Source organism: Amphibalanus amphitrite, unplaced genomic scaffold (assembly GCF_019059575.1).
Source record: "Amphibalanus amphitrite isolate SeventyFive unplaced genomic scaffold, NRLGWU_Aamphi_draft 000041F_arrow, whole genome shotgun sequence".
In the NCBI taxonomy this organism is placed as follows: Eukaryota; Metazoa; Arthropoda; class Thecostraca; order Balanomorpha; family Balanidae; genus Amphibalanus; species Amphibalanus amphitrite.
This window is the reverse complement of record NW_024881537.1, coordinates 858,032-1,002,210: the sequence shown is the minus strand read 5'-3', so window position 1 is coordinate 1,002,210 and position 144,179 is coordinate 858,032. Positions and strand designations below refer to the sequence as shown.

General features: G+C 47.2%; 4 protein-coding genes across 6 annotated transcripts; 2 read left to right on the top strand and 2 right to left on the bottom strand.

The window, feature by feature from the left end:
• Positions 1-15,648: 15,648 nt before the first annotated feature.
• On the bottom strand, positions 15,649-18,048 carry LOC122375360 (skin secretory protein xP2-like). Its single transcript, XM_043354712.1, has 4 exons — positions 17,692-18,048; positions 17,350-17,514; positions 16,882-17,025; positions 15,649-16,683 (listed from the first exon to the last, which is right to left on the bottom strand). Exons 1-4 carry the CDS (start codon positions 18,046-18,048, stop codon positions 15,649-15,651), a joined length of 1,701 nt encoding a protein of 566 aa, XP_043210647.1.
• A 13,369-nt stretch (positions 18,049-31,417) lies between these two features.
• LOC122375688 (E3 ubiquitin-protein ligase SHPRH-like) lies at positions 31,418-47,257 on the top strand. 2 transcript variants are annotated; one of them, XM_043355185.1, is made up of 2 exons: positions 31,418-31,474; positions 41,115-47,257. In XM_043355185.1, exon 2 carries the CDS (start codon positions 41,253-41,255, stop codon positions 46,593-46,595), a length of 5,343 nt encoding a protein of 1,780 aa, XP_043211120.1. In that variant the 5' UTR covers positions 31,418-31,474; positions 41,115-41,252; the 3' UTR covers positions 46,596-47,257. The 2 variants fall into 2 exon arrangements, with proteins under 2 accessions (XP_043211120.1, XP_043211113.1); XM_043355178.1 differs by lacking the exon at positions 31,418-31,474 and adding an exon at positions 31,646-31,684.
• Positions 47,258-55,781: 8,524 nt separating this feature from the next.
• Positions 55,782-138,255, top strand: LOC122375663. Its single transcript, XM_043355149.1, has 2 exons — positions 55,782-55,936; positions 136,722-138,255. The coding sequence occupies exon 2, from the start codon at positions 136,755-136,757 to the stop codon at positions 137,964-137,966; it is 1,212 nt and encodes a 403-aa protein (XP_043211084.1). The 5' UTR covers positions 55,782-55,936; positions 136,722-136,754; the 3' UTR covers positions 137,967-138,255.
• LOC122375652 (tubulin beta chain-like) lies at positions 64,498-114,358 on the bottom strand. 2 transcript variants are annotated; one of them, XM_043355138.1, is made up of 4 exons: positions 114,239-114,356; positions 67,796-69,108; positions 65,973-65,979; positions 64,498-64,699 (listed from the first exon to the last, which is right to left on the bottom strand). In XM_043355138.1, exons 1-2 carry the CDS (start codon positions 114,293-114,295, stop codon positions 67,819-67,821), a joined length of 1,347 nt encoding a protein of 448 aa, XP_043211073.1. In that variant the 5' UTR covers positions 114,296-114,356; the 3' UTR covers positions 64,498-64,699; positions 65,973-65,979; positions 67,796-67,818. The 2 variants fall into 2 exon arrangements, with proteins under 2 accessions (XP_043211073.1, XP_043211066.1); XM_043355131.1 differs by lacking the exon at positions 65,973-65,979 and having other exon boundaries at positions 64,498-64,709; positions 67,805-69,108; positions 114,239-114,358.
• Positions 138,256-144,179: the final 5,924 nt, after the last annotated feature.

The following is a 144,179-nucleotide window of genomic DNA, read 5'->3' as shown; positions in this document are numbered from 1 at the left end:
TAGATGGTGCGTGAAAACGCCCCCCCCCCAGCACGACACGGAAAACGCAGGTCACCAGCACGGCGCGGGATGTAGATTTCCGGATACATACTCCAAAGTCGCTAGGATCTTCTCTCCGGGATTGCTAATCGCATGGCTGAGTAGGTACTGAAATTATATGCCAACATGCACAGGTTTAGATCCCGGTAAAAGAAACATCTCTCAGATTTATGTTTGGCAATGAAGGAAGACCGACTAGAGCTACCAGCAGCTAAGTCCTTCAGCGCGACGTATCGCGGCCCGGACGGCGTTCATCGGTCTAACTCATTGGCAGCTTAGCTGCAAACTGGTTTGGTGTGGGTAGGGCGATTACCCATAGCGTTTTTTCCTCTTGAGGAAAAAACGCTTAGGACCACTTCCACTTAGGTCGTTACATGAGCGGAGAAGATGCGTCATGAGGTGTGCCAAAGGCGCCACTGAGCATCGCCGATTTGTAAATATTCGCGGAGAACATTGGGAAGGCCAGGAAACGCTCCCTTCGCATGGCATGAGCCTAACTTGCAATTCGAAGATTGCATGCTTATGAGAAGTTTCACTAACCATGTTACCTGCATGTTATCAGCTGCTAAGAAGAGATTTGGAGATTCGTGTCGCTATGTTTTGGAACAGATAACATTGAGTAACCTCCTCTTTGCTAAGTATAAAGCATCAAGCAGTTAGCTTCTTTCTCAGCTGATATGGAGATGAGGCACGGTCCGGTTTCCCGATTTTAAGTAGGGTAGACCGGGGCAAGTCGCCCCGCCGAGGTAAAACGCCTCACCGATGTTTCTCGGAACTGGCAGAGTTCTGGGGAAACATCATCTCTTCTATAAAACGTGCACTATATGATCATTATATGAGCAGACTGGAAAGAAATTGTGATGACTATTTCGGGAGATATAGCCAAAAATGTGTTTTTTGAGTGATTTTTATGTTTTGTTGTCAGATTATGTATCATGGCGTTCTTTTATGGTCCACATCAGGTTAGCGACTTTTATGTATTTTGAACAACTATTGTCTAACGCTTATCATGCCGGGTTGGTTCGTGTTAAATGATGTCTTGCTGGAGTGCAAGGCGCTGTTCTCTGACCGAACTACGTGATGGGGTAAAACGCCCCAGTAGGTCACGGGGCAAAAAGCCCCTGGGGCGTTTTACCTCATGTGTTGTTCGGGCTACCCACTTTCTAATGTTCGGTAGCTGGCGAACAGTAAGTTTCTATGCCTTTATGTGTATTTTTCTCAGCAACTGGATGGCAAAGGAAGTATTTTGTTAACATTTGCATTGCAATAATTTGTTATTTGGTCTTATGAGGTAGGTGAAAAACCTGCTCATACAATAGTGTCATAGCTGAACACCTGACAGGATGGAATGTGCTAACTTCAGTGCCGTGCCTCCAGAGGTCTAATGGACCTCTCACATAAGATTTAGCCAACTACCATGTTAAATCTTTAATCTAAAGTATGGGGCTACTTGCCCCAGGCCGTGGGGCGTTTTGCCCTGGGGTTGGGGCAAAATGCCCCATTTGCAGTTGCTTCACAAATCACTTCCTAGCTTGGAGTCCGATCATAAGTGAATGAATTTGAGGGGTGTTATTTAAAGTAAAATGTCCAAATAACGCATTGAGCACAAATTTGGCCTTCCAGGTGATGTGGGACAAAATTTATGTAGCAAAATAAATTATCTGGGGCGTCTTGCCCCAGGCTACCCTAATACCTAATGTGCAATGTGCATTGTGCATCATCGCGGTAGGCTCTCTGTGAGCTGCATTCTTAGCGGGCCGTTAAAACTCCCCACTACCTATCATTTTGAAAAAGGATGAGAAAACAGCAGGCAAGCAGATACAATATAATCATAGGTACTCAGTGGCGCAGCCAGGGGGGGGTCAGAGGGTCAGCTGACCCCCCCCCCGAAATTTCTGTCAGGGGCCCGCTCGAGAGAGAGAGTGAGAGAGAGAGAGAGAGAGAGAGAGAGAGAGAGAGAGAGAGAGGAGAGAGAGAGGTCCTAATCTAATCGGACGAGCCCGCTTCGAGAAATGCCCACTGCGACACCTCGGGTGAGGGGTCGGCCTGGGGCCCCAGGTGGACAGGGCCCGGGCCCCCAGGAGAACGGGCCCGGCCCCCTGGGTGGATGGGACCCGGGCCCCCTGTAGATGGGTCCGGGCCCCCGGGTGGATAGGGCCCGGGCCCCCCGGCGGATGGGGCCCCGGTGGATGGATCCGAGCCACCGGGAGAACGGGCCCCGGGTGGACGGGGCCCGGACCCCCGGGTCCCGCGAGAACGGGTCCAGGCCCCTCGGGTGGATGGGGCCCGAGGCTCCGGGAGAGCGGGCCCGGGCCCCCTGGGTGGAGGGGGCCCGGGCCCCCGGCTGGATGGGGCCCGGGCCCCCGGGAGAACGGCCCTGAGCCCCGGGTGGACGGGGCCGGACCCCCGGTTGGATGGGGCCCGGGCCCCGGGAGAACGGGCCCGGGCCCCCTGGGTGGATAGGGCACGGGCCCCTGGGTGGATAGGGCACAGGCCCCCGGGTGGATGGGGCCCGGGCCCCGGGAGAACGGGCCCGGGCCCCTTAGGTGGATGGGGCACGGCCCCCCGGGTAGATGGGGCCAGGGCCCCCCGATGGATGGGTCCGGGCCCCCGGGAGTACGGACCCCAGGCCCCGGGTGGACGGGGCCCGGGCCCCCGGCTGGATGGGGCCCGGGCCCCCTGGTGGGCGGGCCCCGGAGCCCCGGGTGGACGAGGCCCGGAGCCCAGGTGAACGTGGCCCGGGCCCCCGTATGGATAGGGCTTGGTCCCCCATGTGGATAGGGCCCGAGCCCCCGGGTGAATGGGGCCCACTAGGGTGACCCGCTTGCTTCGCAACGCGAATAAGGGGTATTTTCGATCGGTGGGCGTTTGGTTGGTCTTGTGTCTGTGGGTTATGTATCCATTACGGTCGATTGCCTTTTGACGGCTAAGCATTTTGGTTTTGGGAAAAAATATCCATCGCATCGAGGTGCTCGTGTCTGATAATAACCATGCGTTCTAGGTACTATAAAACATGCCAAGTGTATTTCATGACATAGGTTGGCGTAGGTTATTGAAGAGTGAAAGCCATCGATGAATTACTATGTAGAGGTTTGAAACATTTATATTCTTAAGAAAATTGTTGCTCGTCATGCAAAAGCGATGATTGGACCTTGGTCACAATTGAATGCTCTTCCAATCTATGCCCATTTCAATTGTCAAACATACCAGGTTATGTAGCAAAACCCCTGTAATTAAGTAAGTCATAAGCAAATGCTATTTTCTCCAGCAATTTGTTCCACCTTGTTTTTGATCAATTAGCTTTTCACAATTTTCCCATGAGAGGCGGTAGGTACATTTCTCTTGCCAACAAGCGTTGTTTGAACCCGCTCCGTCTGACAGTCACCCAAAAATAGCATTAAGTCCAAAATCCGTCCAAAACGTCAATTTTTCAAGCATAAGTGCCCTCACGGGTGCACGTGGCGCGTGCCATCCCTGCACCGCACACCATTCGATAGCCCGTTCGATTCTCATGCACGATACTGTGTTCCTCGTGCCGATCGGACCCACGGTTACCGAGATACTGCACGGGGACCGGACCCGTGTCGGGCAAGTTGAGCCATTGTCGCCCATTTTTGCAAGCCGATTTATGCATGTAAAGTCTATGACGCGAATTTGCACTTTTTGAGCACGCGCCATGTGCTCACCACCGGCCCGATCGAGCTGTGACTCTTCACAGGCACGTTACCCATCCTTGTTCTATAAGTTGCGCGAATTTCAGCGCACTATGGAAGTTACGTCGCGATCAGCCGCTTTTTTACGCGAGTTCTTCGCGAAAAAAAACCTTAGGGGGTTGCATCAACCCCTCCCCCTGTGCCGGCGAGGGTTAAAACTTCTTACGAGCGAATTCACGTAATGAAGAAGAATAAAAGCACAATCTACTACAGCAGCCAATAGATGACTTAGGACAGGCACATGGGACTACTTTTAAATCTTGTGCGACAGAAGCAGGCAACAGTTCCGATTGCATATAATATGCTATGCATATTGCGGAATTGGGGCTCATATCGGACTCGAAAGATACGAAGTCATACGTCATAGTAACATATTTCTGTCGTGGTCAATTTGCGTAAAAAGTGAAGACCGGGTGATTACCGAGCTACTGTTCTATGCAAATTTTCTGATTCAAACTCGCTCAGGGTTATCGTGCAGGTAAAGGGTGCAGGTATACGCATTCTGCCGCCCAGCAGAATGCGTATGAAATATGGAGAGATTCTGAAAAATGGGTGGGGGCCCGCACACTAGGGGGCCCGCTTTGGAAGCGATGACCCCCCCGAAACGAAATCCTGGCTGCGCCACTGGGTACTCTTAGTCCGCCCATGACCGGTGGCTCATGGGTGGCACTCGCCCATGACGCGAGCACCGGGGGGGGGGGGGGGAGGGGGGGCTCTACAGAACCCATTCCTACCTCCCAAGCTATTAGTCCTGTTTTCAAAATTCAACCGGTGTTTGACATGAACCTGGTTGACGAATCATATTTTTGCCTCAAGGTCACCGATGGCGTCACAGGTCAGGTCAAAGTAGATAATAGCAACAATTTAAGACCTTAGATCAAATTTCAAGATGTCAGCGAAAATGCTTTGAAATAGCTACCGAATGAGCATTTTCGCGACTCTAACTCTCTCGGTTCACAACTTCAGCGCAAATTTGTGAAGAAAGGACAGAATTGGGATATGTTTTTTTTTTCTTGCGTGACATCCAATGACTTCAGCGGTGACCTTATCGAAAAATGACCGGTAATTTCAAAAAAAAATATATTGCTTTTTATGTATGGCATTCTAATTACCGTAAGAATTTGAGTATTGTCTGGATAAGACAGACTAGGTGAAGAAAAAGAGTTGTGTAAGCCATAAGCGTAGGAACCATGGGTTCAAGGGTGCAGCTGCACCCACAATATTTATCCAGTGGGTGCAGACAATGTATTCTGCACCCACAATAATCTTAACCAAAAACCCCTTTTTCATCAACACTACTTCCCATGCAGCACGGCAAATTCAGAATATGTTGCCTACTATCCATCTTTCGAAGCATTTGCTACTGTGATCAGTGATGGTCTTCAAAACTTACATTTGTGCTGAAAAAAGGGAAATGGAGCATGTGATTGAACACATACCGAACCGATGACCCACTGTCAAAAATTTTAGCCGATATCTTCGAAAATGGCTAAGTTGGCCGCTTTTGCTTTTTGCGGTAGTCAATATTGACAATATTAGCCCTCGAATGTGTGCAGCGTTTTCCAGCTTCTAATGTGTAGGGGGAGGGGGAGGGGGTCGGTCGGACCCCCTGCCGTTCGGCCCCTGATCGAGCTAGAGCTTCGCGGAAAAAAACGAGGGTGTTGCCCGTGACAAGAGGAAGCCGATGATACCCAATTTTAAGGTCCTACTTCTTTGGTTGACCTTCCAGGTCAGGTCAATATTCCAAAAGTCGGGAAAATCGGGACCTGCTAGAACTGCGTAAAGTGAAGCTGTTATCGGGTTTTTCGGGGTGCTGATCACAAATATCTGATGTTAGTTTTGATCACAGATGATTTCTTCATGCATTTAGGTCAGATCGGGTCAGGTCAGGTCAGGTCAACCATTAGGCGTCCTACCGGCTATCCATAGTAGGTGTCAACTACCAATGACGGCGTCGTAGCATGTCACGAAAGCACTAAAACTACTTCGTAAACGTTCAAATGGATGCTAAATTCGAAATCAGCGCTATAAACTACCCTAGAAACATGTAAAACTCGAAAAAGTGAACCGAGGTCATCAAAGGTCAATGACCTGACCTGACCTTCAGGTTATCTTCACACCCACCGTGATGCATGGGAAGAACATCATTTCACATGTTTGGACGTCTACAATCACAAAAAGACTGGAAACGCGCGGATAATGTGAGCTGACATACGCCAAATCGCGATTCCGGCCGAACATGGTCTCGAGAATCAGGTCACAGGTCAAAGGTCTTTTGGGTCATGGTCATGAAATTTTTAGAGGTGTAAAACTGATCAACTCGAGGGTACTAAAAGTTTCGTCGCGATCGGCCGCTTTTGCGAGTTATTTGCGAACAACCATGGGGGGCATGTGTAGGGGGTCATCCGACCCCCTACACATGCGAGGGTTAATGCTTCCAAATGCACTTATCGGTTGGTACCTTTTCGACATGGTACACCCTCAAAGCTCGTAACGAGCCTTCGCTCGGGTGTCGCCCCCCCCCCCCCGCTTCACCGGCCATGGCTGGATTTCTGCACCCATGCACCCACAATGCACAGTGGGGATTTTTCCGATCTAGCACGTATTTATTCGTAGAGGGCAAGCCATAGGTAGAATTGTAGCCAGATTGTGCACATATGTTGGCTGGTGTGTCCTGGTGAGAATTTTACCTGTAAATGTGCATAATCAACATAGTATAGGGGGTTCAATTGGACCCCCCGCTCAGCCGTTTGGCCCCTGATCAAGCTAGAGCTTCGCGGAAAAGTCAAGCGTGCTGCCTATGACGAAATGAGGCCGAATATATCCAATTTCAAAGTCCAAGGTCATAAGCTGACTTTCCAAGTCAGTTTAATGACCCAACTAAAGTTGGGAAATCGAGACCTCTTGAAACTTCGCAAAGTTAGGGTGTTACGGGGTATTTTGGGGCGCTGATCACGAATTTCATGTTAGTTTTGATCACAGACGATGTCTTTATGCATTTAGGCCAGGTCGGGTCAGGTCAGGTTAGATCAACTAGTAGGCGTCCTGCCGGCCATCCATAGAAGTGTCACCTACTACTGATAGCTTCGTAACATGGAACGAAGGCACCAGAACTACTTCGTAAATATTCAAATGGCTGCTAAAATCGAAATCAGCACCAAAAACTACCCTAGAAACAAGTAAAACTCGAAAAAGTGAACCAATGTCATCAAAAGGTCAATGACCTTGACTTGACCTTCACGTGACCTTGCCACCCACCATTATGCATGGCACCAACATCATTTCACATATTTGAACGTTTAAAACCACAAAAAGACTGGAAACCGCGGATAATGTGAGCTGGCATACGCCGAATCGCGATTCCGGCCAAACATGGTCTCGAGAAATATGCCACAGGTCAAAGGTCAGTTGGGTCAGAGTCATGAAATTTTAAGGTTAGATGTAATATTGATGATCTCGAGAGCACCGAAAGTTTCGGCGCGATCGGCCGCTTTTTGCGCGAGTAATTTGCGGAAAACCATTGGGTTTTATCCGACCCCTTCCCCCTCCCCTCCCCACAAGTGCGATGGTTAATAAGGTTACGGTATGTATAATTTACGCTTGTCATCCTATTCCTAATGAATGTGTCTCAGAAAATATGCATCATATAAATCACGAAGTAAAATTATTCTCCTATGTCCGGAACCTACCTATATCGTGCTGTTTGCCCTAGCGCTCCTCGAGTGGGGTGTTAAGATACTCTAATGTGAATATTCCGTGTTCAGGCAAGTTTCGGCAGCCAAACTAGGCGTTGTCTTGTGCAGGAGAAAGTGGCGAATTCGATAGGATATATTTCGGAGTGGAAAAGTGTGGAGAACATTGTTGATTTCCTACATTTATTTAGAATACCATTCCTTCAATATGGTGTCTGTAAGGGTTTTTTGTAAAGGGCATTTTTGTGACCTTAGTAAGGTTGTGGCATACTTTCTGTTTGCCATTCCATTCCTAATAAAGGTGCCTTTCAGACGATATGCAACTTTAAGACCTCGCAAGATTAAAACCAACAGGACAGGACAATGAAATTGAGCTATACTTTCGGGCCTTGCTGAGCCCATTGAGTAATCACGCATGAGTGTGAACTTTGGGCGCATTTTTCCTAGTTTTGCTGTAGACATACAGATAAAACAATGCCATATATGAAAAATTCAGACATTTCTTAGCCCCACTGACACAAAAAATAAACAAAAATCCAAAAAAGATTTTTTGAATTAATAGGCGCTAGATCGGAAAAATCCCCACTGTGCAATGTTCCAGCCGTTCCTACGCCCATGGTGTAAACAGTCCAAGATGAAGGTAATCTTTTAAGACTTTTTGTCATGCAATGTATGTAGGTCGCAGTATGTACTTCCCTTCCCTGCCCAGCTCAAGCCAAGTGACCCTGTTTCTGCGCTGATTTGTTCAGGTAACTCATAAATTTCGCATTTCATTCGTGTCTGATGAAGTTAGCGCACAGGACAATATTCAACGTTTTCAAGGCGCATAACTTTTAGTGGGACCAGAAGCGTGGTTTGATTAATGAACAAACAAATCCATAGGTACCTACACCAATAATTCGCAAATATTAGTAAAGGAAGGTATTAAATGATTTTCGTGACGTCTCCTACTCGTACTTGATCTCTTCTTAGCTTGACTTTATCTCTCAAATTCTGTGACACCGCTAGTATAAAAGTCTGCCGCTGCCTGAATGCAACAGGTGCGCCGATCGTACAGCCCAGGCTGACGCTGAGCATCTCAGTGTCGCAGTGATAGCGGAACTTCTCGTCACCGAGAGTCCGGCGGTTCAGCGGGACCAGACCGGCCGGGCCGGCCACGGAATTCACCCAGAGCAGCCGAGCGCAGGATCCACCGGGGGACCGGACGCGGCGCGCACCCGACCGGTCGACTCTGGCGCCCGCCCGAACCAGGTCAGACGGTGCGGGGAGGTGTCGAGCAGAGGCACCGCCGCCGCCGCCGCCGCCGCCGCCGCCGCCCCTGCCGCTGCCTTGTAATTCCCACCGCCCTGCTGCGGGCCGTGTGGGGTAACTGGTTGTCGTGTTGCAGTTTTACATGTTGCTCGGAGTTTTAGCAGTGCAAACTGACTCCATATCGGCTAGTTTTATAGTTGCTACGATGAACAGACCGTCAAATGGCATGTAGTGACATGAGTAAGAAAGCTGAGGTACCCGTTAGGTGAAGTTAAACCATTGCGAAATAGGTACGTGTCTTATAAGTAGGCACTGCGTCATGCTTTAGGAAGTTTCTAATTAAGTACTTTTCTGCACACATATACCTACCTCTTAGTACGATTTCTCTTCGCCATTCTTTAAGTTAACTCTTTGTGTATTGCCCACTATAGCTGATAAGTTAATTAAAGAGTTGTTATGTTTTTCGGATTTTCAATGGTGGGCTTTGCGGGTGTAGTTACTTATATTTTTATAGTTTTGCTATTTTGCGCGATTACATAGGCTTACGTCCTTTATGTTTGACATTGTAAAAAGGTGCAATTGTGTTTAATGTGTTACGTTTTTCTTTGGGGAGGGGGCAGCTCTTCGGCCTAAAAAGGCCTTTGCAGAGCTATGGGATATAAGCATAGGCGTAGACCTTGGGCTGTGCCCCGATCACCGACAATGAGCCGGTGGGACGGCCCCGATGGGACAGTCCTCCCACCTGCAAGCGGTCACGTCACCCCGGAGGGGACTTAACCCGGCCGCCGCTGGGCCTCCGCGCCACCCGCCGGCCGATGGGGGGATATAGTTGCCCCTCCCCTTTACATCTGCGACACCATCGTCGCAACGCGAAGAGGATAAGAAGCGAAACTTTGCACACATCTTCCTGAATACCTAGGCGAGGTTGTGTCCAAATTTGGCGTCGATCCCATTTGAAATGACGTCACAGTGCCGTCAGAAATGAAACTATAGAATTGCGACTCACAGTTTCCTCACGATATATCCTCATATATACGAGGGGTATCGAAAAGTTCTGATCATTACCATGAATTAGATGTGATATAAATTTGATTTTTTGCATGATGTTCATTACTCCTTCGCAAGTTACCACACACGACCGCAAACTTATTGCATCGTTTCTTGAGCTGCCTCAGGCGGTCATTGTAGGACCTTCGCACTGTCCCGTAAATCACTGCTCCACCTCATCAATGACGTCATTTCTGTCCTTAACCTTCCAGGCGGTGGGGGGGGGGCATTTTTTGCCCCCCCCTTTAGTTTTTTTGATATATCTCGAGAACCGCTGCGCCGATCGTCACCAAACTTTCAGTACCCTCCCGGGAGTAGCTAGCGCACATGGTGACAAATTTTTTTCCAAAGGCTTTGATAGGTTGGCCGCTAATGACGTCAGAGTGACGTCATTTTTGCCATTTTCGACCCAAAAAAGGTTTCGCGGGAAGAGCTGTCAGGCCTACAGCTTTAGAGATACAGAAAAATGTTCCGACATAAAAGGTGTGGAATTAAGAAGGCTACAAAACTACTATTTCAGTTTTTCGATTTTTTTTTTTTGGAATTTGACCCCCAAAAATAAAAAAATAGTTTTTTTGAAAATAATAGCCGAAAAATCCAAAAAGTTTTTTTTTTTAAATTTCGAAAAAACCGGAATATATGTGATAGTCCCTACCGCCTTCTATCTACATACCAAATTTGAGATCAATACCTCCTTTTCTGGCCAAGTTATAGCGAAAAAACTGTTCAAAATTGATGACGTCAAATTTTCAAACTCAATTTTTAGCAATTCTAGACCTCGTAGCGCAAAACAAAGACCACCATTAGACTCCCCGTGACGAGCTGCATCGAATCGATACCCATTTTATGCAAAAAATTCAACTTTCAAATTTGACCTTTTTTGACCTGACCTTGACCCGACCTCCACCAGAAAGTGACCTAAACCGTACCTGATGGTCTTATAACCAATACCATTTAGTTGGAAATGAAAAACTGGCCATAAAACATGCATCGCATAACCTTAGTAAAGTTGGGTTCATGTGGTGACCCTTGGTGACCTTTGGTGACCTGACCTGTGACCTGACCTGGTATGACCAGTGACCTCTAATAGCAACATATGTACTAGACAACTGACGCCTTATCGCTGATTTTCGACAAAATGCGTTTTTCTCGGTGTTATAGCGCTTTCCCTAGAAGCCCCGTGAACGGTGAAACATTTTATCTTTGACCTGACCTGTGACGTCATCGGTGACCCCGAGGTCAATGAAATTTGGTTTCCTTCGACAAATGTGACAGGGCTATCGAACGCCGTTTGAATTTCCGGATCCGTCCAGTAGTTTCGGAGATACGAGGGGGGGGGGGGCAAAACAATGCCCCCCCCCCTCCCCCACCGCGCGGAAGGTGGCTGGTAGGCCCACCGCCTGCCGGGTTAAATCACCGGCCATACTGTGGATTCTTCATCTTCCGTAGCAATCAAGAGTCAGTTAACCCGCGCCCCACTGGGGTCTGCGTATAACACGCCCTACTGGGGGAGGGGCTATTCATAGCCCCCCCCCCCTCCTAACTCCGAAACTACTGGGCCGATCGTCAAAATTCAAACGGCGTCTGATATCCCCGGAAAAACTGTCGAGCGAAACCTAATTTCATTGACCTCGAGGTCACCGATGACGTCACAGGTCAGGTCAAAGTAAAAATTATTAGCATTTTGGCTTCTTCACGTTTTGGGCTCTGGCCGCCGTCTTACAAGTCAGATCAGGCTCATTTTTGGTTCACACACTCGTGAACAGATGCTCTAGATACTCTGAGGGTACCAAACTTGTACTTTGATTTTCAGGTCAAGGTCAGGTCATCACAGGTCACGAAAATATTATATCATCCGTCGGTCACGTGACACATGTTTTATGGTCCATTTAGGCCAAACATTTCGAATTTGATGTCGTCTGTGTCATTCGAGGTCATTTTGAGTCAAATTTAGCTTAGGTCAGGTCACTTTCAGGGAAAAAAGGTCAAATTTTGAAGCTAAAATTTTTCAACAAAAAAGGTGTCTATTGGATGCAGTTTGAGCTCAGAAACACGATGATGCTATTTATATTGGCGTACGATGTCAAATTCGTGCTGAAAATTGATTTGAAAAATTAATAATTGTTAATTTTTTGCAATAATGCGTATAACTTGGCCATTTTTGAAGATATTTAGCTAAAACTTGCTAGAGTTAGTTATAATAATGCTTTCTATCACATATATTCCGTTTTTTTCGAAAAGTCAAAATTTTTTTGAAAAAATTTAAAAATATAAATTTTCAATTTAATTATATAAAATTCTCGAAATTTTCAAAATTTCGAAAATCCGAGATAGCAGTTTGATAGCGCAGTTTATTCTGAGTCCTCTCATGCAAAGAAATTGGATCTAGCTTGAAAAGTGAGCTCTTGGGAGCGATTGCCGTGGTTCAATGTTTTGCGTCGAAATCGGCCGAACATGACGTCACTCTGACGTCATTTACGGCCGACCTATGGTGGGTACGAAGTTCAAATTTTGACACAAGGTGTCAAATTGATGCAGCCGAAGGTACTGAAAGTTTGGCGTCGATACGTCAAGCGGTTTGGAAGTTATTGCAGAAAAACGGGAGGGGGGCTATAAATAGCCCCCCCAGTGGGGTGCGGGTTAATACCCGGGCAGGTGAATTTGTTAGATGCGGTAGGATTGAATGTCCATATCATGTTGTTTCTTCAATCGCAGTTCAGGACGAATGGGCGGGGGCGCTGTTGGTGAGGATAAAACATCTTCTTGGGCTTTTTTGCGGCGATTCTGCTTGAGACCATCTCGCAACTTCTTCAAAAGTGTGCAGTAGGTAGTGCTTGTTTATCATTATCCGACCATCATCAAGACAGTCGTTAACCCGGCCGGGCCCGGGGGTAATCCCAAACACCGCAGCCCGGGGGGGGGGCGTTTTTCGCCCCCCCCCCTGTCTAACTCCGTAAATAAGGGAGCTGCGGAAACAAAAGCGATACCAAACGAAAGGTCCTTACGAGACGATTCTAGTGCGCCTAAAAATTTTGATCTCAGGTCAATTTTCAAGGTCAGAGGTCAAGGTCAAAGGCCAAAACCGGCACATGTGTAGTGATTTCAAAGTAAGCCTTCTAGAGGACGGTAGGCTGCATCAAACCGGCAAAATTGGGTGTCAAACGAAAGAAGAGAATCTGAGGATTCTGAAAATGTGCTGTAAATCAAAGGTCAAGGTCAAGGTCACGCTCAAAATTGACCTCAAACTTGGCACTTTTTCGCACATCTTGCGTGCTAACTTCCAAGATGTTTTGAAATGTTTTGAGGCTTATCAGTTCCCTATTTGTGGTTCATCTTACGATACAAGGCTGCTCAAAGGTCAAGGTCACAGAAGAGTATCCCTGCTAGATGCTATTTCACTGATTCAAGTTAGTAATAATAAATAAGACAATTTTGCCATCCGGAAGCTCTAAATGAAGGCTTAGAGGAAAATAGATGCCAGATTCGTGATCAGCGGGTACAAATCCATCATAAACGACCTTTCATGTGTCAAGGTCAACCAGAGGTCATTCGAGGTCACATGAGGTCAACATGAAACTTGACCTTTTCCGAACAAAATATATATCATTCGACGCGGCTTGACAAGGCGAATGCGATGGTATCACTCCGTAGCTCTAGGACCATTTTTATCGAAGTTATTTGCGAAAAACTAAAACCACATTTCGGGGTCGTTGACCTGACCTCTGACCTCAGGTCACCAAAACTATTTTTCTATTTTTTCTAGGTCAAACGCTACACAGCCGTGCTCGTAATTTGTCTTTATCTCCAAAACTCTATTTTTAGCAGCTATTTGAAGTTTGCGTCTGTGACGCCGAAGTTTGCCGTGCAGGGGTCTAGAAAAATGTACCTTGTGACGTCATCAAGGGGGCTAGGTCCAAATTTTTTACTTCAGAAGATGTCAAATTGATGGGAGAAAAGGTACTGAAAGTTTCGCCTTCCTATCCCTAAGCGTTCGGGAGTTATCGCAAATATTCGCCAGGGGGGGGGGCGAAAAACGCCCCCCGGGCCCGCGAGGGTTAATGACTATCCTACGCCAGGTCCAGAACACTGATAGCTCATTGACCTTCCATATCGGCTTCTGCATCTTCGCCTTTTAAGAAGGACAGATGTGCCGTGCTTAAACTTCTTGATCGTCTTTTTGTCTCTGGATCATACACATAGACCCAGCATCCGTCACAAGTCATCAGATGATCGAAGAGATGTCTTCAATTTCCTAAAAAAGGCCTAGTTTTCGTTTCGAAAGGCTAAGACGCATTTTTCTCTTGAACAAAGTAGACGCACGAACTTCTAAGCGGGCTGACTCCTTTATCGTCTGTAGTTCTTCGCTGATAATATTTTCAGGCCTTGCCAGCATTGGGACCTTTCTGTTGCACAATCATCTGAATGGTCACACGACGATCTGTAAGGATGAGGTCCTCCACTTCCTTCACAGTCATCACCTTGTCAGTCACTGGTAGTCACTCACTTCTTGACTACCCTGCAAAGGCCATGCAACCAAGTTAAAAATTATTTCTTCATTTTCGGTAAGAGCATGAGATGGGCTTTCCTCGCCATAAATTAACCCGCGCGGGGCTGGGGGGGTAAATTTTACCCCCCTCGCGAATTTTTGCGATATCTCAAAAACGGCGGCGCGCAGCGCCGCCAAACTTTCAGTACCTTTTCTTACATCAATTTGACACGTTCCCTGAAAATTTGAGCGAAATCCGTCGGAAAATTTTTGAGAAATTGACGTTTTAGTGACGTCATGTTCGCCATTTTCGCCTCAAAAACGGCAAACGTTCAAACGCCGCTAACATCTTCATTTTTAAAGAAATCAAAACGTAACAAAAAAGGTTATACGTAATTTTACTTTGTCTATCAAATGGCTATCTCGGTTTTTTGAAAATTTTGGATTTTGGCCTACATTTTTTCAAAAAATTGACTTTTTTGGGAAAATCATTATAAAATCCAAAATTTTGAGTCTATCGAAAAAACCGGAATATGTCAGAGAAGTGGTCTATGTGCACCTACATACCAAATTTTAGAAGAATCGGTTCAAAAATGTGGGAGTTATTCAAAATTTTATGACGTCACGACACACAAAATTTTTGAAAAATGACTTTTTTGGAAGTTTTAGACCTCGTACGGAAACAAAAATAGCACCATATTCGATTCGCCGTGAAAAACTGCATCAGATAGACACCTTTTTAGGCCTAAACAACCAACTTCAAAATTTGACCTCAGTTGACCTGACCTTGACCTGACCTCGACCTGAAATTCATCCAGAGGTGGTCCATATCACTTATTGAGTGTGCCTATTGAATTCTATGAGTAAAATTACCCATAAAACATGTGTCGCACATGCCCTTTTCTATATGTTGTTTTTTGGTGACCTGACCTGACCTGACCTGACCTTGACCTTGACCTGTGAATGATATTGTATGCAACGAATATTGTCTTGGTAGCCTAAGAACACGTTTTGGGCGATCAGTCTCAGTCCATGACTCCATTCTTCGGCAACTACGGTGCAAGGCCGATACTGTAGAAACTTGCAATTTGTACCCTTTGTTTAGTTGTTTATCGGTTCGAAGTGAAAGAGCTTATGAATATCAACGCGATTTATTTTAGACAGGTGCGAATGGGCCGAGAGAGAGATCGAAACGTAAACAAGTATGGCGAGCGCCAGCCCACGTCCCGTGCGCCAGTCACGCCGCTTGGCGCGCACGGTCAGCTGGCGCCGGCAGGGGCGCTCACAGGCACCTGGCACCGTGGGGTCGCAGAGGCGGTCCAAGTAGGGGGCCTCGGGGGGCCTATATACAAACACAACATCTCCCCCTCGAGACAACAGTCGTGAAGCCGCCAAAAACACAACACTGCACGACGTTGTCTCACTCCTCATACGAGGTCGCACCCCAACGAACGAACAGACGATCGGGGCTGGCACACACGACTGCTGCGACCCATGGCGGCGGGCGCTTGTTCCGGCGTCCGCAGCGGGCGCGCCCGTTGTCACCCGAGAGGTCACCGGTAGGCGGCGCTCCGGTGTCGGGTGGCGGCCACGGATCACAGCCAGCGGCGTCTCCGGCCATCCCCTGAACCGGGCCCACGAGCGGCGCCAGACCCGCGTCATCCTCAGCACAGTCGGTCTGTCCCATGTCCGCCTGCGGCGGCGACACGGCGTCACTGACGACCTCTTCTCTGTCCCTGCTTTGCGTCGGCGGGCTTCCCACCAGCGGCGGCGAGGCTCCGTAGGCGTCATCAGTCTCACCGGGTACGGTGGGCTGTGTCACGGAACAGTCGGTTTGGCCCGTGTCCGTCGGCGGCGGTGACACGGCGGGGCCGGCAGCTGCACCTGGGCCCGTGCTCAGCGTTTGTAGGCCTCCCGCCGACGGCGGCGAGGCCCCGTGGGTGTCGGCTGGCCCGCTAGACTGCCCTGCGGTGGACTCAATCTGGCCGGTGTCCGCCGGCGGCGACGACACGGCGGGGCCGGCCGCTGCACCTTGGCCCGTGCTCGGCGTTGGGATGCCCCCCACCGGCGGCGGCGAGGCTCCGTAGGCTTCAGCGGGACCGGCCGGGCCTGCGGGCTGCACCGCAGTGGCCCCGGGCTGGCCCGTGTCCGCCGGCGGCGGCAACACGGCGTCACCAGCGGTTTTGTTTCCGTCGCCGGTCCGCGTTTGTAGACCTCCCGCCGGCGTCGGCGAGGCTCTGTACGCTCTAGTAGCTCCGTCCGGCTCCGTAGACAGCGCCGCGGTACGCCCGACTCGGCCCGTGTCCGCCGGCGGCTGTGACACGGCGTTGTCGGCGGTTCCGTGTCCGTAGCTGGTCCGCGTTGGAAGGCTTCCCGTCGGCGACGGCGAAGCTCCGTGGGCGCCAGCCGGCTCTGTAGACTGCGCCGCGGTACACCCAGCTCGGTCCGTGTCCGCCTGCGGCGGTGACACGGCGTTATCAGGGGCTGCCTCTCGGTCCGTGGTCTGCGCCGGCCAGCCTCCCGCCGGCGGCGGGCAGGCTCCGCGCGCGCCAGCCGGCTCGGTGGGCTGCGCCGCGGTACGGCCGGCTCCTCGGCCCGTGTCTGCCGGCGGCAACGACACGGCGGCGCCGGTGGCTACCGATGGGCCTCCCGCCGGCGGCGGCGAGGCTCGGTACACTCGGTCCGTGCTCCAAGTTGGGATGCCTCCGGCCGGCGGCGGTGAGGCTCCGTAGGATGCGGTAGCTCCGACCGGCTCAGTCGGCTGCGCTGCAGTACTGCCGGTGCGGCCCGTGTCCGCCTGCGGCGATGACACGGCGTTGTCAGGGGCTGCCTCGCCGTCCATGGTCTGCGCTGGCCAGCCTCCCGCCGGCGGCGGGCAGGCTCCGCGCGCGCCAGCCGGCTCGGTGGGCTGCGCCGCGGTACGGCCGGCTCCTCGGCCCGTGTCTGCCGGCGGCAACGACACGGCGGCGCCGGTGGCTGCTGATGGGCCTCCCGCCGGCGGCGGCGAGGCTCCGTGGACGTCAGCAGCGTCACTCAGCTCGGCGGGCTGAAGCGCAGTGTGCCCGGCTTGGCCCGTGTCCGCCGGCGGCGGCAACACGGCGGTGCCGGCGGCTACCGTTACTGGCGCCACCACCGGTGAGTCGCGTACTCTCGTCACTGCAGATGTCGCCACTGGACGATCGGCCGTGGTGCTGGCCCTCTGGTGGCACACCACCTCAAAATGTCCTGGTTCGCCACACGCACGACAGATGGCGCCAGCGGCGCGACACGTGTCTCCGCCGGCGTGCTGGCGACGGCCACAGGTAGGGCAACGCTCAAGAAACTGATGATCTGTAGCGGTGGCGGAATGGGCGACACTCGGCCGCCTGCGCCTCTTGTAGGCCGGCAGGCGCGCCGCGGAATGTCCCTCGTTGCCGCGGAGGTCTGGGCACGTGACATGGGCACCATCGCTCGCCCGACGAACGGTCACGGCGTATTTGAGCGTCAGCTCAAAGTCCTCTTGCCTGCAGCTCACCGCTCCTAAATCACTGTCGGGAACACTGCACTCGGCACGGTCGTTGCACGTCGATGCCGACTTCGGTCGCGCGGTCGGGGTTGCCGACACCGGCAGGCAGACAGTCCGGCGGGCGGCGGCAGCTGGTCCAACGGATCCATCAGCGCCTCGCTCAGCCCCCGACTCTGACACTCCGGTCGTCGCGTCCGTTCCCGCGGAGGGCTCCCTGGTTAGCAGCCTCTCCAAGCGCTCCAGGCGCTTGTCGGCGTCGGCGGCTCTCTTCACTTGCCTCTCCAGCAGTGCCGTCAGTTCTTGAATGATAGTCATCGCGGTATGCTTAATCACGTAGTAATTTGGGCCTGTTCCAGCGCCTCCAGTAGAAATTCTTGACTGGAGGCTCTACCAGAGGTTTCACTGGAGGCGCTGGAACGCAATCTGGAGGTTTCTGGAGATTGGCATCACATATACCAAAAGAATGACGATTGATCTCTCTTGAAATGCAAAATTTATTTTCAATTTTATTAAGAAAGATTAGCAAAATTATAGCAATGTAATTTTCTTTACATTCAAGTTGTAAAATAATCAGTCAAAAGTCCTTTGTTTACATTCGTGATTGTCACATGTGCGCCATAATTGTAGACCAGAGCCTCCAGAGAAATTTGGACCTCCCAACTCTCTGGAGGCTACTGGAGGTTTCTGGAGCTTTGGCGAGAGCTTTCTGGAGCTTTCTGGAGGCGCTGGAACGCTCTCTGGAGGATTCTAGAGCTTTCTGGAGCTTTCTGGAGGTTTCTGGAGGCGCTGGAACAGGCCCTTACAAAACCGACCGCGCCATGTTTAGTTGTTTATCGGTTCGAAGTGAAAGAGCTTATGAATATCAACGCGATTTATTTTAGACAGGTGCGAATGGGCCGAGAGAGAGATCGAAACGTAAACAAGTATGGCGAGCGCCAGCCCACGTCCCGTGCGCCAGTCACGCCGCTTGGCGCGCACGGTCAGCTGGCGCCGGCAGGGGCGCTCACAGGCACCTGGCACCGTGGGGTCGCAGAGGCGGTCCAAGTAGGGGGCCTCGGGGGGCCTATATACAAACACAACACCCTTGACCTGACCTTGACCTTAACCTCAAACTTTAAATTAAGTACATGTTTTTAGTAGTTCGTGATGAGAGCTTTCGATTGGCGTTTGAATTTTCCAAATCGGACCATTAGTTCGGGAGATAACAGGGGGGGGGGGGGGGTAAAATTTACCCCCCCCCCCAGCCCCGCGCGTTCGGCTGGAGACCCCAGCCCCGCGCGGGTTAATTTCACGTTCTTGATGTATTTTATCAGTGTGATACCGTTTCAAATGCATTAGTTGGATGACGGTTCGGTCCGCAATGGGCCCAATATGCATCTTTTTTACTTCTAAGTCTCTCCTACATAAGATAAAACCACTTCTCAGGATTTTCTTTGCGGGAACATTGTTCTTGAGAACCAAATATACTACCAGCCTAAAATCATCAAAATCGGTCTATATCTTCTATGTGATGATCAGAACTTTTCGATAGGTACCCCCTCGTATACTCATATACTCATACCTTTTTATACAAACCACTAACCAGCAATATGCAACACTGAACACACCCGTGCCAACCGGAAAATATGAGTACATTATTTTACATCTATATAGGTACGTACATACATGCCGAGAGCTATTGAAACAGCAATAGGTAGGTACACTTATAAACCTTCCAGGCGGTGGGGTGGGCATTTTTTCCCCCTCCCTCCTTTTAGCTTTTTCGATATATCTCTAGAACCGCTGCGCCAATCGTCACCAAACTTTCATTACCCTCCCGTGAATAACTATTGCACATTGTGACCAAAAATTTGTCCAAAGGCTATGATAGGTTGGACGCTAATGACGTCAGAGTGACGTCATTTCTGCCATTTTCGACCCAAAAAAAGGTTTTTGGGTCACTTGACTTGTAAATAACTTGTAAATGTTTAAAAAATCGCCAAAAATCAAGGTTTAAAGCAAATGGCGAATTAAGAACATAAATAGACGCAGCTTAACGAGTTATTTAACCTTCGCCCCAGGGGGGGGGGGGCGGCATATGTTACCACTCTGTGGCGTTTTTTGCGTGTGAATAAAAAACCGCGCCGCTTGAGGTAGCTTTTTGTACATCAATTTTGAGCAATGTGTGAAATTTTTGACCCCAGGTCATGTCAGGTCAGGTCACCAGGTCAAGTTAACCCGCGCCCTGCTGGAGGGAGGGGGGTGTTTGAACACCCCCCTTGTGGTTTTTCGCGAATATCTCAAAAACGGCGGCGCTCCGCGCCGCCGTTTTTGGTGCACCTTATCATACATCAATTCTATACATGTTGGGAAAATTTCAGACCAAGGTCATTCAAGGTCAGGTCACCAGGTCACTTGAAGTGACCTCACCCCATAAAAAGTTTCAATGTCTGTCATAGCTACACCGAGTGACCGATCGCTTTGAAACTGTCAGCCATTGCTAAGAGCAATAGCATATACAAAATGTATATCTCAGAATTTTGATATCGATGACCTAAGGTCAGGTCAATTTTGCGACCTCCCCATTATAAGTCAATGGGAGAAAATTGAAATGCGCCTCTTCTGGACGAAACACATTATAAACACTCCCAAACACCTAATTACAAGTGGTTTAGACACACTGAACATGAAAATGGTGTCCGTGACCCCTGTTTATGCCTTGAGGTCATCTTAGGTCACGAATAGTATCTAACAGTTTTTCGCAAATAACTTTTGATAGAGGCATGCTAGAGCGATGAAAACGCCTTAGATGTGTTCAGCTCGACGATGCGGATCGACTGATATGCAACATGACCCTTTCCGGTCAGGTCATGACCTTGACTTGAGGTCAAATTTTCAAGTTGACCTTTCAAGGTCAAGTTGTAGTTCATTCGATGCGTCTTGACGAGAGGAACACGATGCCGGTAAAATTAAGCTCGTACAAGACTTGGGTCAAAAGTTATTGCAGAAAAACTGTTTCCGTAAAAATCGGCTATTTTTTGCAGTTTTTGCCCCCTGCAGGCAAAACCGTTGACGTTAGGTCAAATCTGAGAAAATTACTCAGAAGGGGCGTTAATAGGGCTATCGAATGCGCTTTTCCGCGGCGCTGTAGCTCTATTGGTTCCCGAGTTATGCGTTGGCTTCTTGGAAATTGTCGACATTCGACCTGGAAATCGGCGAAATTTTGCCTTCAATGACCTCTGGTGACCTGACCTTTGACCTGACCAAAACATTGACCTAAGTGATTTCCTCATTATTTTTGACGCTCTTTCGAACGCCGCCTTCTGCGTATCGCTACGTGGCCCAGGAGCCGAGTTAGAAGGAGGGATGTTCAAACACCCCCCCCCCCCAGCAGGGCGTGGAAATCCAGGACCCCCAGCCGGGCGCGGGTTAACTGACCAAGCCTAAAAAATTGCAATCATGTCCAGCCTGCAATGTTTGTCAGAAAGGTTTTAAACTTGGTGTATTGCATGATGTTATGGGCGCCTACACTTTGTATATCTCGGATTTTTTATATCCGTGACCTAAGGTCAGGTCAGTGGCGTGACCTTACCATTAGGTATAAGTCAATGGAGAAAAATGAAAATGCCTCTAAATCCGTGTGTACGCATAGGAACAGCCCAAATATTTCAGAATCACAATGATTTTTGGACCATCCGTGACGACCAAGGTGTCTTTTTTGCTGATAGCCTCTAGAAAGGTCATCCGAGGTCATTTGAGGCTACAAACATATTTTTGCCAATAACTCTCGATTGGAAAGAGATAGGACGCTGGGGATGGTCTCATTGTGTTTGTCTTGTTGAGACGCATCGAAAGATATGCAACATGACCTTTTCCGGTTAGGTCATGACCTTAACCTTAGGTTAAATTTTCAAGTTGACCTTTCAAGGTCAAATTATAGTTCACTCGACGCTTCTCGGTGAGAGGAACACGATTCTGGCAATATAAATGTTGTGTTTTTTTTTAGTCAAAAGTTATTGTCGAAAAACACATTTCGTAAATACAGTTATTTTTGGAGTTTTTTGCCCTCTGGATGTTAAACCGTTGATCTAAGGTCAATTTTGATAATGACCTTATCAAATGAAGAGTTCAAAAGCTATCGATTGCTTTTCCATGCGTTTTTCTAGCTATCACAGTTCCTGAGATAAATGCATGTTTTCTGAGAAATATAATGATATTTGACAAATTTTGACCTTTGATGACCTCCAGTGACCCCAATATTACCTACTCTGAGATGAAAAATGACCGAAATACTTTCCAGCGTACGCCGAGAGCTATCGACTGCTTTTCACCCCGTCTTTCTAGCCCTCTTAGTTTCTGAGTTAGAGGTGGGTGGTAACCTATGCCCCCCCCCCCCCCCACTACACTATGGTTGGAAACGGCCTCACGGATGGCCGTGGGCAATTTCGGAATATATGTATATTTGGGGTGTCATTCTGTTGGAAATTGATGAAATGTTTTGAATTGGGCAGAAAAAAATTATTTAGTTGCGCATTTAGTCTCCATTATTGTACGTGGAATCGGGAGTTTCTGGTAGTGGCTTTTTTAGTGCGCCGTCAAAGGTTTTAACAACCGCGCTGGTGATAGCATGTGGAGTACCTCCATGACGTTGTAAAACTGGATTATTATATATCAAAATAATCCTTGTTATGTTGGCTATCGAGTGGAGTGACTCTTTTTCCCATGCGTGTTCAAAATCAGGAACGGCATTGCATTCTGTTTGCAGTGTCACCACAGCAATATTTGCAAAATTACGTTTATGTTTCATTGGACATACAAAAAGTTCTCCATCGACCTCCATTGAGCTTTTTGGCAGAATAAATCTCTGTTCAATTCTGCGTAAGGGGAACGTAAAAGCAGACTGCGCACTTGTGCGCAAAATCGTCCGTGAAGCTTCATCTCCCGAGGCGTACCTACCCGTCGCTTCGTTAGCACCAGGTAGGCTCGTCAGTCTTGCAATCGCTTATCCTTATAAATGATGGTAAGAAGCAGGGTTGCGGAGTCGTGGTGGCGCCAAATCCGACTACGACTACGACTCCGACTCCTGACTCGTTGCCATGACTCCGGCCGACTCTGTCTCCGACCCCGGACCCCTGCCAGTCTTTTGGAGTCGTGATGGAGCTGTTCCGATTCGGACCGACTCCGACTTCCACTGCGGGCTCCTGACCGACCCCGACTCCGACTCCGACTCCTGGCTCGTTGCCACGACTCTGGGCGACTCTGACTGCGACTCCGACTCTGACTCCGACTCTGACTTCGACTCCGCACCCCTCGTAAGAAGTAACTGCTCGCCCCTGCACCTGGAGTATGGATATCGTGCAAACGTGTATGGATATCCTGGAATATGGATATGGATATCCACCGACAGAGCAGACATACAGACATGCTGTAAACGCCATTACACTGCCAATACCATGGCAAATCAAATGGCTATCTATGGTTTTTGATCATCGTTCTACATTTTCCAAAATCTTGAACTGAATGTTGGCAATTTCTCGTGACTACTTCACGACCATGATGCATGCATTTCTGAAATTGATCTTTTTCAACCAGCCACGTACTCGTATCATAAAATGAATGTCACCATCGTGTTCTACGCCCAAAAGTACCCATAAAACATGTGTCATGCATGGGCTGTGAATAGGTACCAGTTTTAATTTTCGTGGTTATGTGCTTACCTGATTGACCTGACTTTGACTCTGGCCAGTGGCCTATGTTTGACTGACCCCTACATTGATCTCACACTCTTTTAGCACTTATATGAAGGGTTGTGACAGTTGTGACAGTTGTGACAGATTGTTTAGGACCAACTGATGACTGAATTTATTTAGGACCAACTGATGACGATATAATCGAAACGCGAAACGCGAGGCACCGATTGCGAGGTTCTAAAGTCCATGCTACTGAAAGCCCAATTTCAAGTGTTTGACCTGAACTTGACCCGACCTGTGACCTCGAAATTCAACTTTAAAGTATTCATGTGAATCGTCTCGTCGCGTTCTTCTTTCGTTTGCCGCGCCTCGTGCGTTTCGCTGCGCCTATTTGTTCGCGAATTATCGGCTGGGGGCGTTGAACGCCCCCCCCGGCAAACAGCGGATTTACCCCAGCAACTGCCGGGTAAATCTGACGCTTTTTTTTGTCATTTGATCGCCATTTTATTTCTTACTTTTTTGCCCAATCTAAAAAAAAATCATAAATACTCTTTCTCCAAATTTTTGACCCTTTATGACCAATAGTAAGACACTGTGCGTCACTACGTTGATATTTCTCGCCCTAAAGCATAACAACAATATCCATTCAGTAATAGCAGTATTCAAAACATGTTCAAAATGCCTCGCGATATCGATAACATAACGAAAGACATAGGCGACTTATAAGATACTTGCAATGATGACGTCACACACGCGTGACGTGACGTGACCTCGTCATTTCTGAGTTACTGTATGATGCACGAAAGACACTGGTATACCTATGCAAAGTTTCATCGCAGTCGGTCTACGCATTAACAAGTTACGGGCAAAACATTTTTTCGCGTTGACCCCCGGCCATCCGTGAGGCCGTTTCCAACCATAGTGCACTAGGGCGAAGTTGGCTGATACCAGGGTATGTAGAACAACGGGTACACCAACGACGCGGAAAGCGCCCATTTTACCTGGATGAGTTACATGGTAGGTGATATATTTTTTGAATATGGAAAAAATAGAGTATTCTATTCTGACGAGTAAAGCCAAATTCATAAAGCAGTTATTTTTAAATTATATGTACCAGAAATAACATACTAACCATAGTTTAAAACGTAGTCTAAAGTTAGTTGAAAAGCGTATAGTTGATACTAAGATGGAAGGAATCAATGGAAGGCGGAAATGGCGCAGCTGTTTCATTCTTCAAATGTGTTCGCAAGCAGGATTTACGTGATGCTAGCGACATCTATGAATATAATTGGGGACGCTGATTGGCTGATCGAGTCCGTGAGCAGTATCACTAATGTACGCCAGTACAGGGTTAAGGTAATGTGCGCATGCGCAGGAACTTGTGCTCTCATGGAGGGGCTTTCGGTACCTCGGGCAGCGCCCAATGCTTTTTGGACCTGTTATGGCCTCTGCATCGAAAAACGCTAGATAAAAAGGTTGTAGAGGAAGCTTCAGGCTACCTTTCCCCACAATAATATTGGCACTTTATCTTTTGGCTTACGTGCGAGGCTCGCTTGAAAAAGGTCGATTTAACATGGAAACCCTATGGGGTAGTAGTTTTTGAGCGCCCATTTGGCCTAATGCTACCAACTGTTACTGGCTACCCCGGGGCTGATACCGCCACTGGGGCGCGGGTTAACCCGCGCCCAAGTGTGGGGGGGTGTTTGAACACCCCCCCGTACGGTTTTTCGCAGATATTTCAAAAACGGCGGCGCTGAGCGCCGCCGTTTTTGGTACACCTTATCATACATCAATTCTACACATGTTGTGAAAATTTCAGACCAAGGTCATTCAAGGTCAGGTCACCAGGTCACTTGAAGTGACCTCACCTCATAAAAAGTTTCAATGTCTGCCATAGCTACACCGAGTGACCGATCACTTTGAAACTTTTAGCGATTGATGAGGGTAACAGTATCTATAAAATGTATATCTCGGAATTTTGATATCGGTGACCTAAGGTCAGGTCAATTTTGCGGCCTGGCCATTACCTATAAGTCAATGAGAGAAAATTGAACAGCGTCTGTTTTGCACGAACGCTATTCTAGACACTCTCAAACATCGAGATGTAGGTAAAATTGACACACTGAACCAGAAAATTGCAACTGTGACCCCTCGTTATGTCTCCGAGGTCATCTCAGGTCACGAACAGAATCCAACAGTTTTTCGCTAATAACTTCTGATAGAGGCGTGCTAGAGCGCTGAAAACGCCTTAGATGTGGTCGGCTCGACGTTGCAGATCGACCGATATGCAACATGACCTTTTCCGGTCAGGTCATGACCTTGACCTGAGGTCAAATTTTCAAGTTGACCTTTCAAGGTCAACTTATAGTTCATTCGACGCGTCTCGACGGGAGGAACACGATGCTGGCAAAAGCAATGTCATTTCTCTTTTGAGTCAAAAGTTATCGTCGAAAAACCGATTTTCGTAAAAACGGCTATTTTTGGAGTTTTTGCCCTCTGGAGGCTAAACCGTTGACCTGAGGTCAAATCTGAGAACATTATTCAGAAAGGTCTGTAAAAGGGCTATCGAATGCGCTTTTCCGCGGCGCTGCAGCTCTATCGGTTCCCGAGATAGCCGTTGGCAGTTTCCAAAATGTTGAAATAGTCAACATTTTACCTTTGGTGACCTCTGGTGACCTGACCTTTGACCTGACCCAAAAAATGACCGAGGTGTTTTCGTCCTGATTTTGGACGTTCTTTCGATTGCCGCTTACTGCGTGTCGCTGCGTGGGCCAGGAGCCGAGTTAGAAGGGGGGTGTTCAAACACCCCCCACACCAGGTCGTGGAAAATCCAGACTGACAATGGGGCGCGGGTTAAGCTACAAAAACTAGCCTAGAAACATGTGAAACTCGAAGAAGTGGACCGAGGTCATCAAAGGTCAATGACCTGACCTGACCTTCAGGTGACCTTGACATCCACTCTAACTTTCAAATATCCAATCTACTTTCAGACTGGGGGGGGGAGGGGCACACAATAATACAGGGTCCGGCAAAAGTCTTGACGTAGTTTTAAAATCGTTCCACACTTCAAGCCATTGTAAATAAAAAAGTTGTTCAGCGCTCAATGTATTGTCCACGGACAAGCAAACACTTGCGAACACGGTTCGGCATACTGGCCACGAGAGAAGAGGGCACAGACGGCTGGATTCGTGACCACGCAGACTTGAGCTGCGTCTCCAGCTGCGCGAGGCTGGTTGCCGGCGTCTGTTTGTCGAGGTCTTTCTGGGCGATCGCCCACAGCTCTTCAATGGGATTTAGGTCGGAACTGTTCCCCGGCCCCTTTTCCTTCACCCAGAAGTGCGGCAGGTTGTCTCAGCACCCCTGCTGGACTGTGGCAGAGCGATGCGCTGGAGCCCCTTCCTGCATGAAGATGGCTTTCGACCTCTCAGCCACCATCCGTCGCTTCAGAACAGAGCCGTTTCTGGGAGTTCCTCCGAGATGGTCTCCACATAATACTTGGTGTCCACCTTCGTCTTGGGCGGGATGACGTGGAGCATTTCACTGAGCACTTAATGTGACACCATCCCCCACACCATCAACTTCGCTGGGAATTTGACAGGAGCTGTGGGCACACTGGCTGCGTCGGGCTCCCAAACAAATGCGGCCATTCTGGCGATTTGGTGGGTGTTAAGTGCTTCCACCACCTTTGCACTGGTCGGAGAGGGGCGCCGACATTATTCGCGACCAGACTTTGCGACATTCCCGCTTGAATCATGCCGATGGCTCGATTCCTGAGACTGACATCGTAATATTTGACCATGGTGTTTTCAGCCTTCAATTCAACTGCACGCTCGCTACTCAAATGACCTCGCACAATCAGCCACTGACCCTTAGGTTATCCGTGGTCCCATACCCTGGGGCACAATAGATGCGCTGACACAATGGCGTTGGAAGCAAAACGCTGGGTGGGGCAAAACGCGCCTGGGAAGACACAGAAACTAGAATACCACATACGACAAGACTTTTGCCGGACCCTGTAGAGATCAACATAGGATACCATCAATTCTAGTTTTCTTTTTCATCGGTTTTACACCACCCATTTTTCATCCCTTGACTTATTCGACAGAAAAGGAAGCATTGCACTAAAGTGCGGTATTCCGTCTCAAAGTTGTGGGGCCACCGCCCCGCCCCCACCACGACCCCAGAGATGGGGGGCAAGCTGCCCCCACTGCCCCCCCCCCCCGGTTCCCACGCCTATGGTTCTCCATTACATGGTCTTGAACAGTGGCGGCGGATTCGATTTTGGCGTGGGGGGGGGCAAGATCCCAGTCGAGATGATGTCATAGGCGGATCCAGAAAGACGTTTCCGACACTGTAGGGGACATACCCCCCGAAAAAGTGTCCCAAATCCAAAAACTCCTCGGATTCCGATTCCTTACGGATCTACTGCTGAACAGTATAAAGCAAAAAATAAAAAATCCTGATAAAAGTGTTATTATTAGGAAACATAAGGTACGCTTTGTCTATTTCGGGCGATGCAGGGGCCAGGGGAGGGAGAGTAAATATTTGTTTTAAATGCCCGCTCCCTGGATCCGCCAGTGGACGATGTAACGCTTTTCGTATTGCTGTATTAGAAAAAAAAAGTTTCAATGGGAAAAGTTGTGCCATAACCCGATCGCATATTAGATGTTGAAGAACGGTTCCAAACCTTTTGAAGAAGCGAGCGCTTTCCTTCAATGAGGTAACTCGTTAGCATTTCCTCTGTTCATTTTACGTTCGATTTCCGTTTAACCTTCCTTTAAAAAGTATTTCTGAGACAGATATCAACTAGCTCACAGCGGGAGGAGACCGCTCAAACATTCAGAGACAGTCGGTCGCATCTAAACCTATTGGGACAGCGATCCGCCAGAAACCCTCCCCAAGGCAGTAGCTCGCCAACTAAGCCCACCGAGACGGGCTGTCTCGATGGGTTTATACAGTTAGCCTACAGCAAGGCTTAACTAAGGCCCAAATGCTCGTCAAGCTGGGAACGGAGGGCTGGGGTGAGGGAGCGTGGCGGTGGGCTGGGGTGAAGGAACGGTGGACTGAAACGAGAATCCAGAAGCTCTGGGTAGGGCGTTTCTTTTAGGGTGCGCTGACTGCGGTAAGGTCCAAATTATCACACCAAATTTTGCCACGACATCTACCGATTCAGGCACTCGAGAATCAGCGGCCAGTGATATCTGCAAGAGCATTTCCAACCCAGATTCAGCCTGGTGTCAGGGTGCCTCAGGTGGCTTTAATTAAAGTTGCACATACCTCAGTGCAGCCAGTCTGTCGCCGAAACCATTCGGAACAGACTTCAACAAAAAGTGAGACAAGGTTAGTGCTATCGTTATAAAAGTGCCATTATAGCCTTGGGCCCCGTTGGCTTGACCCACCGGAAGGTGGTAGTTATCGGACGCTGCGGGGCATACTCATTTTTCCAAAATGCCTCAGATTTCGCTTTCGTGTTCATAGGCGGCGGAACGGGGAGGGCACCGGGGCACCGTGCCCCCCTTTGATTTTGGCATTTTAACGTTAGCGCTATGGGCGTTGCATGGAAAGAATGGGACCAAAAGTCGGCAGGCCCTTAACCCGCGCCCCACTGGGGGGGGGGCTATTTATAGCCCCCCTCCCGTTTTTCTGCAATAACTTCCAAACCGCTTGACGTATCGACGCCAAACTTTCAGTACCTTCGGCTGCATCAATTTGACACCTTGTGTCAAAATTTGAACTTCGTAGCTACCATAGGTCGGCCGGAAATGACGTCAGAGTGACGTCATGTTCGTCCGATTTCGACGCAAAACATTGAACCACGGCAATCACTCCCAAGAGCTCAGTTTTTAAGCTAGATCCAATTTCTTTGCATGAAAGGACTCAGAATTGACCGCGCTATCAAACTGCTATCTCGGATTTTCAAAAATTTGAAAATTTCGAAAAAAAATTTTATATAATAATATTCAAAATTTATATTTTTATATTTTTTTCAAAAAGTTTTTGACTTTTCGAAAAAACCGGAATATATGTGACAGAACGCATGATTATGACTAATTCTAGCAAGTTTTAGCTAAATATCTTCAAAAATGGCCAAGTTATACGCATTATTGCAAAAAATTCACAATTATTAATTTTTCAAATCACTTTTTCAGTACGTATTTGACGTCGTACACCAATATAAATGGCACCATCGTGTTCCTGAGCTCAAACTGCATCCAATAGACACCTTTTTTGTTGAAAAATTTTAACTTCAAAATTTGACCTTTTTTTGACCTGAAAGTGACCTGACCTAAGCTAAATTCGACTCAAAATGACCTCGAATGACACAGACGACATCAAATTCGAAATCTATGGCCTAAATGGACCATAAAACATGTGTCACGTGACCGACGCATGATATAATATTTTCGTGACCTGTGATGACCTGACCCTGACCTGAAAATCAATGTACAAGTTTGGTACCCTCAAGGTATCTAGAGCATCTGTTTACGAGTGTGGAAACCAAAAATGAGCCTGATCTGACTTGTAAGACGGCGGCCAGAGCCCAAAATGTGAACAAGCCAAAGTGCTAATAATTTTTACTTTGACCTGACCTGTGACGTCATCGGTGACCTCGAGGTCAATGAAATTAGGTTTCGCTCGACAGTTTTTCCGGGGCTATCAGACGCCGTTTGAATTTTGACGATCGGCCCAGTAGTTTCGGAGTTAGGAGGGGGGGCTATGAATAGCCCCCCCCCCCCCCCCAGTAGGGCGTGTTATACACAGACCCCAGTGGGGCGCGGGTTAATTGAAGGTGTTCCGCCGCTTCTGTTCGTGTTTGATGCTCTTTATTCTATAGTCAGCCTTTAGACAGAGGGGGGCCCACTAATGATCAGTGCCCTAACCCTCAAAAGTTTCCAACACTAATTTTTACTTTTTTAATAGTGAAAACTGAAATAAAGCGGATACTGAACTGTGAACATCCAGTTTTTACACTGGCCCCACACAAGCCTCCGAATGCCCAAAGCAGATCTCTGATGACTGGCCTTTGGGTGTCATACCATACCGTGCATTGGTCAATGTCGTCAATGTGTACGACCTCGGCGTTTACCATTTTATGCGCTGGAAACTGTTGCGCTCGAAGAAATCAGGGGAGTGGCTTATTATGAGCGCTCATCAGTCCTAACTACCCGCAAGCGAATGGCTAGCCATTCCGTCTCCGCTCGCTTGCGATTTGGCATTTATGTAGGTACAAAATAGAGGCAAACGACCACTGAAGGTATGAGTTGCGTCTCTTGCACACATCTATAAATCGAATCTGAAAAGACAAAAACAAAATGATATAAAGCGGAAATGGTTAGCATTTACACATATTCAAAAGGCACCGTTGGACAAACTGTAGGAGCGCATAGCTGCAATATCAGGTTATGGAAATTTTCCTCATGTTTAGGGCACAATATGGAGGGGCAAGAATATACGTTTGCCCCTCCTCCAAAAGTTTCTTAGGGAACGATGCCTCCTCTGCCACCCCGTATCCGTCGCTCCTGAAGCGGTCACTGAAGGCCTGGGTTTCCGCTGCGTCACGTTGACGCTTATAAAGCCTCCAAAACTAGGTTGAAGAGAGGAAAACTTCAATTGAACGTGAACGCTTGCCATTTAAGAAAGGCAACGTATGATAAAGTTATGGGCATCTGGTTACATCTTCAGATGATCGAACAGAATAATCAGGTACATGGTTTCTTGTCTAAGCTTTGTCACAAATTATGGGGGGGCAAAAAGATACTTTTGCCCCCCCCCCACGAGTTTGCCAGGGGGGGCAGCTGCCCCCCCCCCCCTGCCCCCCCGAATCCGCCGCCCCTGGTCTTGAATGATTGCTGGCTTTCGAGCCACCACAAATTCTTGTATTTGGCGCCCCTTGTCCTTCAATACGCTTGTCCTTCATGCAAATACAAATTTTTCTCTGTTACATATGGAAGCTGCACAACAGGGCTGCCATTTCAATTTGTTGACAGAGGTGGTGTACCTGAGACGTTTCCACCGTTTCCATAGTGGCCGCAAGGCCCTATATACTAGTGGCCGTTCGTCGGAGTGCCTTGGTCGGAATTGTGACATTTTAATATTATTATTTCGTATTCCTATAGCAAGTGAATTAAGGGGCTCTATCGGTAATAATTTTGTTGATTTCTATTATTTATTTTTTGGTAATTCAGTGACCAGCGCGCTGCTACGAGCCCCATGGCACCTTTCCGGCCTCTCCCAGCCGAACGGCCACCGCCAAGCCCACCAAACTGAAACAAATTGAAATGGTGCAAAGATTTTTCTGTTTTGGTTTAGTTTGTGTTTGTGTGAAGCGTAATGACCTTTTTCAATTAGTTTCAGGCGAGCTTAGTTCTTTCTCCTTTTATGGAGATCTTGACCTCGAAAATTGATATTGCAAGGGGCAGCCAATTGTTTTTCAGTTTGGGAAATTATGAGGCACCAAACTAAATATTGATCAGCATCAGCAGCTGGAGTGGGCGGGCGCCGGGCGATGACCATATATGGTAATAAAATCGAAAATTTCATCTCTTCCATACATCCTAGCATTTAAATGAAAAATAAGGCATAATAATGTTTTTAACCACACAAGGCCTACACTCACTCAGTGCACACTGCACGATCACCTGGCGCTTCTAATCCGCTGAGTTGCAATACAAGGTCAGTCAGGGATATGGCAGATTGAAACAGATGGCCAAGAAATGTAAGCAGCACCATGTTATTAAAATGTCATTATTTATTATGGTTAAATTATGATTTTAAAATTAAATATCCTCATTCATTGTACCTAATGAAATTAAATCTTAACAATTTCCTTTCAAAACACTGATCCATTTCCATTTATGAAATGGCCAGCTGATTGTGATGCCCGGAACCTGTAGGAAAGCCGTTTTCCTATCACCATTTTCGAGTGAATTCACCGAATTTTATTAACTAGGTGGCGTTAATCGCTGGTGGAAAATGGAAGACTTTCCTCTCCAATAGGGGGACATTATTCCACAAGTACCACCTAATTATAGGGGAAGCGGGGGCTAACACCGCCCCCCTAAGCTTTTCGCCAAAATGAGAGAATATGTGTGAAGTCTCTTGGTAGTTATTGTTTTGGTTACAATATTTAAACATTTTCTCACGTGTTTTAGGTACTTATTTTGCATGCTCCTAAAAGGTTTTCATGTATCACAACTTTTAAAAATACCTTGCATATTTGCTGCCTACAAATTGTGTGGGTAACCCCGCCACCGGTGTTGATGTTAACCCAACCCATTCCTACGAAAGCTTTTAATTGTTCAGAGATCGTGTGCGATGAGTTTCCTGTCGGTAAGTGGTAATTTTCGCCAATAATCGGTAATGGCAGGGTTGTGCTCGACTCAAAAAAATTTGCCGACTCGACTCATCATTCAACTTCAGAATGCCCTGACTCAACTCTGACTCAAACAAGGAACTGATTTTTTCCCTTGACTCGACTCATGACTCAAGCGGCTCAATGAAAATATGAGTTGACTCAAACTTGACTCAAATTTTTTGTTGAGTCAAGTGTGTTGACTCAAAATTGACTCAGATAAAAAAAGTTGTTGAGCGGGGGGGGGGGGGGCGGAATCCGGCAGCAGGGCCAGGCCTAAGTTGTTAAGCGGGGGGAGAATGAAAAACTTATACTATGTATTGTTTCTAGAAAGTTGAGTCAGCTGACTCATGTTCCTAAATGTTTTTGACTCAACTCAATGTCAAAAGTTATTTTACTGACTCAACTCTGACTCAACTCAACACCTTAATATTTTTGTCCGACTCAACTCTGACTCAACTCAACAGCTCAACATTTTATCCGACTCGACTCAAATCTGACTCATTTGAGTCAGAGTTGAGTCAAATTTTTGACTCGACTCATGAGTCAAGCACAACCCTGGGTAATGGACACCTAAATAGGTAGGTATAGGTTCATCAGCTGTTCGCCAGTTTTATACAGCTGGCAAGTGCTTGGTCGGGATGCATGCAAATTGAAAAATATAAAGTAAAAAATCAAATAAGCTGCTTATTCCCGACTTAGGAACATCTACGAACATAAATAAAGCGTGTCTTTGGAGTTTCATCACTTATCACGCTACAAACAGGAAACACCGCAACCTCAATTGGGGTAACACCGCCACGGGGTGGCGGTGTTCCCCAATAAGTGATCACAAGCAAAAATCGCCAGCGGTAAGAATGTACTACACGGTTCAAGCAAACTTATCTTACTGGACAAAGCCGATCAGTTATTTTTCGATGTAATCAAGTAAATCAAAATGAGTCTCTACTTAAAGACATTCAAAAGTGCTCCCAACTCATCGAATTTTTATAAGAGAATGTGCATTTTTCTTTAAATGCCCACATTGAGCTTCGATTACACTGAAACACCGGAACACAAATCAGAAGACGCTTACCTTCGTGCGGTCAATAGGGAATAACGGATTTTTACACTTCACATTTCATACTTTCGCCGCCAGCTGGGGTGGCGGTGTTTCCCACAGTGGCGGTGTTACCCCCGTTTCCCCTACCGTTTTTCACCCATAGTAGCGAGGGCTGCATTTATGCCCATATATGGTCATAAAAAGTATATTTATTGGCCGATCAATTTTTGGATCCTCGCCTGGTAGTTTCCACAACTGTTTTCCCCCACATCAACAGAGCAGTCACAGTTCTCAGTTCTCACCACCATTGACCATGGGACATGTATGGGGTACCGTAAACCGGGGTGAGTTGATATGGGGTGGTGAGTTGATATAAATTGCTCGAAAAATGTTAAAATGTGTGCTGCTCATCCATTTGTAAACCAATTTTCAGTTTTATTTTTTCTGTGAAGTGAAGCAACCAATAAGTGATGCATATAGCTGAGAAAGGCATGCATGTGGTGCAGTGCCTTCTTAACACATTACTTTTTTCAAAGTCCTTTTTTTCTTCTGATTTTGAAACTAAGGAAAAGTCCCCACCCTACAGCAAAGACGGTGGATATTCATGAAACAACATGCACTGGAAAAGAAACTACCATCAATTTACTTTTGATCCCAGGTAGTTTTGGGTTTCACCTATAACAACGCTTTTTTATAATTTTAAGAAAAGTGACAGGTGGTGAGTTGATATGCCATCAGGTGGTGAGTTGATATGCATGATAAAAGCTGATACCAGGCTGGTAGGCACGCAAATTAGCATGAAATATGGGTCTGCAGGTAAGACAAAGTCAATTAGACCAACTCCTCTCCTTTTCTTTCCCCACATCATTCCATCAACCCCCAAAAGCTTTAGTTTTTTTTCTGAATGCTTGAGACGAGGCCTGTTAGTATCACTGTTGTTAGTTGTCGGACTTTCGTCCCCGTCTTTAGTTGAGATGTTAGTTTCACAACGTTTCAGCCAGTAAATTCTCCGGCCGTACTCAAATCTGCCTCGATAGTGGAGTGGTTACAACCGTGGACCATCACCGGGGAAACCCGAGTTCGATTCCCGCTGACTACAGGAGCTTTCGAACTGTTTGACGCGTACGGCGCAACGCCACCAACATCCAGGTCCTTCTGAGGGTCAAAGAACACCTGACGAGTAACGACGGCCGGAGAGTAACTGGCCGAAACGTTGTGAAACTAACATCTCAACTCAAGACGTGGACGAATGTCCGACAACTAACATCAGTAACCCCAAAGTTTTTTCTGTGGACATACCTAACGTGCAAAAGGCACAGCACAACTCCCTGTCAAGTCTCAAGATGACTCCCTACAAGCTACAAAGGAACACTATAGAACACCTATATTACATACAGATTAAAAACTGTTATAATTATTCGTAGTTTCGAAAATGACAAAACTGTCATTTCTGTATGTCTAACAGCGCGGGAATTCTGATCTCGTGAAACTGATTAGTTTTCCTGCTTGGCAGTTGCCAACCGAGAATGAGTGACAAAATGAAATGGAACAAACAATATAAGAAATTGACTGGTGTTTAGCCCTCGCCCGTATTCGTGTTTTGCCAGCGTTTAACGTATAGGGGGGGGGGGGGGTCCGTTGGAATCCCATCGTCGTTTGGTCCCTGGTGGAGCTAGAGCTTCGCGGAAAAAAATGAGCGTGTTGCCCGAGACGCGAGGAAGCCGATGATAACCAACTTTAAGGTCCTAGGTCATTAGTTAACCTTCCAGGCCAGGTCAATTACCCAAGTCGTGAAAATAGGGGGTTATTTGAAGTTCGTAAAGCGAGTTTATTATTTTTGGCTGTTGCTGATCACGAATGTCATGTTAGTTTTGAGCACAGATGTCTTCGTACATTTAGGCCAGGTCAGGTCAGGTCAGGTGAACCAGTAGGTGTCCTGCCGACTATCCATAGGGAGTGTCAAGTGTCAGCTACCACTGACGGTGTCGTAACATGTTACGAAGGCACTAAAACTACTTCATAAATGATCAAATGCATGTTAAATTCGAAATCGGCCCGAAAAAAACTACCCTAGAAACATGTAAAACTCCAAAAAGTGAACTGAGGTCACCAAAGGTCAATGACCTGACCTGACCTTCAGGTGACCTTGACAGTTGACACCCACAATACTGCGGGACCAACATCCAACATCATCCAGGGACCAACATCATTTACATGTTTGGACGTTACAATCACAAAAAGACTGGAAATGCGCGGATAATGTGAGCTGACTCTTCTAATGTGAGCTGACTACGCCAAATCGCGATTCCGGCCAAGCCTGGTCTCGAGAATCAGGTCACAAGTCAAAAACCATTTGAGTCAGGGTCATGAAATCTTTAGAACATGTGTAAAATTGATAAACTCGAGAGGTACTGGAAGTTTCGTCGTGATCGGCCGCTTTTTGCGCGAGTTATGTGCGAAAAGCCGAGGTGGTCCGTTCACCCGCCTATAAGTGCGAGGGTTAATTTTGGCTTTTGATGCCGAATTCTGTTTTATGTCGCTTATTTCACCTTATAGAATACAGTCCGAATTAGATTCGCTTCACTTCACTTCATTAATATTTTGTTGACTACCAGTCAACAAAAGCTCAGAAGTATATGTATTCTTTCATTTCAATCCATTATCTCTGTCAGAGGCATATCAACCTTGACCCGCAACTGACAATGTGTTTTAATTACAAGAAAATACACTTGTAATTCCAAAATATATTGCCAGTTTTGATACCGTTGGCTTGAGGACACGTGACTAGCCAAGTTCAGAATGTTCTAAGTAAAACTAAATATCATAAAGCGAAAAATGAAGCTGCTAAAATAAAGCCATTTTGATAGCGCTGTGTTGGACATGATTGCGTTTTCATGAATGTGAGGTCTGCTGCCAAACTACAACCATTTTTCTGATGGTTTCTTTTAGGATGTGTTCTCACATCCTTTTTATAAACACTGGCATTTTATCAACTCACCTCTGAGCTTCTTTAGCCGAGAAATTTTGAAAAATCCAAAACCATATCAACTCACCACCCCCCAGGGGGTGAGTTGATATGAACTTTGGCGTTTTAAAAAAGGGGCTTAATATATACATTTTTTATTCATTTTTGCTGATTGCCTCCCCAAGGCATGTGCCATGAAACTGGCACAAAAAGAATTCCGTAAATGAATGTGACTTTTAAAGAAATCTAGAAAAACCTCAAAATCCATATCAACTCACCCCGGTTTACGGTACATAGTGCCTTGATGTATGTGATCATTATGATTCAGAGATTGGGACTGTTGATCTCCGGACAAGTTTCAAATATTGGACAGAAAAATTGTCAATACACCTTGCTGCTTCATGCTTGAATGACAATCCTGTTAGAGTGTGTAGTGTTAACGGGCCTCCAGGTATTAAGTGGTTTGCTACCAACATCACAATAATCGATCTGCGTTAATGAATATGTCAAATGGCTGTTAAAACCATTGCTGAAGTATGTTCACGAGCCCTCTTCTCATTTCTATTGGGTAATATTACACGAGTGTCTCCGTCATTGAAAGTTATTACACCAAAAGCACATAGGCTAAACAACCACTCTTTTGCTGGAGGACCGTACATACCCTAGCAAATGTGATATCAGTTGGGGAATCCATGGTCCATATGTGGTTATGAAGCATGCCTGTGCCGTTTTTGCCATTTGAAAGCTGGAATGCACGAAATCAGATCAATTCATTGATCTAGTGACCTTATATGGTCATGGCCCCGCCCAACACTGCCGCTGCAAGCCATTCATTGGTCGTCTTTTTATCGCCGCATCGTGGGGCTCCTAGCCCTTCAACTTGGCCTTGGGACCAACTCAGGATTGTTCCCGAAGGTAACCGATGAACATTCTTACCTTACCGGACCATAACAAAAACTTGTCTGCACTGATTATGTGTAAAAAGCTAAGCAAAACAAATTCTTTTTTCCAGGCGTGGGTCAAAGTTGCCCTCGGTGGCCAAACTTGCACGAAGCTACGATATATAACGTATCCTAAAACTACTCACTCAGGCCATCCCCCCCAAAAAATCTGTTGAGGACTATAGCAACACCCGTTCCCTCGTTTCCATCCTCAGGATAGTCAAATCCTTCTGCTCCACACCGCAACCCCTGGCCCGCTGGACAGGCAACTTGATCCCATGCGGGCGTCTTCCACCGGAGCGCACCGCAGCTCCTCAGGGAGCACACCCGTAACCGGGTGCAGTGAGTGCCTGGGGGGGGGGGGCTGGTCGGCCTGTGCAACTAACGGATGGGCAACCCCGGTGACTCACTAGGGTGCCTGCCCAGACCAATGTATCCCCCTAATTTCTATCATCCTCCGACTGTGCAATGGTCTCATTGGACCGAAAGGGCATAACCCAACAAAACAAAACAAAGACTTTAGGTAGCAAAATTCTTGGGGCTCCCTAAGTAGAAGAAACGAGCGAGGCGCAGTGAAAGGCACGAGGTGGTACATCAAAGAACGGGACGAGAGGCTTGTGCTCATGGGCGGAGCTTTTCCAGGGAAGTTGGTGGGTCAAAAAGTCGTAAAACCTACAAATTCCGATTGTTAAGTTAAATAAAATGCTACACTGAGTCAATTCTTTTTATTGCAGAGATAATATTCGGATTACACAGACTTTGCAAAGCTCTTCAATGCGAAAAAGATTGATTTGCAAAGCAACAAAGTCCTACAAATCAGTTAAAGTTGTTGGGGCAGAACGCTTATAGGTAGGGCAAAATGGCAAGTTGGTGGGACAGCCGCCCCACCAACTGAATAGGAAGCTCCGTCCCTGCTTGTGATGAGTGCTTGGAAGTTGAATTTCGAGGTGACTGGTCGGGTCAAGGTCAGGTCAAAGTTCAAACACCTGAAATTGGGCTTTCAGTAGCATGGAACTTAGAACCCCTTACTGGGCGGCTCTCGTCATAAACTCTGTCAATACTGTGCAAATCTTTCATGTGTCAAAGTCTTCATAATCTTCATATCAGTGTTCGATATGAGCCGGTCCCGTAGTTCAGTCGGTAGAGCGTTGGACTCCGTGTGGTGAGAGCACACGTCCCGGTTCCAAAAGTCCGGGTTCGAGGCGCGACGGGCGCTCGATGTTTATTTTTATGACTTGTATGAGCCTCCCGACAGGTATGGTTGCGGTTGGTGGCACTGGCAGGCTGTAGCCACTCGAAGTCAGTGAGGAGGACCGGCCATGTGCGGCTTTAAGCTTCGGACTCTAAATTCTGCCATAGACCAGGAATTGCGCGATCAAACGTAGAGTGCAGTGCCAACGCAACAAGCTCAGCTTAGCGGGGGCTCTGTCCTTGTGAATCCTTCCATTCAAATGATTCGGACTGATTTTTTTTAAATTTTGTATCTGTGTAGCCGTCTGATCGTGGAGAAAATGCGGCCAGCGGTTTTGGTTCTACGCCGCCGGGTCTCAGCTTCTGTACACATCTGATGGTTGCGGTTGGTGGCAGGCCGTAAAAAAGTATAGGTGGAGGTTTGTGCTGGCTGGACTGGGGGTGCCCGAGCTCTCACAGTTCTACTCCGGCTTTGCTTTGGAGCCGCAACAGACGGTCACCGCTCAAGGTCACCGCTAGGGCGGCGGCGGATTTATTGCGCCCAGGCACCCCCCAGCTGGGCACAAAGCTCCACCTATGAGTGTCAGATCCATGTAGGGGTCAGCCGAGCTTAGGTTAGGGTCAAAGTCAGGTCAACCAGGATAAGGACATATCCCCGAAAGTCAAAGCAGGCATTACGCATTTGATCGAAAAAAGATGAAATTGACCCTAACCCCAATTAACAAACAAAAATCAATTTGAAAAATACACACATCGTGGTTCTGCTTGAAGTAGTCACGAGAAATTGCCAGGATGTACCCAGTAGACATTTTTGGAAGACGTTGAACGATAATCAAAAAGTGAAGATAGCCTATTGATTCTAAATGGTATTGGCCGTCTAATGGTTGTAACGCATGGCTGTCTGCCTGTTCTATGATTTCATACGATTTTCATACATATACTATTTTTGGTTGAAAAATCCGAAGTCATAACGCCAGTAAAACCTCGATAGTCATCTCAAATCGGATCGATTTTTTAGCCTTCGCATAATAAACTTCAATCGATTCATCCCAGGTAGCCAAAATTTGGCGCGGCTGCGGCGCGCCGTTTTTAGCTTAACCGCGGCGAAAAATTGGGGGCGTTTAACGCCCCCCCCCCCCGGCAACTCGCGGGCTATCGATCACATTGCCCGCCCCTGGTTACGGAGCGAGCGAAGCGAGCGAAGTCTTTCCTTAGATTAACGGAAATTTCTGAGTATGAGCGGCCGGCCGGCCGGCCGGCCGGCCGTGCGGACGCTTTTGCGAGGCTTATATCTCAGCAACCACTTGACCGATTTACACGCGGTAATTTTTGTAGGGTAGCTTCATTCCTTCTACCAAGTATTGGACTATTCCCGATGCATATAGGTGACCCCTTATGCACGTGCCACGTGCAAAACGAAGAGGTGTCAGTTTTGTAATTGTTGCAATATCTCGGCAACTACTTGGCCGATTGCGCTGAAAGTTGGCATGTAGGTAGGCACCCACTAGGCACTGCATATCCATGTGCCAGAGTTGGGGTGCTGCTGCACGTGCGCACGTGCAGGGGTCGTTTCCAGATATCAAGAACGGCTGGACCGATGGCGCTCAAATTTGGTACACGGTTAGGAAGCAGTTAGTAGGGTGCCGTGCACAAGTCAGTTGGGACCCATTTTGCACGTGCGCACGTGCAGGGTGCCGCTCCCAGATCTCGAGAACGGCTGGGCCGATTGTGCTCAAATTTGGCACATCGCTAGAAACCGGTCAGTAGGGTGCCGTGCACAAGTCAGTTGGAGGTACCCTCTCGAAATTTCGCACGTGCAAGACTCACCCCCTCGCTCGCTCCGTTAGTCGCCCCAAAAGGCGCTATACTGGTTAATCAGTAACAGTTCAAGCGCAAGGGTTGAAGATTCGTACGTAAATGGCGACACGCCTCTCCTTTGTCCAGCTCGCGTGCGTGCCCCTCTCGCCAGTTGCCAGTTGACCTGAATAACAACATGGGTGGGGTCAAGTGGCGTGCACTCTCCGGGCCTGTAACTCACCGGCACGTTTAGCCCTCTTGTGATATTTTTCACCTTTTAAGCAAGTATTTTTTACACCAACGGTCAATGGAGCAAATCAATGTTAGCTTATTAAATATTAGATCTGTTTGTAGGTACAGGTTTGAAAATTGAAAATGTTTTGAATTGATTGTGCAGCCTTTAACCGTTTTGCTTTTATTTCAGATACGGATCAAAAAGCCTGCAATTGATAACAAGCTGAAACATTGAAAACTATTGTTCGCCCAATGGATTATCATTCACTTATTGGATTCTGTTAAGTTGCGATCGTCTAGCAACTGCAACGGTTCCGCTGCTGGCACGATGCCACGCCAGAAGCAGACTGCGCCGAGGCACCGCCCTGAGGGCGAGTGTTCTGCTTCCAGTTGGACAAATCGCGATCTGGAGCGAGCTAGTGAACTCAGCTCTTCGTCCTCGAGAGCTGCAGATGGTCCGGTTCCGCCAGCCGATGAACCCGTTCATGTAGTCCTCAGCGACAACGGAGATGATGTGATCACACTCAGTGATGACGACTGGGATGAAAAATACGACATTAAAGTTGTCAGTGACTCTTCGACGTCTGCGGATCGTTATGGAAAGAAAGCTGTTGGGAAGCCGCAGAAGAAGCGGTTCAGCGCCCCAATCACTCCTGCTCAAGAGGAGTACGCACGGGTGTGTGCCGAGCTGGCCGATTTTGACTTCTACGTTCCAGTGTCGGTGCGCAAGACGCGGTCCAACGATGAGCCAGTCGTTGATACGCTGCGACTGACGCTCTCCGAGCCCCCTCTGGAGCTGCCTGAGACCGATAAATTCTGGGTATACTTCTCGGAGGAACAGGACCGGGCACTGCTGTATTTCGAGTGGCTATCTCGCCCGGATGGCATCCGGAGCCGACGCCGGGTTGAGCGGACTCAACTTCTCCAAGTGGCGGCACCACAGTCGTTTGAGACCTGGCGTCTTTTGTCTGGATCTGCCGGTGGTGTAGAGACAGTGCTGAGTGACTACGGCCACTCGGGGGAGCTGCTGCTGGACGTGCTTCTTGGGGAGAAGGCATTCGTGCCGCTGCGTCATCCCAGCGAGAACTACCGCCGCGTGAACGCCGACTGCCGCGCCCTCTTGAGACGGCTGCTGAAACTGCCAGGACGGGAGTACGAGTCCCAAGCGGTGGGTGCTGTGGATGTCGACGAGCTGTACCGTCGACTGGCCGCAAGGCGTGGCCAAGGAGACACAGACGCGGATTCTTCCCATGAATCCACCCCTGACCCACAGCATGAGCAACTGCTGCCTCAGCTGCGGCCGTATCAGCGGGATGCCGTCACTTGGATGTTGCGTCGGGAGCGTCAGAGGCCTGTAGATCATCACAAACTTCATCATCTGTACGTTCCTCTGTCCCTCGGAGGGACCACAGTGTACTACTGTCCACTGGGTGGTTGGGCTGTGCGTGAAAGACCGGGTGAAGTGAGCTCACCACCCGGTGGCATCCTTGCTGATGAGATGGGTCTCGGAAAAACTGTGGAAATACTTTCTTTGGTTTTGAACCATCCGCGAGGCGATGCTGTAAAGCCAGAACCACTGGAGGTTGTCGACCTGTCTAGCTATGAGGAGTCCGTGGCCACAAAAGACAAGCGTTCAGCTCGAAGCAAGAAGAAACGCTCTTGGAGTGACTCTGACTCTGACTCGGAATCGGACTCGACATCGAACACCGGAAAGCGGAAAAGAAAGGGTACACCGAAAGGAAACAACAGACAAAGACTTTGTCGCTCCTCAGGCCGGAAGAGGAAGATGACTCCGATGGAAGGCAGCTCGTCCGACTCGGACTGCGACTGGGAGAGATACGTGCCGACATCGAGCCGTACGGACAGAATGAAACAGCGCAGGGCGCAGACCAACTCCGACTCAGGATTGCAATCTGATTCAGATACTGGAACACGAACGGTGGAGAAATCGCGCCTGGAAAGGGATGAAAACAGTGTCTCAGTGAGTCACGGTGCGTTTGGGGATGTTGCAAATGCCGGGCCTACTTCGGATGTGTCATCTGGAAGCCGTTCATCTGTGGGAACGGAACCGCAGAGTATTCAGCAAAGTCCATCAGGAGACGTGAAATGTTCTGGAATCGCTGAGGGTGATAATGTCGCCAACTGCATCGAGGACGTGATCATTCGCGAGTGCTACGGTGAGGCTGAGCCGAGTGACTATGTGCGCGGCCTGGGGGTACTCCCCGACTGGGACAGTTTCACGAAACGGGGCGAAAAACCGACGCCCAAACCATCATGGCGCGATCCTGTGGAAGAAACCATCGAGGAAGTGGTGGTGAGGGTGTGCTACGATGGTAAACCACCTCCGAGCTACCGTCCCGGTGGAAGCTCTCGCAAGAAGTCAGGCCGCTCTACCTCAGATAGTCCTTGTGCGCCACCCAAACCGCCGTCAGAAATCAAACGTCTGCTCCAGCTGCACTACGAGCAAACAATGTCCGAGATGTCGGCATGTCGCGTGCGATCGCTGCCGGAGCCGGAGGTGGACCCAACTTTCTCTTGTCTGTGTGGGCGTTGGGAGGACCGTCAGTACCGGGTGCAGTGCAGCGCTTGTGGCACGTTTCAGCACGCTAAATGTGTCGGATACGACGTGACAAACCCGCTCAGGGGTGGATACTGGTGTCCGCAGTGTTGGACGCAGCAACCGCCGGTGCGGTCAGGAGCAACGCTTATCGTCTCCCCCACGGCTATCTCCGACCAATGGGTGCAGGAGATTCTCAAACACATCCGGTGCGAGGGTCTGCGTGTCCTCGTGTACACCGGCGTTAGCAGCAACAGCTATATCCAGCCACAGGAGCTGGCTTCGCACGATCTCGTGGTCACCACCTACACTGTCCTTCAGCGGGAACTGAACTACACGGAAGTTGGACGCAATGGAGGGGACGCTGGAAAACGTCGCCAGCAGCGCTATCTGCCACCGCCGTCGCCGCTGCTCTGCGTCGACTGGTGGCGCGTATGTCTTGACGAAGCCCAGATGGTGGAGAGCACCACGTCGCGAACGTCCTCCATGGCTCTCAAGCTCAGCTGTGTCAACCGCTGGTGTGTGACTGGCACGCCGCTAAGCCGCAGCGTGGCCGACCTGTATGGATTGCTGCTGTTCCTCGGCGATGATCCGGTCTGGTGTGAGCTGTGGTGGAACCAGCTGATCTACTACCCATACCTACACGGAGACGCGGGTCCCTTGGATCGCCTCTTGGAGCGCTGTCTCTGGCGGACCGCTAAAGCCGATGTGCTGGATCAGATCGACCTGCCCGCACAGCGCGAGCTTACAGACCGGTTGGACTTTTCCCCTGTAGAGACATACTTCTACCGAAGGCAGCATGAGGAATGCGCCCGCGATGCGCTAGCCAAGCTGGCCTCTTTTACAGATGACAAGCTGCAGTTGAAGGACCTTGAACGAGCGACCGTCAACCAGCTGTTGCGTCCACTGCTACGGCTGCGGCAGGCGTGCTGCCACCCCCAGGTAGTGAGAGGTCAGTTCATGCCTCTGCACAAATCGACGATGACCATGGAGGAGTTGCTGGAGCAGATGATCCGACGTGCCACTACAGAGGCGGAGGAGGCGCACCGGCAGCGGGTCGCGGCGCAGCACGGTCTGGCAGCGCTGCACATCGTCCGTGAGGAGTGGGACCAAGCTGCTGAGCTCTACCGCACCGTCCTCCGTCAGGCCGAGGAGCTGCGAGACACTTTGAACACCGATATGCTGCAGCGACTTCACGCACTGCACAACCTCGATGAGCTGGTGTCCGCCCGCAGACCCATTCCACCCACTACCCGGGATCATCGTCTCAAGCAGGAAGCGCAAGAGCTACGTGCCTCCTACGTGGGCAAGTACACGACGCTAGTGGAGCAAACGCTGTCCTCCACGAGCGATTTATCGGTAGAGGTGGACGAACACGCCGCTAAGCTGGACGAGAGTCAGAGACCCTGGTTCTCCGCCGTGCTGGCACGCTGGTCGGAGGCCCGACCAGGTGAGGTCGTGGAACGCATCAACCAACAGCTCCGCGAACTCTCCAGTGCTGATTCGAACATTGAGAAGCGCACAAACACAGGAGTCACTAAGCGCACGACGGTACTGAAGGGCCGAATTCCGGCGAACACTATGCTGGAAAAGTTTAGCAGCGTCACGGGCCTGCAACGCCTGCTCATGGAAAGGCTGATGAAACTGGCAGAGCTGCGTGAAGAGACTCAGGAGGGCGTTGGCCAACTGGTGGTCATAAACCCGACGGAGCTGGTGTCGGCCGCAGTTGACTGTCATCTCCGTCCAAGCCATAGTGACGCTGAACGGTGTCGTCTTTGCGAAGCACATGACGCCTTCGAACGCTACGAGCGGGAACTGTTCTATATGGCCCAGAGTAGAGTGGATGCCAGCGAGATGGGTGGCGTCGAGGGCAAGATCAGCGTGCATGGTGAACTGAGGCGCGGCAACTGGGGAGATAATGAGACCGAGAGAGTGCTAAAAGTGCTACTTTCACAGGCGCGACAGCTGGGCATGAACCAGATTCTCATAGAGCTGGGCGGTCATCACATCAAGATGCTGGAAACCATGAAGAAAGAGTTCAAGAGCCTACGCATCCTTTGGAGGCATGTCAACGATCGCGTGTCTGCCTCGGATGAGCTGGAGATGGCTGTGCTCCGCCTGAGGACGCGGTACGTCGATGAGCCGCCACCAGACCTGCCGGTGGCCCAGGGCGGGCAGGAGCTGCCCACCTACGTCATCGAGCCGCATGAGGTGGACCTGCACCGCGGCAAGCTTGCCGCCGATCGCGCTGTGTCTGAAAACGATTTGAGACGCAAGCTGGGACAGCGTCTGTACCTCACCAATCTGAAAAAGTCGGGTGTGGAGCACCGCAATGGCAACCCAGAGCCGTGTCCCATCTGCGAAACTGCGCTCGGTACCAACTGGAGTGTGCTGCAGTGTGGGCACTGCTTCTGTATGACCTGTGTGCAGCGCATCATCGAAGAGTTCTCGATGGGTGGACGACGCGACAAGCTGAAGTGCGCCATCTGTCGCGAATTTACCCGTCACTCCGACATCGCCTACGTGAACGCCACGTGCGCCAGTGACGAAGACGGCGCGGGAGGAGCGATTCGTGTCCGCGGCAGTCACAGCACCAAGGTGGAGGCTGTGGTCCGCTGCGTGCTGACCATTCTGCGGGACGACCCGGGCGCCAAGACTCTGGTGTTCGCCACCTGGACGGACGCTCTGGACGTCATCGGTGGCGCGCTGGAGATGAACAACGTCACCTTCCGCAGCTTGCACACGGGCAAGTTCCAGCAGAAGCTGCGGGAGTTCCGGACACTCCCGGATGTTTCGGTCCTGCTGCTGCCGATCCACTCGGGCGCCAACGGCCTGAACCTGATCGAGGCGACGCACGTGGTGCTGACCCACCCGGTGCTGGACCCGGGCTCGGAGCGGCAGGCCGTTGGACGGGTGCACAGGATCGGCCAGCGGCGCGCCACCGTGGTGCACCGGCTGGTGGTCAGAGACACCATCGAGGAGCGGGTGCTGGCGCTCAACGCCACCAGACCGGTGGCCACGGCGGCGGCGGCGGCCGCGGCGCCCGGCCCCGCCGAGCAGGGGCTCACGCTGGCGGAGCTGCGCGAACTGTTCGTGGACGGCAGTAGAATGTAGTCTCATGCTGCTGCGGCCAGTGGTACATGTCAGCAGTCCCTCGGCAATGCGGACGATAGCATGTGAGCCTGCAGTGGTTGTGACGTGTGTCAACTACGGATGATGCCGTGCAGCCGAAGTTCATGGATGAGGCTGCGTATGTCTGGTTAGTGACATCCTTGGCTCTGTCTCCCAACGCTGACGTGACGAAGTGCTCCGTCGGTGGACCCCCGTGTAGCCGTGCTGTGATTATCGCATCCAGGTGTTGCTCGACGTAGGTATACGTTTGTGAACTTTGTTTCTGAGTTTGTTTGAGACAATTTGTATGTGCTGCATTTCGACTCATTGCATGGGTTTTGTGCTGTTTTCATACCCATACATCAATGTACAGAAGTAACTACGTGTAATGCTTGAGTTCTGATTTTTTAATGAAAAGAACTGTATTCTACTGACGCTAGCTGAACGTTTCTATTTAGAAACCACAATTTGATGCTTGATGTATCATTCATTGACAGTTGTATCGTACCTGAGGTCACTAGGGGGTGATGTAGTAACTTCTCGCCATTTGTACATTTGTTCATAGACTCACAGAAGTAGCACTGACGGACTGTACACTTTCGTTTAGTTTTGGTGTTTGATTTCTGCAACAGTGACTTGTGGAGGTAATATATTTTGATATTTCACCGTCTTTTTAAATCCGATTTGCGTCAATCAATCGGATACACAGATCGAAGAATGAAGTGACAAATGACGTGACATGATGGGAGAGTATACCTATGTGCCGCAACCCAAGAACTGATTCCGGGAAACCACACAAAAAATAGTCACTATTCTGGATTCACAATTCAATAGTGAATCCAGCTTGGCACTGACTCGAGCGATTACCTACCTAGGAATGGTTCTGCGGCCGCCGTGCCGCAGTATAGCGTTATCGATGAATAGGGTAGGTACGACTGAAGGATTTTTAGCTTTTCACGTCCTCTTTCGTCACAGTTCCTGAGGCACGAAGCAACAGCTTGTGGTAGGTACTCAGCAAGTTTGGAATAGTCGCCGTGCGCTATCTTAGATCAAGGTAGAGGTCAGATCAATATCATCGAGGGCCCTCTTTCTTTTTTGATTACTTGCTTTGGTAAATGATTTCGTACCTCGTGGGAACAGCGAAATAACGGGTGAGCACTAAAATTTTGCACAAAATTCATTTGTTTATAAATCACATTATATTCAGCAGATTAGCGTACAACTTTCATAGACTGGAGATCTGTACCTCCGCTTTCACATGCTGCTTAGTGGACGCAGGTATTGGCTCCTGCACGTGCAGCGCGTTGCACGCGCTGTGGTACCCCCTTCATCATCTTGTGCACTAATTCTTGGTCCGTGTAGCTGATGCCCTTCTAGATTTTCCTAATGAGCTGGGTGTCATTCGTCGCTTTCCAGCCTCCTGTGTATGTTTTGGCCTTAACCCGCGCCCCACCGGGGTCTGCGTATAACACGCCCTACTGGGGGGGGGGGGGGGCTATTCATAGCCCCCCCTCCTAACTCCGAAACTACTGGGCCGATCGTCAAAATTCAAACGGCGTCTGATAGCCCCGGAAAAACTGTCGAGCGAAACCTAATTTCATTGACCTCGAGGTCACCGATGACGTCACAGGTCAGGTCAAAGTAAAAATTATTAGCATTTTGGCTTGATCACGTTTTGGGCTCTGGCCGCCGTCTTACAAGTCAGACCAGGCTCATTTTTGGATCACACACTCGGGAACAGATGCTCTAGTTACCCTGAGGGTACCAAACTTGTACTTTGATTTTCAGGTCAAGGTCAGGTCATCACAGGTCACGAAAATATTATATCATGCGTCGGTCACGTGACACATGTTTTATGGTCCATTTAGGTCAGAGATTTCGAATTTGATGTCGTCTGTGTTATTCGAGGTCATTTTGAGTCGAATTTAGCTTATGTTAGGTCACTTTCAGGTCAAAAAAGGTCAAATTTTGAAGTTAAAATTTTTTAACAAAAAAGGTGTCTATTGGATGCAGTTTGAGCTCAGGAACACGATGGTGCTATTTATATTGGCGTACGATGTCAAATACGTGCTGAAAAATTGATTTGAAAAATTAATAATTGTGAATTTTTTGCAATAATGCGTAAAACTTGGCCATTTTTGAAGATATTTAGCTAAAACTTGCTAGAGTTAGTCATAATAATGCGTTCTATCACATATATTCCGGTTTTTTCGAAAAATCAAAAACTTTTTGAAAAAATGTAAAAATATAAATTTTGGATATTATTATATAAAATTTTCGAAATTTTCAAAATTTCGAAAATCCGAGATAGCAGTTTGATAGCGCATTCTATTCTGAGTCTTCTCATGCAAAGAAATTGGATCTAGCTTAAAAACTGAGCTCTTGGGAGCGATTGCCGTGGTTCAATGTTTTGCGTCGAAATCGGCCGAACATGACGTCACTCTGACGTCATTTCCGGCCGACCTATAGTAGGTACGAAGTTCAAATTTTGACACAAGGTGTCAAATTGATGCAGCCTAAGGTACTGAAAGTTTGGCGTCGATACGTCAAGCGGTTTGGAAGTTATTGCAGAAAAACGGGAGGGCGGGCTATAAATAGCCCCCCCCCCCCAGTGGGGCGCGGGTTAATCATAGACCACTGACGCTCCACATGGGTCTCAGCTGTATGCACTCAGTGGGCAGCATGGCTGGCTGTCACCCTTCGGCACCGACGGTATGCTCTCATGGAGCACCTCTTGCGTCTCACGAGCGTAATGGCACGATGCCAGTTCCGGCCAGAACATAATTTCGTCTCCACTATGTTTTTCTTCGATGAAGAGGACAAACATCTTGGTCACGCGCTGTTTTCGGTAGATTTGACCACCCAGGGCACCTCCGCTTTGACAGAAGAAGGGCTAAAATACACCTCTTTCGCTGACGGCAAGCCACACAATTATTTTCTACGGAAACTTGTTTTTTTAGTTGAACCGAACATGCTCAGGATCTTCCTGAAGAGGACCCGATCATGGTGTGTCAAAAGTGGAAATAGCCGGTGCGCCGTCTGGCAACCCGGCAGCCCGCCGCCATAGGGAAATTCATGCTTTTTGTCGCTTTTTCGCTCCTTGTGAGTCACTTGATCTAATTAGAGCTTAACTAGGAACGAGGCGGGTCACTTGGACGTATTCAGGAGCCGAATACGGTGTTTTGGAGCCAATACCTGGGAAACCCTACCCGCCCAATGCGATTTTCTAAGAGTCTGCATGCCCAAATTAACGTTGAGCGCGGCCGTTTTCGGTCGGTTTTCCGCGACCTTGTGGCGAAATCGCCTTATTTATTCGAACAGGGTGGGCTAATTCGCTTAACTAGGAATGAGGCGTTGAAGAGAATTCTTCAAGGAATAGAGCTGTGCAAAAATATTTTTTGTATTGTCAAAACTGTATCCGCCCTCGAACGATAAATATTGTTGACCCATCAGAAACATATCCCCTGGAATGCGTTTGGACTTGGCTGGATCTAATATTAGCGAGTATCTGCTAATGCAGTTTCTTGGCTTACACAGTACGCACACAAGCATACATACTTCCTGCCCTTGGTCATTCCTCACTTGAATGAAAATTTTGCTATAATAACTATTCCAAGCAGTTAACAGGTTTTAGTGCAGTGCCAAGTCGGAACCGTTCAGCGCCGCCAGTGTCCCAGGCGGCGCGTAACGGGCGCCGCCGGCCGCCGCGCCGCCGCTCTGGCAGGGTGTTTGACTTCATATCTCTGTCGCTAGAAAAGTTGTGGACCGATTTACTTGATTCTTGCATGAAAAGATCCGCCATTAAATTCTTAGCAGATAACGAAAATTTGACGTCAATTGCACGATCCGCTGCCCATATTGTGGTACTGCCATCTATTGACAAGGCTGGCGAACTAAAGCCGGGCGGCTATTTCCACTTTTGACACACCATGTGTATAAAATCCCTGGTTTTCCAGCCACGGAGTGCCTTACGGTAAACGGTTTACCGAGCTCACGATTTTTTCGTTAAGTTTCGCCACCCCTTTTAACAACGCGTCTTTCTTCTCTGGCTCCGTGTTCACGATTGGCAGGGCAAAACAGCTTATATTGCATATAAACAGAAAGTATTTTTCCCAACCTTTCACCTGGTAGTTGTTGTTTTTACGGGCATCAGGCAATTAATGTTCTATTGACATACAAAGTTTGTGCAAAATTTTAGTGCTCACCCGTTACCAGTAACCAGCATTCGATAGCGCTTCAATCTGTCACCGGCGCAAGGACCGGGCAGGCGTTCCATGTTCGGGCCAAGACTAATCCAAGGCTACCGGGTACATACCTACCGATCCCACTGCGCCAGCTCGGCGACACTAGCGCCACTGCGGCCGGTGCGCTAGGCACTGACTGTTTGTTTTGCCGCTAGGAGATCTTATTCTTAGGCCGACGAAAATTCATTGATTTTAGGACTAAAGTACGTATCGCTAAAGTACGTAGGACAAAAGTACGTATGCAAATGTTCGTACGCAAATATACGTAGGCGATAAAGTTCGTATGCCAAAAGTACGTACGCAAATGCTCGTACGCAAAAGTACGTATGCAAAAGTACGTAGTGTATAAAGTACGTATGCCAAAAGTACGTACGCAAATGTTCGTACGCAAAAGTTCGTATGCAAAAGTACGTAGTGTAAAAAGTACGTATGCCAAAAGTACGTACATTTCGTGTGCCAAAGTACGTAGTGTATAAAGTACCTACGTAAGCTAGAAGTAGGGTACCTATAGTAGTGAAAGTTGAGCCACTTTTTCTTTATTGCTGCTCTGTTGCCATACAACAGGGATTTCATGATAAATTCATATACCAAATAATATAGCTTTGTCCATTTCGCCCATTTACTCATCGAGAAATTTTGCTATGCCTTGTAACAAATGCTCATTAACCCGCGCACCGACGGGGGGGCGGATATCCGCCCCCCCCCTGAGGTTTTTCGCGAATAGCGGGAAAACCGCGGCGCTACGCGCCGCGAAATTTGGTATGACTATAACCTCATCAATTTTACACATGGTGTGCAAGTTTGAACTTCCTATCTTTTAAGGTCAGGTCACCAGGTCACTTTGAATGACCCAACCTAAAGTCACTTTTTTGCAACTTTGTCACCGTGCCAGAGCTACAGTAGATGTCGGAGGCCTTTGAAAGTCGCAGGATATCATTAAGTCATTAGTAGCTACAATTTGTATATCTCGGAATTTTGATATCGGTGACCTAAGGTCAGGTCAATTTCGCGACCTCCCCATTATAAGTCAATGGGGGAAAAATCAACTCCCTGTTTTTACCACTAAAACGGGTCGGAATGGCCCCATGTACCATACATGACTTCATATACGATCAACCTTCACTACCTTGAGGTCTGTTTTGCTGTTGGGCAGCTGTGAGGTCATGTGACGTCATCAAAGGTCACCAAAGGTTTTTGGCCAATAACTCCGTACAGGAACAAGATACAGACGCGTGGATGGTCTCATTGTGTTCAGCTCGTCAAGACGCATCGAATGATATACATGATGACCTCGAGGTCACGTGACCTGAGGTCAACCTTTGACCTTGACCTTTCGAGGTCAACATATATATCATTCGATGCGGATTGACGAGAGGATCACGATGATGCCCTTAGTTTGTTCCTATCTTGACTAATTCGAAAGTTATTCGAGAAAAACTCTCTCCATATCTAGCGCCGCCATTTTGACTTTTTCGACCCCTGTGACGTCATCTTTGACCTGACCTGAAAATGACCTTAGTAAAAATTGTAGATCTTGGCCGTGCGTATCCGATGCCGTTTACCGCTTGTCGCTATCTTGCTTCGTTCTCGAGATCTCAGGGGGGGGGGGCGGTCATCCGCCCCCCCCCCCGTCGGTGCGAAGTTGGCGCAGACCCCCGTCGGTGCGCGGGTTAAATAAAGAATAAGAAAGGTATTACACATTGATCAACTTAGCCCAAGGGTGGGGTACGTACTTAATACCCTACTTACATTTGCTATACGTACTTTTGTCCGTGACGTACTTTTGTCCACACGTAGGGTAGACCGGGGCAAGTCGCCCCGCCGAGGTAAAACGCCTCACCGATGTTTCTCGGAACTGGCAGGGTTCTGGGGAAAGATCCTCTCTTCTGTTAACCCGCGCCCCACTGGGGTCTGCGTATAACACGCCCTACTGGGGGGGGGGGCTATTCATAGCCCCCCTCCTAACTCCGAAACTACTGGGCCGATCGTCAAAATTCAAACGGCGTCTGATAGCCCCGGAAAAACTGTCGAGCAAAACCTAATTTCATTTACCTCGAGGTCACCGATGACGTCACAGGTCAGGTCAAAGTAAAAATTATTAGCATTAGGCTTCTTCACGTTTTGGGCTCTGGCCGCCGTCTTACAAGTCAGATCAGGCTCATTTTTTATTCACACACTCGTGAACAGATGCTCTAGATACTCTGAGGGTACCAAACTTGTACTTCGATTTTCAGGTCAAGGTCATGTCATCACAGGTCACGAAAATATTATATCATCCGTCGGTCACGTGACACATGTTTTATGATCCATTTAGGCCAAAAATTTCGAATTTGATGTCGTCTGTGTCATTCGAGGTCATTTTGAGTCAAATTTAGCTTAGGTCAGGTCACTTTCAGGTCAAAAAAGGACAAATTTGGAAGTTAAAATTTTTCAACAAAAAAGGTGTCTATTGGATGCAGTTTGAGCTCAGGAACACGATGGTGCTATTTATATTGGCGTGCGATGTCAAATTCGTGCTGAAAAATTGATTTGAAAAATTAATAAATGTGAATTTTTTGCAATAATGCGTATAACTTGGCCATTTTTGAAGATATTTAGCTAAAACTTGCTAGAGATAGTCATAATAATACGTTCTATCACATATATTCCGTTTTTTTTCGAAAAGTCAATTTTTTTTGAAAAAATGGAAGAAAAAAAATTTGAATTCTATTATATAAAATTTTCGAATTTTTAAAATTTCGAAAATCCGAGATAGTAGTTTGATAGCGCAGTCTATTCTGAGTCCTCTCATGCAAAGAAATTGGATCTAGCTTAAAAACTGAGCTCTTGGGAGCGATTGCCGTGGTTCAATGTTTTGCGTCGAAATCGGCCGAACATGACGTCACTCTGACGTCATTTCCGGCCGACCTATGGTAGGTACGAAGTTCAAATTTTGACACAAGGTGTCAAATTGATGCAGCCGAAGGTACTGAAAGTTTAGCGTCGATATGCCAAGCGGTTTGGAAGTTATTGCAGAAAAACGGGAGGGGGGCTATAAATAGCCCCCCCCCCCAGTGGGGCGCGGGTTAACCCGGCCGGGCCCGGGGGGTAATTCCAACCACCGCAGCCCGGGGAGGGGCGTTTTTCGCCCCCTGTCTAACTCCGTAAATAAGGGAGCTACGTAAACAAAAGAGATTCCAAACGAAAGTTCCTTACGAGGCGATTCTAAAACACCCAAAATTTTTGACCTCAGGTCAATTTTCAAGGTCAGAGGTCAAGGTCAAAGGCAAAAACCGGCACATATTGTGAGTGATCTCAAAGTGAGCGTTCTAGAGGACGGCAGGATGCATCATAAAACCGGCAACATTGGGTGTCAAACGAAAGAAGAGAATCATCTGAGAATTCCGAAAATGTGCTCAACATCAAAGGTCAAGGTCAAGGTCATGCTCAAAATTGACCTCAAACTTTGCACTTTTTCGTACATCTTGCGTGTCAACTTCCAAGATGTTTCGAAATGTTTTGAGGCTTATCAGGTCCCTATTTGTGGTTCATCTTACGATAGAAGGCTGCTCAAAGATCAAGGTCACAGAAGAGAGTCCTTGCTAGAGGCTATTTCACTGATTCAAGTTAGTAATAACTAATAATAAATAAGACAATTTTGCCATCCGGAGGCTCTAAATAAAGGCTTAGAGGAAAATAGATGCCAGATACGTGATCAGCGGGTAGGAATCCATCATACACGACTTTTGGTGTGTCAAGGTCAACCAAAGGTCATTCGAGGTCACATGAGGTCAACATAAAACTTGTCCTTTTCCAAACAAAATATATATCATTCGACGCGGCTTGACAAGGCAAATGCGATGGTACCACTGCCGTAGCTCTAGGACCATTTTTGTCGAAGTTATTGGCGAAAAGCTAAAACCACAGCTCGGGGTCGTTGACCTGACCTCTGACCTCAGGTCACTAAAACTATTTTTGTATTTTTCTCTAGGTCAAACGCTACACAACCGTGCTTGTAATTTGTCTTTATCTCTAACACTCTATTTTTAGCAGCTATTTGAAGTTCGCGTCTGTGACACCGAAGTTTGCCGTGCAGGGGTCTAGAAAAATCGACTTTGTGACGTCATCAATAGGGCTAGGTCCAAATTTTTTACTTCAGAAGATGTCAAATTGATGGGAGAAACGGTACTGAAAGTTTCGCTTTCCTATCCCTATAAACGTTCGGGAGCTATCGCAAATATTTGCCGGGGGGGGGGGCGAAAAACGCCCCCCGGGCCCGCGAGGGTTAATCTAGTGTATGGGGCTTCTTGCCTCAGGCCGTGGGGCGTTTTGCCTTGGGGTTGGGGCAAATGCCCCATTTGCAGTTGCTTCACAAAGCACTTCCTAGCTGGGAGTCCGACCAAAGTGAATGAATTTGAGAGGTGCACACAGAAAAATATTAACACCGAGCTGGTTTATTTTACACCAAAGTATTTCATGAATATTGTACAGAGACTACAATTACGCCGAATGCACTATTTAAGGTGAGTGGTATTTTCAAAAGAATGATCGTACGCTTCCATAACACATCCCTTCTTTTTTTATCGAAGTAGAAATGAAGGTGGTTAGGTTATCAAACACCGTTGAGGTACAAAAAGTATATCTAGACTATAAAAAATGGGATCAGTTTATGTACACCGAAGAAGGTATTAAAACGACATCAAAGCGGTACGTTTGCACCTTGCGACCTACAATTACCTTGTAAATACTTTTAAAAGACGCCCGTTACTTCTTAAAGGTGTAAAACATCTGTGGAGGTGTTCTCTAAGTAGCTTACGGGGGTTTCCTTTCGCGCATGCGCAAAAGGACGAATGCGCGTCCGCGTTCGCCGCCATTTTTCTCAGTCTGGTCGGCTGAGGCGTGGAGCGCATTGGCAGTGCTCAGATCATGAAGAATCAGTGGTGTTTATCAAATTGTGCGGTGCATATCGTGGAGATTAAGTGGAGAATAGAAGTGGAATGGCGTGACTGCAGACTGCAGATACAGCAGTAACAGGATGACTGAGGCGGAAACGTGGAGGAGGCTAGACTGTTTCGATGCGTCCGGTTGCAGGAGCTTTTTCTGAGTGCGCCTGTCGCGAAGGTAAGCTATAACCCTACTCCGGGAGGGCTCTGGAAGGCTCGGAATCGGGCGGGGGCCTTTTCGACCCCCTTCAAATCTAAAAAACCACTAATCGGAGCGACAAACGGTAAACGGCGTTTGATAGTTTGTTGAAAGACCTACAACTTTGATATATATATTTTTTAGGTCCGGTCAATATTGAGGTCACCAGAGGTCATCAAAAATAAAATGTTTGAAACAGGTACTTCAACTTGTGTAGTGTTAGTGTCGCGCAAGGCCCTATATACCGTGTCGCGCGCGGCCGGCTGGTGATCCACCGGCCGGCCGACCGGTGAACGGCTACCGCCTGAGGCCGCCCACTGGTCACGTGACCGGGCGGTCGGGCGGACGGGGTGCGCCGCGCGGCGGCGAGTAGAATGAGCGGGAGCGCGGAGTCGGGCGAACGCGGTCTGCGGCCGGCTCGCTGCGTTAGGGCCCTTGGTTCTCTGTTTCGGGACTGTCTGTTTGTTTTCGCTAAATCTCATTCTCGTTATTGTATCTTGGCCTAGGTTCTTGCTTTCTTTCCCGTTGAGTACACGCTACACTTGCATGACCTTAAAAGGTCAACTTTAAAATTTGGCCAAAGAAGATCACGCTGGTCGCTGGATACCAATCAAAGCGTCATAACTGCAGGCAAACAGTTTGGTACATTTAGAAGTATTTAGCACCATTCATATCGTGATTTATTAGCTAAAAACCATTGATGACGTCACATGACCTCGGATGACCCTTCCCAGTATCCCTGTCAGTAAATGGCATCTGAGTCATTACAGATCAGATAATCTGTCATAATCCTGAAAGAATCCGATGGTTTTGACTCGTTTACTCAAAGCAGGACGCATTTCAATATTTTTACATAGACTTGTAATGTAAAGATCACGACTCTGGCCCGACCTCAGGTCACAGATATGCAAATTCTTATATATAAAAATTACACATACTGGTACTGTAATCATGACCTGAAGAGAGGAAATCGATCCGTGAAAAACTCTAGCTCTGACGTGCAGATTGCAAACGTTTCTAAGGTGGGGTCAAAAAACCCGCTCTGGTGACCTGACCTGACCTGAAACGTCATTTTTTGCTGAAATTTGCGTAATTAACATTTAGGAAAAGTCACCAAGTATGAGCTGAATACCCCCGCCCGGAATAGGCTCAATAACTGTCAAGACCGTGTTTTTATTTCCGGAGGGTATATGAAAGTAAATTGCGAATCAAGTATCGAATGACTCATCAAAGTACCTAAATAGGCATTACATGAAGGATCGTTAAATGAGCGCGGGTCTTCTGGCTTGTTTCAGAGTCAGCCAAAGCTGTGGGACAGCTTCGTGGACTTATGAGCTGTTGTGATCACGGCCAGCCAAACAGTGGCGAACTCCAACGAGACGGCGTCGAATTGTGATTGATACAGGATAATAATCTCATAAGGGACAATAATGCGGACGCACTCGGTTAGAGTTGTTTTTTTTCTGTTGAAAAAGCAAACCTGAATTTTCTGAAAACTTTCAAAAGCTGTGCTGCATTTCTTAAAGGCCGTTGTCATGATAACAAGATCTTTGTTTGCAGTATAGCACCATGGTGATTTCCTGTTTCGTATTATAGGTTGACTACACCAGTGCCGCAGTGCGAGTCATTATGCGCAGGAAATTACTTTGGGATTAGCGAGTTAGGGGATCACTGAGACAGTAGAATTTAATTTGATTATGTATCGGGTGTTGGATGTTTCCACGTCATTGAGTGTGTTTCACGCGTTGCTGCTGCTTAAGTTTTTGGTGTACCCTTTGTTTAAGGCATTCGAAGACACATGTTCTGTTCCACTTGTTCTGCGTTCTGTTCTAACTCCTACAATAGATGACAAATTGTTTTGTGTTTATTAGCGGATGTCTTATTTTGCAAAACAATCAAAGCTTGAGCTTGTGCATCGCGAGATGCAAAAGTGCTAACTTAGCCGTAAATAGTGATTTTCGATTTCGTTATACTTGGCTTACGACACCAGTGTTTCAAAAATGCGAATAAACATGTCTTGCATTCGTTGAGGCACTTTGTTTGGACATTTGCAGGAAGCTACGGATGTTATGTATCCTGAAATATTAAGATTAGTCAACGGTATTATTTTATTATGCACGTGTTTTAATACCTATAATATGGTTTATAAAAGTAAAATCGTTGTATTAATAGAATCGTAGAAGTATATTTTTAGTAGATGAAAAGTGTTTTCCTAGATATACCATGGGTGTAAAAAAACCTCCTTCAACTGCTCAGATATGTACTATTTGTTGAAAAGGTCTTCTAGGGTGTTTTTTAACCGCGTAAACGGGGTAGCGAAAGGGTAATAGCATACTTTTAAAAAGAGCTTCAGGGTAATTTAACACCGTTAACGTTATATCATGGTGTAGTAAAACACCCAACCCTCCTAACAGTGTTCTATTACCTTCTTCTTGGTGTTCATTTAGAAGCCAATGCGAATAATTTAAGCGGGGAAGGGACTAAAGTAACCTTCCTCAAGTGCTCAGATATGTACTGTGCAATAACACCGCTAACGGTGTCAATATTTCTTTGTGTGTGGAATTTAAAGTAAAATGTCCAAAGAACACACTGAGCACAAATTTGGCCTTCCAGGTCGTGTGAGACAAAAGTAGGTACCTATGTAGCAAAATAAATTATCTGGGGCGTCTTGCCCAAGGCTACCCTACTTTATAGGGTAAGGTGCCTAATTAGCGACCCTTTCCGATTTGCGACCTACCTCCCTACAGAAAAACTGGCAGGAGAAAACGGGGTAAAAACATCGTCAAAAGGTCAACCATACTTTCGTTATCAAATTAAATTATTTTCCGGTCGTCGATGTTTCTGGTGGGACGTTTCCGGTAAGTTTAAATAAAAATGACGAGTTTCTTATCCAAAACGTGTGTGTTTAGGCCCTCTCTAATGAAAAGCGATGCACATTAGGACGATGCACCTTTTTTATTCTGAATCGACATTCCTTTTTTAATTGATTGTTGTTTTCCCATAGTGAATCGCTCAACTGTGCACAGCATGGCGGTTAAAAATGTGTCGCAACTCATATTTCCTATTTGCGCCTGACATGGTCGCAAATAGCTCAAGAAGGGAAAGAAAGGGGAAAAGAGGGAAATGAAAATGAGGTGTTTCTGAAGCTTGCAATGTGTGGCAGGGGATGCCAAATGTCGTCACCGACTGCGGGGGTGCCGAATTCAGCGCGGACCTCGAATATCAAACAAGATAGCCCGCAAAATTTGGGTTTCCGCCTTCTTTTCGCCTTCGGTGCATCACGTGATCAGTTTTTACTTACGTAAATGTGTTGGATAAACGTTCCTGTTCGAGTGATTGAGTGCTTTGCGTATAGGTTACCTTTTTGAGATCATATTTCATCTTTTCAGGCGTCGCATTTTTTACCATTTTTAATATGGGGAAACCCATAGACTTATTAGCGACCCTCCCCGGTCGCTAATCGGTAAGAGTTCCCTATTAGCGTTTTTTTGCAATGGTTTGCCAAAATGCTCACTACAAATAATTTAGTGAATATTGGGGCAGAAAATGACTACATTTAGAAAAATGAACGATCTCTTCGAAAATCAAGCCAGTAACACAGTGGCACCCACAGAGCGTGAGCAATGACGGTTCAAATTAAGGGGGTCGCTAATTAGGCACCTTACCCTACTCTACGTACCTACATTTGCTATACGTAGGCTTTTGTACCTACGTGACGTACTTTTTTGTCCATACGTACTTTATACCCTACGTACTTCTGCGATACGTACTTTTGTCCGTGACGTACTTTTGTCCATACGTACTTTTTACCCAACGTACATTAGCTATACTAATACGTACTTTTGTCCGTGACGTACTTTTGTCCTTGCGTACTTTATACCCTACGTACTTCTACGAACGTACTTTTGTCCCTGACGTACTTTTGTCCATACGTACTTTATATAGTACGTACTTCTGCGATACGTACTTTTGTCCCTGACGTACTTTTGTCCATACGTACTTTATACTGTACGTACTTCTGCGATACGTACTTTTGTCCTTGACGTACTTTTGTCCATACGTACTTTATATTGTACGTACTTCTGCGATACGTACTTTTGTCCCTAACGTACTTTTGTCCATACGTACTTTATACTGTACGTACTTCTGCGATACGTACTCTAATCCTACGTACTTTTGCTTACGTACTTTTGTCCTACGTACTTTAGCGATACGTACTTTTGTCCGTAACCCAAATTCATTCGGTAACCGGACAAAAGATCGTAAAGCAGAAGATCGCGTGGCAGAAGATCGTCGGAAGTTGATCGTATGCAAAATATCGTAATGGATTAAGATCGTACGGCATAATGCTCGTATGGACAAAATATCGTACCCACTCGCTATCGTCAAGGAAAATGATCGTAGGTATGCCCAAAAGTCGTAATGGATAAAGACCGTACGATGTAATGCTCGTATGGACAAAAGATCGTACCTATTCGCTAAAGATCGTCAAGAAAAAATGATCGTAGGTAGGTATGCCAAAAAGTCGTAATTGATAAAGATCGTGCGACATAATGCTCGTATGGACAAAAGCTCGTATTCGCAAAAGATCGTCAAGGAAAATTATCGTATGTCAAAAGATCGTAGGGGATAAACATCGTACAGTATAATGTTCGTATATGGACGAAGCATCGTATTTGCAAAAGATCGTCGAGGTAAATGATCGTACGCCAAATGATCGTATGAGAAAAGGATCGAACAGTCAAAATATGGTATTCACATGGTGCAGCTTTTCACGTCGTCGAGGAGCCGCCGTGAAAAGCTGCACCATGTGCCGTTAGGAGCTGCTCCAGCGCATACAAAGCTTACCAATTTCTGTGTTCGCGTTGTAAATGGCCTTCGGAAGCCCAAAATAATAATAAAAAAAAACTCAACGGATCGCGAATCTTGGTTTCGACCACTTTATTAAGGTGTTGCCCTATTTTCATTTTTTTCAACATGGATCCTCGCAGACCCTTAACCCGCGCCCAGATGGGGTCTGCCGAGCAACGCGGTCTGATGGGGGGGGGGGGCATTTTGGCCCCCCTAAGATCTCGAGAACCACGCAACATAGGGACAAGCGGTAAGCGGCGTTGGATAGCCCCAACGGGGAACTACCTTGTGACCCAATTTTATTGACCTCAGTCAAACCGATGACGTCACAGGTCAGGTCAAAGGTCGGATTTTCACCCTTTACAGGCATTTCAAGAAATGCGTTGTAAAATCGAGTAAAATGCATTTCATTGAAAATCATCGATGGGGAAATGTTCTTCAAACACATATTTTGCTATCTGAAGTCACTGATACCAGGTCAAGTGACAGAGGTCAGGTCACTGGGGGGTCACAATATGAAAGTGTCGTGTGATACATGTTTTATGGTCCATTTTACATGACAAATGCGATTATGTGGGTCAGACAGACTTTAGGGCCAGCTTAGGTCACGTTTTGGTCAAGGTCAGGTCAAGGTCAGGTCAAGGTCAGGTCAAATTAGGTCAAATTTCAAAACTGATATTTTTGCATAAAATGGGTATCGATTCGATGCAGCTCGTCACGGTGAGTTCAATGGTCGTCTCCGTTTTGCGCTACGAGGTCTAAAATTGCTAAAAATTGAGTTCAAAAATTTGACGTCATCAATTTTTAACAGTTTTTTAACTATAAATTGGCCAAAAAAAGAGGTATCGATCTAAAATTTGGTATGTATATCGAAGAGCGCAAGGACTATCACATATATTCCGGTTTTTTCGAAATTCGAAAAAAAATTGGAATTTTTTTTAGTTTTTCTAAAAAATCAGCTTTTTCTTTTTGGGGGTTAACCCGCGCCCCACTGGGGTCTGCGTATAACACGACCTACTGGGGGGGGGGGGAGGGGCTATTCATAGCCCCCCTCCTAACTCCGAAACTACTGGGCCGATCGTCAAAATTCAAACGGCTTCTGATAGCCCCGGAACAACTGTCGAGCGAAACCTAATTTCATTGACCTCAAGGTCACCGATGACGTCACAGGTCAGGTCAAAGTAAAAATGTTTAGCATTTTGGCTTGTTCACGTTTTGGGCTCTGGGCGCCGTCTTACAAGTCAGATCAGGCTCATTTTTGGATCACACACTCGGGAACAGATGCTCTAGTTACCCTGAGGGTACCAAACTTGTACTTTGATTTTCAGGTCAAGGTCAGGTCATCACAGGTCACGAAAATATTATATCATGCGTCGGTCACGTGACACATGTTTTATGGTCCATTTAGGTCAGATATTTCGAATTTGATGTCTTCTGTGTCATTCGAGGTCATTTTGAGTCGAATTTAGCTTAGGTCAGGTCACTTTCAGGTCAAAAAAGGTCAAACTTTGAGGTTGAAATTTTTCAACAAAAAAGGTGTCTATTGGATGCAGTTTGAGCTCAGGAACACGTTGGTGCTATTTATATTGGCGTACGATGTCAAATGCGTGCTGAAAAAATTGATTTAAAAAAATAATAATTGTGAATTTTTTGCAATAATGCGTAAAACTTGGCCATTTTTGAAGATATTAAGCTAGAATTTGCTAGAGTTAGTCATTATAATGCGTTCTATCACATATATTCCGGTTTTTTCGAAAAGTTAAAAACGTTTTGAAAAAAATGTAAAAATATGAAATTTGGATTTTATTATATTAAATTTTCCAAATTTTCAAAATTTCGAAAATCCGAGATAGCAGTTTGATAGCGCAAACTATTCTGAGTCCTCTCATGCAAAGAAATTGGATCTAGCTTAAAAACTGAGTTCTTGGGAGCGATTGCCGTGGTTCAATGTTTTGCGTCGAAATCGGCCGAACATGACGTCACTCTGACGTCATTTCCGGCCGACCTATAGTAGTTACGAAGTTCAAATTTTGACACAAGGTGTCAAATTAATGCAGCCGAAGGTACTGAAAGTTTGGCGTCGATACGTCAAGGGGTTTGGAAGTTATTGCAGAAAAACGGGAGGGGGGCTATAAATAGCCCCCCCGTGGGGCGCGGGTTAAAATCCCAAAATTTCGAAAATCCGAGATAACAGTTTTGTAGCGCCGTCTTTTCTCTACACAACCACATAAAGAAATTTAAAATTGCTTGTTAAATAGAATTGGTGAGCGTTTCAAGATGTCATGTTTTTTGCTCATTTTTACTCGAATATGACCTCAGTTTGACCTCAATAACTCCTGACCTGAGGTGACCTGTGACTTGAAATTTTGTGTGAAGGCGTCAAATTGATGCTCGGTAAGGTACCCAAAATTTGGCGGTGCTGCGCGCCGCCGTTTTCTCGCTATTTAAGAAAAACCACAGGGGGGCCAAAATGCCCCCCCCCATCAGGGCGCGGGTTAATGTTCCTGACAAGCCTGAGGTGCCAACGAGAGGTTGGTGTTGTCCCTGACAGGCCTGTGGTGGTGCCCCTGGCAAGCCTGTGGTGCTGGTGCCCCTGCTGGGCCGCTGGTGCCCTTGGCCTCTGACAGGACTGTAGCGCCCATGACAAGCCTGAAGTGGCCCCGACTGGCACGTGGTGCACCTGACAGGCCCAATGTGTCCCTGCAAGGCTGATGGTGCCCTTGCAAGGTCTGTGGTGCCTCTGTTAGACCTGTTGTGTCCCTCGCAATTCCACTCGCGGCGCCCGGTAGGGGAGGGGGTGGGGGCTGGAAAGCAAAGGGTTGCGGCACCACCTTTTGCTCCTAAAATGTTGACGATATTTCGCAACCACAATTGCAAAATGCAAGTCTTGAAACCAGTGGCGGCGGAACACCTTCAATTAAGGGGGGGGGGGCACTGCCGACTTTTGGTCCCATTCTTTCCATGCAACGCCCATAGGGCTAACGTTAAAATGTCAAAATCAAAGGAAGCACGGTGCCACGTTGCCCTCCCTGTTCCGCCGCCTATGCTTGAAACAAGCTCTACAGGATTTTTATTAATATATCGATGCCTTCGATGTATTATCCCACGCCGGGCCGGTGCTCTGAGATTCCGCGTCGGGCCGGGGGGGGAGTCTGAACACCCCCTTCCAACTCGGTTCCTGGGCCACGTAGCGACACGCGGTAAGCGGCAATCGAAAGAACATCCAAAATAAGGACAAAAACACTTCAGTCATCTTTTGGTTCAGGTCAAAGGTCAGGTCACCAGAGGTCACCAAAGGTAAAATGTTGACTTTTTCAACATTTTGAAACCGATATCAAAATTCCGAGATATACATTTTGTACATACCTACTGTTACTCCTATCAATCGCTGAAAGTTTCAAGGCAATCGTTCAGTCGGTGTAGCTATGACGGGGATTGAAACTTTCTGAGGTGAGGTCACTTGACCTGACCTGGTGACCTGACCTTGAGAGCCCTGGGTCTGAAATTTTCACAACATGTGCGGAAAAGATGCATGAACAGGTGTGCCAAAAACGGCGGCGCTCCGCGCCGCTGTTTTTGAGACATCTGCGAAAAACCACAGGGGGGGGGGGTTCAAACACCCCCCCCGGCACGGCGTGGGTTTTGTTGTTGAAAACTACGCAGGTGATAATCGTAGCACAAAGCAATGATAAGAATAGTTATATTTATTATCCAAGAAGCCGAGCACCACAGCATCGCGTGCAACGTAAAATAATACTCATAACAGACAAGAATAAACCCTGAACTTCTGTGGTAAAACGGAATGCGCGTTTTTAGTTTCTTGAGAACAAACATTCATCGAACGTCAACTTAGGGAAATCGTCATAAATATCCACGATTACGTTGCTATGAAGCTCAGCGCCACTGGCGGATCCAGGGGGGGGGGGCCACCGGGGCCATGGCCCCCCCCAAAAGCCTGAAAGGGGGGCCAACATATCTTTTGGCCCCCCCCAAAACGCTTGGAGAAAAATTAATGTGAGAAGGTTGCGTATAGTAGATACCTACTAGAATCAGCAGCGTGATTCAATAGCGTAGAGAAAGTCAGGGGCGCGGGAACTACTTTCAGACTGGGGGAGCACACCATAATAGAGATCAACCTAGGGTCCCCCCAAATCTAGTTTTCTCACCGGTTTTAGGCCACTTATTTTTCATCCCTTGGCTTTTTCAACAACAAAAAAAGAAAACAATTGCAAAAAAGGACGGTATTCCGTTTGAAAGTTGTGGGGGCACCGCCCCCACTGGCGGATTCAAGGGGGCCACCGGGGCCATGGGCCCAAAAAGCCTGAAAGAGGGGGCCATCAATCTTTTGGCCCCCCAAAACGCTCGAAGAAAAATTAATGTGAGAAGGTTGTGTAGTAGATACTTACTAGAATCAGCAGCGTGATTCAATAGCGTAGAGAAACCCAGGGGCGCGGGAACTACTTTTAGACGGGGGGGGGGGGGGAGGTCACACCATGATAGAGATCAACCTAGGATCCCCCAAATATAGTTTTGTCGCCGGTTTTAGGCCACTTATTTTTCATCCCTTGGCTTTTTCAACAAAAAAGAAAACATTTGCAAAAAGGAGCGATATTCTGTCTGAAAGTTGTGGGGGCACCGCCCGCACGGCCCCAGAGTTGGGGGGGGGGGGGCAAGCTGCCACCACTGCCCCCTCCCCCCGGTTCCCGCGCCTATGGAGAAACTACCGGGTTTACTAGCTTCCTTCATAAAGTGTCGTCATGTCTTATCGTCACCCGAGAAGGTCTTATTGCATAAATATCGATTGAGCTGTCAAGTTAACAAACTTGCTGTGGCAGCCTGACCTGACATGACCCGGCAACTTTTCATTCACGGAATATGCGCAATAAATTTTTTAGGAAAACTCCCTGAGTTTTCGTTGAAAAAAAAAACTTGTTTTGTTTCGTAATTGTACAAGAAGCATATGAGGGACCTTTTTGTCCCTTCCTGCGAAACGGTAAAAGACTTATTTCGGTCACAGCTCAGGCCAATCTCTAAGGGTCAGTCGGGTCACTTATTTCTTAAAAGGGTCCTTACGGCATCCAAGGACCAATTCCGGCTTTTGAGTGCGCCACATCAGCATTTGATGCTACGACAGATGTCGAAATCTGAATATATGTTACAGGCCGTATGAAAATTCGGTCCGTTTGCAAACGGCCTGGCCCAGTCAGGCCATATGAAACTACCTGAAAACACCGGCCGTTTGCAAACTATGACCTGAAATATCAGACCGTTTGAAAACGACCTAGTTAGTTTCGGCCTAGCGGATCCAGGGGGGCCACGGGGTCATGCCCCCAAGCCTGAAAGGGGAACAACATATATTTTTTGTCCCCAAAAACACTTAAGAAAAATGAATGTGAGAAGGGCGTAGTAGGTAGAGAGAAAATACCGTATCATTAAAAATCTGTGAGCTTGATAAAAGTGTTGGTCTTGTCTTCACCCAAGAAGTTCTTATTGCACACTTTAACCATGGATGAAAGAACCTTCATCCCCTGGTTCTCCTTCATCCATGCTTTAACTCTCGATCGACGTGTGAAGTTATCGTGTAAGGTATCATGAAGCCGATCGCGACGAAACTTTAGTACCCTCATGGTGACAAAGTCTGAAAATTTCATGACCCTGACCCAAGTGAACTTTGACTTGTGGCCTATTTCTCGAGACTATCCGTGCGTTCGGAGAGCATGGAATATTCACCGTCCCCGGGAATATTCCCCGTGCCGCGTTCGGAGGCGTATCTCTCTGAACGGCTAATCTCCGGAAATATTCCGCGCGCATGGAATATTCAACGGATTCCACGTGGAATGTGCCTCTCCGAACGCACCATATGTTTGGCCATGTTGGAGGCCATGTTTGGCCGGAATAGCGATTCGGCGTATGTCGGCTCACATTATCCGCGCTTTCATAGTCTTTTCGTGGTTTAAAACGCTCAAACATGTGATATGATGTTGCTCCCACGCATTAGGGCGGATGCCAATGTCACCTTACGGTCAAGTCAGGTCATTGACCTTTGATGACCTCGGTGCACTTTTCCGAGTTTAACATGTTTCTAGGATAGTTTCGTTTAGCTGATTTTGAATTTAGCATTTTGCAGCCATTTGAACATTTACGAAGTAGTTTTGATGCCTTCGTATCATGTTACGTAGCTGCCAGTGGTAGTGGACACCTGCTATACGGACGCCCATAAGTACCCCTACTGGTTGATCTGACCTGACCTGCCCCGACATGGTCTAAACGCATGAAGACATTATCTATGATCCAAACTAACATGAAATTTGTGATCAGCACAAAAAAAAAAACGTATTACAGCCTTACTTTAGGAGGTTCTGACAGGTCCTGATTTTTCCGTCTTTTGGGTCTGTGACCTGACCTGGGCGGTGTTTCACGGCACGCTGCCAGCCGCTGCCAGCGCTGATGGCACTTTTGGTTTCAATGGAGACATCAACAAGCCTATACCCACAACACTACCGAAGGCTGACCTTAGCTCGCGGAATGCGCTGTCAGCGGCTGTCAGCACGACCGTGAAACACCGCCCTGGAAGATCAACCAATGACAAAGGACCTTAAAATCGGGTATCATCGGCTTCGTCTCGTCACTCACGGGCAACACGCCTGTTTTTTTTTCCGCGAGCTCTAGCTTAATCAGGGGCCGAACGGCAGGGGGTCCAACCGACACCTCCCAGCCCGCGAAGGCTGCGCCACGCACCGACCCGGAGCGGGCTAATTGGTCGACAAAAGCAATTTGAAGTGTTTTCAAAGTAATATTTAGGCTCGGGTTGGGTGGGCTACCATTTCTATATTTTTTATTTTTAGTTTTAAAAAAATATCGTTTCAGGGCTGTGACGAAAAAATAAGTGGCCTAAATCCGATGAGAAAACAGGATTTGGGGGTACCCTAGGTTTGGTTACTTGCAGGAGTTGGCCCCCCCCCAAAACGCAAGTCTGGATCCGCCAGTGCTCAGCGCTGCCTCCAAGGTTTTCAGGCCTGTTCGACATCACCCTCATCTTCCTCTTCATCAAAGTCTCCCTCATCGTCTGCAGTGGCCTCCTGATACTGCTGATACTCGGACACCAGGTCGTTCATGTTGCTCTCGGCCTCGGTGAACTCCATCTCGTCCATGCCCTCGCCGGTGTACCAGTGCAGGAAAGCCTTGCGCCGGAACATGGCGGTGAACTGCTCAGAGATACGCTTGAAGAGGTCCTGGATGGCGGTGCTGTTGCCGATGAAGGTGGCGGACATCTTGAGACCACGGGGTGGGATGTCACACACAGCAACCTTGACATTGTTCGGGATCCACTCGACAAAGTAGCTTGTGTTCTTATCTTGCATTTGTGTCATCTGCTCGTCCACCTCTTTCATGGACATGCGTCCACGGAAGATGGCTGCGACGGTGAGGTAGCGGCCGTGGCGCGGGTCGCAGGCGGCCATCATGTTCTTGGCGTCGAACATCTGCTGGGTGAGTTCGGGCACGGTCAGCGCCCTGTACTGCTGGCTGCCGCGAGAGGTGAGCGGCGCGAAGCCCGGCATGAAGAAGTGCAGACGCGGGAAGGGCACCATGTTCACGGCCAGCTTCCTGAGGTCGGCGTTCAGCTGACCAGGGAACCGGAGGCAGGTGGTGACGCCGGACATGCACAGTGAGACGAGATGGTTCAAGTCACCGTAGGTCGGGTTCGCGAGCTTCAGCGTGCGGAAGCAGATGTCGTAGAGCGCTTCGTTGTCGATGCAGAACGTTTCGTCGGTGTTTTCGACCAGCTGGTGAACGGAGAGGGTGGCATTGTACGGCTCCACGACGGTATCAGACACCTTCGGCGATGGCACGACCGAGTATGTGTTCATGATCCTGTCTGGGTACTCTTCGCGGATCTTGGAGATGAGCAGGGTGCCCATGCCGGAGCCGGTGCCGCCTCCAAGGGAGTGCGTCAGCTGGAAGCCCTGCAGGCAGTCGCAGCCCTCGGCCTCCTTGCGGACCACGTCGAGGACGCTGTCGACCAGCTCGGCGCCCTCTGTGTAGTGGCCTTTGGCCCAGTTGTTGCCGGCGCCGGACTGGCCGAAGACGAAGTTGTCGGGCTTGAAGAGCTTCCCGAACGGTCCTGACCTCACCGAGTCCATGGTGCCGGGCTCGAGGTCGACCAGGATGCAGCGCGGCACGTAGTTGCCGCCGCTGGCCTCGTTGTAGTAGACGTTGATGCGCTCCAGCTGGAGCTCCGAGTCGCCATGGTAGGCGCCGGTCGGGTCGATGCCGTGCTCGTCGGATATGATCTCCCAGAACTGCCGACAGAAGTCACAGGTCAAAGACTTGCCTTCAGAACAGAATATGCTCGTGCTGTCTGCTGCAACTGTTTGAGGGAAAGTGTAGTGCCCCCCCCCCCCCCATTGTGTAAACGAGGTATGAGCCTAGAGGAAGACACACATTCTCTTCATGGAAATTAGTGTCTCCATCTTCGTTTGTAAGCTACTAAGCTCATGTACGTTTAAATTCCGCGACACGAAATTAACCTTCCAGGCGGTGGGGGGGGGGCATTTTTTGCCCCCCCCCCCTTTACTTTTTTCGATATATCTCGAGAACCGCTGCGCCGATCGTCACCAAACTTTCAGTACCCTCCCGGGAGCAGCTAGCGCACATGGTGACCAAAAATTTTTCCAAAGGCTATGATAGGTTGGCCGCTAATGACGTAAGAGTGACGTCATTTTTGCCATTTTCGACCCAAAAAAGGTTTCGCGGGAAGAGCTGTCAGGCCCACAGCTTTAGAGATACAGAAAAATGTTTCAGACATAAAAGGTGTGAAATCAAAAGGGCTACAAAACTGCAATTTCGGTTTTTCGAATTTATTGGATTTTGACCCCCAAAAATAAAAAAAAAATAGATTTTTTGAATATAATAGCCAAAAAATCCAAAATGTTTTTTGAATTTCGAAAAAACCGGAATATATGTGATAGTCCCTACCGCCTTCTATCTACATACCAAATTTGAGATCGATACCTCGTTTTTTGGCCAAGTTATAGCGAAAAAAACTGTTCAAAATTGATGACGTCAAATTTTCAAACTCAATTTTTAGCAATTCTAGACCTCGTAGCGCAAAACAAAGACCACCATTAGACTCCCCGTGACAAGCTGCATCGAATCGATACCCATTTTATGCAAAACTATCAACTTTGAAATTTGACCTTTTTTGACCTGACCTTGACCTGATCTACATCAGAAAGTGACCTAAACCGTACCTGATGGTCTTATAACCAGCACCATTGAGTTGGAAATGAAAAACTGGCCATAAAACATGCATCACATAACCTTAGTAAAGTTGGGCTCATGTGGTGACCCTTGGTGACCTTTGGTGACCTGACCTGTGACCTGACCTGGTATGACCAGTGACCTCTAATAGCAACATATGTACTAGACAACTGACGCCTTATCGCTGATTTTCGACAAAATGCGTTTTACTCGGTGTTATAGCGCTTTCCCTAGAAGCCCTGTGAACGGTGAAACATTTTATCTTTGACCTGACCTGTGACGTCATCGGTGACCCCGAGGTCAATGAAATTTGGTTTCCTTCGACAAATTTGACAGGGCTATCGAACGCCGTTTGAATTTTCCGGATCCGTCCAGTAATTTCGGAGATACGGGGGGGGGCAAAAAGTGCCCCCCCCCCCCCACCGCGTGGAAGGTGGCCGGTAGGCCCACCGCCTGCCGGGTTAAATCAAATGAGGCACGTCGACTAGCACGAGTAGTTAAAATCCGGTCAAATAATGACGTGATGGCGCCAACTTGATCCCGCCACGCTGACCACGCGCGAGGGTGAGAATGAGATGAGGCCCGTCGTGGCGTTACTGAAGTGGATCATCGTCTGCAGCTCCTACATGTAACTTACTGCTTACCAGATGCCACTGATAAGCTTAATGAGTTATGACGCTTTCGATAAAAAGTATGTGGCAATTACCCTGTGATGTGTTTGTGAGATGCTTTTTGTGATATATTTGTGTTCTATACAAGTGCATTATTTCTACCTACACAGGCAGGTCAGGCACATAGCTCGTCACAGCATGTGTTACATGGCGCTTTTTTTAATCGAAGCCCTATTTGTGACCACCACGTTGCCATAAAAATGTGAAACATCGCCACAATTTGAGTTGAGTTGATTTGAGTTGAGTTGGGCTTAGAGACCGTCTTCACCGTGGCCTTGTAAGTCTCACATCAAATGTCAATGTCATATTCCTGAAGAGGCAGGATCACTATATCATCTTGTGTCACAAACAATGACAACAAAAATAGCAAAACATTTATGTGACAAAAAGTTGATCTCTTCTAATCAGGATGCAAATAAAACAGTACAAATACATACATCCCATAAAAACGGACATTACAGTAAAAATCACGCAAAACACCATTTAGAAGAATGTGAGGCCAGCGAGCCAGTAAGACGAGCAGAGCTTTGAACAGTTTAGTTATACAAAAGTCCCCCTAGAGAGGTAGCTCAGGTTGGGATTTTCAATAGAAAATCACAATTCCAAAGAATAGTGATTGTCTAAATTGAAAAGTCCCAAGCTTCGGATAATTTCTAACAGCGGCCTTGGAGGCGCGGAGATTCGGTACGTAGCGGACGGATTGCGGGAGCCCATCCCTGCTACCACCCCGCGGTGCGAGGACGCTCTCAGGCTCGATGTCAGTCTGCAACCCTGCAGTCCGAACCGCGCGTCTCCCTGTCGAGTGTGTCTCCTGGACGAGCTTCTAAACAGCGATGTGTATTTGGGTGTACCTATATTTGTAAGTCCTCAAGCAATTTTAATATTATATATATATATATATATATATATATATATATACATATTACATATATATTTTATATATTTCTACATTTTTTATAATTCTTGACCCTCCCTGGAAGACGAAGCGCAGAAGACAATTTCCGTTTGTTGTCACTTATCAATGACTTTTCTCCCAGACAAGTTTTCATTTTTCATTTAATTGCAAACACAAATACATGCAGAAGTCAACGGCAGTGGACACATACATCCTTCTACATAGACAAGTCTGTGCAGTAGGCTAACAGCCTTCGATCCGTTCTAACGCGATTCAAATTGCTATCACCGTCGCTGCTTTCGCAAGAAACACGCTTTAAAAATGGTCATTTCTTCTCTCGCCACCTGGCACTGGTGCCGTGTCTGTTGTCCAGGCATTGCAATATTAATTCCAATTCAGTTAGAGGTATAAGGAACTTCTTTGTACCGTTAGCCACATCACATACATAGCACATTCATCAGTCATTCATATGCGCTTACGTGCAGGATCGCAGACTGATGTGCACCTACATACCTCACTCATTTCAGTGGCAGTCACATAGCTGTAGAATGTAGATACTCAGTTTTAACATCATTTGAAATCATATGGCACCAATTTGGCGCTTTGCTGGCTGACACTCGCCACCAATTTGACGTCGTAGGCGTCATATGTCGGTGAAGACGTCCCCATCACGCCTCCCCTCGCGCTTCTAGCAAGCCTCCATCGAGCCTCCGAACACACCTCCCTCACGCCTTTATCAGGCTTCCATCAGGCCTCAATCACGCCTCAATCACGCCTCAATCACACCTCCGGCTCACGCCTCCTACAAGCCTCCATCAGGCCTCAATCACGCCTCAATCATGCCTCAATCACGCCTCCATCAGGCCTCCATCACGCCTCCATCAGGTCTCCGAATTCGTCGGCGAAGGAGTACCGCTCCAGCGGGAGGCCGGGGAAGCCGCGCTGCCGTAGCAGCCAGTCGAGCTGGTGGATGTTGAGCCACACCTTGGAGCGCAACGGCAGCGGGTACGTCTGCTCGTTCGGCACCACGCCGTGTCGGTGGTTGTGCGCGCGACCCTCCAGCGCGCCGGCGACACACTGCAGCCGGCGCCGGTCCGGCTGCACGTCCAGGAACTGCAGCATCGAGCGCAGCTCGGCCATCGTGTCCTGCGTCAGACGCTCGTAGGTCACCACGTGCAGCTGCTCCGTGTTGGCGATCCATCGGGCGTTCATCTCGAGCCATACGCGTCCGTAGGCCACGGCGAACTTCTCCCAGGCGGCGCCCGTGAACAGCTCGCTCATGTCGTCCTCGTTCAACACCGATTTGGTCTTGCCGTACTTTTTCAAAGAGATGAATGACTTGAAAGGATCACGGATAATCAGAATAGCACGCCGCGTAACATTTTTAGGGAACGGTGAGAACTTGTGGCTTGTTTTGTTTACGATTGCTGTCTCTTCTTCGGTAAATGGTTCTGGCCAGGCGTGGGTCTTGGTGACGATTGTGGCTCCTACCGACCAGGGTATGGACCCACCCAAATATCCCAGACGGACCATCTGGCCCTGACGGTTTACATACTTCCAGAGGTTCTCGTCTGAGAGCCGCTCCGTGAACGCGTGTGCTTTGTACTGGCGGTAGTTAGGCATTGAGCTACCGCCTGTGATGAGCCCAGTGGAGGCCTCCAGCAGGTACCGTGTCCACGTGTTGCCCGACCTGGGGAACGACGCCAGGTAGACGAGCGGCAGACACTGGTCGCGGGTGAACCGGCTGACCAGCGGCCGGCACTGGTCGTCGGTGAACCAGGCCTGCTCGGGCCGGCTGGCGGACCACAGCTCCGTCACCGGCCGGCCGAGCACGCGTCCAGAGTCCTCCAGGGGCGGCGGTGCTCCGACCGGGACCGGCCGCAGCGGCAGGCGGGTGCCGGCCAGCAGCAGCAGGCAGCAGCCGCACAGACCGGCAGCGACGGCCGCCGGAGCGCGCGGCGACCCCGGCCACGGCCGCATGGTGCACTGCTCCTCCGAGTGGCCCGGCGGCCGAACAGTGTCACCGGCCCTGAAACACAACGTCCAAACGACTCAGCGCCAATTAGGCATGCCCTAGTATATTTGTATTTATATTTTCAAAGAAAATAAATTTTCAAAGAAAATGTTGAATCATTCGTCTATTTTAACCCTAGCCCGCACATGCCATTTTCCCATCCTGGAACGCACATGAGGGGGGGGGGGTGCCACCCCCGCGCCATTTCGTTCCTGTTGGAGATAGAGCTTAGCGGTAAAAACCAAAAAGATTCTTTGGGAAGAGACGAATCCAATGATACCCAGTTTTACCTTCTCAGGTCAGTAATTGACCTTCCAGGTCAGGTCAAACTAAAAATGTCGCTGTTTTGGGTCACCGTTGGATATCAAGTGCGCTGCTTAGCATATACCGATGACGACGCCGTTTTCTGGTGCCAAGCCAGCTAGAACCTCTTTGTCACACTACCCGACCAGGATTTTGCTACTGAGGTCATCTCAGGTCAAGTAAGGTCAAGGTCAATGATATGTGTTTGTATGTCTGTGTGTGTTAGTGTGTATACTGATGTGTGCACCGAGTGTTTATGTGTCCATATTACAGAAATCATGATCTGAGAAGCTTTTACCAAAAATGCAGTCACAAAAAAAATCACAAAAAGTAAATTCAGCTTGCCTAAAACGCAATTATCTTAGATGACCTAGGTTGACCTTGACCCTGACCTTTACATCTGTACATCGTCGAACAACTTGTTCCATGATAGGTGGGAGGTAAGACTGGCAAAAAAGGCCGAAATCAAGGTGTCAAAAGCTCACAAGGCCCATAACCAACGCAAGATGTTGAGAATTGGCCATTTGGGTCATGACATGACCTGAAAAACAAGGTCATATCTCCGAAACCAAAGACCACAGGAACTTGAATTTTTGCAGTGGACATCAAGAAAGGATAAAGGAGCAGCACGAAACATCAGCCGTCTAGCTCTAAAAATGATAAATTTGACAGGGCTATCGAACACCGTTTGAATTTTCCGGATCCGTCCAGTAGTTTCGGAGATACGGGGGGGGGGCAAAAAAATGCCCCCCCCCCCAGCCGCGCGGATGGTGGCCGGGAGGCCCACCGCCTGCCGGGTTAAAGTCGTTGAAAATCATTCAGCTATATTTTATCAGCCATTAAAGACGTACTTTGGATGCTAGCTGTTTAGCGTTGTTTTTAAGGAGCGTCATGAGCGTGGTTTTTGCTTTCGTTTTTTTTTTTAGCACGATCGTTTTGGGGGAATCTTATTTATATAGGTCGCTCTGTGTGGCTTATTTATAATTTTTATGCTGATTTGGATCATTTCTCGCGCCCATCCTACCAGGCTTTTTGCCACTTACCTACACTCATTACCTAATACTATTTTGCATCAAAATGGGTCGAAGATGACGTCACTCTGACGTCATCTTCGACCGATCAATGGAAGCTACGAAAATTTTCTTTTAAAATATTAACATTTATTTAACAATACCTTGATCACTGCAATGTTTACAAGGTGTCAAATTGATGCAGTCGATATTGCAGTCGGTATTGAAAGGTTTGGGTCAATGTGTTTACGAGTATGTGGTGCTGAATATAGAGTTGCGGGAAACGGCGGCACGCATAGCTAAAGAGCCATGCATGCGGCCCTTCAGTCAGGTGCGGGTAACCGGGTTATAGAGTCCTGATTCCGTGTCAAATACCTGGGGCATTCCACGATAGATCGTACCACTTTTTTCCAATTTGACACCCTCATCCCTCGGAATTTGACGAGAATTGGTCTCAGGGGTAATCAGGGGCTCTGAATCCACCTGTAACATTTTCAGGCCTATCAGATAAGTATTTTTTGAGTTATGGTGTATAAGATTTTTTGGATCTTGCTTTGCAGCGCTAAGTTTGGCGGGCTGTAACTCTAAGACGGATTATTAAAATGCCAAATGTTATATAACATTGAACTTGCAATGAAACAGAGATTAATATGTATTTTTGAAATTTCGAAAAATACGCTTTTTTATATATGACATATCGAGTTTTCTTTCATTTGTATTTTTTGGACTTTGGGACCAATTTTTTTTTAATTTTTATTTCTTTAAAAAAATATTCGGCTTATTGTTAAGAAGTATGCAAAAAATTAGGAAGGTGTTCTTTTTATAAATGTATTTATTTTACGTCACGATAACGGTTTCGAATAGTGATTTTGGGAGGGGAGCTTACAAATGGCGTGGTAAAGCTGCCTAGTGACATCACAGGTTACTGAAATTTCAATTGAAGTCTGAGTCATCTGAAAAAAGTGAAAAGAGGGATTATCCAACCCTCTTTCCTATAAGCGCGAGGGTGAAAAAGGCTGTTTGGTTCTGACATTGTTTTGGACGCCAATGACCATAGCTGTCCGAGATGAAAGTTACAGGACGCATACATGGTGTCCTCCAGAGGTCTCACAACTTGTATATCTGGGAATTTTTTAAGGTAACATGAGGTCAGGTCGGTCACGTGACATCACTACATTATAAGTCAATGGGGAAATATAAAAACTGTTATTTTGGCGCCGAGAATGATCTAAAACTACCTCACGTACATGGTATCGTGATTTCATGCACTCCTTGCAAAATCCAATGCTTCACTTTTGCATTGTTAGCCTTGCGTGACGTCATTTATGACGTCACTAGGGTCGTACGAGTTTTTCGTCAATAACTCCCGATCAAATGGAGCTAGAGAGTCGGGAAAGCCACTAATGGACTCGGGAAGACCTTCCGAATCGAATGATATGCCATATGATACCCTTTTCCCAGCTGCGTGACCTGAGGGGCTCTGACCTGACCTTGACCCGAGGTCAACTACTTAAGTTGACCTCACCCCCGAAAAAAGTATACCATTCGATGCACCTGAGGTAGGCGAACACAGTGATGCCAAAATCGTGGCTCTGCGGCTATTTTTTTGCGAAGTTATTTACTAAAAACCGAACCCTTAACTTCAGTCACTTGACCTGACCTCAGACGTTACCGGTTAACCTGAGACCTTAAAATCGGGTACCAATCGCTGCGACTTGTAACGGCACACACGCACGTTTTTTCCGCGAGGCTCTAGCTCCATTAGAAGCGAAACGGCGTGCTGGGGTCGTATCAACCCCTCCGAAACCCATTTTGTTTGCGGGAAAATGAGGAACTTATAGAAAGAAAACCTTTCTAATTTTTTTGCATGTCGATTTGCAATAACATGAAGTTTATTTTGAAAAAATAAAAATGTGAAAAATTTTGTTCCCAAAAGTCATTAGAGGCAAATGAAAAAAGATTAAGGGTTTTTCTCAGCAATGAAAATTTTTCCTTGGCATTTTTAAATAGTAATATTAATTTTTGATTCATCGCAAGCTTAATGTTGTTTACTTTTTGTTGGTTGCTTAACCCGTTCTTGAGTTGTAGGCCATCAAACTCACCGTTACAAACCGAGGTTTAAAAATGTAATGCAATATAACTCAAAAAGTTTTGATCTGAGAAGTCTGATATTTTGCCAGGCGTCTTTTGGGCCTATGATTACCCCTAAGACCCATTTTCATTAAAATCTGAGAGATGAGGGTGACGGGCGTGGTACGATCTATCGTGGAATGCCCCACCTACCAGTAGTATCCCCAGGGGTACCTACGTCGTCGGTATTAATATATATATTCATGGCATGGATCAGACGCAATGAGGCGTTGCACTGGTCCACTGTGCAGTGACCCGGATGGATCTGAATGGTGTGACATGACAAACTTGTGAGGTGATGCGGGCAGAGGTGCGGGGTCGAGGAGAGAGGTGTGGAGCGAGGACGGCAGTCGATCGGCCGAGGCATCCCGGGGCAGCGGCGGCCGGCGACAGCACAGTGCACAGGGCACCCTGTATAATAGCCGCCAGGGGTAATAAACCTCGATGGTGAGCTGTTCGCGTGTCTGCTTCAGAATGCAGACCGGCACACCAGGGAGCCCACTTACAGATACCCAGCGTACATTCTAGCCCTCGCCCTGGCAGGGGGAGGGGGTCGATGCGACCCCCTCCCTAATGTTTTCCAAAGATAGCGTAAAAACATCAGCGCGCAGCGTCGCCAAATTTAGCACAGCCTATGGGGCAACCTTTTTACATACCGTAGTTTCGTGCAACTTTGGCCCCGAGGGCAACTTTGGCCCACGCCTGGAAAAATACTTTGTTTTGTTGTAGCTTTTTACACTTACCTAGTGCAGGAAAATTGTTGTTATGGTTCGGTAAGACTGTTCATCGGTTACCTTCGGGAACAATCCTGAGTTCGTCCTAAGGCCAAGTTGAAAGGCTAGGACGGGTTAAAACAACCCATGAAAAAGATAACGGAAAATCAGGGTAGGCTAGGATCCAGTGAGGACAGTAGACGGGTGCGCCAGTAGTGAACTTGTGGTTTCCAACTTGTAGTGGTTAAGGTAAGCTCGGAATAGGTACACAAAAATTCAGAATGGTAACTCCTGTCTTTAACCCGCGCCCTGGTGGGGTCTGTTTATAACGCGACCTGGTGGGGGGGGGGGCTATTTTTTGCCCCCCTCGTATCTCCGAAACTACTGGACGGATCCGCAAAATTCAAACGGCGTTCGAAAGGCCTGTCAAATTTGTCGAGGGAAACCAAATTTCATTGACCTCGGGGTCACCGATGACGTCACAGGTCAGGTCAAAGATGAAATGTTTCACCGTTCACGGGGCTTCTAGGGAATGCGCTATAACACCGAGGAAAACGCATTTTGTCGAGAATCAGCGGTAGGGCGTCAGTTGCCTAGTAGATATGTTGCTATTAGACGTCACTGGCAATACCAGGTCAGGTCACAGGTCAGGTCACCAAGGGTCACAGGTCAGGTCACATGAGCCCAACTTTACTAAGGTTGTGTGATACATGTTTTATGGCCAATTTTTCATTTCCAACTCAATGGTGTTGGTTATAAGACTATCAGGTACGGCTTAGGTCACTTTCTGGTGAAGTTCAGGTCAAGGTCAGGTCAAGGTCAGGCCAAAAAAGGTCAAATTTTAAAGTTAATAGTTTTGCATAAAATGGGTATTGATTCGATGCAGCTCGTCACGGGGAGTCTAATGGTGGTCTTTGTTTTGCGCTACGGGGTCTAGAATTGCTAAAAATTGAGTTTGAAAATTTGACGTCATCAATTTTGAACAGTTTTTTTCGCTATAACTTCGCCAAAAAAAGAGGTATCAATCTCAAATTTGGTATGTGGATGGAAGGCGGTAAGGACTATCACATATATTCCGGTTTTTGCGAAATTCAAAAAACTTTTTGGATTTTTCGATTATTATATCCGAAAAATCTATTTTTTTTATTTTTGGGGGTCAAAATCCAAAAGTTTCAAAAATCCGAGATAGCAGTTTTGTAGCCCTGTCCAATCTACAGCTTTTATGTCTTTATCATTTTTCTGTATTTGCAAAGCTATAGGCCTGACAGCTCTTCCCGCGAAACCCTTTTTTGGGTCGAAAACGGCAGAACATGACGTCACTCTGACGTCATTTCCGGCCAACCTATCATAGCCTTTGGAAAAATTTTTGGTCACAATGTGTAAAATTGATGTTCGGGAGGGTACTGGAAGTTTCGTGACGATCGGCGCAGCGGTTCTGGAGATATATCGAAAAGTCTGGAGGGGGGCAAAAAATAGCCCCCCCCCCACCAGGTCGCGGGTTAAAATAATAAAATAGGTGGAGACTGGAGAGCGTGTTTCGTTTTAGCAACCAAAGGCAGTCGCTGCCCGGAGAGTTACCTATGCGAATAGCGCCTTCCTTTGGTTGGAAAAAAAACGAAATACGCCCCGTCTCGAGGTCTATGTCTGTCGGGCCCCGATTTGAGAAGCAGTACTGACATAGGTACTGACAGCACAGAGTACCGAGTGGCAGGTACCGATGCCAGTGCGTTTTTAGGGTTTTGTGCTTGGATTCTGCCAGAATGCTCTTTTGTGTACAGGTCAAGGTAGTGTTAGAAACTTGGCCTTGTGGTTTCAATTCGCGCTGTCTTTTGGGTGATTTATTTTTTTTTTTTAACTCGCTAAGGTAGCTTATACATTGTCATACGCTCGGCAAGAGTGAGCGAAAAGGCTTGAAACCATAAACTTTTTATGAATGTTGTTTTGCGGGGCCAAAATTGCCATACTACCATACAACATGGGCCACTTGCATTTTCAAAAAATATGCATGCAGCTGCATGCATATTTTTGTTTTATTTTTTGCAACACTAGTGTTGCAGCAAGGTCCGGTACACTAGTGTTGCAGCACACACTAATTTGTCATTTTCGAAAAGCCAAGAGTCGCCTCTACCTAGGCGCTGCTGCTAAAATGGACAACTGTTGTTGATAATTACCGTTTGTTGCCATCTCCCCCTTCGCGAATCCTCAAGTTATGCTCCCTCACTGAGGCTCTTAGGCGGGTTATAGAGCATGAGGGATGTGGGTTCCGCATTTTCAAGCAATAGTTGTCAACAGTTGATTGCTATTTTGTCAAAACAACATAGCATATACGGCAGTTCAGTGTACTTTATGGCCGCTGTGATAGATCAGAGACGGGCTCTGGGCACGAACTGTTTATTGGCGGCCTTGACCAACGGAGCTGGCACAGATATGGCAGCGGTACAACGGCTGCCATATGAAGGGAGCTTCCCCTAAAACACTTCCCCCTCCGTTCCGGACTAGGGGTACCTCTGGAACGAACCAAACCAAACAAGCAGTTGCATAACAAAAACAGAGCGCACTGAAACATCCTTCTCACAGCCGCTGCGGTCCCTGAGTAGGCCGTGGCCTCAAGTTGTAAGAATGACGCGGCCCGCCGGCTGGCCGCTCGGACTCCACCGGAGCCGCCGCCGCGGCCGGAGCTACCACCGGCAGAGGATCAGCCAGCGACACCTCATCCGCACCCGCACGCGTTTTTCTCGAACAAAAAACTTTGCTGCAGGCAAACATTATTTTCGATTACATGCAAGGCCCTGGTAGGAGCATAGCATATTTTGATTTCATCGATTTTCATGATGGTCAATATTCTTGGGCATAAATGGGTTAAAATTTGGACTCGAAGTTCTGTCATAGACCAGAAATTGTTTGATCGGAGGGTAGAGGGCAGGGTCAACGCAACAAGCTCAGCTTAGCGGGGACTCTGTCCTTGTGATTCCTTTCATTCAAAAGGTTCGGGTCAAATTTATATTTAACCCTCGCCCTGGCAGGGGGGTTGATGCAACCCCCCTAAGGTTTTTCGAAGATAGCGTAAAAACAGCGGCGCAGCGCCGCCCAATTTGGCACAGCCTATGGAGCAACCTCTTTACATATGACCTAAAAATTTCAAGTCCGGGTAACCTTGGGTCAGGTCACCAGGTCAGAAAAAACCGGTACAAGGTCATGGTCAAATTTCAATTTTTTTTTGCACCTGTCCAACTCAGTCCAGGGTTGTGCTCGACTCAAAAAAATTTGCCGACTCCACTCATCATTCAACTTCAGAAAGCCCTGACTCACCTCTGACTCAAACAAGGAGCTGATTTTTTCCCTTGACTCGACTCATGACTCAAACAGCTCAATGAAAACATTAGTTGACTCAAACGTGACTCAATTTTTTTTTTGTTGAGTCAAGTGTGTTGACTCAAAATTACTCAGATAAAAAATTGTTGAGCGGGGGTGGGGTTGAAAAAAAAAATCCGGCAGCAGGGCCAGGCCGAAGTTGTTAAGCGGGGGGAGAATGAAAAGCTTATATATTGTTTCTAGAAAAATGAGTCAGCTGACTCATGTTCCTAAATGTTTTTGACTCAACTCAATGTCAAAAGTTATTTTACTGACTCAACTCAACACCTTAATATTTTTGTCTGACTCAACTCTGACTCGACTCAACAGCTCAACATTTTATCCGACTCGACTCAAACCTGACTCATCTGAGTCAGAGTTGAGTTAAATCTCTGACTCGACTCATGAGTCAAGCACAACCCTGCAACTCACGATTTTGAACTAATTTCCTTCAAACTTTCAGGATGTGCTAAGTGCACCGAGTTGTATAACATATAGTTCGGGTTTTTTGATGTCACTGACCTGAGGTCAGTTAGAGGTCATTACGTCGTAATGTTAACCCGCGCACAGACGGGGGGGCGGATATCCGCCCCCCCTGAGGTTTTTCGCGAATAGCGGGAAAACCGCGGCGCGTATAGCGCCGCGAAATTTGGTATGACTATTCCCTCATCAATTTTACACATGGTGTGCAAGTTTGAACCTCCTACCTTTCAAGGTCAGGTCACCAGGTCACTTTAAATGACCCAACCTCAAGTCACTTTTTTGCAACTTTGTCACCGTGCCAGAGCTACAGTAGATGTCGGAGGCCTTTGAAAGTCGCAGGATGTTATTAGGTCATTAGTAGCTACAATTTGTATATCTCGGAATTTTGATATCGGTGACCTAAGGTCAGGTCAATTTCGCGACCTCCCCATTATAAGTCAATGGGGGAAAAATCAACTCCCTGTTTTTACCACTAAAACGGGTCGGAATGGCCCCATATACCATACATGACTTCATATACGATCAACCTTCACTACCTTGAGGTCTGTTTTGCTGTTGGGCAGCTGTGAGGTCATGTGACGTCATCAAAGGTCACCAAAGGTTTTTGGCCAATAACTCCGTACAGGAACAAGATACAGACGCGTGGATGGTCTCATTGTGTTCAGCTCGTCAAGACGCATCGAATGATATATATGATGACCTCGAGGTCACGTGACCTGAGGTCAACCTTTGACCTTGACCTTTCGAGGTCAACATATATATCATTCGATGCGGATTGACGAGAGGATCACGATGCTGCCCTTAGTTTGTTCCTATCTTGACTAATTCGAAAGTTATTCGAGAAAAAACTCTATCCATATCCAGCGCCGCCATTTTGACTTTTTCGACCCCTGTGACGTCATCTTTGACCTGACCTGAAAATGACCTTAGTAAAAATTGTAGATCTTGACCGTGCGTATCCGATGCCGTTTACCGCTTGTCGCTATCTTGCTTCGTTCTCGAGATCTCAGGGGGGGGGGGGCGGTCATCCGCCCCCCCCCGTCGGTACTAAGTTGGCGCAGACCCCCGTCGGTGCGCGGGTTAAGCCTATGGGAAAATACTAAATTCGGAAAATAGGTAGGTACTGGAGATATCCGCTTTGTTCCATCACTTTTGTGCTTTGAAACCATAGTAATTAACAACAGGTCACTTGGTGCTTCTTTGTTTGGTGTACTCATCTATGGGTCAGGTCAACTGAGGTCAACTGAGGTCAAATGGCGTTTTTGCCAATAACTTTGCACATAATGTTGAGTATCCATGACAGGTTGGATGATGATGTAAATAATAAACCAAATTATTACAAATGCATTCAAATATATTCAAAAAGACACACAAAGCTTTCGGTTAATGGAACCTTGATCACTGTGCAAAATGCACAGTGCATTTTGCACAGTGATCAAGGTTCCATGAACCGAAAGCTTTGTGAGTCTTTTTGAATATATTTGAATGCATTTGTAATAATTTTGTTTATTATTTACATCATCATTTGCACATAATGACGCTAGAGCTTAAAAATGTTCCTGGTGATCAGCCGAATCGAAAGATATCCCGCGCGGGGCTGGGGGGGTAAATTTTACCCCCCCTCGCGAATTTTTGCGATATCTCAAAAACGGCGGCGCGCAGCGCCGCCAAACTTTCAGTACCTTTTCTTACATCAATTTGACACGTTCCCTGAAAATTTGAGCGAAATCCGTCGGAAATTTTTGAGAAATTGACGTTTTAGTGACGTCATGTTCGCCATTTTCGCCTCAAAAACGGCAAAAGTTCAAACGCCGCTAACATCTTCATTTTTAAAGGAATCAAGACGTAACAAAAAAGGTTATACGTAATTTTACTTTGTCTATCAAATGGCTATCTCGGTTTTTTGAAAATTTTGGATTTTGGCCTAAATTTTTTCAAAAAACTGACTTTTTTGGGAAAATCATTATAAAATCCAAAATTTTGAGTCTATCGAAAAAACCGGAATATATGTCAGAGAAGTCGTCTATGTGCACCTACATACCAAATTTTAGAAGAATCGGTTCAAAAATGTGGGAGTTATTCAAAATTTTATGACGTCACGACACACAAAATTTTTGAAAAATGACTTTTTTGGAAGTTCTAGACCTCGTACGGAAACAAAAATAGCACCATACGATTCGCCGTGAAAAACTGCATCAGATAGACACCTTTTTAGGCCTTAACAACCAACTTCAAAATTTGACCTCACTTGACCTGACCTTGACCTGACCTCGACCTGAAATTCATCCAGAGGTGGTCCATATCACTTATTGAGTGTGCCTATTGAATTCTATGAGTAAAATGACCCATAAAACATGTGTCGCACATGCCCTTTTCTATATTTTGTTTTTTGGTGACCTGACCTGACCTGACCTGACCTTGACCTTGACCTCTGAATGATATTGTATGCAACGAATATTGTCTTGGTAGCCTAAGAACACGTTTTGGGCGATCAGTCTCAGTCCATGACTCCATTCTTCGGCAACTACGGTGCAAGGCCGATACTGTAGAAACTTGCAATTTGTACTCTTGACCTGACCTTGACCTTGACCTCAAACTTTAAATTAAGTACATGTTTTTAGTAGTTCGTGATGAGAGCTTTCGATTGGCGTTTGAATTTTCCAAATCGGACCATTAGTTCGGGAGATAACAGGGGGGTAAAATTTACCCCCCCCCCCAGCCCCGCGCGTTCGGCTGGAGACCCCAGCCCCGCGCGGGATATGCGATATGATGCAATTTGGTTAACTTGAACTTAATTAATTCATTAAAGTTTACTTAAAAATTAAGAAAACTTTAAGTACACTTAACCCGCGCACCACTGGGGGGGGGGCTATTCATAGCCCCCCTTCCCGTTTTTTCTGCAATAACTTCCGAACCGCTTGACGTATCGACGCCACACTTTCAGTACCTTCGGCTGCATCAATTTGACACCTTGTGTCAAAATAGTTATGAACTTCGTAGCTACCAAGATTCTTACAGATAAGGTTGGGACACCAGTCACGTGATCCTTTTTCTGCTTTTCCCAACCCTACTCACGCTTTTCATAAGCATTGATTTATTCCTTGCACAGAGGCGTTTGTAGTTATTTTATATACAAAAACTAATTTAATGATATTTGAAATTAACAAACAGATTTTACTCGTAATCTCAAACAAAAATTGAATTTATTCGCGTTTCATAAATTTAATCAGCTGGCAACCGTCACCCATCGTCCTCGATGTAGTCGAACTTGGCGCACTCAGATAGTGTTCGAAATTTGTGACGCTTGTTGCTATGGCGACCGAGCAGTACCTACGATTTTCATTTGTCATAAAGTGCTTGCGGAGCTGCCGTTCACATTTTTGAACAGAGTCTTTATGCGTCAGTTTGTTTTACGCGTCATATCTGAAACATGTTTCGTGAGGCTCCAAAGCCATTCAATTCATCTACTTCAAAAGAAGTGTTTTGTAACGTTTTCGATGTTTTTTGGGCTTAATTGCTAGCTCCATTCATCCTTTCTTGCGTGAGGACAGTCATCACTCGGGGACCAGTCGTTAAAAGCAAGGAACAACGACGAGAAGAAGGTCTTGTAAAAAGTCGCAGCGATTGCATTGAGCATTAAATGACGAAAATATTTTTACCCCCCACCGCCTCAGGCGATCACGTGCCGTCAACCACCTGGTAGCTACCATGGGTCTGCCGGAAATAACGTCAGAGTGACGTCATGCTCGGCTGATTTCGACGCAAAACATTGAACCACGGCTATCGCTCCCAAGAGCTCAGTTTTTAACCCTATTAGTGGCAGGCTCCTGGCTACCCCTATTAGTGGCAGGGGGGGGGGGCTGTTTACGACCCCCCTTGATATCTCGAGATCTAGCGGGCCGATTTTCAAAATTCAAACGGCATTCGATTTCGCTCAACGTGATCTACATTTCTAAAAAATAAAAAATTAAAAAATGTCAATAGGGGGTAGAGGGGGGCAAAAAACGGGCAAATTGCAGATACATTTTAGACTGTTTATTACGGCCAGGTTTCTGAACCAATCTTTGCGCAACTTTTGCCGATCGATAGAGAATGAACCAGGAATTCACATGGATCCTAAAAATATGCATTTTCAAAAATCATAGGCGGATACAGATCATTGAGATTGGGGGTACACTAAAAGTATAGTAAATAAGGTTTTTGTTGGTACTGTTTCTAAAAAGGGTGGTAATGGTCTTGTTGTGTTACAATTTTCTTATGAGAGAACGACTACAATTGTATTGGTCATGCATAGGCGGTGTCAGGGCACCTATGTTGGGAGGTAAAACATAACCTTTTTGGTTATGTTTTTAAAACCTTTTTTAATTTAGTAAAACCTTTTTGGACGCCTGGATCCGCCTATTATAGCAAAAACGTGTCAAAAGAGGATGCACAATAACTTTGTATATGTTATCACATGATATCTTTCATTCACTGTTCGTAAAACTGGTGCAGCATCGTGATCTTCGCCCAAATGACTCGCTTCACGAATAGGACCCCCCAATTCCCAGTGCTCTGGAACCGCCCCTGGTAAAGTAATGAACTTGAAATTTTCAAGGAATGTGCCCAATTTAGTTTTAGGGAAAGTCAGAAAATTTCAGCATCGTAGCCTCAGCGGTTTCGGAGATATTCCCGAAAAACCTGAGGGGTGGATAAAAACAACCCCCCCTGCCACTAATAGGGTTAAGCTAGATCCAATTTCTTTGCATGAAAAGACTCAAAATAGACTGCGCTATCAAACTGATATCCCGGATTTCCAAAATTTCGAAAACTACGAAAATTGCATAAAATATAGTTTAAAATTTATATTTTTATATCTTTTTCAAAAAGTTTTTGACTTTTCGAGAAAAAAAAAACGGAATATGTGTGATAGAGCACATTAGTGATGTCAATTACGGTAAATCTGAATACCGATACCAAACCAAATACCAACCAAACCCATGGGGAAATACCGAAACCAAACCAACTTGAAAAAATGAGGGAAATACCAACTTCATACCGATTTCTTAGCCTTTTATACATTATTGAGGGTTCATGAATCATGATACCAACAAAATACCAAACACAGTACGATTGAAATACCAAATACCAAGTTGGTATCGGTTTTGTATCGGTATACAAAAACATTGGTATCCGATTGACATCTCTAGAACACATGCTTATGACTAACTCTAGCAAGTTTTAGTTAAATATACTCAAAAATGGCTAAGTTATACATATTATTGCAAAGAAATTCACATTTATTAATTTTTTAAATAAATTTTTCAGTACGTATTTGAGATCGTACAACAATATAAATGGTACCATCGTGTTCCTAATCTCAAACTGCATCCAATAGACACCTTTTTTGTTGACAAATTTCAACTTTGAAATTTGACCTTTTTGACCTGAAAGTGACCTGACCTAAGCTAAATTCGACTCAAAATGACCTCGAATGACACAGACGACATCAAATTCGAAATATATGGCCTAAATGGACCATAAAACATATGTCACGTGACCGACGCATGATATAACATTTCCGTGACCTGTGATGACCTGATCCTGACCTCAAAATCAAAGTACAAGTTTGGTACCCTCAGGGTATCTAGAGCATCTGTTCATGAGTGTGCAAACAAAAAATGTGCCTGATCTGACTGGTAAGACGGCGGCCAGAGCCCAAAATGTGAACAAGCCAAAATGCTAATAATTTTTACTTTGACCTGACCTGTCGCATCATATCGGTGACCACGAGGTCGATGAAATTAAGGTTCGCTCGGCAGTTTTTCCGGGGCTATCAGACGCCGTTTGAATTTTGACGATCGGCCAAGTAGTTTCGGAGTTAAGAGGGGGGGGGGGCTATGAACTATGGAGAGCCCCCCCATTAGGGCGTGTTATACGCAGACCCCAGTGGGGCGCGGGCTAATCAATAGGGTGTATCGTCGAATTTTGATTTTTTTTAATCGTCTTCACTACTAAATTGTATTGGTCCCTGGCATGTTTGAAGCCGTAGGATACCAATAAAAAAAATCTGGGACGAAAACCTAGCCTGCTGCGAGCGGTTGAACGGAAGCCTGTCGGGACGGCGCCAGGCGTTGAAGTCTCCCCGTTAGTTACGCGCACACTAGCACCACGCGGCGGCTGGCGCCGTGCCGCCGCGTTCCCGGTCAGCCGTGTTTTAGCGTTCACTGACGGGTCGAAGTGATTATTCTAAGCTTTCCTAAGAAGCTTTCTGCCCCGCAGCTCATTATTGAGCAAGAATATCGCACAAACTGCATAGAACATTGACATGCAGGTTGTCGGCACATATGGAGAAGGGGATATTTTGGTTAATGCCTCCTTTAATAGGAAGAGAATTGTGGAAGAACAACACATTTCTCTTGGAAATTACTCATCATCCTTCTTCCTACGTGCCTGCTTTAGTAATCGAAGTACCCCTATTGACTCTACGTTCTTGATTCGGCTGTCGATTTTATGCATGGAATCCCGCTATATTATATTTTCTCGCTCAATGTCCCCTGAGCTATATTGAGGCGTCACGGGACAGCAATGCTCAGCACACAACTGCAGAGAAAAAGTCAATGTGGTCATGCGTTTTGTATGCCAAAATGTGTGAGCCTTGGCGTGTACCAGCAGCCGTTGTCACCATTGTAATTTTCACGACTTTATCTTTATAAGGATGCAATTGCCCACTTCCCAGTTCCCAGACTGGGTTTGGAGATATAGTTTTACAGAAACATTTAGGAATGTCTGTAATGTAAGTTAAAAGCTAATACCGAAAGGAATCCACATATTTTCGAATTTCCTGTTTGCTGTATTGCTAAGTAAATGCCAGACGTCATGATGGCATGGTTGCGATTGATGGTATGCCGGATGGCCAGGGTACGAACTCACGGTAAGTCAGCTTGGCCGGCAGGCATCAACAGGCACAATAGCCTTACACTGATATCGTCACCCTCAGTTATTCGTCACCATTCAGCAGCAGGCCCAGAGCTTCGGGCTTTGAACCGTAAGGCACAGGTGTAGGAGCAAGACATTGCGCCGATTCGAAGGGCTGGAAGGGCAGCATCGCGGGGGCTGGAATGCGCCTGAGCGGCTGAGACCATCCCATTGGGACGGGAGTGTTCTGGGTACACTCAGCCGCTCATGCTGGGAAATGCATCCAATGGAGCTCTACCCCATCCCCACCCGTTTCGAATGATTAGGCTGACCTTTAGTCTAGAACAAAGAAGGATGATGGTTGGCTGGTCCCGAGGATAGAAAGGACAGGTAATGACATCATATAATGAATCGAAGACGGCCCCGGCCCGATCCTCTGATAGAGGCTCATCAACACACATCTCGTTGTGGACCATTTCGTTTTCCTCCACCGTGGTTTATGCACCGACCTCAACGGGTTGGAAGATTACGATGTTCAGAAACCATTAAGGTCGTAATTGTATATTCGTTGAGTTAGGTTAGCCTTTCCATTCCATGAAGACTACTTTATAATTATTGGATGATAGGATGAGGTTTTCACTGTGTTGAACCTGTCCTACCTGCTCAGTGAACGAATATACAATTACGATCTTAATGGTTTCTGAACATCGTTACCTTCCAACCCGTTCAGGTCGGTGCAAAAACTACGGTGGAGGAAAACGAAATGGTCCACAACGAGATACGTGTTGATGAACCTCTATCAGAGGATCGGACCGGGGCCGTCTTCGATTCATTATATGATGTCATTACCTGTCCTTTGTATCTATCCTCGGGACCAGCCAACAGTCATCCTTCCTTGTTCTAGACTAAAGGTCACCCTAATCATTCGAATGGAGAGCTCCATTGGATGCATTTCCCAGCATGAGCGGCTGAGTGCACCCAGAACACCCCGTCCCAATGGGATGGTCTCAGCCGCTCAGGCGCATTCCAGCCCCCGCGATGCTGCCCTTCCAGCCCTTCGAATCGGCGCAATGTCTTGCTCCTACACCTGTACCTTACGGTTCAAAGCCCGAAGCTCTGGGCTTGTTGCTGAATGGTGACGAATAACTGAGGGTGACGATATCAGTGTAAGACTATTGTGCCTGTTGATGCCTGCCGGCCAAGCTGACTTACCGTGAGTTCGTACCCTGGCCATCCGGCATACCATCAATCGCAACCATGCCATCATGACGTCTGGCATTTACTAAGCAATACAGCAAACAGGAAATCGAAAATATGTGGATTCCCTTCGGTATTCGCTTTAACTTACATTACAGACATTCCCAAATGTTTCTGTAAAAATATAATATCTCCAAACCCAGTCTGGGAACTAGGAAGTGGGAAATTGCATCCTTATAAAGATAAAGTCGTGAAAATTACAATGGTGACAACGGCTGCTGGTACACACCAAGGCTCACACATTTTGGCATACAAAACGCATGGCCACATTGACTTTTTCTCTGCGGTTGTGTGCTGAGCATTGCTGTCCCGTGACGCCTCAGTATAGCTCAGGGGACATTGAGCGAGAAAATATAATATAGCGGAATTCCATGCATAAAATCCACAGCCGAATCCAGAAGTTAGAGTCAATAGGGGTACTTCGATTACTAAAGCAGGCACGTAGGAAGACGGAGGATGAGTAATTTCCAAAAGAAATGTGTTGTTCTTCCACAATCTCTTCCTATTAAAGGAGGCATTAACCAAAACATCCCCTTCTCCATATGTGCCGACAACCTGCATGTCAATGTTCTATGCAGTTTGTGCGATATTCTTGCTCAATAATGAGCTGCGGGGCAGAAAGCTTCTTAGGAAAGCTTAGAATAATCACTTCGACCCGTCAGTGAACGCTAAAACACGGCTGACCGGGAACGCGGCGGCACGGCGCCAGCCGCCGCGTGGTGCTAGTGTGCGCGTAACTAACGGGGAGACTTCAACGCCTGGCGCCGTCCCGACAGGCTTCCGTTCAACCGCTCGCAGCAGGCTAGGTTTTCGTCCCAGATTTTTTTAATTGGTATCCTACGGCTTCAAACATGCCAGGGACCAATAAAATTTAGTAGTGAAGACGATTAAAAAAAATGAAAATTCGACGATACACCCTACTTAGGCAAAAAAGTATATCATTCGACGGGCCTTGACGTGCGGAGTTCACTGGTGCTTTTCTTTTTTCACTATCTTAATTAGATCAAAGGTTATAAGCAAAAAAACTTTTGACCTGTTTTTAGCAAAATTTTTACATTAATACCCCCCCAAACCCCCTAAATATTGACCTAGAGCAACCAAATTTGCACAGGGGCGATAACTCCAAGAAGCCCACCTACCTACCAAATTTGGTGTTTCTAAGTGCCATAGGAGCCAATCGCGGGGGGGTCGCATCAACCCCCCTGCCAGGCCGTGTTATGAAAAATGCCTTGCCAGGGCGAGGGTTAAGTCGTACAATTTTTTGCGACATACGATCTTCATCTTACGATCATTTTCCTACGATCTTGTCATACGATCTATTGCTTTACGATCTTTTGCTTACGATCTATTGTCGTACGATTTTTATCTTACGATCATTTTCATACGATCTTTTGTCAGAATGAACTATAATTTGACCTTGAAAGGTCAACTTGAAAATTTGACCTCAGGTCAAGGTCATGACCTGACCGGAAAAGGTCATGTTGCATATCAGTCGATGTGTCTCGGCAAGACAAACACAATGAGACCATCCCCATGAGCGTCCTATCTCTTTCCAATCGAGAGTTATTGGCAAAAAGCTGTTTGTAGCCTCAAATGATCTCGATTGACCTTTCTAGAGGCTATCAGCAAAAAAGACACCTTGGTCGTCACGGGTGGTCCAAATCATTGTGTTTCTGAAATGTTTGGACTGTTCCTATGCGTACACACGGATCTAGAGGCACTTTCATTTTTCTCCATTGACATGGAAAGGTCACGCTACTGGCCTGACCTTAGGTCACGGATATAAAAAATCCGAGATATACAAATCATAGGTGCCCATAACATCATGCAATCCACCAAGTTAAAAACGTCTCTGACAAACACTGCAGGCTGGACATGATTGCAAACTTTTTAAGGCTTAGTTAACTTGACCTGGTAACCTGACCTGACATGACGGAGTAAAAAAATTCACACATTGTCCAAATTTGATGTATATTCGACTACACAATGATGTTCCACTCCTCAGAAGCTATCAGTTGACCGGAGCGCTTAGTTGTGCCGTTTATCACGCAATTAACCCTCGCGGGCCCGGGGGCCTTTTTCGCCCCCCCCCCTGGCGAATATTTGCGACAACTCCCGAACGCTTAGGGATAGGAAAGCGAAACTTTCAGTACCTTTTCTCTTATCAATTTGACATCTTCTGAAGCAAAAAAATTGGACCTAGCCCCCTTGATGACGTCACAAGGTCCATTTTTCTAGAACCCTGCACGGCAAGCTTCGGCGTCATAGACGCAAACTTCAAATAGCTGCTAAAAATAGAGTTTTAGAGATAAAGACAAATTACGAGCACGGTTGTGTAGCGTTTGACCTATAGAAAAATACAAAAATAGTTTTGGTGGCCTGAGGTCAGAGGTCAGGTCAACGACCCCGAAATGTGGTTTTAGTTTTTCGCAAATAACTTCGACAAAAATGGTCTTAGAGCCACGGCAGTGGTACCATCGCATTCGCCTTGTCAAGCCGCGTCGAATGATATATATTTTGTTTGGAAAATGCCAAGTTTTATGTTGACCTCATGTGACCTCGAATGACCTCTGGTTGACCTTGACACATGAAAGGTTGTTTATGATTGATTTGTACCCGCTGATCACGAATCTGGCATCTATTTTCCTCTAAGCCTTCATTTAGAGCTTCCGGATGGCAAAATTGTACTATTTATTATTATAACTTGAATCAGTGAAATAGCCTCTAGCAGGGATACTCTTCTGTGACCTTGACCTTTGAGCAGCCTTGTATCGTAAGATGAACCACAAATAGGGAACTGATAAGCCTCAAAACATTTCAAAACATCTTGGAAGTTAGCACGCAAGATGTGCGAAAAATTGCCAAGTTTGAGGTCAATTTTGAGCGTGACCTTGACCTTGACCTTTGACTTTGAGCACATTTTCGGAATCCTCAGATTCCTTCTTTCGTTTGACACCCAATTTTGCCGGTTTGATGCAATTTGCCGTCCTCTAGAAGGCTTACTTTGGGATCACTACACATGTGCCGGTTTTGCCTTTGACCTTGACCTCTGACCTTGAAAATTGACCTGAGGTCAAAAATTTTAGGTGTTTTAGAATCGTCTCGTAAGGACCTTTCGCTTGGTATCGCTTTTGTTTCCGTAGCTCCCTTATTTACGGAGTTAGACAGGGGGGGGCGAAAAAACGCCCCCCCCCGGGCTGCGGTGGTTGGGATTACCCCCCGGGCCCGGCCGGGTTAACCCTCGCCCATGTAGGGGGGGGGGGTTGGTGCAACCCCCCCCCCCCCTGAGGTTTTTCGGAAATAGTGCAAAAACGGCGGCGCGCAGCGCCGCCAAATTTTGGGTACCTTATGGGGCAAACCTTGCGCATCTTTTGATGAAAAAAATTTGGCCGGGTCATGTCAGGTCACGGAGTTATGACGTCACAAAGGGAACAGCCTCCGGCCGGATTTTCACAAACTGAGTGCCAACGCCCGAGGTTTCCTGCCGGTGGTACGGACATCGGTTGATGGATCGTGATGAAACTTCCCATGCATGTTGGGGCAAGTATTGGCTATCATATGGTATAAGAAACTTGACCGGGTCAGGTCAGGTCACGGAGCTATGACGTCACAAGAGGAACAGCGTCCGGTACTATTTTTGAAAAGCGCCCGAACCACTATTTTGCTAATTCTTGTCACCTCAATGGGAATATGCAGCAATATTAGCTTCTATAGGGAGCAAATGGACATCCCAAATCCAAAAATACAATCAGATTTCAAAAATTTAAATTTTGATTTTTCGAATTTCTGCCGCCGACTGTGACCTTGCCGACTTCCGGCGCTTCCAACGCGCCATTTTTAGAGCTAGGGAAACGAAATACATACCAAACGATAGAGAATTGATCAAGGAACACGATAGTGAAGGTTTCAAGTCGATATCTCCCACCGTTTTGCCGCAATCGCCGCGGAAAATTTGAAAAAGTCTATTTTTCCGAAAATTTGACCTTTGACCGGTCAAAAGTAGGTCAAATGTTGACCTAAGACCAAAAAATATACCACCAATCGCGAGATCTCGGCGAGAGGAATCCGTTGGTCTTTTCCGCTAAGCTCTACGACGCTCCGTTTTCAAACGCCAGGGGGGGGGGGTCGCACCAACCCCCCCCCCCTGCATGGGCGAAGGTGGCAGATCGCCGTTTACGGGCGAGGGTTAAGCGTGTCGATTGTGAGCATTGGGACAAAGCTATATGTAATTTGCGAACTCAGCCCGTGTGATGCACCACAGCCTACCACTCCAGACAAATAATTGCCTGTGAAAAGTGGAACATCATTCTGTAGTCGACTATACAGCAAGCTTTTGTGGACAAGCCCTAAATAAACGAAACGAAACTTTTTATTCACACGCAAAAAAACGCGATAGGGTGGTAGCATATGCCCCCCCCCCCCCACTGGGGCGAAGGTTAACACAATGGCTTAGAAACTGCTTTTCATAAGTGAATTTAGTCCGAATCTTCTGAATGGAAGTGGTTCACAAGGACAAAGACCCCGCTAAACAAGGCTTGCTGTGTTTGCTCCGCATCAGGGGGGTTCGCTCCCGTGCCTTCAGCATTACGAAAAATGGCAACAGCCCGTGAGCAGCATCAGCGCTCACGCACATGTTCAAGGAAAACAACGTGTAATTAGCTGCTGACGACGGCCCTCTCCACCAATCAGCGCTCGGTAACTCGAGCGCTGATTGGCTGGTAGCAAACGCGTCATATGTGGGTCTCATTTTTTGCTATCAGTGAACGCGTTATTTAATACATAGTGGCCTATGGAGAATGGCACGCGGAATTGAAGGTCAGTGTTTTATTGCTTCGTACATGCGAATGGGGGTATTTGAGTGGCATTTGACACCATTTTCGAAATCTACAGTGAATTTCTGATCGACTCATGTATATATTTTTATGAATTTGACAGTATTAGTGCTACATAGTCGGTGTTTTATGTTGGTGTTGTTTCTCTCGACCTTTGTCTTGGACTTTAATCATATCTTTTCTCGAAAGTGCTTGCCATAACCAGGTCTAAACTGTATCTGTATAAAGGGAATATGTGTTGAATATGAGGGGAAAGTAGTAATGACCATTCTGCCTATCAAACTGCCAGAAGGTGTGCTTGTAACTCTTGTTAGGTGATTGAAACTGCAGTACGGGTTGCAGATTGAGATGTGGGTTTGACATTAGCATTGTTGTTGTAACCCCACTTGCTCTAATAAAATGGCAACATGGGGTTATGTACACACTATTGCACAGCCTGGTATCAAGCTGGTTGATATGTGGAGGATAATGAAAGCATAAAAGAATAGGAGCGTTGCGTCTTGTGACTTATGTCAAGTCATTTTAATTTAAATCAAATGATTGTGATTGTAACTTTTACTTCAATTATTATTGCAAGTTTTGACCTTTTTAATCATCAAATTTTATGTGTACCAATTTCATATGCCTGTGTAATGTCTGTGCGGCTTTGTGCAGTGTGCGTGTCTTGAAACAAACCAATTTATTTTGTACCTTTTGTACTTCAACAAATGCATGTCAAATTGGACAAAAATGTCATGTCTATTATCATTGACACTACTACAGCTAACCCTGCCTGTATTCCTAGCTTTCAGAGGCATTCAAATCAATCTGCTTTCCAGTGCAGTACCAAGGAGGCTGCAACTGAAACTCGCACAAAGGCAATCAAGTGTCACTTCATCAGCCTACAGTAAAAGCCCATCTGTAATCAAGATATGGATGAAGGGGCATAGAAGAACAACCAGTTCAAACATGAAAAGATTGTATTTTGTTTTGGATTATTTCTTAGCATAACAGAACAGTACACTTGCTGCTTTTTATGTGTGCCCTGTGTGCAGTTTTGAATAATTTTAACCATGAGATGCTTTTGTCAACTATTTCTTTACATAAGCTTCCTTTGTCATGCATGTGTAATTTTGAGTTTACATGCATGATGTAGGCACATGTCCCTTGGCTTCATAGAAGTTAAAACTACTTGCAAGCTTTGGTTATGGACATTGGTGCTATATATGATGCTTCAAATGTGTCCAGTAGTTGATGAAGGGAGAAGAGGAGTAGGACAGCTGATACCTATTACCAAAAGTATGTGCTTGTCTGCACTTCGGGCTGTTTTACTTCCTTGAGTTAAAAAACCCTCATCTTTTGTTTCTTTCCTGTGTGCCCATTGTTTCCATGGTGCTATACATAAACGTCAAGTTTGAAGTTGGTATCCAAGTGAGCAAAATGTGTATTATTTCAGTCCGTCTTGAATCATTCGTCTTGAATTATATCCCTAACTGACATCCTGTTATTTGTCCTGCAATGTCTGTGCCTGTGTCCGCCGTTACCTCCGGCTCCAGCCTCCAACCAGCCCTGCTGAGCTCTGTCGCCGGCGCGGTGTGTCGCAACGTGCTGTTTCTCCACTCCAGCCGACAGCTGCTAGGAATCGTCCTGTGCTATGCGCCATGCGACACAGCAATTGTAAGCTGCAGGTCACATTCGGACTGATTGGCTCCTCGTATGTGCATCCGGCCGGGAGCTAGTCGATATCAGGGACGTGGGTCGGACTGTTGTGGCGGCGTGCACTGTGCTGGTTGAAGTTGTATTTCTGTTAGTGAAAAGCATTAATACATAACCGTGGCCGCAGCCCAATGTTATTGTGGATTTCAGAGGGAGTGGCCAGTCAGGAGGGCCCCATGTGGGTATGGATCCAGTGTCCAGTGGGATTGGCTAAGATTTCCGGCGATTGATAAACGCTTCTATGATAGTAAACCCATTGAGTTATGAGGGGAGGTCACGTGACGGACCTGATCTTACTAAACTCTTGTGAAAACACGACACATACGAACGGTAAGAAACCGACAACTCTTCTTTCTGCCAAGTGTCATCTTTCTGTGAAGGATTGCTTGGCACTGAGTGTTCAGAAATTGCGTTGTTTTTGGACTGTGCAGAGGCTCACGAGCGACAACATAGGTCAACAACCTGACCTACCTTAAATATGCAACTTGTACCATAAGATCCAGCTTGATCAAAAGATAGGACATGTCAAATTTCATCTCTTTATCTCAAAAGAATTTTGAGCTATCGTAAAAACCGCCAGTGTGGCACCATATCGCCTCCGCGCGCGGTCGGAAGGTAAAAGTTCGCCGGTTCTAACGAAACAAATAGTCGTCGTATCGCAAATTCATTGACGGCGTTCGAAGCGTCGTTCAATTTACTTTCGAAACATATCCTAATATTACCATTTAACTGCTTAGCGCAATCACCAACAAGCAAAAGTTCCGCGCATCCCTCCTCATACAGTGTTAGCGGCCGCCGGCCGCCGGCCGCTGACCCACATTCGCGTCATCAGGGAATGCTGCAACTAATTTATTGTTTCCAACTTTTTTCCCGGAGCGTTCTACCTGGTTTATATAGCCTTGCTCCGCATTCTAATCTCTGATCGCGCAATTCCTGGACTACGGCATTATTTAGAGTCCGGAGTTAGTACGCTGTAGCCGTGCACGATCGGCCGGTGGCCCCCTCACTGACTTCGGTTGGCGGCGGCCTGCCGCCAAGCGCTACCATACCCCTCAGGAGGCTCCTAAACACGGAGCGTCCGTCACGACTCGGACCGGGGACTGTTGCAGCCGGGACGCGCGCTCTCACCACACATATTTCAGTGCTCTATCGACTGAGACACAGACCATTGGCATGACCGGGCCATGCGCATGGCGCGAATGCAAGCTTGACCTCCTTCCCTGCACGGAGAGATGCTCGACACTTGCAGTCGGTAATGAATATCCGATCGTTACCATGCATATTTGTCCCAACTGCTCCCAGCACAAGTCTCGCTCGTCTCACAGCGTGACAGCTGCCCTGAGCTGGGGAAGACGCAGGGCTGAAGAAAATCCCGGCTACATCAGATCAGCTTTGGTCATCAAATCAGCTGTGTATTTTGTATCATCGGAAGTCGACCTAGGTCACTGAGGTCAGATTCTGGGGAATGGGCTTTCGTCAGCCTCGGTGTTTTAGGTCCGTGTAACTCCTCTGTTCCATTGTTTAAACTCAAATGCACCTCCATACGGCTTGATCGCTGAAGTGATGTAAGGTCTCGAGGAATTAGAGCTTGCCGCAAATGCCGCACTCTTACACTATGCCGTATATACCTATAATAGTTCGACGGGCCGTTCGCAATCGCGCATTTTGCAGCGCTAATCTCAGAGCATCTGATGAGTGATGAACAGGCTGAACCAATCAAATGACCTTAATGCGATTCACACCCACATTTCCCGGTGTAAGTGGGTTTCTTTGATCCGCACGAGCTCCGGCTGCCGCTGACCGCAAAATGGCGGAATGCAGCTCGCCGCGCAGAGGGCACTGACCAGTGACGTCAGCGCCGGTCTGCAGCGGGCTAGGAGGTCTGCACCAATGGTTCGGAGCGTGCCAGTGCCGTGTCACCGACGGTAATGGGTGGAGAATGTTTGAAAAAGTTACCCCGGCCGGCGACCGAAAGTCAGAGAGACGATGATGCTCAAATATTTGTCAACGGTTATCAACAAACCCCTATTCTGTGGCTGATGGAATAATGGATGTTTGCCGTTTGTACGTTTTTAAGGAAAATGGCTTTTGATGTAATTATAACAACAATTGTGCAACACGCCTTGAAATTTCGGACGCATGTCACCTAGTGTCAGGTCAGGTCATCAGGTCAAATTTGCTGGATGATCGTGCTAAAAATGCCATCATGCCCTTTGCAAAGCTTATTCCGTGGAAGTTGCAACCTTCCCACACAAAAATGTCAAATTGGACCGTTTAAACCCTCTTATTGATTTGAGCTCGCACCTGAAATATTATTTAGCGACCGAGTTAAACGAGTTATCGAATGTTTTGTTAACAGTGTTTTAGTTCCGTTATGTTCATGAACTGTGAGAAAAGTTGTCGGAGAACGCTAAAATCAGAGAAATTTGGCTTTTGATGATCTATGGTGGGTTTATTATTGTGCTTGCCTAAAAGATGACCAGATCTCTCTGATCATGTTTGTCGCTCTTTCAAACGTCGTTCCGCTTCTCGCCTCGTACTTCGTAGCCCAGTAGCCGAGTTAGAAGGAGCGTGAAACGCCCTCCTCTCGACTCAACGTGTTACGATAGAGCCCTGGCGCGGATTAAGTTGGGGGAGCCTTGAGCCCCAGCAGCTCGTCCTTCTATCTCACTGATTTTACCCTCGTTCTGTCTTGTGATGTTATTGCAGTGCCATCTTACGATAACTGCCCTTAAATATGATTTGATTCTGTTTGATGAAACTTGTCGGGCTCCGCGATGAAAAGATTTTAAAACATAGAAGCTCCAAAATGAAAATAAAGTAAATTTTCACAAACTTTTCAAGGTAGATTAGAACAATGAGAGAGACTTTTATAGGTGGCAGTTTTTTCGTATGGAGGCAGCTTTTAGGATTTACAAAAGTGGAAAAAGTTACCCCGGCCGCGCCGGGGTCGGCTGAAAGTTACCCCGGCCACGGCCGGGGTGGCCACTGGCGGATCCAGGGGGGGGGGGGGCATTAGGGGCATATGCCCCCCTCGACAGGAGCCTGGGGAGGGCATTCAGTACAAGTATGCCCCCCCCCGTTCAGACTTTCACTTCTTACGTAACGAGGAACTAAATAAAAATGGATTAGAAAGCCTTCCTAGTAACTACTTTTGTGATTAGAGTCGTTTTAGTAACCTCTATTTAGTTGTCATCGCTTTATTTTGTTTAAGAATATGTTGCTTCTTAGTTCTTACCACAGGGGAGTCATGCCGCTTCACCCTTTTGACCGTATTGTCTAACGATGGCACTCATATTGCGCAAACCAGGAATCGGCCGCCGCCTATGCTTGGGAATAGGGACGATTAGAATATGATTTACCTGTATGGCCGCAGCCACTGCAGCGTAACCGGGGGGGGGGGGGGGCACAAGGGGCGCGTGCCGCCTCATTAGATGCATGGTGCCCTATGGGCCCGAGAGGCCCTGCAGTGCCAATTGGCCGCTCAGGGTCCAAGCGTGCCTTATTTCGACTGAGATAAGACCCGCAGGACTCGTGAGAGCACCTCACGTAGTCACGGGCTCCTGAGTCGCCACACATCACACATCTCCATAAGAGCCCCACTCTGGCTTCTGAGGGCCCTGAGCTGGCCTCTGAGTGACCTTGCTGACCTATTAAGCGTCAGCTCTAATTAGGGTCCAGGCCCATATCCGCATGGAACGGCTCCACACCAGTGTCTCTGAGGGCCCATAACGGCGCCTGTGAGGGTCTCACACCGGCGCCTTTGAGGGCCAAACACCGCCAATCTGAGGGACTAACACCAATATTTCTTAAGGCCCTGCATCGGCGGCGGCTCTGAGGGCCCCACACTGGCGCCTCTGAAGGTTTTACACAGGCGCATCTGACGGCTACCTACCTGCAACTCTGTGGGCCCCACACTGGTGACTCTGAGTGCTCCCAGTGACGCCTGAGAGTACCACGCCGGTCTCCAGGATCCAACAGGGCTCCTGAAGGCCTCTGCTGGCCCTTGCTGGTCTCCCCTTGCCCCCATGCATGTGCCTCTGAGGAGTGAGGACTCCCACAACGATGCCTTTGAAAGTCTTCACCGGCGACTGTGAGGGCACCACACAGACACGTCTGAGGGCCCTACACCGCCACCTCTGAGACACCAGTGTCTCCTGAGGCCCCACATCGGCGACTCTGAGGGTCCCACACCGGCGCCTCTGGGGCCCCACACCAGTGCCTCTGGCAGCCAGCCACCGGTAACTCTGTAGGTCCTACACCGGTGACTCTGAGGGCCCCACCGGCGTCTGAGAGTACCATGCCGATCTCTAAGGACTCCACAGGGCTCCTGAAGATACTGCCGGCCCTCACTTGCCGCGGGCCTGTGAAGGCCCATTGTTGGCATCATACGGCCCGTTACCGGCCTCTGAGGGCCCTTTGTCGGTCTCTGAGAGGTCCTACTGGGTTATTAAGCATTCGCATTTCGCACCAACAACTCCAAGGGCCCCAAACACAGCCATCTGTGAATGGTGTGGGCTTAGCGCCACACCAGTGTCTGAGGCACCACAACGGCGTCCATGTGAGGGCCTCACACCAGCACCTTAGAGGGCCCACACCGGTTCCTTTGTGGTTCCTGCACCAGTGCCTCTGAGGGCCCCACACCACTGCTTCGAGGGAACCCACACCGATACCTTTGATGGTTCCACGCCAGTACCTCTTAAGGTTCCACACCGGCAGCCCTGGGTCGGCTCTATACACCAGTCATTCTGAGGGCCCACCGGCCCCACCAATTTTCGTCGATTTCTGGCGCTGCCCGGGTATTTGTCCCAAAAGCCTCCTCCTCCTGGATCTGCCAATGGGGGTCAGGTGTCCTACCATTTCTCTGTGTGTTTTTTAGAAAAAAACTCGTGTCAGGGCTATGACGAAAAATAAGTGGTCTAAATCCGATGAGAAAACAGGATTTGGGGGTACCCTAGGTTTGGCTCCGTGACCTGGTATGCCCCCCCCACGCTGAAACCCTGGATCCGCCAGTGGGGGTGGCCGGGGCAGGTTCTCCACCCATGCCGACGGTAACGGTATCCAAGGACAGGCAGTTCAGTGGAGGATACATAACGTCACCAGGTCAGGTGTTCACCCCTATATCAGCCCTGTTTACAGGTCACCCCCTTCGCACTGGTTTCTTGACCGGAAAATAACATGTTGCATATTAGCTGCACCCTGTCCCTGACAATGAGCTGAGCTGTCATGGCTCCAAAAATATCGGAGGTTTTTTTATGTATTTGTTCAAAGCGGAAGACATTCGTGCTCTTCCCGATTATCTTCTCATGGTGATTGGTGATGTCACATATTTGACTTACTCCAGTTCTCAGATGTAAAATGCCAGATTAATGAACTATTAACCTTCGCCAGCACATGGGGGGGGGCGGTGCTTGCCACGCTCCCCCCAGGTAGTTCTGCTCGGCACTAAACATTTTTAATGCTAGAAGCCTGATTTTTCGCATTCCTTCCTTTCGCTTCTCTATCCTTTCTAAGCGTTCACTGAAAATTTCAACTTTCTGTGGTTTTTGGTTTCGGCGATATGACCTTGTTTTTCAGGTCATGTCATGACCCAAATGACCAATATCCAATATCTTGCGTTGTCTATGGGATTTGTGAGCTTTTGACACCTTGATTTCGTTTTTTTTCTAGTTTTACCTCCCACCTATCATGGAACATGTTATTCGACGATGTACAGATGTCAGGGTCAAGTTCAAGGTCAACCTAGGTCATCTAAAAACATTGCATTCTAGACTAGCTGAATTTACTTTTCGTGATTTTTTACTGCATTTTTGGTAAAAGCCAGGGATGCGGAGCCGTGGAAATTTCAGACGGCTCCGGCTCCGGCTCCGGCTCCGAAGAAAAAAAAATGGGCTCCGGCTCCGGCTCCGGCTCCGGAGAAAAAAATCGGCTCCGACTCCGGCTCCGGGTGAAATGTCATGGCGGTTCCGGCTCCGGCTCCGGCTCCGAGTAAAATGATCCGGCTCCGGCGGCTCCGGCTCCGGCGGCTCCGGCTCCGGCTTCTACTCAGTACATCCCCTATGCGATGAATTAAATACGGGTGGAAGAAAAAACGCGATGGGATTGGTACACGTTGCTTCTGTATTTGTATAACAAGGCTATTTTTGAATACCACATTGTTTTACGCCTTCTGCTGTCAAACCGAACTAGGTAAATAATTGTTTCCTCTTAACCCTCGCCCCGTTGGGGGGGGGGCATTTTGGCCCCCCCCTGTGGTTTTTCCTGAATAGCAAGAAAACGGCGGCGCGCAGCGCCGCCAAATTTTCAGTACCTTCCTGGGCATCAATTTGACACCTTCACACCAAATTTCAAGTCTTAGGTCACCTTAGGTCAGGAGTTATTGAGGTCAAACTGAGGTCATGTTCGAGCAAAAATGAGCAAAAAACATGCAATCTTGAAACGCTCACCAAATCTACAGTTATCAAGCAATTTCAAAGTTCTTTATATGGTGTAGTAGACATAAAGCGGCGCTACAAAACTGCTATCTCGGATTTTCAAAATTTTTGGTTTTTGACCAAAAAAAATTCAAAAAATTGATTTTTTTAGAAAAACTTTGAAAAAATCCAAAATTTTTCCGAATTTCGAAAAAAACGGAAAATATGTGATAGTCCCAGCGCTCTTCTATATACATACCAAATTTTAGATCGATATCTCGTTTTTTGGCCAAGTTATAGCGAAAAAACTGTTCAAAAATGATGACGTCAAATTTTTGAACTCAATTTTTAGCAATTCTAGACCACGTACGGCAAAACAAAGACCACCATTGAACTCCCCGTGACGAGCTGCATCGATTCGATACCCATTTTATGCAAAAATATTAACTTTGAAATTTGACCTAATTTAACCTGACCTTGACCTGACCTTGACCTGACCTTGACCAAAACGTGATCTAAGCTGGCCCCAAAGGCTGCCTGACCCATATAATCGCATTTGTCATGTAAAATGGACCATAAAACATGTATCACACGATACTTTAATATTGTGACCCCCCCGTGACCTGACCTCTGTGACCTGACCTGGTATCAGTGACCTCAAATAGCAAAATATGTGTTTGAAGAACATTTCCCCATCGATGATTTTCAATGAAATGCATTTTACTCGATTTTACAACGCATTTCTTGAAGTGCCTGTAAACGGTGAAAATTGGACCTTTGACCTGACCTGTGACGTCATCGGTTTGACCTAGGTCAATAAAATTGGGTCACAAGGTAGTTCCCCGTTGGGGCTATCCAACGCCGTTTACCGCTTGTCGCTATGTTGCGTGGTTCTCGAGATCTTAGGGGGAGCCAAAATGGCCCCCCCCCCCAACCGGGCGCGTTGCTCGGCAGAGCCCAACGGGGCGCGGGTTAACCCTCGCCCCGTTGGGGGGGGGCCATTTTGGCCCCCCTGTGGTTTTTCCTGAATAGCAAGAAAACGGCGGCGCGCAGCGCCGCCAAATTTTCAGTACCTTCCCGGGCATCAATTTGACACCTTCACACCAAATTTCAAGTCTTAGGTCAACTTAGGTCAGGAGTTATTGAGGTCAAACTGAGGTCATGTTCGAGCAAAAATGAGCAAAAAACATGCAATCTTGAAACGCTCACCAAATCTACAGTTATCAAGCAATTTCAAAGTTCTTTATATGGTCTAGTAGACAAAAAGCGGCGCTACAAAACTGCTATCTCGGATTTTCAAAATTTTTGGTTTTTGACCAAAAAAAATCAAAAAATTGATTTTTTTTTAGAAAAACTTTGAAAAAATCCAAAAATTTTTCCGAATTTCGAAAAAACCGGAATATATGTTATAGTCCCAGCGCTCTTCTATATACATACCAAATTTCAGATCGATATCTCGTTTTTTGGCCAAGTTATAGCGAAAAAACTGTTCAAAAATGATGACGTCAAATTTTTGAACTTAATTTTTAGCAATTCTAGACCACGTACGGCAAAACAAAGACCACCATTGAACTCCCCGTGACGAGCTGCATCGATTCGATACCCATTTTATGTAAAAATATTAACTTTGAAATTTGACCTAATTTGACCTGACCTTGACCTGACCTTAACCTGACCTTGACCAAAACGTGATCTAAAATGGCCCCAAAGGCTGCCTGACCCATATAATCGCATTTGTCATGTAAAATGGACCATAAAACATGTATCACACGACACTTTCATATTGTGACCCCCCCGTGACCTGACATCTGTGACCTGACCTGGTATCAGTGACCTCAAATAGCAAAATATGTGTTTGAAGAACATTTCCCCATCGATGATTTTCAATGAAATGCATTTTACTCGATTTTACAACGCATTTCTTGAAGTGCCTGTAAACGGTGAAAATTGGACCTTTGACCTGACCTGTGACGTCATCGGTTTGACCTAGGTCAATAAAATTGGGTCACAAGGTAGTTCCCCGTTGGGGCTATCCAACGCCGTTTACCGCTTGTCGCTATGTTGCGTGGTTCTCGAGATCTTAGGGGGGGGGCAAAATGGCCCCCCCCCCCCAACCGGGCGCGTTGCTCGGCAGAGCCCAACGGGGCGCGGGTTAAGAAAAGGAGCCGGAGTCGCCCTTTTTTTGGCGGCTCCGGCTCCGGCTCCGGCTCCGGGCTATATTGTTTCACGGCTCCGGCTCCGGCTCCGGCTCCGGGCAAAATATGCCGGCTCCGGCGGCTCCGGCTCCGGCTCCGGCTCCGGCTCCGCATCCCTGGTAAAAGCTTCTCAGAACATGATCCCATGGAATAGGGAGTAGGGACATACAAATCAATCGCGGTGCACACATCAGTGTACACACAGACACATACAGACATACAACAAACACATATCATTGACCTTGACATAACTTGATCAGAAATGACTACAGCCAGTAAAAACCTAGTCAGATAGTGTGACAAAGAGCTGATCTAGCTGGCTTAGCACCGCAAACGGCAGCATCATCGGTATATGATGGGCACAGTACGTAATATTCCAACGGCGGCCCCAAACAGCAGCATTTTTTAGTTTCACCTGACTTGGAAGCTCAATGATTGACCTGATGAGGTAAAATTTGGTACCATTGGATTCGTCTCTTCCCAACAAATCTGTTGGTCTTTGCCACGAAGCTCTACCTCCATTAGGAACGAAATGGCGCGGGAGGGGGCGGGGGGGGGGGGGGTGGCAGTTCCCATGTGTCTTCTATGATGGGAAAATTGCATATGCGGGCAAGGGTTAACCCGCGCACCGACGGGGGGCGGATATCCACCCCCCCTGAGGTTTTTCGCGAATAGCGGGAAAACCACGGCGCGTAGCGCCGCGAAATTTGGTATGACTATAACCTCATCAATTTTACACATGGTGTGCAAGTTTGAACCTCCTACCTTTTAAGGTCAGGTCACCAGGTCACTTTGAATGACCCAACCTCAAGTCACTTTTTTGCAACTTTGTCACCGTGCCAGAGCTACAGTAGATGTCGGAGGCCTTTGAAAGTCGTAGGATATTATAAGGTCATTAGTAGCTACAATTCGTTTATCTCGGAATTTTGATATCGGTGACCTAAGGTCAGGTCAATTTCGCGACCTCCCCATTATAAGTCAATGGGGGAAAAATCAACTCCCTGTTTTTACCACTAAAACGGGTCGGAATGGCCCCATATACCATACATGACTTCATGTACGATCAACCTTCACTACCTTGAGGTCTGTTTTGCTGTTGGGCAGCTGTGAGGTCATGTGACGTCATCAAAGGTCACCAAAGGTTTTTGGCCAATAACTCCGTACAGGAACAAGATACAGACGCGTGGATGGTCTCATTGTGTTCAGCTCGTCAAGACGCATCGAATGATATACCTGATGACCTCGAGGTCACGTGACCTGAGGTCAACCTTTGACCTTGACCTTTCGAGGTCAACATATATTTCATTCGATGCGGATTGACGAGAGGATCACGATGCTGCCCTTAGTTTGTTCCTATCTTGACTAATTCGAAAGTTATTCGAGAAAAAACTCTATCCATATCCAGCGCCGCCATTTTGACTTTTTCGACCCCTGTGACGTCATCTTTGACCTGACCTGAAAATGACCTTTGTAAAAATTGTAGATCTTGGCCGTGCGTATCCGATGCCGTTTACCGCTTGTCGCTATCTTGCTCCGTTCTCGAGATCTCAGGGGGGCGGTCATCCGCCCCCCACCCCCGTCGGTGCGAAGTTGGCGCAGACCCCCGTCGGTGCGCGGGTTAACACTTATACCTAATCCCAAGCAATACACTAAATTTCAAACTGATCGGAGAAAATGTAAGGGGGGAATGACAATAATAAGACTGCAGTTTTTTAGAGGCATAAATACTGCACTTGACATGATATGATGACCTGGCCTTAGGTGACCTGTGATCAATTTTTACACACGAAGCCAAAGTGATGTATATTAAATTATACGGCTTCTCTCGTGGCGTGCGCGTCTAGGTTTTCTTAACCCGCGCCCCGTAGGGGGGCCGAAACGGCCCCTCCCTGTCCTTTTCCGTCGATATCTCCTAAACGGCTGGAGATATCGCCACCAAACTTTTAGGACCCCTCCGGGCATCAATTTTACACATTGTGACCAAAAATTTTTCCAGAGGCTATGATAGGGTGGCCACAAATGACGTCAGAATGACGTCATGTTCTGTCATTTTTGACCGAAAAAAGACCTTCGCGAGAAGACCTGTCAGGCCTACAGCTTTGAAGATACAGAAAAATGATCACAACATAAAAGGTGTAGAATTAACAGGGCTACAAAACTGCTATCTCGGATTTTTGAAATTTTTGAGTTTTGACCCCCAAAAATCAAAAAAGCATTTTTTTGGATATATTACCCAAAAAATCCAAAAAGTTTTTTGAATTTCGAAAAAAAACCGGAATATATGTGATAGTACCCACCGTCTCCTATCTACATACCAAATTTCAGATCGATACCTTGTTTTTTGGCCAAGTTATAGCGAAAAAACTGTTCAAAAATGATGACGTCAAATTTTCAAACTCAATTTTTGGCAGTTCTAGACCTCGTAGAGCAAAACAAAGACCACCATTAGACTCCCCGTGACGAGCTGCATCGAATCGATACCCATTTTATGCAAAAATATCAACTTTGAAATTTGACCTAGTTTGACCTGACCTTGACCTGACCTTCACCAAAACGTGACCTGGGCTGGCCCCAAAGGCTGCCTAACCCACATAATCGCATTTGTAATGTAAAATGGACCATAAAACATGTATCACACGACACTTCAATATTGTGACCCCGGTGACCTGACCTCGCTGTGACCTGACCTGGTATCAGTGACCTCAGATAGCAAAGTATGTGTTTGACGAACAATGTACCATCGATGGTTTTCAATAAATTACCAATTTACTCGATTTCACAACACATTTCTTGAAATGCCTGTCAATGGTGAAAATCCGACCTTTGACCTGACCTGTGACGTCATCGGTTTGACCTAGGTCAATGAAATTTGGTCACAAGGTAGTTCCCGGGTGGGGATATCGAACGCCGTTTGAATTTTGAAAATCGGCCGGTAAATTTCCGAGATCTTAGGGGGGGGCGAAACGCCCCCCCCCCCCCTACGGGTGGTAGGGTCCGCCGATAGCCCTACGGGGCGCGGGTTAACCCTCGCCGACACAGCGGATTGATGCAACCCCCTTAGGTTTTTCGCAAATAACTCGTGTTAAAAGCGGCCGAGCGCAACGAAACTTTAACCCTCGCCCTGGCAGGGGGGGGGGGGTCGATGCGACCCCCCCCCCCCTAAGGTTTTTCGAAGATAGCGTAAAAACGGCGGCGCGCAGCGCCGCCAAATTTGGCACAGCTTATGGGGCAACCTTTTTACATATGACCTGAAAATTTCAGGTCCGGGTGACCTTGGGTCAGGTCACCAGGTCAGAAAAACCGGTACAAGGTCATGGTCAAATTTCAATTTTCTTTTTGCACCTGTCCAACTCACAGTTTTGGACTGATTTCCTTCAAACTTTCAGGATGTGCTAAGTTCACCGAGTTGTATAACATATAGTTCGGGTTTTTTGAGGTCACTGACCTGAGGTCAGTTAGAGGTCATTACGTCGTAATGTTAAGCCTATGGGAAAATACTAAATTCGGAAAATACTGGAGATATCCGCTTCGTTCTATCACTTTTGTGCTTTGAAACCACAGTTCTTAACAGCAGGTCACTTGGTGCTTCTTTGTTTGGCGTACTTATCCATGGGTCAGGTCAAATGAGGTCAACTGAGGTCAAATGACGTTTTTGCCAATAACTTGGCACATAATGACGCTAGAGCTTAAAAAATGGTGTCATTGTGTTCCTGGTGATCAGCCGAATCGAATGATATGCGATATGATGCAATTTGGTTAACTTAAACTTAATTCATTACTTAAAGTTTACTTAAAATTTAAGAAAAACTTTAAGTACACTTAAGCAAGCTAAAAAGTATATCATTCGACGCGCCTTGACGTGCTGAGTTCACTGGTGCTTTTCTTTTTGCTCTATCTAAATTAGATCAAAAGTTATAAGCGAAAAACTTTTGACCTGTTTTTCGCGAAATTTTTACATTTATACCCCCCAAAACCCCCCTAAATATTGACCTAGAGCAACCAAATTTGCACAGGGGCGAGAACTCCGGGGGGCCCACCTACCTACCAAATTTGGTGTTTCTAGGTGCCATAGGAGCCAATCGCGAGGGGGGGGGGTCGCATCGACCCCCCCCCCTGCCAGGCCGTGTTATGAAAAAGGCCCTGCCAGGGCGAGGGTTAAGCACCCTCGCGTTGATCAATTGTACACCTATCCTGAAAATCTCATGACCCTGACCCATATGACCTTTGACCTTTGACCTATTTTCTGAGACCATGTTTGGCCGGAATGGCGATTCGGAGTATGCCGGCCCGCATTAGCCGCGCGTTTGCAGTCCTTTCGTGGTTTCCAGCGTTCAAAATGTGATTTGATGCTGCTCCTATGCCTTAGGGTGGATTTCAAGGTCACCTGAAGGTCAGGTCAGGTTATTGAACTTTGATGACCTCGGTCCACTTTTTCGAGTTTTACACGTTTCTAGGCTAGTTTTTGGAGCTGAATTCGAATTTAGTAACCATTTGAAAATTTACGAAGTGGCTGGTTTTGGTGCCTTCGAAACATGTTACGAAGCTATCGCCTATCAGAAGCGGTTGACACGTACTACGAATACCCGACACGAATACCCGGCAATATGACCTGACCTGGCCTGACCCGACCTGGCCTTAATGCATAAAGACATCACCTGTGATTAAAACTGATGATATTCGTGATCAGTAGGTACCTACCCCGAAAAAGCCCTAAGCAGCTACACTCTACAGTTTACGACGTTCTAGCAGGTCCCGATTTTCCCGACTTTAGGGTCATTGACCAGACCTGGAAGGACAACCGATGACCTAGAACCTTAACCCGCGCCCCAGTGGCGGTCTCAGCTAACTTCGCCCTAGTGTGGGGGGCATATGTTACCACCCACCTCTAACTCAAAAACTATGAGGGATAGAAAGACGCGCGGTAAAAAGCAGTCGATAGCTCTCAATGCGTACGTTTGAAAGTATTTGTATTGTATTGAAAGTATTGAAAGTACGTTTGAAACATTCTTCATCTTAGAGCAATATTGGGGTCACCAGAGGTCATCAAAGGTCAAAATTTGCCAATTGTCATTATATTTTTCAGAAAACATGCCGTTATCTCAGGAACTATGGTAGCTAGAAAAACGCATGGAAAAGCAATCGATAGCTTTTGAACTCTTCTTTTGATAAGGTTATTATCAAAATTGACCTCAGGCCAACGGTTTAGCAAAAACTCCAAAAATAGCTGTTTTTACGGAAAGTGTTTTTCGACAATAACTTTCGACTACTAAAGCCACGACATTTCTGTTGCCAGAATCGTGTTCCTCTCGCCGAGACGCGTCCAATGAACTATAATTTGACTTTGAAAGGTCAACTTGAAAAGTTGACCTCAGGTCAAGGTCATGACCTGACCGGAAAAGGTCATGTTGCATATCAGTCGATGCGTCTCAACAAGACGAACACAATGAGGCCATCCCCAGCGTTCTAGCTCTTTCCAATCGCGAGTTATTGGCAAAACACTGTTTGTAGCCTCAAATGACCTCGGATGACCTTTCTAGGGGCTATCAGCAAAAATGACACCTTAGTCATCACGGGTGGTCCAAATCATTGTAATTCTGAAATATTTGGACTGTTCCTATGCGTACACACGGATCTAGAGGCATTTTTATTTTTCTCTATTGACTTGTAATGGAAAGGTCACGCCACTGACCTGACCTGAGGTCACGGATATAAAAAATCCGAGATATACAAATTGTAGGCGCCCATAACATCATGCAATCCACCAAGTTTAAAACCTTTCTGACAAACACTGCAGGCTCGACATGTTTGCAAACTTTTTTAGGCTTGGTCAGTTAACTTGACCTGGTGACCTGACCTGACATGACCTGGGTAAAAAAATTCACACATTGTCCAAAATTGATGTACCAAAAGCTACCCCATGCGGCTCGGCGCTACGCGCCGCGGTTTTTTATTTACACGCAAAAAACGTCACGGGTGGTAACATATGCCCCCCCCCCTTCCACTGGGGCGAAGGTTAAAATCGGATATCATCGGCTTCCTCTTGTCACGGGCAACGCGCTCGTTTTTTTTTCGCGAAGCTTTAGCTCGATCAGGGACCAAACGCGAGGGGGAGGGGTCATACCCCCCCCCCCCCCACACACACACACACCTTCTTGTGCCGTCGAAGGACGCAAAATGGCCTGTGTCGGCGAGGGTTAACTTGAAGACTACAGCGGTGAGCCCAACATTCATTAATTATTTGTTTTTGCCTGGCAGTCTTATATTCTCGAACAAAAACATACGTATTTTTCCATTAACTTTTGCTTGATCCAATTTGATTTATTTTACTTGGGCACATGCCCGTGTTTTTTTACATCAGACGGGTTGTGGTTCTACATTGACATCACTCTATAATATACAGTAGGTACACAGTGCCTATACAGTGCCTATATAGTACCTACATTGCCTATAGTATACACTTATACAGTACTCGTACACTCACCTATAGCCGCACCACTGCTGAGCCGTCCGTGCCGTCCGTGCCGCCCGTGCCGTCCGTGCCGTGTGCTCAGCCCGACTGGTGAGCGTGCTGTGAGCGCCTGCTCACCTCGGCAGAGCGCCCGGGAGGTCACCGGGAACGTGCATATGTCTACTGTCTAACGGGAGGACCGCAGCGTGCATACTGTATAAAACATGAGCCAGTCGCGATAACAGACAACCTCACTCCTTGGCAATGTGTCCATCAAACGCCAACTTTCTGTTCTATTCAATGCTCTATTGAATTCAATGTTGCAATTCAATGTTCTATTCCACAACAGCCGGTACCAATTTGGTCACTGCGTTTTCCAAATTTTTGGTGTAATGAATCTTTGGAATTGTATTGAGTGTTTCGAGCCCGGTACAAAGAGCCGGCCGGGTCTCTGTTGGCCCCACAGGACCCTTTGATACCAGCAGCTATAGCGCTCAGAGGCCAACAGTGGGACCTCTTAGGTCAACAGGGTGTTCTCTGGGATCAGCAGAGGGCATTCTGAAGCAAAAAGAGGCTGTTTTGGCTAGCAGGGGGCGCTCTGAGGCCAACACCAGGGGCTATAGAAGGCCGACCCCCCCCCCCCCCTCCCCAATTTCTCACCATCAGCGACCGGTCGCCGGGGGCGCATATGGACGACATGCAGCGACATTTCGTGACCAGGTCACCCCCTCCGCCCCCCCCCCCCGCAGTTCCGTGACCGGGTCATCCCCTCAGCCCCTCCCCCTCCCCAGGCTGCAAAAACACTTCCGACCACGCCCAGTGGCGATGTACCCCCTCCCGGGCTTCCGCCCATGGGGGGGGGCGTCTGGCCAGCACACCGATCGATCGTGGTGAGTCACGTGAGGTCAATGACGTCACGACCCTCTCGTCGATACCTCGTGGCTGGCTTTGGTCAGCGACCACGCCCATAGTATCTGGTAAGCATTTGGTCGCATGGTGTGTCAAAAGTGGAAATAGCCGGTGCGCCGTCTGGCAACCCGGCAGCCCGCCGCCATAGGGAAATTCATGCTTTTTGTCGCTTTTTCGCTCCTTATGAGTCACTTGATCTAATTAGAGCTTAACTAGGAACGAGGCGGGTCACTTGGACGTATTCGGTAGCCGAACACGGATTTTTGGAGCCAATACCTGGGAAACCCTACCCGCCCAATGCGAGTATTTAAGAGTCTGCATGCCCAAATTAACGCTGAGCGCGGCCGTTTTCGGTCGGTTTTCCGCGACCTTGTGGCGAAATCGCCTTATTAATTCAACCAGGGTGGGCTAATTCGCGTAACTAGGAATGAGGCGTTGAAGAGAATTATTCAAGGAATAGAGTTGTGCAAAAATATTATTTGTATTGTTAAAACTGTATCCGCCCTCGAACGATAAATATTGTTGACCCATCAGGAACACATCCCCTGGAATGCGTTTGGACTTGGCTGGATCTAATATTAGCGAGTATCTGCTAATGCAGTTTCTTGGCTTACACAGTACGCACACAAGCATACATACTTCCTGCCCTTGGTTATCCCTCACTTGAATGAAAATTTTGCTATAATAACCATTCCAAGCAGTTAACAGGTTTTAGTGCAGTGCCAAGTCGGAACCGTTCAGCGCCGCCAGTCTCCCAGGCGGCGCGTAACGGCCGCCGCCGGCCGCGCGCCGCCGCTCTGGCAGGGTGTTTGACTTCATATCTCTGTTGCTAGAAAAGTTGTGGACCGATTTACATGATTCTTGCATGAAAAGATCCGCCATTCAATTCTTAGCAGATAACGAAAATTTGACGTCAATTGCACGATCCGCTGCCCATATTGTGGTACTGCCATCTATTGACAAGGCTGGCGAACTAAAGCCGGGCGGCTATTTCCACTTTTGACACGCCATGGAGCATTATGAAACTTGTTGGTCATGAAATTAGTCTTGAGATGATACTAATTGTAGTCAGTTTTCTAGTCGTCTGCTGAACCCATGCAAGCATGATCGATTGGGCCGAATGGCAACAGGTTTCCACGTCTGAATGGCGCTTATGACGCGATTACCAGTGTCACATAATGCGTCATATGTAAGAACTTGACACAGCAGTGATGAATACTCATTGAACCGTATGAAGAGCAAAACGCTTCTTTATAGGTTAGCGCCACCGTCGTCGATGTTTTTTCGTCAATTTTTGGTGAGCTACAAATTGACTCTACCGGATTAAATTACTGATTTGCCGATTTGGATAACATGTCTGGACTATGTTACCTTAGTGTTTAAGCTTGAATAATATTAAAAAAAAAACATCGCGACGATGCCTCTACTTCTTCACCGTCTGCTATGCACTGTGTGCTGTGCAGGGTGTGCTCTGCACTGTGCACTATGGTGTGCAGTATCAAGCACCATGCGGAGCCGTGCAGGGCCGCTGTTACGCTGACCGGACTGGGCCGAATGGCAGGGTGACTGGCGTGTGTGCCCCTCTGCAAATGTCCCGTCTGACCGCCCCTCCGACCCGTGTCATGGCGTCCCCAATATCCGACACACATGTAGGTACACAAACCGGTTAAATGACCCGCACACGTACATATGTACCTACGTGAGGTGCATAAAGCTGTACAATGGCTCAACGAATATGTTTATCCTTTTAAATAGGGAAACCAGCACGATCGATACAAGGAGGGCATGGGTGATTCAGCTGTATATCAATTATCGATGCATAGACGCACTTAGCATGTGTAACTATTTACGTCGAAACGATACCTCCACATTTTTACACCTTGGTTTCAACAGCCGAGCACCCGAGCCGATAGGTATACCCATGGAGTGGCCGGGTGCCGGTGTGTCTCTCACCTTGGATCCTATCTGGTTGCCGCACTGCCCGGCCTGAAGGTGGACAATCTCCCTCATGACGATGTGTTCCTGCTCCGCTGCCGACACCACTTGCGGACCGCCTCAGGCCGAGTGATGACCTCTCCGTGGTGGCGACTCCCCTCTCCTCCCCTCCCCCGCCGGACCCCGCCCACCGGACCCCTCCCGACTGCCGCATCGACTGCGGCCACGTGGTTACGGTATTGACCAATGAGCGGTCGACATTTGGCGTCGGTTTGTCCAGACTAGCTGACGGACTTCCACACATTTCTGGGACCCGCCCCACCCTCGTTTGTCCCCAGAGGCGGTCGAACACTTTCAATTAAGGGGCGGGGGGCACTGCCGACTTTTGGTCCCATTCTTTCCACGCAACCCCCATAGATAGGGCTAATGTTAGAATGTAAAAATCAAAGGGGTCACGGATCACGGTGCCCCGGTGCCCTCCCCGTTCCGCCTTCCGCCGCCTATGTTTGTCGTGAATTGAAACACATGGCTATTTTGAGTTCTAACGTTACCAAATTTCAGGCATTTCTGTCGGTTTTGAGTGTGGGGAAAATGTGACCAAAAAGGCGATCATATTGATTCATTATGTAAGTAAGTAAAGCTGAACTTGCGAGGGTTTTGTGATCTTCGTGATTTTGAAAAAATATCTAATCCGTGTCAATTATTAATTCAACTGGAATATTTCCATACGCCGAGATATCCCTTAAGCATTGTCCTAGCCGTGCAGGAAACATTGCACGTGATCTTTTCTGCACTGCTTTCCGGCACGGGTTGATAACCCACAGTTCTGATTAAAAAAAAAAAATAAATAAAATGCATGTCAAAGAAGTACAGCGGTTAATCGACGCATGGGAATGTTTATTATTGAACGGCTCTGGGAAAGAAGCCGAGCGCCGGATATATCTTTTTTTTTAAGACCGAGGTTTTCACTTTTCTTCCATCATTTCCTACGAGTTTTTTCATACGATCCTTTGCTTTACGATCCTTCGCTTACGATCTTAACCCTCGCCCTGGCAGGGGGTCGATGCGCCCCCCCCCTAAGGTTTTTTCGAAGATAGCGTAAAAACGCGCCGCCAAATTTAGCACAGCCTATGGGGCAACCTTTTTACATATGACCTAAAAGTTTCAGGTCCGGGTGACTTTGGTTCAGGTCACCAGGTCAGAAAAACCGGCACAAGGTCATGGTCAAATTTCAATTTTCTTTTTGCACCTGTCCAACTCACAGTTTTGGACTGATTTCATTCAAACTTTCAGGATGTGCTAAGTTCACCGATTTGTATAACATATAGTTCGGGTTTTTTAGGTCACTGACCTTAGGTCAGTTAGAGGTCATTACGTCGTAATGTTAAGCCTATGTGAAAATACTAAATTCGGAAAATACTGGAGATATCCGCTTCGTTCTATCATTTTTGTGCTTTGAAACCACAGTACTTAACAGCAGGTCACTTGTTGCTTCTTTGTTTGGTGTACTTATCCATGGGCCAGGTCAAATGAGGTCAACTGAGGTCAAATGACGTTTTTGCCAATAACTTGGCACATAATGACGCTAGAGCTTAAAAACTGGTATCATTGTGTTTCTGGTGGTCAGCCGAATCGAATGATATGCGATATAATGCAATTTGGTTAACTTGAATTTAATTAATTAATTAAAGTTTACTTGAAATTTAAGAAAAACTTTAAGTACAGTTAACACGCGCAGTGGAAGGGTTGCGAGTACTACGCCCAGTGGCAGGGGGGGGGGGGGGCGGATGTCGCCCCCCCCCTAAGATCTCAGCTCCCACTGGAGCTAGAAAAACGAAATTTGGAGGGGAGGTGGGGGCCATGGGGAACTCTGTTGTGTGTGAATTTCATGACCCTAGGTCAATATCTTCAAGGTCAAATAAGGTCAAATGTGGTCAAATCTGCCATATTAGCGACTTTTTTGCGTTTACACGCCGATAACTCAAAAAGTTACCGGCCGATTTTCTGTTTTTTTTTTTCACTATACGAAAGAACAAACATTTGTGAGTATGTATGGTGAATTTCTAGATAATCCAACAATGAATACGGCAGTTAGAAGCCTGCTAAGGGTAAGATGTCGCCGGCTGAAGCGGGATCGGCCGACGCGGGAAACGCGGCAATCACAATTTTGTGTTTACACACTCATAACTCAAGTTGTTACCGGCCGATTTTCAAAATTCTTTGACCATATGATTGCCTGTACATTTTTCAGTCCTTTCACCGAATTTGACGCGAATCTTATGTAATCAGCGGTAAGGAGCGCGATGTAAAGACGGAGCCGTCACGCCCCGGCACAGTCTACAATTCAGGCGGCGCGTAACGGCTAGCGCCGGGGCCGCCGCGCCGCCGCGCCGCCGCGGCGGCAGGATGTTTGACTTTACACCGCTATTACTAGAAAAGTTGTTAACCGATTTTTTATTTCTTGCACGAGAAGATCCGCAATTCAATTCTGGACAGGTAGCCGAAATTTCACATTAGGTAATATTATGTTTGCAGCGCGAGTTATTGGCGAAAAACAGGAGGGGTGGGCGAAATCCGCCCCCCCCCCTTCCACTGCGCGTGTTAAGCAAGCTTAAAGTATATCATTCGACGCGCCTTGCCGTGCTGAGTTCACTGGTGCTTTTTTACTCTATCTTAATTAGATCAAAAGTCATAAGCGAAAAACTTTTGAACTGTTTTTAGCGAAATTTTTACATTAATACCCCCCCCAAAACCCCCCTAAATATTGACCTAGAGCAACCAAATTTGCAGGGGGGCGAGAACTCTAGGGGGCCCACTTGCCTTCCAAATTTGGTGTTTCTAGGTGCCATAGGAGCCAATCGCGAGGGGGAGGGGTCGCATCGACCCCCCCCCCCTGCCAGGCCGTGTTATGAAAAATGCCCTGCCAGGGTGAGGGTTATGTCGTACAATTTTTTTGCGACACACGATCTTCATCTTACGATCATTTTCCTACGATCTTGTCATACGATCTATTGCTTTACGCTCTTTTGCTTACGATCTATTGTCGTACAATTTTTATCTTACGATCATTTTCATACGATCTTTTGTCTTACAATCTTTTGTCACGTAATCCCTGCAGCCCCATGCCGATCGCTGCTGAGAGCCGTAGCATGCCTCCCAAAAATGGCATCATCTATAGACGAGGCTCCAAAGTATTGCTTCTCTCTTTGCCCGCGGAGGCGCTGGTGTTCTTGGTCGGTTGACCGCTACGCAGAAGGGAGCAGTGAACAGCGAACACTTTCACCGGAGAGGGATGTGATACATACGCACAGAGTTGCACACGAACTGGATGTGACCGGAGAGATAACCCGCGCGGGGCTGGGGTCTCCAGCCGAACGCGCGGGGCTGGGGGGGGGGGGGTAAATTTTACCCCCCCCCCCTGTTATCTCCCGAACTAATGGTCCGATTTGGAAAATTCAAACGCCAATCGAAAGCTCTCATCACGAACTACTAGAATCATGTACTTAATTTAAAGTTTGAGGTCAAGGTCAAGGTCAGGTCAAGGGTACAAATTGCAAGTTTCTACAGTATCGGCCTTGCACCGTAGTTGCCGAAGAATGGAGTCATGGACTGAGACTGATCGCCCAAAACGTGTTCTTAGGCTACCAAGACAATATTCGTTGCATACAATATCATTCAGAGGTCAAGGTCAAGGTCAGGTCAGGTCAGGTCAGGTCACCAAAAAACAAAATATAGAAAAGGGCATGTGCGACACATGTTTTATGGGTCATTTTACTCATAGAATTCAATAGGCACACTCAATAAGTGATATGGACCACCTCTGGATGAATTTCAGGTCGAGGTCAGGTCAAGGTCAGGTCAAGTGAGGTCAAATTTTGAAGTTGGTTGTTAAGGCCTAAAAAGGTGTCTATCTGATGCAGTTTTTCACGGCGAATCGAATGGTGCTATTTTTGTTTCCGTACGAGGTCTAGAACTTCCAAAAAAGTCATTTTTCAAAAATTTTGTGTGTCGTGACGTCATAAAATTTTGAATAACTCCCACATTTTTGAACCGATTCTTCTAAAATTTGGTATGTAGGTGCACATAGACCACTTCTCTGACATATATTCCGGTTTTTTCGATAGACTCAAAATTTTGGATTTTATAATGATTTTCCCAAAAAAGTCAGTTTTTTGAAAAAATTTAGGCCAAAATCCAAAATTTTCAAAAAACCGAGATAGCCATTTGATAGACAAAGTAAAATTACGTATAACCTTTTTTGTTACGTCTTGATTCCTTTAAAAATGAAGATGTTAGCGGCGTTTGAACTTTTGCCGTTTTTGAGGCGAAAATGGCGAACATGACGTCACTAAAACGTCAATTTCTCAAAAATTTTCCGACGGATTTCGCTCAAATTTTCAGGGAACGTGTGAAATTGATGTAAGAAAAGGTACTGAAAGTTTGGCGGCGCTGCGCGCCGCCGTTTTTGAGATATCGCAAAAATTCGCGAGGGGGGGGTAAAATTTACCCCCCCCCCCAGCCCCGCGCGGGATAAGAGGCGAACCAGTCATGTCCGTGAAGTTAGCGTCAACTGCAGCTACGGTTACAGCCGGTGGTTCAGAATAGCTTGAAAAGTCTCCCGTGAAGCTCAATTAGTGGGAGAGGAATTTATATGACATCTATGATAACTTTGCTTTCCCTTTGACCCCTTTGCTGCTTAAAAGAAGGGAAGCGCCAATGGTGTCTCAAGCAGACTCGTGCCATGACCAAAAATCAAGAACCTGGATCCTCAAGGTCCTGCACGACAAATCTAATTTATAGGGGAAGTTGGGGCAATGCCGGAGTTGGGGCAAAGCCGAAATTCGAGATACTTAGAAAACCGTAAGACATGGATGCCACCTGTCAGTGATGCTCTGAAGCTTAAGTGACTACAATTATCGCATGTTTGTTACGAGTCGTCATTCGGAATACTTCGACTGTGAGGGCGCCAAGAGCGTTTTCAAGGTACGTTTCCCTTGTACTGCATGCGCCTTTGAAGCTGCATTTTTTACTCATTATGCTACCGTTTGTCTGGCCAATTCGGTCAAGTAATCTTTAGCATGTCTTTGCATAAGTGTGCTGCCTATTTGAAATTTATACAGCACGTTGAAAAGTTATGGGCCTGCAAATGAAAGTATGGCTGGCTGGGGTAATGCCGAAAACGTGCGATTACGCACGTGTTAAAAGCACGCTACGTGGACTTTACTGCTGTAGAATAGCAACGCGTATTTTTAGTCACACAAATTACACTTCCAACCGACACAACGGCCTGTTACCTATAAGGAATGATTTATCCCTCGCCGGACCTATTGGTTTTCTACATACGCGCCGGCCGAGGGGGGGGGGGCGGGTACGACCCCCCCCTCGCCGTTTCGCCCCTGGTGGAGCTAGCGCGTCGCGGAAAAAACGAGCGTGTGCGCCGTTACGAGACGCAGAGATTGGTACCCGATTTTAAGGTCCTAGGTCAACCGGTGACCTCTGAGGTCAGGTCAAGTGCCCCGAGGTACGGTTCAGTTTTTGGTGAATAACTTCGCAAAAAACGGCCGCAGAGCGCCGATTTTGGCAGCATCGTGTTCGTCTCGCTCAGGCGCGTCGAATGATATACTTTTTGTCCGGGTCAGGTCAACTTTGGGTGTTGACCTCAGGTCAAGGTCAGGTCAGCACCCCCAGGTCACGAAGTTGGTCGAAAGAGGTCATGTCGCATATCATTCGATTCGGCAGGTCTTCCTGAGTCCATTGGTGGCTTTCCCGACTCGCTAGCTCAATTTGATCAAGAGTTATTGACGAAAAACTAATATGACCTTGATGACGTCATAAATGACGTCACGCAAGGTCAACATTGCAAAAGTGACGCATCTAACCTTGCAAGGAGTGCATCAAATCACGATTCTGTGTGCTTGAGATAGTTGGAGATCGTTCCCGGCGCCAGAATAGCAGTTTTCATTTTTCCCCATTGACTTATAATGGTGAGGTCACGAAAATGACCTGACTTCATATGACCTTTAGGAAAAATCCGAGATATACAAGTTGTGGGACTCATAATGGATACTAGATTCTGCAAGTTTCATTTCCCTGTGACATCTCCTCTGGCAGTGAGGGCGTTGCGAAGTTGCGACATCTGAAGACCGTGCAGAGGTTCACTTATGACGTCATAGGTCAGTGACCTGACCTGACCCAAAAATGCGGTTGGTGTCAAAAGATCCGGCTTGGATCAAAGGTCAGGTATGCCAAGTTTCAGCTCTCTATCGCCAGCGTGTTCGGAGCTATCGCGAAAAAACCCTATGGGGGGGGCGGCACCCGCCCCCCCCCCCTCGGCCGGCGAGGGATAAGGCATTTTCTTATTATATCACACAATTAAAACTTCCAGTGTGCACCGCGTCCTCAAGCTCTTGAAACGTGTGTCAGCTTTGATGAATTCTGGATAAAGTTTGAGATAAAATGGCAAAACATCAATGTCGGCATTCCCCGTAGATCATTTCTCCCATTTTCGGCTTTCCCCGCAGTCCGGGGCAACGCCGAAAAAGTCACTTCTTTGATATTTTTAGTTTGTGCGCTTAACGGTATGCGAATTCATCAAATGCGCCTGGTATGTTTGAAAGGCAAAAGACTGGCCTCTCGAATGACGCCAACAAGAATAGCGTATGTTGTCTACCTTGCGTGCTACGGGCGTCAGAAAAAAAGTCTTCGGCGTTCCCCCAACTTCCCCTAATATCCAAGGTCCCCAAGGTCTCGCAGCTTATGAAAATTTTGATTTCCTGGGTTCCAAAGGTCTCCCGGCTCGTGAATATTTTGAGGTCCTGGGTTTCCAAGGTCTCCCAGCTTACCTATGGAAATTTTGAGGTCCTGAGTTTCCATTTTCCAAGGTCTTGTGGCTTATGATAATTTTAGGACCCTGGGTTTCCAAAGCCTCGCGACAAAAATTACAGCACAAGGTCTAAGACGACCCCCACCAAACACGATTTGGTAGCACTGTAAAGACGTCTGCTGGGCGTGAAGTTTTCCCTTCACCATAGGGTTTACACACAAACTGGTCAAAGTTTGAGCCAGGATATACTAGTCTAAAAATGCAAAAAACGAACAAATTTTGGCATCAATAGATTCAGCATTTCATCGTGTGCCTCAAACCGTCCATCATTTGGCCTCAAAGGAGGTAAAAATTGTTCAAAATCGAAGTTGAAAAGATGCTTTCTGAGCACATAATCTGGTAGCAATCACGTGACCTGCTATAAGCAGCTTATCGATAATTTACAAACATAATTATTAATATGCTGCTTTAAACAACATTAATCATACATTTTGAGCTTTCAGTACTTTAAATAAGGTCAAAACATCACATAACACAAAAGTTAATACAATAGTCACGTGGGTGTCAGGAAATGTCACAGGTGCGTCAAATTTGTGACTGGGGCTTTACTTTTTGTTTACTTTCAAACATCGGATCTACCTGTTTCTTATAGGTATCTTGGTCTAAGATCCATCAAGATCCAAGAACTTGGACTTTGTGAATCTTGGATTATTTCGGAACCGTGGCACAAGTCTGCTGAGCACTATACCTACTACAAATTATCAGCATCAGTGAAAAGAACTAAACCTTGCAAGCTAATTGTGATAGCCAATCTGAAATAATTATCAGCAACATAGAAAATATTGATAGAAGTTATATGAAGCAGTGGTAAAGTAAAGCAAGTTATGCGCATAAGTAGACATTTTCGGCGCACTAATTCTTTTTTTACCAGCATCAATGCAGAAAATCGATACTTACGAAGCTATTAATTCGCAGCCTAATAAAAATTTGAATGCTCTGAGAAGAGACTATCCCATGTACCAATAACTATACCCAAATACATAGGCGTCGCCAGAGATTTTCGGTTGGGGGGGGGGGGGGCAAAATCAACTTTTGTGTTAAATCTTGCCTTTCTCCAGTCGTTACTCATTCATTTTACATATCATTCGACGCGTAATGGTGCGAGGAATACGATGGTGACAAGGTTTTCCTTCTTGCTATGACATGATCATTTTTTACAGAAAATTCAAAATTTTGACATTTTTGGACAAAAACACGGCCGGTAGAATCACAATGGCTGCGATTGCCGACGCACTCTAGAGAGCCCCCGATCAGACGCTCGTCGCTCATGATCATCACCCCAAAAAAGGTTAAAAACGCTCAGTAATAGAATCACCTTACTGAAACCTTCATTCACGCATGCATGCAGTCGCAGAGGTTCTACGTGAAATGCATAGGGCTCATCCCAGCCGCCGATGGCTAAGTTGGGCTTTCGGCGGAGATTGAATGTCGGAAGTGTGCATCGGAAATACCTAATTCATCTTTGCTTCAGTGAGAGGAGGTATTTTGTTCACACGGGAGTGTGAACAAAAAGTTTCTCGTTTTTCGTATGTAGGGAAGCGCTGCAAATGCGAAGAAAAGATAACGGAACCAAAATTTCGCACGGCATAGCGGCAAGGGATCCCTTTTAGCGGCTTGGGACTTCCGGGCCATTTTAGGCCACTCAGGGTCAGTGTGGGCTCTCAGAAGCCTGCTTAGGATCCTGAAGATCGGCATTGGTCACCCCAAATAGTTACGTGTACGTGGTGCTTTAGGGCTTTCCGAGCCCAAGGTGGGGACCTCAGAAGCCAGTGTGGGCGGCGGGCGCTAAGAGACCAGGCCCAGGGTGAGCCGGGAGCCCTCAGATAGCAGTGTGAACCCTGGAGGTCGGTGTCGAATCCCTAAGGACCCTACATAGGGACATAAGAAACATGTGCTGGGACCCTCAGAGGCACACGTGAGTTGTGCAAAATCTGTCGCCTCAAAAGCTCGGCTGACCTATCAGAGGCCTAAGGTTCTCAGAAATTTTCGAAAGTATTCTCAAAGATCCGTGTGGCCCTTCAGAGGTCTACGCATGTGTAAGGTCCTCAAAGATCCCTGTATGGGCCCTCAGAGAATATGGACACTCCAGTGGGACTCTCAGAGGCCGGTTTGGGCCCTCTGAAGGCTTCTTAGAGCTCAGTGGAGCTCCTTCGGAGCCTGTGTGAAAAGCAAGCTCATGAGCCCTGTGGCACTTGAACGGTACTTGAGTCTGTCGCAGACATTTGACGAGAGTTAAGAAGGCCCGAAGATTTAGTGTCACACTTTGAACGGAAATTTTGTGTCAGCACTTCAAAACTTTTATGAAAATCGGCTATAAAATGTAATAAAGAACCAACTGGGAACATGGAATGAATCACAGTATTGACATTTCCGAGTCTGGAATCGGCGTCGTGAAGATTTTGGCGACTGCGACTCCGACTCTGGCCTGAACTGCACCCTTTAACCCTATTCCTGGCGGGGGGGGGGGGGGGGGGCCTCAGGAGCCCCCCCCCCTGAGGTTTTTTGGTTATATCTCCCAAACGCGTTGAGCTAGGAAGCTCAAATTTTCTGACTTTTCCTAAAAGGCTTCTACGCAACATGTCTGAAATTTTTGAGTTGATCTGACCTCAGGTCAGGTCACCAGAGGCGGTTTGGTGACGCTACCTCAGAAAAGTTTGCAATCACGCCAGAGCTAGAGTTTTTGACCGATCAATTTCTTCTCTTCAGGGTTTAGTTAGGGTACCAGTATGTGCAATTTGTATATCTCGGAATTTTGATATCAGTGACCTAAGGTCAGGTCAATTTCGCGACCTCCCCATTATAAGTCAATGGGGGAAAAATCAACTCCCTGTTTTTACCACTAAAACGGGTCGGAATGGCCCCATATACCATACATGACTTCATATACGATCAACCTTCACTACCTTGAGGTCTGTTTTGCTGTTGGGCAGCTGTGAGGTCATGTGACGTCATCAAAGGTCACCAAAGGTTTTTGGCCAATAACTGCGTACAGGAACAAGATACAGACGCGTGGATGGTCTCATTGTGTTCAGCTCGTCAAGACGCATCGAATGATATACATGATGACCTCGAGGTCACGTGACCTGAGGTCAACCTTTGACCTTGACCTTTCGAGGTCAAAATATATATCATTCGATGCGGATTGACGAGAGGATCACGATGATGCCCTTAGTTTGTTCCTATCTTGACTAATTCGAAAGTTATTCGAGAAAAACTCTCTCCATATCTAGTGCCGCCATTTTGACTTTTTCGACCCCTGTGACGTCATCTTTGACCTGACCTGAAAATGACCTTTGTAAAAATTGTAGATCCTGGCCGTGCGTATCCGATGCCGTTTACCGCTTGTCGCTATCTTGCTTCGTTCTCGAGATCTCAGGGGGGGGGGCCGAATCGGCCCCCCCCCGCCAGTTTCTTGTCCCGGCGGAGCCCGCCAGGAATAGGGTTAACCGAGTCTGACCTCACATCACAGGCATTCTCAGAAAGGTACCCCCATTTTTTCCCGACTCCCAAATCTCATCGGATCTGTATCGATCTCAGGGGGTGCCCGGTCCGAGGTTGGGGGGGCAAGCTGCCCCGCTTGCCCCCCCCCCCCCCGTGGCGACGCTAATGCCCAAATAATAGCATAGGTAATGCAAAGCCCAAGGTCACAAGGTCACAGTGCCATGTAGGCAGCCATTTTGAATTCATCCGCAAATCTAGATAAATAAAGGATGTTATCTTGAATAAATGATTCCGTGGTTCGCATTTGTGAAGGCATTAAAATAGAATTGTTTTTTATCCATTTTTTTTTTTTAGTTAATAAAACGTACCTACCAAGATTAAAATGCTAACGAATTAGATCGGCAATCTGCACAAATGATGTGTGGCATATATGAAGCTTAAAAAATCCTAATGGTGCCAATAGTTACCAAGACCCAAGGCTAGATAACCGACCGAACCGGAGGCAAAAGACGAGCGAAGACCGGGGACAAACGCATGAAACAAACTTTGCCATTTTGGTAAAAAAAAAATGGCCTGACAACAAAATTATAACTCTAAAACTAAAGAACACAGACACTTTATATTGACAGCGTATGTTGAAAGAGGGCGAAAAAACAGCCAAGCGAAAAAGATGTATATTTTCCAAATTTCATGGACGACTTGCGGAAATAATTTCTAGCTCGACAACTCTTCATGTTACGGGCAAACGTTAGCACCGAATAGAAAATTATGAGTGGTTAGCCATGAAATTCAATCATATGAGTAAATGAAGAACGTGCCCCGACATAGTAAGCAAACTCAAAACACATGGCATTCTGGCTTTTCAATTACCCGTCATGTATTACACAATTACGAGGGACATAAAAAAGTATCCACAGACGACAACTTATGACAGCATAGCAAATGGTACACCCAACTCGCCAAACTTCATGTGCAAGACGCATAGCGACGAACAACAATATGTAGTTGCGATTTATGAACACATCATCATTCAATTTCTGAGTACAACACAGTAACATGGCAGTGATATAGCGGTGAAAAGCATTGCTTCATATTCATATCTCTTCTAGAGATGGACGCTTTAACACAGAAAAGTCGGTTGATTGGTGATGTGATGTGGAGAAGCGCATATGGGCGTGTCTACCACTGCTGGTGGTGATACTGGTAGTGCCGCGGTGGATGTTGTCTCTTTAGTGTCTACCACTGCTGGTGGTGATACTGGTAGTGCCGCGGTGGATGTTGTCTGTTTAGTGTCTACCACTGCTGGTGGTGATACTGGTAGTGCCGCGGTGGGTGAGGCGCCGGCCGTGGCAGCAGGAACGACAGCAGCGACCGCACTCTGGAAAAGATGGCGTGTTGGTTCCGTCACATTTCACAGCGCTTGGTAGAGTTGTGTGGCCTGCGTCGGCTATTGAGCAAATATGGGTGCTAAAACCTCATGTCTCATTCATTTATAATTAATTAAGATGCATTAAACGTTAAATTCATATTGTTCCTAAAGAAGCTAATGATGTTTAAATGAGTAATATTTTAAAGAGGATCATTTAAGGAGATCTGCTTACGTTAATGATCATTTCATATAGTGATTGTTTGATCGTAGCCATGGCAAACGTGTAACTTCATCCCATTATGTCTGTAAACGATGCTTACTTGTTGATTTTGCTGTTGATGAGCAGCTGAAGCAGTCCCACTGACTCGGCCCCATGCAGGTCGTCCTCCGGTGCCGAGTACGACGAATAATAGCATAGGTAATGCAAAGCCCAAGGTCACAAGGTCACAGTGCCATGTAGGCAGCCATTTTGAATTCATCCGCAAATCTAGATAAATAAAGGATGTTATCTTGAATAAATGATTCCGTGGTTCGCATTTGTGAAGGCATTAAAATAGAATTGTTTTTTATCCATTTTTTTTTTTAGTTAATAAAACGTACCTACCAAGATTAAAATGCTAACGAATTAGATCGGCAATCTGCACAAATGATGTGTGGCATATATGAAGCTTAAAAAATCCTAATGGTGCCAATAGTTACCAAGACCCAAGGCTAGATAACCGACCGAACCGGAGGCAAAAGACGAGCGAAGACCGGGGACAAACGCATGAAACAAACTTTGCCATTTTGGTAAAAAAAAAAAATGGCCTGACAACAAAATTATAACTCTAAAACTAAAGAACACAGACACTTTATATTGACAGTGTATGTTGAAAGAGGGCGAAAAAACAGCCAAGCGAAAAAGATGTATATTTTCCAAATTTCATGGACGACTTGCGGAAATAATTTCTAGCTCGACAACTCTTCATGTTACGGGCAAACGTTAGCACCGAATAGAAAATTATGAGTGGTTAGCCATGAAATTCAATCATATGAGTAAATGAAGAACGTGCCCCGACATAGTAAGCAAACTCAAAACACATGGCATTCTGGCTTTTCAATTACCCGTCATGTATTACACAATTACGAGGGACATAAAAAAGTATCCACAGACGACAACTTATGACAGCATAGCAAATGGTACACCCAACTCGCCAAACTTCATGTGCAAGACGCATAGCGACGAACAACAATATGTAGTTGCGATTTATGAACACATCATCATTCAATTTCTGAGTACAACACAGTAACATGGCAGTGATATAGCGGTGAAAAGCATTGCTTCGTATTCATATCTCTTCTAGAGATGGACGCTTTAACACAGAAAAGTCGGTTGATTGGTGATGTGATGTGGAGAAGCGCATATGGGCGTGTCTACCACTGCTGCTGGTGATACTGGTAGTGCCGCGGTGGATGCTGCCTCTATAGTGTCTACCACTGCTGGTGGTGATACTGGTAGTGCCGCGGTGGATGTTGTCTGTTTAGTGTCTACCACTGCTGGTGGTGATACTGGTAGTGCCGCGGTGGATGTTGTCTGTTTAGTGTCTACCACTGCTGGTGGTGATACTGGTAGTGCCGCGGTGGGTGAGGCGCCGGCCGTGGCAGCAGGAACGACAGCAGCGACCGCACTCTGGAAAAGATGGCGTGTTGGTTCCGTCACATTTCACAGCGCTTGGTAGAGTTGTGTGGCCTGCGTCGGCTATTGAGCAAATATGGGTGCTAAAACCTCATGTCTCATTCATTTATAATTAATTAAGATGCATTAAACGTTAAATTCATATTGTTCCTAAAGAAGCTAATGATGTTTAAATGAGTAATATTTTAAAGAGGATCATTTAAGGAGATCTGCTTACGTTAATGATCATTTCATATAGTGATTGTTTGATCGTAGCCATGGCAAACGTGTAACTTCATCCCATTATGTCTGTAAACGATGCTTACTTGTTGATTTTGCTGTTGATGAGTAGCTGAAGCAGTCCCACTGACTCGGCCCCATGCAGGTCGTCCTCCGGTGCCGAGTACGACGAATAATAGATGTCACCGTCGCTGTGCTCGGCTGCCGGCGCCGGCAGGGCCAGCGAGAGAGCCACACACGCCAGCAGCGAGAGCAGAAACAGAGACTGCGGCAGACGTCAGCGTCAGCACAGAGGGAGCAGAAACAGGGACTGCGGCAGACGTCAGAGCCAGAACAGAGGGAGCAGAAACAGAGACTGCGGCAGACGTGAGAGTCAGAACAGAGGGAGCATAAACAGGGACTACGGCAGACGTCACTTGAGAGTCAGAACAGGGGGAGCAGAAACAGAGACTGCGGCAGACGTGAGCGTCAGAACAGAGGGAGCAGAAACAGAGACTGCGGCAGACCGCAGACGTGAAGAGTCAGAACAGAGGGAGCAGAAACAGAGACTGCGGCAGACGTCAGAGTCAGAACAGAGGGAGCAGAAACAGAGACTGCGGCAGACGTGAGAGTCAGAACAGAGGGAGCAGAAACAGAGACTGCGGCAGACGTCACTTGAGAGTCAGAACAGAGGGAGCAGAAACAGGGACTGCGGCAGACGTCAGAGTCAGAACAGAGGGAGCAGAAACAGAGACTGCGGCAGACGACAGAGTCAGAACAGAGGGAGCAGAAACAGGCGCGGATCCAGGGGGGCGACGGGGGCGGCCGCCCCCCCCCCCCCCCGACATCCGAAAAAGGCGCCCATAGCCCGCGGCAGAGAGGGCGCCCCGAGCAAAACAGAGGCGACACAGCAAAGGTTGAGCAGAAATAGGGCGCCTCCAGCAGAAGTTGGGCTCACCAAGCAGGAGAGCGACGCCCAATTGCCCATTCCCAGCAGATCAGAGTCGCCCCAGAAGCAGATGGGCGCCCCCAGCAGAAGAGGGGCGTCTTATTACAAGAATAAAAAGATGCCTTCTGTTCAAGAGGGGCACTCCTGGCAGGAGAGGTGCCCCCCTGAAGAGGAGCGACGCCCCAGCAAAAGTAGAGAGGCGCCCCCATTCCAAGAAGAAGAGGGGCGCCCTAACCGCAGATAGGCGCCCCAACAAAGAAAAAGAGAAGCCCCATAATAAAAAATGGGTGCCACTGGCAGAAAAGGGGCGCCCCCGGCAGCGGAGGGGGTCCAGCAGGAGAAAGGAGCCTCCAGCAGGAGACGGGCGCCCCAGCGAAGGGGGCGCCCCAGCAGAAGAGAGGAGCCCCCTGCAGGAGAGGGGCGCCCTCAGCAGAAGAGGGGCGCCCCAGCAGAAGAGAGGCGCCACAGCAAAAGTTGATCAGAGATGGGGAGCCTTCAGCAGGGGTTGGGCTCGCCAAGCAGGATAGGGGCGCCCCATTGACAATATCCGGCAGAAGACAGACGCCCCAGCAGCAGATGGGCGCCCCCGGTAGAAGAGGGGCGCCTCATTACAAGAAGAAAAGGAGTATATTATGCACAAGAGGAGCGCCCCTGAGGCAGCAGAAGGGCAACCCCAGGAGAGGGGCTGTGCCCCAGTAAAAGGAGAGTGGTGCCCCCGCTCCGAGCAGAAGAGGGGCGCCCAAGCAAAAAGAGGAGCCCCATAAGAAGAAAAGGGATGCCTCTGGCAGGTGAGAGACGTCCCCCGCAGTGGAAGGGCGCCCCCAGAAGAGGCGTCTCTAGCAAAAGATAAGTGCCCCTGCATGAGAGGGGCACCCCAGCAAAAGTTGGGCAGAAATGGGGCGCCCCCAGCAGAATTTGGGATCGCCGAACAGGAAAGGGCCGCCCCATTCACAGTACAGAAAAAGGGACTCCCCAGCAGCAAAGGCGTGCCCTAACAGAAAAGGTGCACTCTCAGTAGAAGCGGGACGCATCAAGAAGAAAAAGGGCACTTCTAGCAAAAAAAAAAAAAAAATGGGCGTCCCAGATAAGTGGGCCGCCTACAGCAAATTGGTCGTTCTTAGAAGAAATGAGGCGACTTCAGCAAAGTGAGCCTCCCCATGACGGATTGGGCGATCCAAGCAGAGGTTGGGCGCAAATACCTATCTTTAAAACGGCGGCGCTGCGCGCAGCCGTCTTAAAGATATTTGCGAAAAACCTAGGGGGACGTGACAACGCACGGCGTGGGTTTTAAACTCTCGATTTTGACGACGGTTTGGCGCCCCCGGATTGCCATGTCGCCCCTATTTCAACTTGCCGCCCCCCCCCTCCCGAAAATTCCTGGATCCGCCCCTGAGCAGAAACGACTGCGGCAGACGTGAGAGTCAGAACAGAGGGAACAGAAATAGAGACTGCGGTAGACGTGAGAGTCAGATTAGAGGGAGCAGAAACAGAGACTGCGGCAGACGTGAGAGTCAGAACAGAGGGAGCAGAAACAGAGACTGCGGCAGACGAGAGAGTCAGAACAGAGGGAGCAGAAACACAGACTGCGGCAGACGAGAGAGTCAGAACAGAGGGAGCAGAAACAGAGACTGCGGCTGACGTGAGAGTCAGAACAGAGGGAGCAGAAACAGAGACTGCGGCAGACGTGAGAGTCAGAACAGAGGGAGCAGAAACAGAGACTGCGGCAGACGTGAGAGTCAGATTAGAGGGAGCAGAAACAGAGACTGCGGCAAACGTGAGAGTCAGAACAGAGGGAGCAGAAACAGAGACTGCGACAGACGTGAGTCAGAACAGAGGGAGCAGAAACAGAGACTGCGGCAGACGTGAGCGTCAGAATAGAGGGAGCAGAAACAGAGACTGCGGCAGACGACAGAGTCAGAACAGAGGGAGCAGAAACAGAGACTGCGGCAGACGTGAGGAAAACCGATCAGAGCACAGCTAGCGAGAAAAAAGACTGCAGCGGACGTGAGGAAAACGTGGGAGCAGATCGAGAAGAGATTGCGGCAGATAGAGGCGAGGGCGCGGCGAGAACAGAGGACAGGAACAGAGACTGGGGAAGTAAGAGGCACAGACGTCACGCAATGCTAGAGGGCGGAACGCCGAGTCTTCTGAAGGTTGAAGGCACGGAAGGTTGAAAAAATATCTACTAACAAAATTGCTGAATCACTTACCCGCTTCATGGCGCTTGTTGTGCTGTTTTGTGGCAGACTGCGGTCGGGTGTCTGTGCTCCAAGGGTACACCCGGTCCACTTTTATACCCCCAACTACCCCGCTAAGCTGCCGTCAGAGGACTGTCTGCAAATCTGGCATAATGAGCAGCCCCCAGGCAGGCGAGCCCCAGCCGCGCCTTTGAATGAATTTGCATCGCAAAGTCCTCAATGGCAACGGTCAATGTCAATGGCATCCTGGGCGTATCAACACAAATCTGTACGCCACCAGCAAACTGATCTGCACGCTTCATAGTTTAGTTACGACTGAAGCGGCACAGCTCTGTGCTCACTAAATGGCATCATAATAAAACAGAACCGTGAAAAAGCTCGGGCCCATCTGTCCATTTTGTCAGTATGCTGCAAGGGTTTACGGCACTCCTGCACGCATACCTCATTGACACCTGTGCGCGCGCTGTACTGGTCATCTGACCCTGGAGAGGCTCTTGGTACATCGTCTGACAAAGGGCACTACATAGTACATAGTCACCTGACACTGTCACCGTGCACACCGACTTCTTTCTGCACAATGTCTTCCTGCCCTGACGTGTGAAAATGTCTAAATTCAGGGAAATGGTCACCGAACGGAGGAAGACTACCGGTAGTGAGCAATCCCCATATGCCATGTAGTTGCAGGTATGTACTCGAAGTTTCTACGTCAATTAGCTTGCACATGTATGTATATGTACTCACATTGCATGTTTAGGGTTGCATTTGCGAAAAATGCATTAGTTTTGTGCAAAAATAAACTGAATTAGTCCTGAAACTATTTCAAAGTTGAAATAAAATTACCAATTGGCAGATGGTCGTAATTCAAAATCATGCATAATAAGCTTAAAATGATAATGTTTTGTTTCAAATAATAACATCGTTATTCATTCTTCTGTCCTTACATACTCACCATAATTTATTATCGAAACATCGACGTAAAACTGCGAGTAGGAAAACTACCAGGCGGCAATAGCAGCGTCTAAAATAACCTGGCCACACTGCACACCAAGCAGCCAGCGACTTCTGATTCGAGGCACCGAAGAAAAGTCAGCAAGCATATTTTCAACGTCAAATGGCACATAGGTTCTCTCTTTCCCCTCCCTCTTTTTTCCTCTTTCCCCCCTCTCTCTCTCTCTCTCTCCCTCTCTCTTTCTCTCCTTCTCCGATTGTCTCAGCCTTCAGTAAATGTAGTCACAACACATGAACTCGAGTTCTGACGCCAAAAATATCCTAGTTTTACAGCACCAAACGGCAGTCTTTAAGCAGTGGTGGGGACCCCACCACTGGGGTCCTCCGCATGGGAATGTTTATTATTGAACGGCTCTGGGAAAGAAGCCGAGCGCCGGATATATCTTTTTTTTTAAGACCGAGGTTTTCACTTTTCTTCCATCATTTCCTACGAGTTTTTTCATACGATCCTTTGCTTTACGATCCTTCGCTTACGATCTTAACCCTCGCCCTGGCAGGGGGTCGATGCGCCCCCCCCCTAAGGTTTTTTCGAAGATAGCGTAAAAACGCGCCGCCAAATTTAGCACAGCCTATGGGGCAACCTTTTTACATATGACCTAAAAGTTTCAGGTCCGGGTGACTTTGGTTCAGGTCACCAGGTCAGAAAAACCGGCACAAGGTCATGGTCAAATTTCAATTTTCTTTTTGCACCTGTCCAACTCACAGTTTTGGACTGATTTCATTCAAACTTTCAGGATGTGCTAAGTTCACCGATTTGTATAACATATAGTTCGGGTTTTTTAGGTCACTGACCTTAGGTCAGTTAGAGGTCATTACGTCGTAATGTTAAGCCTATGTGAAAATACTAAATTCGGAAAATACTGGAGATATCCGCTTCGTTCTATCATTTTTGTGCTTTGAAACCACAGTACTTAACAGCAGGTCACTTGTTGCTTCTTTGTTTGGTGTACTTATCCATGGGCCAGGTCAAATGAGGTCAACTGAGGTCAAATGACGTTTTTGCCAATAACTTGGCACATAATGACGCTAGAGCTTAAAAACTGGTATCATTGTGTTTCTGGTGGTCAGCCGAATCGAATGATATGCGATATAATGCAATAACCCCACCGTGGGGTCCTCCTGAATGCCAATGGACAGACGGCGGTGGAGCTCACGTGCGGAGACCATCGACAAACTGCCACGCCGGCTATGCACAGGCACTGGGAGCACTGTATGCATGAGTCTGCCGAGACGGGAAGCCATTGTAGCAGATAGCCGTGCGGTTAGCGGGCTGGGGGGCACTGGCATCCCAATTCCCAGGTATGCGCTGTAGCTGCCTCAGACGCTGCCATATTTGGTAGGTGAACGGATTTCTCCGATGCAAACACGGCACAACACCATCAGCTTAACCCTCGCCCTGGCAGGGCATTTTTCATAACACGGCCTGGCAGGGGGGGGGGTCGATGCGACCCCCCCCCTCGCGATTGGCTCCTATGGCACCTAGAAACACCAAATTTGGTAGGTAGGTGGGCCCCCTGGAGTTCTCGCCCCTGTGCAAATTTGGTTGCTCTAGGTCAATATTTAGGGGGGTTTTGGGGGGTATAAATGTAAAAATTTCGCTAAAAACAGGTCAAAAGTTTTTCGCTTATAACTTTTGATCTAATTAAGATAGAGCAAAAAGAAAAGCACCAGTGAACTCAGCACGTCAAGGCGCGTCGAATGATATACTTTTTAGCTTGCTTAAGTGTACTTAAAGTTGTTCTTAAATCTTAAGTACACTTAAGTTAATAAATTAAGTTAAAGTTAACCAAATTGCATCATATCGTATATCATTCGATTCGGCTGATCACCAGGAACACAATGATACCATTTTTAAAGCTCTAGCGTCATTATGTGCCAAGTTATTGGCAAAAACGTCATTTGACCTCAGTTGACCTCATTTGACCTGACCCATGGATAAGTACACCAAACAAAGAAGCACCAAGTGACCTGCTGTTAAGTACTGTGGTTTCAAAGCACAAAAGTGATAGAACGAAGCGGATATCTCCAGTATTTTCCGAATTTATTATTTTCTCATAGGCTTAACATTACGACGTAATGACCTCTTACTGACCTCAGGTCAGTGACCTCAAAAAACCCGAACTATATGTTATACAACTCGGTGAACTTAGCACATCCTGAAAGTTTGAAGGAAATCAGTGCAAAACTGTGAGTTGGACAGGTGCAAAAAGAAAATTGAAATTTGACCATGACCTTGTACCGGTTTTTCTGACCTGGTGACCTGACCCAAGGTCACACGGACCTGAAATTTTCAGGTCATATGTAAAAAGGTTGCCCCATAGGCTGTGGCAAATTTGGCGGCGCTGCGCGCCGCCGTTTTTACGCTATCTTCGAAAAACCTTAGGGGGGGGGGGTCGCATCGACCCCCCCCCTGCCAGGGCGAGGGTTAACCCATGTCCCGCTTGACTTCCTGGGCTTTCACGTCCTGAGTTTGAGTGCTTGTTGGCGTATACGTTGTGTGTTGAATTATTTTGTGTATTTCCAGAAGAGAAAACGCTTGAACCTGTTCCGCGGTGAGATTAAGGTGTTTTACCAATTATTAAAATTTTCGCGCTTTTTATTGAAAAATACATCAATGCTCAGTAGGTATACTCGTATGTGAAAATGTCAGCTGCAGTCTGCAGAAAATTTGCATCACGTTCCGGAAGGTCGTAGGGGTCCAGTTAGTGATGTCAAGTACAGATAATTTTGAAACCGATACCAAGCCCAATAGCAACCAAAATAATGGGAAAATACAAAAAAAAACATTTAAAATTGATAGAAATACCAAGTTTTTATCGAATTCAGAGCATCTTATATATTTGTAATGCCTCAAAATACTAACCAAAAACCAAATGCATTAGGATTGAAATATAAAATGCTTAGTGGGTATCGGAATTGGTATCGGTATACCAAGAAGTTGATATCCGATAGACATCTCCAGTCCCGTTCAAATTCCTGATGAAGGTAGTGAGAAGAAGAACATTCACGTCAACATATAAGATATCTTTATAAAAGAGAAACGAACAGAAATGTGCACTGGGGCAATGAATGCCTAGCACTGAAAGTCATTCGTATCATTTTCCACTAAAGAAAAAACTGCAGAGGGAAAGAATGTCATCAAAGTTTTTTCGAGCTCCAATTTTTTACAAATAAGTAGACAACTCGCGAATGCATAAGGCTGTCTCAAAACACTTTTAATGATGTGCCCGGGAGAACTAGTAGCCCAACTATACCAAGTTTTTATACAATTTATTTTATACGAGTATTACTAGCACAAAGTATAGTACTAGTATAATACAAGTATTATACTAGAATAGTAGTACTTTTAATGCTAGCATTAGTATTATGCCAGCTTAGAAAAGCCGCTTTCATGACGGGCTATCTGGCGAATGGACCTAATTTGACCACATCTGCACCCAATTTCTTTTACAATAAATATATTCGTCTCATGAGATTATTTCAGCGTTTTAAACGAAAATAATGTCTTATACCGAACTTGAAAAAATGAGGTATATGAGCATCTGTGCAGCCCAAACTGATAACTTCTAAGAAACATACTGAACTAATTTGACCAAATCTGCACCTATTCCCCAGCAAATGTGTACCAGATGGCCGTCGTGAAAACGGCTAATGCTTAGCTTTTAACTCAGTCACAGACTTCTCTATATACCTATATTATTTCTTGAATCAGTAGGCTTAGTTTTTTTGTGGATTATTTTTTGTTGCTGTTTTTTATGACGGCTTCGGACGCTAAGCGAGTTAAGCATCGATTTCACCATACCAACATTTCGTTTTGGTCGTCGAAGCTCGTCGACTGATCAACGTCCATCTTGCAAATCCTGGTGACACAGCTGGGGACGACGCCCAGCTGTAAGTGAGCGCATCAGCCTGTGGGAAGGATAACGAAATAAATACTTAAGTAACTAAATAAATAAATAAAACTTGGCTGTGGCCAACGAGATCAACACGCTCGTGTTTTGCAGCACTCAACGACATGATACTACAACGGGAGACTGCGACACTGCAGTTTGCACTGCTAGACCGTGGCCTCTCGTCAATAGCGAGTTCGATAGGGTGATATGTTTGACCCAAACATTTAGTCCAGGATCGAACACAGGCCATGTCGCCGCCGCGCCTCTTCACACACACAGCTTCTGTCGGCGCTTGTTGGCTGAGGCAGGGCGGTGCAACGATGGACCGTACTCGGTACACAGAGGCCACTTCCTGCCGATGACCTGTGGTGCATCACAGGGTGCAGAGCTGTCGGCTGACCCACGTCGGCCGGCACGAGCCCGGGGCCTGACCGGCCTCTCAGGTGGGTCTAACGGACAACTTTAACCCAACTTTATTGAGCTTTTGTCCGTCCGAAGGGTTGCGTGTATTTATATAGATTTGTCTTATTTTTATCCATGACTTCACCTGTAACCGGGTTTTATCTGTACCTGTTGGTGACGAGCAAATAAACAACCAACCAAACAAACAAACAAAGTTCTCTTCTACGATCTCAGAGCAGAACAAAACGGTCGCATTTATAAATACCACCTTTCAATCTAACTAATTATTTTTGTGTAACTCTCCACTTCGTCTATGTTTCAGCATCTAGTCTGAGAAATCGGTTTTCTTTATTATTTCACATTTGTTAGTCACAAACATTGTCCGGATATTTTTTCAACAGTCTTACGCGTTGGTTAGTTACACACATAACCATGTGAATTCTAAATCAAGTTGCTGACTCGCGCAGAGTGGTTGTTTTCCACAGTCAGACTGGCGCCGGTCCCACCTCTCGGTCACAATGGCCAAGGTGGACGTGGTGTCTGCTCGTCGACTGGAGGATGACCGCAGCCCGCCTGGCGCACCACACCTCCCCAGCGGCACGGAGGAGCCCCCGGGGGAGCCGGCTGCGACACCGGCCGCCCGCGCCCTGCTGCTCCTGCTCCGGGTCACCGGGCTGGTCACAGACCGAGCCGGCCCGGCCGCCAGGCTCTACGCAGCGCTCGCGTTTGTCGTCAACTCGGCTGGAGCTGGCTGGTTCACTGTTGTCTGTATTTCCACGGGTAGGGTGCTGCAGGGCGATGGCCATGTAGTCGTTGCTCTGTCACACAGCGGATTTTTCGGTCTGATGTACGTCCTGATGTGGATGTCAATGGCATGCTGTTTTCTGTGGAGTCGTGAGCAGTACGGAGAGCAGCTCACAATTATACGCGCTGCAGTTCACAGACTGTCTGAGTTCCATGGCAGCATGGAGCTGTCTGCCAGTCTGAGAAGGAACACATCAAAGCTGCTTGCCGTCGTTGTGATATTATTCACCATAACAGTTGCTGTCAGGCTCTATTATCAGCTGCTTTTTCCTTGTGGAAAACTTCCCCTCCCCTGCCTCCCCTCTCTGATATATTTGATTGTATTCTGTTGGTCAATCGTCTCGTTTTGTCTCGTTCCGTTCAAATACGTCTTATCATCCCTTTACGTGGAGAGCGGGCTGCAGAAAATAAGCACCATTCTCAGCGCAATGGTTGAAGAACGCTACCAGCCGGACCCGGCCGCCGTCTGTGACATCATATCGCTCCACGGAGAGCTGTCCCGCACCTTCGGCCGCCTCACCAGGGCCATGTCGGCCGAGCTGGTGCTGGTGATGGCCTCCGGCACCATCATCTGCGTCACCATGCTGCTGACGGTGATCAGCAGTCTCACACTGGGCACGTTCGAGGTCATGGTGCCCATGCTCGTCCTCTACACGGGGCTGGCCTCGGTGACGATGGTACTACCCAGTGAGGCCATCCAGCGGTGTCTGGAGGCGGCCGGGGAGGCGCGCGAGCTGCTGCTAGCCGCCGAGCTGCGCCAGCCGCCGCTCTCCCGCCAGCTGGGTCTGCTCCGGGAGTCGGTCGGCCGCGACCTGGACACGCTCGGCGAGCTGGGCCTGTTCCGGCTGCGCAGGTCCACCGTGCTCTCCATCAGCTCCACCATCCTCACCAACGCCATCATCATGCTGCAGTTCTACTTCGCCTAACCAGCACCGTCATCATGCTGCAGTTCTACTTCGCCTGAGAGCGCCACAGGATTTAGAGCTACATTGTTTGCTAGTTGCTATCCGATAGAACTTGATTGCTGGCATTTGGCAATGCTGTCTCTGACAACTGAGGGCTGCCTTCTCTCGACTGTTGGGAGTCGTATGCGAGTGACTTTTCAAATACGTATGATCTCGTTCGCATCAATGTCACGCACGGAGGAGCCTGCTGGTATATGGTACTTACCTACCGCACGTGTCTATGCATTGTAAATGTGCAAATAAATAGACTGCTGACTGCTGAGTTGTCTCTAACACGTATGTCATACAAACCAGTAAGACACCTTTTTGGGCGACAAACGAGCGCACACGCACTGGGGACACGAGGTTTGCACATACTTCCAAGTAACTTTTGCACGGCACCCCACTAACCGCTCTATAAGCGGTGTGCCAAATTTGAGCTCAATCAGTCCAGCTCCGTTCTTGAGATCTAACCCTAGAACGCCTAGGGGGGGGGGGGTTGTATCACCCCCCCCCCTGAGGTTTTTTCGAAGTGCACGCTAAACGGCTTGTCGTAGCGGGCTGAAATTTTCAATACCCTCTGGGGCAACCTTTGCGCATCTTTTGCCGAAAAAAAATTGATCGGGTCATGTCAGGTCACGGAGTTATGACGTCATAAGAGGTACAGCCTCCGGCCGACAGTTACCAAACGTGTGCGCCGAATCCCTAGGTTTTCTGCCGGTGATACCCACATTGTTTGATGGATCATGATGAAACTTCCCATGCATGTTGGGGCAAGCATTGGCTATCGTGTGGCGCAAGAAAATTGACCGGGTCAGGTCAGGTCACGGAGTTATGACGTCATAAGAGGTACAGCCTCCGGCCGGATTTTCACGAAGTGTGTACCGAGTCCCGAGGTTTTCTGCTGATGCTATCCACATTGCAGTGGATATCCATATATCTTTTCTGAGTCGTTACCTACAGTATTTATAGCGGAGCAGTGGTCAACAGCCGACGAATCGGGACAAACACCGGAGGGTGATGTGACACCATATCACTCATCAGCAATAGGCCTCTTACTTTTATAGGGTAAATACACCAAAAACACTATATATGATGCAGAATTGAGGGGGGAATACGTTGTTGAAGGTTTGAAGTTAATATCTCTCACCGTTTTGCCGCAATCGTTGCGCAAAGTTGAAAAAGTTTGATTTTTTCGGAAAATTTGACCTTTGACCGGTCATAAGTAGGTCAAATGTTGACCTAGGACCAAAAAATATACCACAAATCGCGAGATCTCGTTGAGAGCAATCCGTTGGTTTTTTCCGCTAAGCTCTACGACCTTCCGTTTCGAAACGCCAGGGGGGGTCGTAACAACCCCCCCCCCCCCTGGTCGTTCGTGTTATGAGAAATGGCCTGGTCGTGCGAGGGCTAAAAGTGTCACCTTGCACGTGCGCATGTGTAAACTGGATTCATTCTGACTTTTGCAGTTGCACGGCACCCCACTCGACGCTTCCTATATACACCTTTACCAAATTTGAACGCAATCGGCCCAGCCGTTCTCGGTATTTGGAACGACCCCTGCACGTGCGCCGTGCAGTGGTTCTCAAATCGTGGCATATGGATGTGCCTTTTCCGGTGGGTGCCTAGTGCCTACATGTTTGCCTTAACCCGCGCCCCACTGGCGTCTGCGTATAACGCGTCCTACTGCGGGGGGGGGGCTATTCATAGCCCCCCTCCTAATTCCGAAACTATTGGGTCGATCGTCAAAATTCAAACGGCGTCTGATAGCCCCGGGAAAACTGTCAAGCAAAACCTAACTTCATTGACCTCGAGGTCACCGATGACGTCACGGGTCAGGTAAAGGTAAAATTTATGTATAATTGACTTGTTCACATTTTGGGCTCTGGCTGCCGTCTTACAAGTCAGATCAGGCTGATTTTTGATTTACACACTCGTGAACAGATGCTGTAGATACCCTGAGGGTACAAAACTTGTACTTTGATTTTCAGGTCAAGGTCAGGTCATCACAAGTCACGGAAATCTTATGTAATGCATCGGTCACGTGACACATGTTTTATGGTCCATTTAGGCCATATATTTCGAATTCGATGTCGTTTATGTCATTCGAGGTCATTTCGAGTTGAATCTAGCTCAGATCAGGTTACTTTCAGGTCAAAAAGGTCAACTTTTAAAGTTGAAATTTTTAACAAACCAAGTGTCTATCGGATGCAGTTTGAGCTCAGGAACACGATGGTGCTATTTATATTGGTGTACGATGTCAAATACGTACCTACTGTAAAATCGATTTGAAAAATAAATAATCGTGAAATTTTTGCTGTAATGCGTACCTATAACTTGGCCATTGCCATTTTTGAAAATATCTGGCTAAAACTTGCTAGAGTAAGACATGGGTATGTGTTCTATAACATGTATTCCGGTTTTTCGAAAAATCAAAAACTCTTTGGAAAATATAAAAAATATAAATTTGAATTTTAATTTATATACTTTTCAAAAATTTCAACATTTCTAAAATCTGAGATGACAGTTTGATAGCGCAGTCCATTCTGAGTCCTCTCACGCAAAGAAATTGGATCGAGCTTAAAAACTGAGCTCTTTGGAGCGATTACCGTGGATCAATGTTTTGCGTCGAAATCGGCCGAACATGACGTCACTCTGACGTCATTTCCGGCCGACTAATGCTAGCTATGAAGTTCAAGTTTTGACACAAGGTGTCAAATTGATGAAGCCGGAGGTAGGGGAGAGTGGGGAAAGATGCCCAGGGTTTTACTATGTCATATATTATTCGAAAATGACGATCGGAAAGCAAAAACTTGTAGTTTCAACGGAAGCCGACATCATTTTTCTCCACAAATATCACACTTTCGTGCTTAAAATATGATAACTTTTTTTGCTATTAAGCATTTTCCTGAAGAAGTGAAAGGGGGCATCTTACCCCACAGGGTGGGAAAGACGCCCCCTGGCGTTGGGTAAGATGCCCCCTGCACTATAAGTGACATAAATGGGCACGTGAATCGCCTGAACGAATCAGTAGTCCCTTCGGGCCTGCAGTAGACACCAAACGTCATCGTAAGGGCCCTCAAAAGTAGTCGTAAGGGGCTTCAGAGGTCATCGTTAGGGCCATCATAGTCCAGCGCGGCCAAACAAGCCTCCGTGGTGGCGTTCGGAGACCACTGTGGGGCCCTTATAGGTCTTCATGATGCTTGAGGGCCCTCGAGCCCATCGTGGGGACCTCAGATGCCAGCGCGGCCCGTGGAGCCAACGTGGGAGCCCTCAAAGGATGTCGTGAGGGGCCCTGGAGCCAATAATGTGGCCCACAGAGGCCGTCGTAAGGGCTCTCAGAGTCAGATGCCGCCCAAAAAGTCGCTCTGTGGGCCGAGAGACCGGCATGGCCATGGGGAGCACCCGACCGTACTGGACTCTCAATAGTCCCAGATCGGCTTTTGTCTCTCATCACAGGTATGTAATAAATGATTTGACGGGCTGCTTGAAGGACAGCCTACGGATTTAGGGGGGCGTCTTTCCCCATCAGGACAGGGGGCACCTTACCTCAAGGTACCGAGGTAACATTAACCCGCGCCCCAGTGGCGGTCTCGGCCAACTTCGCCCTAGTGAGGGGGGGCATATGTTACCACCCACCTCTAACTCAAAAACTAAGAGGGCTAGAAAGACGCGGTAAAAAGCAGTCGATAGCTCTTAATACGTACGTTTGAAAGTATTTCGGTCATTTTTCACCTTAGAGCAATATTGAGGTCACCAGAGGTCATCAAAGGTCAAAATTTGCCAATTGTCATTATATTTTTCAGAAAACATGCCGCTATCTCAGGAACTATGGTAGCTAGAAAAACGCATGAAACAGCAAACGATAGCTTTTGAACTTTTCTTTTGAAAAGTTCATTATCAATATTGTCCTCAGGTCAACGGTTTAGCCTCCAGAGGGCAAAAACTCCAAAAATAGCTGTTCTTACGAAAAGTGTTTTTCGACAATAACTTTCGACTACAAAAAGCCACGACATTTCTATTGCCAGAATCGTGTTCCCCTCACCGAGACGCGTCGAATGAACTATAATTTGACCTTGAAAGGTCAACTTAAAAATTTGACCTCAGGTCAAGGTCATGACCTGACCGGAAAAGGTCATGCTGCATATCAGTCGAAGCGTCTCAACAAGACAAACACAATGAGACCATCCCCAGCGTTCTATCTCTTTCCAATCGCGAGTAATTGGCAAAAAACTGTTTGTAGCTTCAAATGACCTTGGATGACCTTTCTAGAGGCTATCAGCAAAAATGACACCTTGGTCATCACGAGTGGACTAAATCATTGTGATTCTGAAATATTTGGACTGTTCCTATGCGTACACACGGATCTAGAGGCATTTAACCCTCGCCGGACCTATTGGTTTTCTACATACGCGCCGGCCGAGGGGGGGGGCGGGTACGACCCCCCCCTCGCCGTTTCGCCCCTGGTGGAGCTAGCGCGTCGCGGAAAAAACGAGCGTGTGCGCCGTTACGAGACGCAGAGATTGGTACCCGATTTTAAGGTCCTAGGTCAACCGGTGACCTCTGAGGTCAGGTCAAGTGCCCCAAGGTACGGTTCAGTTTTTGGTGAATAACTTCGCAAAAAACGGTCGCAGAGCGCCGATTTTGGCAGCATCGTGTTCGTCTCGCTCAGGCGCGTCGAATGATATACTTTTTGTCCGGGTCAGGTCAACTTGGGGTGTTGACCTCAGGTCAAGGTCAGGTCAGCACCCCCAGGTCACGAAGTTGGTCGAAAGAGGTCATGTCGCATATCATTCGATTCGGCAGGTCTTCCTGAGTCCATTGGTGGCTTTCCCGACTCGCTAGCTCAATTTGATCAAGAGTTATTGACGAAAATCTAATATGACCTTAATGACGTCATAAATGACGTCACGCAAGGTCAACATTGCAAAAGTGACGCATATAACCTTGCAAGGAGTGCATGAAATCACGATTCTGTGTGCTTGAGATAGTTGGAGATCGTTCCCGGCGCCAGAATAGCAGTTTTCATTTTTCCCCATTGACTTATAATGGTGAGGTCACGAAAATGACCTGACCTCATATGACCTTTAGGAGAAATCCGAGATATACAAGTTGTGGGACTCGTAATGGATACTAGATCCTGCAAGTTTCATTTCCCTGTGACATCTCCTCTGGCAGTGAGGGCGTTGCGAAGTTGCGACATCTGAAGACCGTGCAGAGGTTCACTTATGACGTCATAGGTCAGTGACCTGACCTGACCCAAAAATGCAGTTGGTGTCAAAACATCCGGCTTGGATCAAAGGTCAGGTATGCCAAGTTTCAGCTCTCTATCGCCAGCGTGTTCGGAGCTATCGCGAAAAAACCCTATGGGGGGGGGGGCGGCACCCGCCCCCCCCTCGGCCGGCGAGGGTTAATTTTTCTCCATTGACTTGTAATGGAAAGTTCATGCCACTGACCTGACCTTACGTCCTGGATATAATAAATCCGAGATATACAAATTGTAGGCTCCCATAACAGCATGCAATCCACCAAGTTTAAAACCTTTCTGACAAACACTGCAGGCTGGACATGATTGCAAACTTTTTTTAAGGCTTGGTCAGTTAATTTGACCTGGTGACCTGACCTGACATGACCTGGGGTCAAAAATTTCACACATTGTCCAAAATTGATGTACCAAAAGCTACCCCAAGCGGCGCGGCGCTACGCGCCGCGGTTTTTTATTCACACGCGAAAAACGAGACAGGGTGGTAACATATGCCCCCCCCCCCCACTAGGGCGAAGGTTAAATCAGTACAATTTGTTAGCCATTAAACTACACCCTGAAACAAACTGTTTGGGACACAGTACACGGCTACACGCATGTTGATTTATCACGACTATAGCAAGGGACGCAAAAATTATCCACCTTCTTTGATATTTACAATGTTTTGACACCAAAATATCTTTTTGAAAGCAGCAAATAAAAAATATGCAATCACCAGCCAGCCGCTGCCCAACTGAGCCTCGCAAATTTTTGTGCAGTTAACAAGGCAGGCTTCCGCTTTACGCTAAGAACATTAATTTCCAGGTTCGATTCTTTGTTTCGCCGCTAGAGGGGGTGGGGCGTCTTTCCCACCCTGGGCATCTTACCCCACTCTCCCCTACTGAAAGTTTAGCGTTGATACGGCGAGCAGTTTAGAAGTTATTGCAGAAAAA

Excerpts from the sequence above, each read along its gene's own strand:
- LOC122375360 (XM_043354712.1), bottom strand. The coding sequence starts at position 18,048 with ATGACTATCATTCAAGAACTGACGGCACTGCTGGAGAGGCAAGTGAAG. Across the intron at positions 17,515-17,691 it reads CGCTCAAATACGCCGTGACC|CACGCCGGCGGAGACACGTG; the intron begins GTTCGTCGGGCG and ends GGCCGTCGCCAG. Across the intron at positions 17,026-17,349 it reads ACTCACCGGTGGTGGCGCCA|GCGGACACGGGCCGCACCGG; the intron begins GTAACGGTAGCC and ends TCATCGCCGCAG.
- LOC122375688 (XM_043355185.1), top strand. The coding sequence starts at position 41,253 with ATGCCACGCCAGAAGCAGACTGCGCCGAGGCACCGCCCTGAGGGCGAG.
- LOC122375652 (XM_043355131.1), bottom strand. The coding sequence starts at position 114,295 with ATGAGGGAGATTGTCCACCTTCAGGCCGGGCAGTGCGGCAACCAGATA. Across the intron at positions 69,109-114,238 it reads GCAACCAGATAGGATCCAAG|TTCTGGGAGATCATATCCGA; the intron begins GTGAGAGACACA and ends TTCTGTCGGCAG.
- LOC122375663 (XM_043355149.1), top strand. The coding sequence starts at position 136,755 with ATGGCCAAGGTGGACGTGGTGTCTGCTCGTCGACTGGAGGATGACCGC.